Genomic DNA, 144,179 nt, shown 5'->3' on the forward strand with positions numbered 1-144,179 from the left:
AAATTTAAATAGTCTGGCTCAGTGTTTGCTGTAGGCTGGTCCTGCAGTATGTTAATTGAGTTCCTCTGAAAACCTCCAACTTCCCCAGCTCCACCTGCTTAGATCTGCTATGGGATTTATGTCTATTTTTGCACCAGCAGCATGTCTGTGTATCTATTAGTGGTAGCAGTAGTCCATACTTGCTCTGCAGCAGCAGTGTAGCAGATCTAGTCCTCCAAGGAAAAAATATATTAACATTGCCATATTCAATGACATGCTAAAACTATTCAGAGAGTTGTCTTGTTTGAAATAACAGCATATAGGTTTGAAATGACATGGTTTAAGGATGTCGAACAGTCACGTATAATAGCCATTTCTCTGCTTGTTAAGTGTGTGTTTGTAAAAAAAAAGAAAAAAAAGTGAGGTTTAACGAATGAATCCGATGAAAAGCATTATTTTTTTTCTTTGTTCCGTAGCCAGCCTCATCTCAGAATGTGTATACTGTAGATCTAACTTGGTTGAAACGACGATCAGAGCACCAATGGTGTTTGGATATAAGCAAGCCTAGCTCAATGAATTAGCCAGTTCTGTCTCTCATTTCACTCCTTTAATTAGTTGTGATTTAATGAGCTGCACACTAATGGGAGTGATTCCTTATCAATTGAATAGCTTTCAGCAATTAAGGCCATCTCAAAACAGCAGGTGAGAAAAAAAAGGCCTCAATCTTGCATCCTGATATTGATTTGAGCATAAGGCGGTGATGATTCAACTGGACTTCATAGACAGTGGAAACCATTAGCACATCTTTAAATAAGACACAAATCACACTACTCAATGGATGGAAGATATTTTAGTGGCAAAAATTCAATGCTTTTCAATGCAGGGTAATTGTGAGTTATGATGTTTACAACAGCAAGCCATGCTGTTTCACATAAATCTCTGCATTATATGTCACCTTTCACTAATGATGTTAGCAGCAATGACACATACAATTACGCATCCGTAAGCAAGTATGCTTTCTTTACATTTACTGTACATCCCATGGTGCATGATGGCACATCTTATGAACCAGACACTATAGACTGAAGTCTGGATGTCATTATCAGGCCTTGTTAGAGGTTGCCAGATTTCATGACGTACTCCTGATGAAGGTATGTTTTATTTTTTTTTTCTCCCCACCAGCCTCAGAATATGCATCATTTCAGTGTGCAATTTGCTGTCTAATTTGACTACCTCCACTTCAGCATGTGTGCCCTAGGGCGGGGGAAATTGGTAACAAAAGCTTTGCATGCATTTCATGCCTTTTTGATCCAGCCGCTCATTTCTGTCTGATGAAGTTAGACTTTAATTCAAAGTGCCATTCTCAAAGCTGACAGAGCCTGTTGTTTTGAAGTATTACCCGCGTGCTGTCAGAGAAACATTCTGGCTTCTCTGATTACTTATTACAGGGAAAAAATGTTGGCTTGCCGTTATGTGTGGTCGTGATGATTTTGGGAGATGAAGAGAGAGTTATTTTCTTGATGCAATGTGTATTAAAGGGATAGTTTAGTTAAAATAATAAAATTTGTTCATTATTTACTCAAACTAATGTCATTCCAAATCTGTATAAACACCCATTCACACCAAGAACGATAACTATTTAAAATGGCCGATGACATTGCGCAGAAGTAAATTGCCGAGGTCCAGAAAAGCCACCACCGTTTGACAATTCACCTTTTCAAGAATACTTTAAATAAAATGGATATATAGAAAACAATCGGTCATACCCTTGGAATAAATGGTGAGAAGTAATGAAATCATTATGCCAGGCAAAATAGTGTAACATAAAATTACCATACCATGATAACATAAAATTACCATACCAAAATTACCATGATTGTCATATTTGGGGATCTGAAGCATCAAATGTTTGATCCAGGCAAAAGAGAAAATCATTTACGTTTGAAAGAACGTGAGAGTGAGTAAATATGGCGTTATTTTACTGTCAATTGTCGAGAGCACATTATTGTGACGCGAGAGCATATCAATGTAATGCGCGAGCGCAAATCTGTCCGCTCGCGCGCGGATTTCCTCTGCTCTCGCGCAAATCTGTCCGCTCGCGCACGGATTTCCTTTGCTCTCGCGCAAATCTGGACGCGCGCGCTCAAATATACAGTGCTCTCTTATGAACTGCCTCTCCTCTCGCTCAGATATTGCGTGTGCACGCTCAAACTGTTTCCTGCGTGCTCAAACGTGTCCTGCGCGCTCAAACTGCACATGTGCGCTCACGAATCTCTCCGTGCTCTTGCAGAAATTAATTTGCTTTTGGATTAAACGCTGTCAAAAGTTATAAACCAATCAGAAGAGACGACTGATCCATGAAAATGCTACATGGAATCTTATTGGCTGAGAGTGAACTGTGCCTGGAATTCTTTCGACAAAGATATGTATTTTATTTATTCACAATTTAATAATATTTATCAAATGTAACCTAGTCTAACTGCATCACATTACAGGTCAAACCCCTATTTATCTAAACAAACAAACAAAAAATGTTTCTTAAAGTTATTGTGGTCATACGTTTTGTGTTGAATTTTTTTTTTTTTTTTAAAATAGGTAACATTTTACAATAAGGTTTTTATTTGTTAACATTAGTTAATGTATTATCTAACATGAACTAACAATGTGCAATACATTACTGTAATTATTAATCTTTGTTAACGTTAAAAATACAGCTGTTTGTTGGTTGTTCACTTCACAGTGCATTTAATAATGTTAACAAATACAACATTTGATTTTAATAACGTATTAGTAAATGTTGAAATTAACATTAACAAATATTAATAAATGCTGAAGAAGAGCAATTCATTATTAGTTAATGTTAACTAATGCAGTTAAATAATGTTAACGCAACCTTATTGTAAAGTATTACCAACAAACATCTTCTGATTTAAGACCGAACAAGATCAGGGTCAAATCGTCATTCCCTTAATACTTAATGTGGAGATCACATACCACCATAGTCAATTTCTTTTGAGGTCTGGAATTAATGATTCTGATACATCAAATACATTTTAACAGTCACTGGTCACCACCTACTGGCAGAACAGTGTAACAACATTAGTTTCAACATTCATTTAGCTACTTATTTTAATTGCTGAAATCAGTGTATATTCAGACTATAAATTGTTATTGCAATACTTGCATTATTATTTAATGTTTGCAACACAGATGTAGCAATAGTATGTTGTTGAAAACACTTTGTGAAGCTGTTTAAAACATATAGCTTACATGACCACTGCTTTCAGAAGCAATGCAAAAGCAGGTTTAAATATTCTGGTATGATTGTAATTTCAAAAGGTTTAATAGACATAACCGAATCGTTGTCATTTAGGAATAAGATCGCGTTCTTTTGCTTAATCGTGCATACACAAGAGCTTAGGTATTTTTGTATGTCATGTTTTATACCAGACCTCAAAAGAAATTGACTATGGTGGTATGTGATCTCCACATTAAGTATTAAGGGAATGACGATTTGACCCTGATCTTGTTCGGTCTTAAATCAGAAGATGTTTGTTGGTAATACTTTACAATAAGGTTGCGTTAACATTATTTAACTGCATTAGTTAACATTAACTAATAATGAATTGCTCTTCTTCAGCATTTATTAATATTTGTTAATGTTAATTTCAACATTTACTAATACGTTATTAAAATCAAATGTTGTAATTGTTAACATTATTAAATGCACTGTGAAGTGAACAACCAACAAACAGCTGTATTTTTAACGTTAACAAAGATTAATAATTACAGTAATGTATTGCACATTGTTAGTTCATGTTAGATAATACATTAACTAATGTTAACAAATAAAAACCTTATTGTAAAATGTTACCTATTTAAAAAAAAAAAAAAAAAAATTCAACACAAAACGTATGACCACAATAACTTTAAGAAACATTTTTTGTTTGTTTGTTTAGATAAATAGGGGTTTGACCTGTAATGTGATGCAGTTAGACTAGGTTACATTTGATAAATATTATTAAATTGTGAATAAATAAAATACATATCTTTGTCGAAAGAATTCCAGGCACAGTTCACTCTCAGCCAATAAGATTCCATGTAGCATTTTCATGGATCAGTCGTCTCTTCTGATTGGTTTATAACTTTTGACAGCGTTTAATCCAAAAGCAAATTAATTTCTGCAAGAGCACGGAGAGATTCGTGAGCGCACATGTGCAGTTTGAGCGCGCAGGACACGTTTGAGCACGCAGGAAACAGTTTGAGCGTGCACACGCAATATCTGAGCGAGAGGAGAGGCAGTTCATAAGAGAGCACTGTATATTTGAGCGCGCGCGTCCAGATTTGCGCGAGAGCAAAGGAAATCCGTGCGCGAGCGGACAGATTTGCGCGAGAGCAGAGGAAATCCGCGCGCGAGCGGACAGATTTGCGCTCGCGCATTACATTGATATGCTCTCGCGTCACAATAATGTGCTCTCGACAATTGACAGTAAAATAACGCCATAAGTAAATGATGACATATATATACAGGTGCTGGTCATATAATTAGAATATCATCAAAAAGTTGATATATTTCACTAATTCCATTCAAAAAGTGAAACTTGTATATTATATTCATTCATTACACACAGATATATTTCAAATGTTTATTTCTTTTAATTTTGATGATTATAACTGACAACTAAGGAAAATCCCAAATTCAGTATCTCAGAAAATTAGAATATTATGAAAAGGTTCAATATTGAAGACACCTGGTGCCACACTCTAACCAGCTAATTACCTCAAAACACCTGCAAAGGCCTTTAAATGGTCTCTCAGTCTAGTTCTGTAGGCTACACAATCATGGGGAAGACTGCTGACTTGACAGTTGTCCAAAAGACGACCACTGACACCTTGCACAAGGAGGGCAAGACACAAAAGGTCATTGCAAAAGAGGCTGACTGTTCACAGAGCTCTGTGTCCAAGCACATTAATAGAGAGGCGAAAGGAAGGAAAAGATGTGGTAGAAAAAAGTGTACAAGCAATAGGGATAACCACACCCTGGAGAGGATTGTGAAACAAAACCCATTCAAAAATGTGGGGGAGATTCACAAAGAGTGGACTGCAGCTGGAGTCAGTGCTTCAAGAACCACTACGCACAGACGTATGCAAGACATGGGTTTCAGCTGTCACATTCCTTGTGTCAAGCCACTCTTGAACAACAGACAGTGTCAGAAGCGTCTCGCCTGGGCTAAAGACAAAAAGGACTGGACTGCTGCTGAGTGGTCCAAAGTTATGTTCTCTGATGAAAGTAAATTTTGCATTTCCTTTGGAAATCAGGGTCCCAGAGTCTGGAGGAAGAGAGGAGAGGCACACAATCCATGTTGCTTGAGGTCCAGTGTAAAGTTTCCACAGTCAGTGACTGTGGCACAGCAAAGGGTCACAGCAAGTGTCACAGCAAAGTGTCACAGCAAAGGGTCTGAATACTTAGGACCATGTGATATTTCAGTTTTTCTTTTTTAATAAATATGCAAAAATGTCAACAATTCTGTGTTTTTATGTCAATACGGGGTGCTGTGTGTACATTAATGAAGAAATAAATGAACTTAAATAATTTTAGCAAATGGCTGCAATATAACAATGAGTGAAAAATTTAAGGGGGTCTGAATACTTTCCGTACCCACTATATACATATGAGCCAATGTAACAGAATACTTTGTTTTTCACAATTTAATATCACTGCATGAAATTTACTGTAAATGTATAAACTAGTCATTTACTTAATCTATTCTATTATAGGAATATGCTTTGGTTTGTTTAGTCAGGGGATTTTCAGTTCCCAGAATGCATTGCATGGAACTGGATGGAAAGAGTAAAAGTGTTTATGTGTTTTTGAGAAAGAGAGGGAAGTTGTTTGTGTTTAATATTCTGTTAGGTTGGGATTCAGAAGAGGGTTTGTTATTTTGTGAGTTATTTTGTGGTGAAGAGTGGAGCTTATGTTCAGACTATGGCAAGCTTGTGTAGTAGTTTTGGATGTTTTTTAGTCTTTTCCTAACACTTCTATCCAACACAGTATACTTTACAAAATATTCATTTTGATTCATCCCAGTGACATGAGTCTTTGTTCATCAAAAATATATATTATTGAATATATTTATGCCAGTAGGTGGCAATAATGTGCATGTCTGCAAGTCTAAGATGAAATTGAATTTGTTCACAACATGTGCTATTTCTATTTGTTAACTGCAAGAGATTCAGCTGAGTTGTTATTGTGTGTACTCAGTTCCATTATGTTTCCCCTATGTGGTAAGGTATTTAAGTAAAGTTTATAGTTAATTTAATATTAAGAAACCCCATTTCCCATGTGTGGAACCACTATACTTGAGTTAAGTTCAGCCAAAGAATTATTTTGTTAACGTGTTTAAGTCAAAAAGCTCCATATTGTCTGAAAATCTGCTGACCGTTTTATTGTGATGGACACTTTGAGTCCCAGGCCAGGCCTCCAGAGGGATCTGGAAACCCTATGATTGGTATTTTTTGCAAAGAGGAAAAAGGAGGGCAGCAAAAAAATAAAAAAATAAAATAAAACCTTACATCATGAGTCCTAGACTGTGGATAAGGGCTTTGCTTAAACCAACCTCTCAACTACATTTCAGACAAGGACAACAGGCTAGAGAGAATCAAGCCCCTCACCCCCCATATCTGCATTCCTATCTGAGAATAATCTAATTTTAAAGGTCTTGTGGTAAAAGGGCATCAGAAATAAATTATGAATGTGTGTGAGACTGGGGCAGAATTTCTTGCAGGTTGTATGACTAGACCACCGTATGTCAGCAGCTCTTTTTGACCTTGGGTAAAAACATTGCTTGTTGGTATATGTGACAAATGCCTAAAGGCCAAAAATAACTTGCATCCTCTTATTAGCTTGCTTGACTGAGATTTTCCTTTAGAAGAATGTTGTATTTTCCTAAACCAAGTGAGCTCCTTGACCAGACAGGAAACTACATTCTAAGGCAGCATAGTCTTTGCATGCTAAATATAACTAATATTAATGCTTAACAATATTTCATATTAATGTAAAGCATAACATTATGCTAAATATAATCTTTATCATTATTATTATTATTATTTAAAAATTATGCTCCTGATCCAGTCCCATGCAAAGCATGTTGCAAATTACTCCAGTTTCCAATTTCAGTCAACAAAAATAATTCATGTAGTCTCAACACAACAGGATTAAGTTTCATTTTGCAAATTTAAATGGTTTGCATGCAACCAAATTACGTTGTGACAAAATGATCAAGATTTGTGTTGCTTTAGCTAATTTTAATTAAAGAACCCCTGTGGTGAAAATCAAGCTTTTAATGTTGTTTATATGTCTATGTGGTGTTTTTAATATGCTTTAAGACAAACCATGTGCTAATTCAATCAGTCATCACCATTGCTGAGTATTTTCTTTTTAAAACTGCAGTGAACCAGACAAAAATGAGGTTTGAAATCGCTGCTTTTTCTGACATCACAAACTACCTTGTAACCAATCACATCAACGTGTGATCATCAACTCTGAACTGGTGTGAGCGAGTGGAGGTGGCGCTAATTTGCATATTCATAGAACCACGTATACTAAATGAAGCAAGGGTGAAGAGTTGCATTCAAGCTATTTTAAGGTATGAAGAAATATTTTTTTCAAGGAAAACATGTTTAAATATGTAATTTTGGTGATCAAAGATGAGTTCTAAGGGATAAAATTATTGACTACAGGGGGACTTTAAGTAAATTTATCAAGCAGGCGACAATGAAATGTTACACGACAACGATGTATTAAAACAACTAAAAACACTTTATTATGTATGCCAGGCCATGTCACTTTGAAAAGAAACATTACACGCCTATAGACTGAACACGTAATATGCATGCAAATGGTCACAGTTTCCACAAATTAGCGTTTTTGTAGTTTACACAGAGACGATAACAGTATCATTTTCAAAAACTTGCACTTTGTATCCTATTTTAGTTTACATTTTCAGGCCCCCAAAACGCTGTTGTGTAAATGAATAACCAAAATGCACAAAAAGTGTTCCATGTAATTGGTGTCGTGTAAACGGCCCCTAACTTACGACGCGAAAAAAATCTAATTGACAGAGCAGTGTCAGAGCATTTTGTTGAAGGCTTTCCATTTCTTCGGTGTCTTCTCAGAGGATAAATTTGAAATCTGATGGGCTGGTTACAATGGCAAAGCCTTCTCCATTGTTTCTGTTTTAATTAAACACGCTCTAAGAGGAGTGATGGCACTGCAGCCCCATTGTGTCAGTTTCCAAGATGCTGATCCGGGGAAGTGGCTGATGCAGTCTTTTAGACTCTGTTTGACAATGTACACATTATACCTCAATGCACAAAAGTGTCTTTCTATTTGCTTTCATCAGAGATGGGGGAAAAAAGGGGGTGACCCATTTTTTGAAAACTGTAGGATATGGGTCAAGAAACTGATTGTACAGTCTACATGCAAGCAGCGCTGTGTGTGGTGCACTCTGTCTTATGAAGAAAACTGCTTAGGAAATATTGGTGGTTTCACACAATTTGTTACAATCTCAACATGTTTGCCCTGAATACAAATGCATTTTGCTGAGAGAAAAAAGAAAAGAAATAACAATATAGCATAACCCAGTGTGTGTATATCTATATATATATATGTTAAAAAAATAAAATATAAATTTATAAAACTATATTAAAATATATATTAAAAATAAATTGGAAAATGTGAGCCATGTAATTCCTGATAGCAATTTCTCACTGGTAGTAACAGATGTAGGACTGTGGAAGCTGTTTGGAATTTTAATAATTTGAAGAAGAGATGAACAAATCAATGGGCTGAAAAAAAAAAATCAACGTAGAACCTGGGAAATGTGCCATGAACATTTAAAATCTAGTGCTTCCCCCGCTCAAAATCCCAAACAATTAAGAGCCACACATCAGACCTATTATAAGGGAAACAATTCCGGGCTCTTTCCTTTCTTATTTGTTGCGTGTATCTATTCAAAGGCTTTGATGGAAGAGAGCGTGTAGTATGAATAATTTAAGACTGCTCATCTAGCATTCACCAGGTATCTGCTGCTTTCGTGGTGCCTTTCAGATTTTGAAGTTCTTGGAGAATTTACTCTGGGTGTGAAAATACAGCCACAATCAACATATTGCTTAAAGATGTAAATGATTGCCCACTGACTTCCAAAAACAAGGCTATAAATGTGATATTTGACAGGATTCAGCTTCATTGGGTGGCTGTGGATTCCTCATTCTTGACCATAAGTCTTTCTTTTCCTATCGGAGTGGTTAATAATGCAGAAGCGCAGTATGTTAGCTTGCTGCTGGTGATAGACGAACACATTCTCAAAGATCAAGTGTGGCTGAGATTGAGGCGTCTGCTTGGCCTGTAATCTACTGAAAGCATTATACTTATGAATCATCCTCTTTCAAGACTTTTAAACCACCACTCTCAGGCCAAGATGACATTAAAGAAGAATTAGTAAGACTGATATTTTGAATGAACTGTTAGTCTAGATGATAATTATCCTTTTTCTCACAGGAGCTCTCATTCCAGGATCGAAAGACTGATGTAAGTGGAGGCAATTCAGTGTCTCACCATAAAAATGATTCTGAATTCCCAGGTGGGAGCTTCACAGCGGTGTTTCTACTGACAGTCACACAGGAGATGACATGAGTGAGGAAATGACCTGTGATGGATAAAACATGGGAAATCTGGGAAGGAATCCCTGAGTGAGTCAAAAGGCATACCCTTTTCCATTCTCAATCTATGTATGTACATGTATGCAACATGTCTCTGTCTTTTCAGAGTGACTGGGTTTAAAACGTTCCCCTTGCGGACGGAAAAACAAGTTTAAATTTATGATAAATTGTGATAAAATGATACATTTATATTGAAGAGATAATCTTTTACCTGTATTGGGACTTGCGTTAGTAAACGGCGTCCTACCAACCACATAGCTACTTGTAAAAACACTCATGCTGCATCCAAGTTGCATACTGTATAGTAGGTACTACATTTGCTTTTGAAACGTACTTCACTACTAGGGGTGAGACGAGATCTCGTGTCACGAGATCTCTCGAGACTAAACTGTGACGAGATTTCTCGTCAAGGCGAAAAGTAGTCTAGTGATGTTGCCATGACAGAGTGTAAGGATGAATACGAAAGAATATGCCACCGCTTCGTTTACATTAAGCCTCCACTGTCATTTTGCTTTGTATTTAAATAAAAAACATTTAATTAAGTTGGATAACGGTCGCCGCCGCTCCATATTTACAGAGTTACGCGCGATCGCTGAAAGTGAAAGTAAACGCGAGCGCGCATTCAAACGCGCTTTCAGTACCACACATTTTGAAAGCGACTCCCTGATGAATGCAAATATCTCTCAATATGAAAGCTATTTTAGACTGGGCAGTGTAGTTGTAACCATCTCTTAGCTCTGTATCAAAGAAAAATTTGGTCTTATTTGCACTTTGAATATTGAGAGGGTGCGATTATGGTTTCAACTTGTAAAGTGTTACCATAAAAATGAATAACAGTTTTCTCTTAATCTTATTAAGCACAAACAATAAGGTTTCATTTGTTAACATTAGTTAATGCACTGTGAACTTTCATGAACTAACAATGAATGACTATTTTTATTAACTAACATAAACAAAGATTAATAAATACTTTAGCAAATATATTGCTCATAGTTAGTTGATACATTAATGTTAATAAATGAGACCTTATTGTAAAGTGTTACCATTTTTATTTATACTGTTTTTATTTCTATGATTCAGTTCAGTTAGGAGGTCAAAAGTTGTAGAAGCTCATAAATCATGTACAGTAAGGTCTGAAGAGACTGAAATCATACAGAAGAGAAGTCAGTCAGTTGAGTTACCGTGCGTTCACACCGCCGCCGGCGAGAGCGTCAACAGTCGCCTTGGCCGCCCTGCCAACAACGCTGTACTGTTCGTTCAAACCGCCGCCGACGGGAGGGTCAAAGTAAATGACAAGTCGCGTCAACCAATCGGAAGCCTCTCAAGCGAGGACCTCTACATTCCAATTGGTTGCCGCTGAACCGCGTCATAGCTCATTACCATAAAGTTAACCTGAATTTTAACTCTCGCCGGAGCTCGCCGCCGGCTCTCATTGAAAATGAATGACTAGCGTCACTTTGACGCTCTCGCCGCCGGCGGTGTGAACACACAGTTAGTGGCAAAACCTTTTACAGTGCTTGAGTATTGTTGTCTTTTACTGCATATGATAATTCATACTCAGAAAGTAGAACTGAAATGACATTCATTACAAGATGATTAGTTAAAACATTTCAAATACACCTGCAGAATATTTTTTCTAGTCATGTATTTCTTAAAAATAATGTGTAAAAATCTCGTCTCGTCTCGTCTCGTCTTGTGAGATACCTGTCTCGTCACACCCCTATTCACTACCGTACTAATGTGTGTAGTATGAATGAAATTCAGAGGTTCTGCATTCACCATGATGCCACCGTCATGTGACCTATGGCGTCAGTTGAGTCGCTTCACCGCCATTCACAATTCTTCTCCCGTGGCTTCATGGGATAATAAAGTGTCCATCGAATGTGGACTTCAGAATCTCGGCAGAAGTTGGTCATTAGGTACTTTTCGCAACCTGTTTTTCGAATACTATGTATTTGGCCTAGTGCTCTCAAATCGATTAATCATGATTAATCACAGGTAACATAAACATTTGTATATATATATAAATTACTATGTTGGCTAGTATATATATATATTATAGTTTACTTTGCATTCAAACAAAGACATTGAATAAACAAGCGTTTATGTCTCATATTAAATGTATTTGAATCAACCTTCAATAAAATAAAGTATATTGTATAAATACAGCAATATTTTCAGAAGGCTTGTGCCATTGCCTATACCACAACAAACTGAGCTACTGTTTTTTTGTTTTTTGTTTTCCCAGTATGATTCTGTCATTAGGTGGTTAATTACCGGTGATGTGATATGCACAGATATAAAGGCTTGTCTATGTATTACAAATACACTCTTTTACTCTTTTTTTCCTACTGTGATGTGAATAAGATATATCGGGTATTCATGTTGACGTTTATTAGCTAGTGCTGCCTTCTGGATCTGCACACTGAATCTGTCAAAGGCACAGATGAACAGGCTGCCTGCCACCAGAAATGGGGGAGGTTATGCTTGACAACATGCCAATAATCGAGACTTCATTTTCTAACTAATGAGATTAAGGCATATCAGCCCAAGAGGTACATGTCATGCTCTGTACATACTTAGACGGTTAGAGCTCGCTCTCTTTTTCTCTTTATTAAACATCATTTGAATTGCAACTACCCAAGTTTTTCAGTGTCATTGCTGTCTAATGCCTACGTGGGTGATCTACATAAACAGCATGCAATGGAAATATTAGAATCGACAAACACACAATGTTCTCAGTTATCTAGTTGACAATGCATCATATCATGGTTATCGTAGTTACCCGTTAAACTATTGGAAACATGAGAAATTTCAGTCCCACTTTATATTAGGTGTCCTTAACTACCATGTACTTACATAAAAAAAAAAAAAAGTACAATGTACTTATTATGTTCATATTGTATTGCATTGGGATATGAGTATGGTTAGGGACAGGATTGGTGGTATGGGTAGGTTTAAGTTTGGGTTAAAGTGTAAGGGATAGGTCAGTGTAATTATAAATGTAATTACAGAAATTAATTACAGATATAATTATATGCAGGTATTTTTTAGTCTTTAAGTACAATGTAAAAATATGTAAGTACACAGTAATTGCATTGTATCAAATGATTATTTTAAATGTAAATATAGTAGTTAAAGTAGTTTAACTGGGACTGAAATTTCCAATAGATTTGGGTATTTTAAGAAAGGAAATCATTCTTACAAATTGTTGTGTGGTATTAATTCATATTTTTTTTACAGTTAAAATTTTAAAAAGTAAGGTATAAGAAGACTGCAATGGACATCAGCAATTCAGAAACAACACGATTATACAAATATGGAATCACACATCTAATACTACACCGTGTCCACGTCGGACGCGAGCGGCGCGACACGACGCGTCAAAAGACAATAGAACCCATTATAATTTGTGATATTGTCTAGACTGGATGCGGCAGGGCGCGATGCGACACGACAAATTCCCGACAGTAAACGGTTCCACGTTCTATTTCTGACGAAGTCCAAGTGCTTTCCAACGGTCCTCTTGTTGCGTTCAGTGTAGACAGCTTTTAGCTGTGGCGGCGCGACGCGGAAAATGTCGCGTTTGGTGTAGACACGGCGTAATGAACATGTAATACGCATGCGCATGATGTCGCGTTTTCACATATTCACATTTTTGTAGTTTACATGGAGACAATAACAGTATTGTTTTTAAATGAACACATTTTAACGTGTTTGCCCCCAAAATGCCGTTGTCATGGAATTAATGGTATGTTTAAAAAATAAAAAATAAATAAATAATACTTTTATTCAGCAAGGATATATTAATTTATCAAAAGTGACATTTATAATGTTACAAAAGATTTCTATTTCAAATAAATGTTGTTTTGATATTTCAGCTCAAAGAATCTTGAAAAATCTGTTTTTAACATGGTTTCTGAAGGATCATTTGACACTGTAATTGCTGCTGAAAATTCAGCTTTACCATCACAGAAAAAAATACATTACAAATACATTAAAATAGCATAAGAAAATTTATCGAAATCATACCGACCCCCAAATACAAAAACAATAGTGTTTTTGTATTTGTATACGTGTGTTTGATTTTGCAGATTTTATAACAGGTAAAATAAGTACAGCTAAAAATAAAACAGCTAAATTCAGTTTAATGGGATTGTTTTCCACCACAGTAAACCAAAGCCCCAATGTATGACAGGGTGTTGACTCTAACTATAACAATGAATTGAAAGCTAAATATACTGATCATTATCACAAAACTGTTTCCACAGGCACCATGATTTTGCCAAGTATGTTCCTGGACAGAGGATAGACATACTTGAGTAAAAGTGCTGATACCTTACATCGAAAATGACTCCACTACAAGTTACAAGTAACCAATTCCAATTCGACTTGAGCAAAAGTCTTAAAGAATCTGATTTTAACAGTACTTAAAGTATTAGGACTATTCTATTTACAGAAAAAAAAAAAAACGAAACTGGCACTGCGTTCATTCCATAAGTTGAATAGGGAAGGCGAAGAACATACAGCATAAGCCTTTTGAAGAATACGGAAAGCAGAAGCACGTGCAAAGTGATCATCTGTTTATATAAAATGACCGATCATTTCGTTAGATAAGACCCTTATTCCTCATCTTGTATCGTTTAAAGCACTTTGAAGCTGCACTGAAACTGTAATTTTGACCTTCACTCGTTTTAGAGACCATTGAAGTCCACTATAAGGAGAATAATCCTGGAATGTTTTCATCAAAAACAATTGATTTGTAAGATGAGAAATCAAGTTTATTTTCTAAAATCAAAATAAAACTGAACACCTCAATGTTGAAATAAATCAAGGTTGACACGACAACCTTTAAACGTCTACAAACTCTCAAGTCTCAGTTGAGCTCAAGTGCACAGAAAGGCCATAAATAAACCAATATCCTTCAAAACAGTCTTGTCAATATAGCGGATAAATAAAACAATGTTAAGTAAAATTAAATAGTCAAAGTCTACTGTATGTGCTGGTTGAGCCTCATCACCAGCTGCAGTCATTTCCTCATCTAATAAATAAAACATCTGCGATCAGCAATTACTTGCTAATGCACTCATATTGACATAAAGTAGCCTTGTTGACAAGTTTTGGGTGAGTAAAGGCAAAATGCACAAGATATAGTACCTTCAATGAACTTAGATGTCGATATCGCTTCTTCATATCAGAAAAAAAAAGTTAGGTACCATGAAAAATGTAATTTGTATTTGCATTACTCATCACAGATGTAGTGGAGTAAAAAGTACATTACTTGCTCAAAAATGTAGTCAAGTAGAGAGTAAAAGTTGCCAATATCTTTGATACTCAGTATAACTACAAAGTAGCCAAAAAGATACTTAAGTACAGTAAATAATTACATTTACTCAAGTACTTCATTCCTTTCTGAAAATTTAGAAAACATTACTCATAACATTTCTCTAAAATCAGAGGGAAATTATACATGAATAACACTGATGTAGAAGCACCTAACCCTGGTAAACTGTAAACTTGTCCCTCAAATCTCACTGGTTGATTGAAATGTTGTTCCAGGATCAACAAAGATCCCGTTCACCGATGTTTCTTGCTGTTTAGTTTACATTGTGTGTTATGTGTGGGAGAAGTAAGTAGCTCGTAGTTCAGTGATGCAACATCTTCATTTCCACACTTAATTTCCACAGAGAGCTTTGGATTCAGACACTGATCGCAATGTCTTATTTTGGCTAATCTATAATTGGGCCATAATGAGGTATTTCAGAATCAATCTTAGATTGCGCAATCCGAGAGTCCAGTTAAACAGCTCTTCAGGTTTTGGGCTTGTGTCTTATTTTTTGGTTTTCTGCATACGTAGATTTAGGTTTAGCATCTGAAGCTAATAAACAATTGTGTCATGAACAAATTTGGCCATTTTCTATCATATTCTTGACTTGCTGGCATGGCAAGTCTGTGTGTATACTGGCATGCACCATGCGTGGATCAATGCCATGGCCTAGGTCATTCATCTGAGCTGTCTGCTGTGTCCCAGAAACACTGAGTGAGAGGAAGATTGTGTGCTGAGAGGGAGGTTTGGCTCTAAATGCATTTGGAGTCTTTCAAAAAGGAAGGATTATGTGAAAACAAGCAGCAACATCTATGATTCGGAAAATATCTCTCAGTCAGAGTCCGTATGGCAGGTAATCAATTGCAAAGCTTATGATATAACATAGGGTCATGTCCTCATTCACATTTAGCGGTTTAGGTTGATACTCAGTGAGGTCTATTACCTCCTGATGTGACTGGAAGATGTTACAAAACATTTACTCAAGTGTATAAGTGTTTGACACGGTATCTAACCTCAGTTAGACACTGGCTGTTTCCTAATCTGCATATATACGACACACTGCAATGTCTAAAAATGAGTCTTTAAACCACAAACTGCCTTGCACAAACACATTTAGGACAGACAGTATGCAAATTGGTACACAGCCTCTGAGTATAAAAGCTTTTAGTGATAGCGAGTCTTATTGTTTGTTTTTTCACAAAACCATGACCTGAATATTAATACTTTTTTTTTTTTTTTTTAAATTCAAACATTCAGAACCAAGCAAACCAAACTCAACAGTGTTGATTTCAACAGTGTCTACTTTAAAGCACAATCCTCTCAAATACAGTTGTAGTTTATTGTTTATTAATAGCTGCATGATCACAGGCTCTCAAATGACATCGAGCTTATAATTAATACTCCACTCATCTAAATCTCTCACATCAATGGAAATATTAAGTATCACTCACATGGCTCATTTCATGATGGATCTTTGTGGTATTTTAAATCTCAAGATATCATGATCAAAGGGCAATTAAACAACAGAGTAGGCAGCAAGGATAGGGAGAGAAAACACCCCTTTTACCCCCTCCCCTCCAAACAAATAAGTAAATAAATTTACAAAGATTTATGTGTTTGTACCATGATACAGAACTTATATAAGGTTTATCACAGTAGTCCTGAAAATACCCTGGAGTACCATTTAAAGGGTTAGTTCACCCAGAAATGAAAATTCTGTCATTTATTACTTACCGTCATGCCGTTCTACACCCGTAAGACCTTCGTTGATCTTTGGAACACAAATTAAGATATTTTAGTTGAAATCCGATGGCTCTGTGAGGCCTCCATAGGGAGCAATGACACTTCCTCTCTCAAGATCCATAAAGGTACTAAAATCACATCTAAATCAGTTCATGTTCGTTCAGTGGTTCAATATTAATATTATAAAAGCGACGAGAATATTTTTGGTGCGCCAAAAAAACAAAATAACGACTTATTTAGTGATGGCCGATTTCAAAACGCTGCTTCAGGAAGCATTGGATCATAAATGAATCAGTGTATCGAATCTGCTGTTCGGAGCGCCAAAGTCACGTGATTTCAGCCGTTTGCCAGTTTGACACGCGATCCGAATCATGATTCGACACACTGATTCATCTGTGCTCCGATGCTTTCTGAAGCATTGTTTTGAAATCGGCCATCACTAAATAAGTCTTTATTTATTTATTTATTGTTTGGCGCTCCAAAAATATTCTTGTCGCTTTATAATATTAATATTGAACCACTGTACTCACATGAACTGATTTAAATATGTTTTTAGTACCTTTATGGATCTTGAGAGAGGAAATGTCATTGCTCCCTATATGGAGGCCTCACAGAGCCATCGGATTTCAACTAAAATATCTTAATTTGTGTTCCAAAGATGAACGAAGGTCTTACGGGTGGTAGTACCATGGCATTTTTCAAAGTACCTTATATTGCCATAATTGGTAACACTTTACAATAATGGAAAGATTCTATGGATGTTAAAAGTTCTTCACTATAGATTCCAATAAAGAACCTTTATTACTTACAAAAAAAGTACCAAAGAGGTTCTGCCACCATCTGATAACATTAATATACCACAGTACTTTTTCCTGTAAGGATTTCAGCAGTCATCTCTCAATCAGTGCATGAAATGAAGATTTTCTGTTCATGATATGATTGTCAGGTTCCCCTCAAATGTTGTCAAAACTCCACTGGGAGTGTCAGAGTAAATAGAACGCCGTTCATTTTTCTTGCCAATTTCTTTTAGCAGAGCATCAGCAGTACTGTATCAGAGTTGCAGGGGAGCATTACTTGCTTCCTCCAAACATCTGAAATGTTGTTCCATCTTTTGATGGAGCGGTGTCTCCCAATGGAATATTCTCAGATGTGTTTTTGGAAGACAAGTGATGCAACACTGTCAGGTGGAGGTAAAATGCTGCCTGGCTGACACTGAACCACAAACATAAACATGTCAGAATTCATCAGTGTCTTCTAAGGTAAATTGAGGATGCCTTGAAAGCAGAAAATATAACTGCGGGAGGTTGCAGGAGCACACTGCTGTGCCCAAACTAATGACCAGAATTTGAGCTCCAACCTACTGGGATTCATATATAAAAAATGTAAGTGATATTAGAAATATGAAATCCTCTATAAAGTAGCATTTAAATTAAGATGAGAAAGATTCTAAAGTGGTTCTTCACAAGTTTTCTTGCTTAATTAGGGAGTTCTTCTTGCTACTTTGGCTTTGCCCACTTGGGGGTTTAGATATTGTTCTTTGTAAATCTGCTTTTGAATCATTTGTATCGCAAAGTGTTATTCAAATAAATTTGAACTGAACTGAATTAATTTGTACAGTGATTTTGATACCCCATTCAATCAACATTGGAATGCAGTGGTTTTCAGTCAATGCAGTATTCTTAAAAGCATTCTAAAGTAGATCTGCCTTTAAAACTTAGAGGCCCGGTTTCACAGACAGGGCTTAGATTAAGCCAGGATTAGGCCTTAGTTACATTAGGACATTTAATTGTTTTTTTTAAACGTGCCAGAAAAAAACATTACTGGTACCAGTTAGTGATGTCACGATCCTGGGAAGAAGCTTGTTGTAGTCCCTACCAGCTGTTTGTTGCCTTAAAACAGAAAATTGTTTAAAAGAAAATATCTCATTACACACTAACTAAAGGTAAAAAAGTGAACTCATAATCAACCACCCCTTTAAATGTTTTTTATTCCTTGAAAAAAATTCATCATGCCTTAAAATAGCTTGAATGTAACTCTACACCCTTGCCTCATTTAGTATACGCGGTTCTATGAATACCGGTATGCAAATTAGCCCCACCTCCATTTACTCACACCAGCTCAAAGATCCATTCGTTGATGATCACATTGTGACGTGATTGGTTACAAAGTAGTTTGTGACGTCAGAAACACCATCAATTTCAAACCACGTTTTTGAGACAGTTTTTAGATCACTGCAGTTAGAGAAAATACTCAGCAATGGTGAGTGACTTATGAATGTGCACATGGTTTGTCTTAAAGCATATTAAAAACACCACATAGACATAAAACAACATTAAAAACTTGATTTTCACCACAAATCAAGATTTAATATATGTCAGTGCAAGTCGCTTTCAGTTAAAACATCTCAAACATGCATTTTAGCCTTAAGCCTCATCTGTGAAGCTGGGGGACAGTATTTCTTTCCTGGAAAATTAACCAAAAATATTGATGACTCATCTTGTATCAAAGGGGCATAAGCCAACTTTCTAGAATGAGAATATCCTGTCCCTGATTACTGTACTGACTAGCAATAGCAAATCATTTTTTTTTTTTTTTTATGAGAACTTTTTCAGCTGTTTAAAATCTGAACAAGCAATGCTTGATGTACAAATGAATCAACTTTTGAGTCAATTATTTTTAATGAATCAGGACAGGAATATATATTCTCACTAGTACTTCACATCAATTTAAAAGTAAAAAGTCATGAATTCAAGTAAAAAAGTAAAACAAAACATTCTTTCACTCATACACAATGAATCTCCAGCTCCTCCTAGTTTCATGAGTTCAGTTCGTGATAATAATGTTGAGAGCTTTCACAGTGGCAGTGAAGAGTCTCTGAGTATGCGGACACTATGGATCTGCATGCAGGTGTGTTCCCACTTAAGCTTGGGTTTATGTGTGTGTGTTCTGTGTTCAGAGGCTCAGAGGTGCTGGACTTCCTAATACATATTGTCAGCTGAGAAGGGAGAGCTCTCTCAAAGGCAGAGCTGCTTCTAATCATGGCCTGCAATCAAACACCTGTCACTGGGGATGAATCCACTAGTACACCCAACCTCATCCATGATGACTTTAAGAGCGCAGAATTGCAGTGTTCAGGTGGAGTTTAAAATTTTAGCTCTGATATTGTGGAGAGACAAAGAAAACCATTTAAAGATAAGATGCTCTAAAATTAAGAGGCATTATGAGAGTTTACAAAGCTCGGGGAATTTAGTTTCCCTGGCACAGTGCAATCTATTGAACCGCTAACCATTTGTCAATACAGTATAAAACAACAAAGATTTTGTGGTGCTCCATTACCTTTGGCCCCTTTTGGATCTGGTATTAACTTCTGATCACAAGCCAAAGGCTCTAATTAGAGATGTAAATGAGGTCCAAAGCATTTTGTGATCTGATTACTCAAACCATATTCAGAGGTAGTCAGAAATGACCTCAGTGCAATTTTAGTGTAAGCGCTAATGCGCCCTGATGCATCCTAGAGAACCACTAGAATCACTTGCCAAAACAAGTTTAAAACTTTCCCATAGCCTACTGTATGTCACAGAACATCTTCAATATGCCATAAATGTATGATGTAAATGTAAATCCTGCGAAGTTAAGTTCAATCAAAAAGACTTGTAAATGAAAATAGTTTGATCTTTAATAATGGAATAAAAAAATAATACATTCACATCTTTTAGTGTAAGTCCCATCCAGTGTGTCATGCTCGTTGCGTATAAGATAAGAACATGAAGAAGATCAGATAATTCAGATATTCTCCATATTAAGCATATTGTTGTCGAGTAAACGTATCTGAGCTGAACTTAAATAGGGGAGATAATGACATTTGCACACCTGAACACAATGAAAAAATCAAATCAGTTACCATGACGACAACCAAGGTAGGGAGAAATGGTGAACGAAAACAAACTGTCTTTGGTGGTGTGAAAGTGTGATACAGTGTTTGGAAAATGAAATTTTTTTTAGTCCAGGTGCTTGGCTAAAATAATACTAAATGTATTGTTAAAAATATAGTTGGGAGCAACAGTGATCAATATTTGCGTGAAAATATTTTTATACAAATTTTAACTGTCCCACATTTTTAGCATCATTTTCATCACAACCAACACATTTTTGTAATACAAAGTTCTGGTATGAAACTCTAATGGGCAGGCTAATAGGTCCTTTAACTGAATCTGCTTGTAATCACATCATTATCTATAGGACACAGATAATTGGTTCCTGCTGTATCAGTAGCCAATGAGTGTGCTCAGTCTTCAAATACATGAGTAGCATTTGTCTTTGCAGTGCAACGCGCTTCAGAAACTCTCCACCTTCCCCAGCTCCACCTCTATAGATCTGCTACGGGTAATTAATGTACGCTAAATTGTACAGCAGCAGCATGTCTTACTTGCTCATAGCAGCGTGTTGTGTATGTATTGGCAGTAGCAAGTCCTGTACTTGCTCTGCAGCAGCAGCAGCAATAAAAGCAGCCGCAGCGTAGCAGATCTATTCCACCAAGACCAAACATATCAACATTGTCATACCCATTACCATGTCAAAACACTCCAAGAGTTGTCATGACAGAAATATAATTAACTGTTCCAAGGACAATAGTGAAGAGCATACTTGAGATATTGAGGTTTATATCACATTACAAATATGAAATGTGATATATGAAGAAAACAAAGTAAAACCAAGGTTAATATCACTTTGTGTTGTAAAACATTTCTGATTCAAGCTGTAATTAACATTTTTTGCATAATTTCACAAATATTATGTTTTTATTGTGTGCAATACATATAATGCTAGCTATTTAAATGAGTCTGTGCAAGACATTTTGCATTCTGTGGAGGAGATGACACATAATTTGAGTTGTGGTGGAAATTACATTTGTTGATAAAAAAAAAAATTGGTTTGGAAAAATGGCAAAATTTCTGATAACACGTTATTTTAGAATCTTTTAACTTCTTTTATTTTATTAGCATGCATATTGCTGTTTATTACTACTTATTAACCACATACTATTAATGCCTTATTCTGCATGACCTTATTCTACTTTCTTAATCCTACCCAATACCTAAACTTAAAGGTGCCATCGAATTGAAAATTGAATTTACCTCGGCATAGTTGAATAACAAGAGTTCAGTACATGGAAAAGACATACAGTGAGTCTCAAACTCCATTGTTTCCTCCTTCTTATATAAATCTCATTTGTTTAAAAGACCTCCGAAGAACAGGCGAATCGCAACATAACACCGACTGTTATGTAACAGTCGGGGTGTAAGCCCCCAATATTTGCATATGCCAGCCCATGATCGAGGCATTACACAAGGGCAGGACGTCTGGATGTGCACAGCTGAATCATCAGACTAGGTAAGCAAGCAAGGACAATAGCGAAAAATGGCAGATGGAGCGATAATAATTTACATGATCCATGATAACATGATATTTTTAGTGATATTTGTAAATTGTCTTTCTAAATGTTTCATTAGCATGTTGCTAATGTACTGTTAAATGTGGTTAAAGTTACCATCGTTTCTTACTGTATTCACAGAGACAAGAGTCGTCGCTATTAAACACTTGCAGTCTGTATAATGCATAAACACAACTTCATTCTTTATAAATCTCTCCAACAGTGTAGCATTAGCCGTTAGCCACGGAGCATAGCCTCAAACTCATTCAGGGGACACCTTAGACTTGGGGACAAAAAAAACATTCAATGGCACCTTTAAAAACTAACTATTAATAAGCAGTTCAATTAGTAGTTTATTGAGGGAAAAGTCATAGTTAATAGTGAATTTGTATTCCCTATACTAAAGTGTTATAGAATTTTCTCTTTGATACATATTTATCTACCGTTGGACATTGTAAGTAAACTAATTAATAGTGAGCATGTGAAATGTTTTAAGCAAGTTTAAGTCAACAGAAGGATTCACCATTGAAGTGAAGTTCAAAATGTAATTTTGGGGGGAGCCATCTAATCTTTCAATTAGTGAAATTCAAACATAATCTCTAGAGGAGGGAACCCAAATGTTTCAATTACGACCAGAGCATATAAGCAGCTACTCACCCTGCTCTGGCAGCAGTTGTTTCGATATCCCTCCACCTCCCCAACTCCACCACATAATTTAGGCATCTCATCTATCACACTCCTTGCCCAGGCACTAGTAGTCCCTAGGGGGGGTTTATCCAAGCTCGAGTTAAAGCTGCTTCCTCGAGCCCCCTCCACAGCGGACAGCAAGCCAAATATGCTTAACCTTATTAGCTTAAAGATTTTATGAGGAAAAGAACTCGCGAAACAACCATAGATGAGTTCTCACTACATCCTCATTAGAAGTTATCACTATCATTTTCATGCCAATCAGAGACTAGGAAATGGCTTCATGATACACTCTGGACAGCATGTGATTGCACTGCAGTGCCGCTGAAGTGTGTAGAGTATAAAAATCTTGGGTGAAGAGGGATGCATTTCCTCATGAAATTACAATGGAACCTTCACCTGCTGCATGTCTTGAGCAGTAAATGTCTTATGAGGCACATCTTATGCCGTAAACGTCGCTCTATTAAAGATTCATCATGACCTCGACATGTGTAACCATGCAAGTTGGCTCTAATGATGTCTCGCCTGTTGCCTGGGAAAAACAGCAATCCCATGAGCCCAAAAGGGGGGAAGCATGTGCATCATCATTATCAACGCTCGCATACGCGGCCACTCGGAGTGGATTAATTAGTATGTTATGAGCAGGCCGCAGTGCTACAGTGAGTTAGAGTACTGATCTTTTCTGAGTCACAGCGCGTTTGACGCCCTGGAGCTGTGGATCATGATAGACACTTCTGATCCCAAGCTCTCTCGTTCCTTACACCGGGTAATGATGCCACTTAGAGCTAACAATGGCTGCATTCAATCTGTGAGATGTTATAATGGTGTTTTGAACGGATAGCTTTACGTTTTTTTTCCTGTCAGTTATGCTGTTTGGTAATAGGTTGCCTACACTGCTTGCTGTGAGTTTTCTTCTTGTCTGTCAGCTTTCATCATTAACCTGCTACAGAATTCAAGCCTAAATGACTGAAATGCCAGCTCAAATTGGAGCAAAATGCACATACGATTATGTGGATAAAGGGATTTAAATGACAATGTTTTGGTAGTGCAAAGTTTACTGCTGAACTGCATTCTTTGTGCTCAGGAGTTTTGCTGCCTTTTGCTGCTTTCCAAACAAACAGGCATCACAGGTTATCCAATCACCCACTAAGCAGTGGGTCTGTCACTAGAGGTCTCAGCCACTGCACAAGGAATTTTCTGTTGCTATAGCTACCCGTGCATATCCTTTAAAAGCTACCTAGTCTTATGCTTTCTGGCCGTTTACTTGTTAAATATCTTGTCTTGTGTCAGAGACCTTGGTCAGATCATAAAAAGGCGCACACATGGACCACCCACACCCTTTCACTGACTGCCTGGTATATACATAAACACTGCCGTAAAAAAAAAGATACTTTTATTCAGAAAGGAGTAACATCTGACAGCAAGAACTGGCAAATCTGGCTCAGACCATGAAGATGGGATGCACTGTAGAACTTAAAGCAGCTGGTGGCCACAACACATATTGACTGCTACTTACTGACTGCAACTTTTGATATTTACCCTGCTCTGTTCAGGGACTCATTATTCCATTTCTGTTAGGCAAATGTCTGTGGAATGTGTTCTGTTTATGTCTCAGTTGTTGAAGCTTTTTATGTTCATACAAATTTGCTGGAAAACAGTAGTTAAAAGTGGGAGGACTTTTTTTTTTTTTTTTTTTTGCTGAGTATATTAAGCAGCACAACTGTTCAACATTGAAAAATGTTTCTTGAACACCAAATCAGCATATTAGTATAAATACTAGTAATAAATACTTTAAAATATATTAAAACAGAAAACAGTTATTTTCCTAAACAGATCTGGAAACATTCCTTGGGGATTTTGGTTGCTGCAGATTTTGTCAGCTGCACATCGATGATGCGACTCGTTCCACCACATCCCAAAGGTGCTCTATCGGATTGAGATCTGGTGACTGTGGAGGCCATTTGAGAATAGTGAACTCATTCAAGAAACCAGTTTGAGATGATTTGAACTTTGTGACATGGCCCGTTATTCTGCTGGAAATAACTATCAGAAGATGGGTACACTGTGGTCATAAAGGGATAGACATAGTCAGCAACAATACTCGGGTAGGATGTGGCATTTAAATGATGCCGAGTTGGGACTAAGGAGCCAAAAGTGTGCCAAGAAAATATCCCCCACACAATTACACCACCAGCAGCAGCCTGATCCGTTGATAAAGGCAAAATGGATCCATGCTTTCATGTTGTTTATGCAAAATTCTGACCCTACCATCTGAATGTTGCAGCAGAAATCGAGACTCATCAGACCAGGCAACATTTTTCCAACCTTCTATTGTCCAATTTTTGTGAGCCTGTGCGAACTGTTGCTTCAGTTTCCTCATTCTAAAAAAAATGGTTCTCTATATAGTAATAAAAGTGGTTCTTTAACTCATAATCATAGGCTGTATAACACCAAATCTTGGTGCTTCAGTGGTTTTTCAGTGGTTCTTCACTGGTTCTTTGGGATGACTGAGGTGCTATATAGCACCACTTCCATACCTGTTAAGCCCCTGTATGGTTCTTCAGTGGTTCTTTAGGGTGGTTAAGGTGCTGTATAGCACCACTGCTTTACAAAGAACCTGTTAAGCCCCTTTAAACGTTCTTTATGAGCCAAAGAACCACTGTTGGTGCTGTTTAGCACCATTTTTGTTGAAGAAATAAAATGCGATATGGCACCTCTTATGGGTTCTACATAGAACTATCTGACAAAGGTGCTGTAGAGCACCTTTAAAGATATGGTGCTACACCAAAAGTGGTTCCCCTATGATTATGAGCCAATAACCACTTTTACTGCTATATAGCACTTTTTTTTAGACAGGAGTGGCACCCAGTGTGGTCTTCTGCTGCTGCAGCCCATCTGCTTCAAGGATTCACGTGTTGTGTGTTCAGAGATGCTCTTCTGCATAACTTGGTTGTAACAAGTGGTTATTTGAGTTACTGTTGCCTTTCTATCTGGTGAACCAGTCTGGCCATTCTCCTTTGACCTCTGGCATCAACAAGGCATTTTCACCCACAGAACTGCCACTCACTGGATAATTTCTCTTTTTCGGACCACTCTCTGTAAACCCTAGAGATGGTTGTGCATGAAAAATCCCAGTAGATCAGCAGATTCTGAAATACTCAGACCAGCCCACCTGGCACCAACAACCATTCTACGTTCAAAGTCACTTAAATCACCTTTTTTCCTAATACTCAGTAGTGACCATATGTACATACCCAAATGCATTGAGTTGCTGCCATGTGATTGGCTGATTAGATACTTGCGTTAACGCGCAGTTGATCAGGTAATAAAGTGGCTGGTGTGTGTCCTACATTTTATACACAATATTAGCTGATTTTCTTTTGCTCTTCCAAAGAAAAGTTACAAACAATGCAACAGCAAACACAGTAGTTGTTTGGAATAAATCTTTTGAGTTGAATGATCCAATGAATTGTTCATAAACAGTGAATCATTTAGTTTCTGAATTAATTAATTTGTGAACGAATCAGGTTTATGAATGATGCAATGAGTCACTAAAAGTCTGTCAAGCTTCATCCCTGAATGGAACACTACAGTATGTTTTAATGAATGATTCAGTGACTCGCTCAAATATATTTATTTATTTTATTTAAATGTGTTTACCACTTTCCATACACATTTTAACCACTTGTCAGTGCTGCTTTATGCTCCCTGACATGTGCTATAATAATCAATAATATGTACAACGGAAACCTAAATACTGAATTAGGTACAGCAAAGCCATGTACACATGGCACATTTATGAAACATTCTTTGAATCTTCGGAAAGTGTAATTTTTGCTACTTTTTTCACCATCCACAGTGGCAACTAAATATTTCTTTCTAACTGAGTTTGATTAAATTCATGGCATGCTGGCAGGATGGTATTTTGTAGTGGACACGTGTGACCTTTTTCGATCACTCCAATAAAACATGCTCTGTGTACACTCTAACATTTTTGTCTTTGAATTCAAACAGATTCATAAAATCTAGCATTTCAGTGTTTGTGACTTGAATGCCAATGACTTTGCATTTTTTTGTGTTGAATATGTATAATTCATGTATAATTCACGTCTTGAGTTTTGTTCGCTTGAGGCTTATGTGCAGAACAGCGAATTAGAGTGTAGCCAAAGAACATATTAACATATGTCAACCCATGGGATCTGGGTTTGTGCCATTCATTTCAATGCAAACCTCTGCCAGTGCCCCTCTTAAATGTTAAAAGCCATTTTTAATTTATGAGCAAACAATATAATTATGTAGTCTGTGAATAACCACAGCGTTTAGTAGATTTGTATCCAGTGTAACGTTCGTGGCTGATATGTTTACTCATCAGTTTGCTTAGTGATAAACAGCATTTATTTAATAGATGTAATGATCAATGATCATAACTCAAAGCTTCATAAAATGGCATTTGCATTACATTAAACATGTTTTATGCATTTAACAGCACGTGACATTATGCAGGCCTATCATTGGGATAAATGTGTATGTAAATTGTAAGTACATTTAATCTAATTTAGTTCTCATTTCTCAATGTGTCTTTAGGGTCACTCAGTACTATTTAAAGTACAATGCAAATAAATATTTTTTGAACAATCATGTGATATCTATAAAATATTAGGTATTATTTTACTTTTCCGACTGTTTGCACTGTAAAAAATAAAATAAACAGGGACAAGGATGTCTGATCATACTACTCAGAAACACTCCAAGAATGCTTGGCCAGGTCCTGTTATTTTCTGTGTTGTTGTTGCGACTCACTGAACGGCTTTCATTTTTTTTCTGCTTTGATGGTCATCAGACAGATGCTCTGAGAGCCATGATTAACACAATGGAACTAATCACACTGCTGGCCATCAGTGTGTCCACCAAACTTGACAGCCAGCTGTCCTCCCTGTATTAAAGTATTCTGGCTCCCGATTAAAAGAAGTTCAGCTCACACAAAAGCTTGGTCCCAAAACCTATCAAGATGCCTTTTTGTGTACTGCCTACATAAAATGTGTGCTTGTGTACTTCTGTGATGTTTTATTGTGGTTTTTCTACACTATGTAAACATACACTTGATCAGTGGTTCTCAACCTTTTTGAATTGAAGGCTTCCCATTGTCCAACACAGTGTTCAAATGCCTTTATAAATCTATATAAAATAATTTTTTCGAAATTTGTGAATCGATTGAGAACATTTTTAAAACGTCATCCTGTGCCTCCTTGGAAGTTTGCTGGTTGAGCAAACCACTGCTCTAGATGAAGTTCGCTTATTGTTACTACACGTTTGGTTGTTTTTTAAGCGCCTTATGTCATGAGCACCATGTTTTTAGAAACTTGTGAAAAACTTTTTTCTTGTGACACCTGCATTCTGTTCCACACTGTTGCACTCTGTCGAGCTGGTTTTCAATGCAAGAGTGCGTTGTGTGCGTGAACGGCCCCTGTGGCATCATTCTAACTGAAATGGTCACTGATTTGGAACACTATGGTAGTCAATCTCTGTGTCATACAAATAGCAGTCCTTACTTATCTAAGCTAACAACAATAAGGAGTGCCAGTTGTGTCCACAACATTTGATGAAGTGCACTAAACACAAAAATTATGCAAGCTGGAATATATCAATCATAAACGTCAGTATTTTCACCCCCCAAAAAAGGTTTTAAGCCAGTTATTTATATCTTTTGCTGTAGTGTGTCAATAGGAAATATTCGTTCACATTTCCAAACATTCATTTTGCCATTAATTGTAATAATCCAGTGAGATTTTTGAATACACAAGGAGTCTGACAATAGCCGGTGCTCCACACAGTGATCTGATCTCATCATCGAATCCGTCTGTGATTACATGAAGAAACAGATGAAACTGAGACAAACTAAATCCAGGAGAACTGTGGCCGTGTCTCTAAGATGCTTGAAGAAACCTGCCTGCAAAGATACAGTACTGTGAAGAGTTTTAGGCACTTGTGTAAAAATGCTGTAAAGTGAGGATGTTTTTAAAAAATACTGTTATAAATAGATTTTATTTATCAATGAACTTATATTAACTAAATCAAAACAATATTTTGTGTGACCGCCCTTTGCATTTAAAACAGCTCTTGTCCAGGTACACTTGGGCATCATTTTTCAGGTAGCTCTGGAGGCAGGTTTCTTAAAATCTCTTGGAGACACGGCCACAGTTCTTCTGGATTTGGTTTGTCTCAGTTTCATCTGTTTCTTCATGTAATCACAGACGAATTTGATGATGGTGAGCTCTGATCTCCATGTGGAGCACCGGCTGTTATCAGTCTTATTGTGTATTCAAAAATCTTTGGATTATTACAATTAATGGCAAAATGAATGTTTGGAAATGTGAACGGAAATAATAGGAAATATTATTGACACACTACAGCAAGAGATACAGTACAGTCCAAAAGTTTGGAACCACTAAGATTTTTAATGTTTTTAAAAGAAGTTTCGTCTGCTCACCAAGGCTACATTTATTTAATTAAAAATACAGTAAAAAACAGTAATATTGTGAAATATTATTACAATTTAAAATAACTGTGTACTATTTAAATATATTTGACAAAGTAATTTATTCCTGTGATGCAAAGCTGAATTTTCAGCATCGTTACTCCAGTCTTCAGTGTCACATGATCCTTCAGAAATCATTCTAATATGCTGATTTGCTGCTCAATAAACATTTATGATCATTTTCAATGTTGAAAACAGTTGTGTACTTTTTTTTTCAGGATTCCTTGATGAATAGAAAGTTCAAAAGAACAGCATTTATCTGAAATACAAAGCTTCTGTAGCATTATACACGACCGTTCAAAAGTTTGGGGTCAGTAATTTTTATTTTAATTTTTTTGAAAAGAAATTAAAGAAATGAATACTTATTCAGCAAGGATGCATTAAATCAATCAAAAGTGGCAGTAAAGACATTTATAATGTTACAAAAGATTAGATTTCAGATAAACACTGTTCTTTTGAACTTTCTATTCATCAAATAATCCTGAAAAAAAATATTGTACACAAATATTTATACACATTAAATGTTTCTTGAGCAGCAGATCAGCATATTAGAATGATTTCTGAAGGATCATGTGACACTGAAGACTGGAGTAATGATGCTGAAAATTCAGCTTTGCCATCACAGGAATAAATTACTTTGTGAAATATATTCAAATAGAAAACAGTTATTTTAAATTGTAATAATATTTCACAATATTACTGTTTTTTACTGTATTTTTAATTAAATAAATGTAGCCTTGGTGAGCAGACGAAACTTCTTTTAAAAACATTAAAAATCTTAGTGGCTCCAAACTTTTGGACTGTACTGTATAAATAACTGGCTTAAAACCTTTTTTGGGGGGTGAAAATACTGACGTGCCTAAGACTTTTGCACAGTACTGTATATGAGTATATATTCACTGAGCTCATCCCAATACACTCAATCCTGATTTATATGTGAAAGATACACGGTATGTTGCCTTAGGATTTGTCCAGAAAGGAAGTACTGCCTACCTTTTCAAACACTCTGGAGTGTGCCTGTGATGCATAAAATGCTGTCTAGCTAGGCAATTCACTAGGTTTTGGAAGAGAGAATATCTGATGAAGTCAGAGAATTTCATATGTCTAAAGGTGAATGTAGAACAACATTGTAGGTTATTCAGACTCGGTGACAATGCAAATGTTGTGGCCACACATTAAAATTTGAAAATGATTCATGATTAAAATGTGTATGACATATAATGAGTACATCATATTGTCAGACTCATTTTGGTCCCTAAGTAGTGACCTTGTCTGACCAGTGAATAAGAGAATAATTGCATTGTATAAAAACACTGCCCTCTGACAAGACTTCATAAGTATGTCTCATCTGTGCCTGAGGGACTGTCACAATGAGAAAGGTTGTGAAAATATTCATCAGAATGATTTACCGAAATGCCATCCAGTATTAAAATACGTCCCTTGTTGCAAAATCTTAAAATAGCTTCTTAAAATGGCAGCTATTTCTTCTACTCCCCCTCCCCCCTCCCCCCTCTCTCACTTACTCTCTCTCTCTCTCTCTCTCTCTCTCTTACTCTCTCTCTCTCCAGCCACATCGTGTCTTTTTTTTCTCTCAGTCTTTATTAGCATGAACAGCTGGTGTTTCTTCACACTCTGAAATCATGCCCAGAAACATTAACATGTATGGTGGACATGTGCCAAAAGATGTGGACCAATTAAACAAGAGCAGAAGTCTGTATTGATCTGTCTGATCAGGTTAAGTTAATTAACAGTCTTCTAGCATACCAGAAGAACTTTAAAAATATATCTCAGAGGTTGCACTTTTTTAAAAGCACGAGAGATTTAATGGAGGCCTCAGCTGTGTTTCATTAAAAATATTGTTTTTTCCCCCCATAGTTCCTAGGATATTCTTTGGATTTCAGTGAACTATAGTATACAGATTATCAGTTTATCCTCACTGCAAGTGAGCCTTCATTTAAATATGTCAGAGTATTATATATTACTTTTCTTGGTTTGTAGTTTTGTTCATGGTTCTGAGGATGAGTGCATGTGATGCAACCTGCGCATCTGCCAAATTAGGCTGGCTATTGTTTGAGTTTGACTGGACGTAGGCTATGTACAGACTTTGACATCCACATCAAAAAATATGGGAAGCTTCACTATTGTCTTGTTCATATAATATCATCATCGCCATCATTATCCTTAGTTTTCAATAATAGCTCGAACACAGTAACTAAAAAACAATAAATATGCACAACGCTCTCCCTGTAAACTTCTTTGTCCACCCACATGTTCCTACGCACCAGAAACCCAGCCATTTCTCAGTCAGCAGCTGGGTTACGGGTGCTTTGATAAAAAGAACAAGTGTACAACAAAGTTACAGTGTGCTTTGATGATGGGCCTCAATATGATTTACTTTCACATGTTGTGACATTTTTTGAAAAGATGTCTTCACTTTAAATATGTTGGTAGCTTACCCTGTTGAGACTTCAATGGTGTAGATGTAGCTCACCTGCTGTGAAAGAGGGAAAACTCAGACAAGCTTGGAAATAACTCCCTTAAAGAAGCATTTGGAAGCAGTAGGGAAAAATACACACACAAATAAACAAACAAAAATCGTTTTATTGCTGTAACACTATACAGTATGGCGAAAATATATATTTTTAATGAAATAATAGTATTAGCTATTGTTTAGCAGTATCACACAAGCAAGAGTGTATGGAAGCTTGTATCTCTCAATTCTGATTTTTTTTTCTCAGAATTGTGATATATAAAAATTACCTTTTTTTTTTTATTATTATTCTGTGGCAGAAACAAGCTTCCATATGAGTTTCAGTTTTATATTGCTTTAGTCAATATAGTGAGTAATTTACATTTTTGACAAAATATTTTGCTTGTTACTTTGTCTTGCTCTGCTACTGCAAATAGAGTGCATCAGTGCCCACCCACTTTTTCATTAATTTCTCCCATAGTGATTTTAAAAAAGTCTTTGTTAAAGTGTTTTAAGCCATGGACCAAGCCAATCAGCTACGATGTGAATCATAACAATCCAAACTTTGATTTAAAGCAAAAAAAAAAAAAAAGAGAGAGAGAGAAAGAAACAAAAAAACAAACAAAAAAGACAAAAATACAAAGGTACAAGACTGTGTACTTAACAGCTTTAGTGACAGAAAGAACTACAATCCAATGAAGCACAATATACAGTAGTCAACATTTGAAGTGGATCAAAAAAGTTCATCAAAGTTGTCCTAATAACTAAGTTGTCCTAATACGAAGGTTTTAGGACAACTTTGATGAAAGGTTTTTATCCACTTCAAATGTTGACTACTATATTTTAAGTGTATTGCAAAATATGCATATTCAAATATTTAAGTATTTTGAGAGTGTAGGGAGACCAACATTACATCACTTGTGGCACTTCATGGGAGTGGGTGGAGATAATGAGATATTTTGGCCCACCTTGCTTGTTTCAGTGTAATTGGTGGAATTTTCTGCACAGGATCATGGGTAATGTAGTTTTTCACCAAAAATTCTGCTGTTAAACATGAAATATTGCAGGCTAATGGCTTCAACAGAAGCATATACTATTGATTAACAATCTTGTATATTTCACAGTAAGGCTGTCTTCAAAGGTTTATTTAAAGTTATGCATGTTCTCGGGGGCAGAGTTTATGTAAATTTTAGGGTTAGTGATGTCACCAACCCGGGAAGAAGCTCGTTGTAGTCCCTACCAGCCGTTTGTTGTAGTCCTTAAACAGAGAATTCTTTAAAAGAAAATATCTCCCTTTGCATTGACCTTTGAGCGTCGTAACTTTGCAGACGTTGTTTATGCTCTAACAGCAACATTACACACTAACTAAAGTTAAAAAAGTGAAATCACAATGAACCACCCCTTTAAATTGTTGTAGTCTAGTCTAGGTTATATACCATTCATGTTATGCATTCATCTTTCCTACAGGAGCATTTGTCTATTGATCAAAACACCAACACTATGCTGTTTTGTATAATCTTGCTGTGCTTCACCTCAATTTATTACACTGTCCTTTGTTCTTTGACCTGTGCCATCTATTCTTTACTGGTACAGCTAAGCAGCAGGGGAGGAATATGTGTTTGTAGGTTGTACTTTTTCCACAGTGGCTGCATAAAGAATTTTAAATATGATCAGCGCATGGAGACCAAATTTATGAAGGTGATTCAATTTGTTTCTTATTGACACTTGCGTTCCCCCCAGCAAAAATCCTTCCTTTTTATTGATCCAGTGTTTGTTTATGTCCCTATGGGGTCACAGAATTTTGAAAGATATTGGTAGTCTGTGACCCTTAGCTGAAAATCCAATGTCATCACTTCTTTTGTGTCTTGTTTAACACAAATGACAGTAGACAAGCAGCACTGACCTTGCAAATAGAATGCAAAATGTCCCATGCATGCCCAAACCAGATCTGCTGTGTAGTGGTCATTTTACCCCTGGCTCAGTATGCATATCATTTAACTGATTTAACTGCTTACATTTACATTCATTTATTTGGCTGACTATTTTATTCAAAGCAAATTGCAGTGAATTGAAGGTAAACATTAAGTTTCAAGCTCATAAGCTTGGCTTTACTTGTGCCATGTTCTACGACTTCAGCTAAAGGTTCACAGAACAAAAATATATTATGTTTTTTTTTAAAAAGTCAGATTTTTTATATTTTTTTTAGCAATTGGACTTGCCTTTTTTTATCTGGTAGATATACAGACTTATAGAGCTGGGCTTAAACTTTTAAAAACCGTTTTGTTAATTAAAATAAAGCTGAAAATAAATTATAAATAATAGATGAAAAATTTGAAAAAAGGGTGCACACTACGATTTATAATATCCTTTACGACTGTTGCTTATCAGACTGTACAAACATGATCCCTGTTGTAAGCCATGTCACACTGTAGGATCTCAGTTGTCATTAATGTCAATCTCTAAATTTGATCATGGTTTCTCTTGAAAAGCAAACTGGAAGCAAGCAGTGTGTGGAGCGGATCGTACAGTGTGAGTCCGGCTTTAATAGAAATTAGAATAAAAAAAAACAACAATAACTAATAAACATGACAATGACCACAACTAAATGACTAAAACTTAAAATAGAATAAAAGCTAATTTAAAATATTAATAAATATTGTACAAGTAAATAAATAATACTAAAAGTACACAGATCCACTTTATTGGAGTTATTTCTATTCTAATTTTATTTTATTTCAATTAGATCTGATGCCAATTCATTTGGGTATATTTCAATTATGTCCAGCCTGCTTACATATTCTTATAGAATGACATTTTCTCTCTGCTAATGCTATAAATTATACAGGGCCTGTTTACATGTGGTATTAAGATGCGTTTTGGTCGATCAGATCACAAGTAGATGAGGAAGAAATATTCCTGGACCAAACATCACCAGCTTCTGTCGTTTCCTATGCGGTACTATGAGGCCTGTAAGTCATGCAAGGGTTCCTTCTTGGGATTTGGCCGTGGAACTAGAAGGTTTGGCTATGGCACCCTTTGAGCCCATTGAATCAGTCTCAGAAAAGTTCCTGACTCTTAAAACGGCCTTTCTGCTTGCTATTACATCTCTAAAGAGAGTAGGAGATCTTCAGGGTGAGTCGCCCCTTTATGTTTAGAGTTTGCACCGGCATGGTTAAAGCCTTTCTTCACCCCAGACCTGGTTATGTGGACTTGAACTCCACACCAGGTTCTTGAGTGCTGATGTCTTAAGTTTGCGCTTGCCATGATTCTAGGACAGGCACTTGTCAGTTTGACGTAGTGGGTATTAACGTTTCCATAGTGTTGTCATCAGACGCAGGGTAGCGTTCCCTCGAAAGAGAACGTCTCAGTTATGACTGAAACCCTGGTTCCCTGAGAAGGGAACTAGATGCTGCATCACCTTACCATACTTCCTGCATGCTTGTGAGTGACTTACTTCAGTCATTCAGAAGATGGCATTGTTTGGTCCAGGTATTCTTTATTTCTTCCTGGTTATGACGTTATCCCTTACGGGATGGCGTTCAACCAATGAGAGATTACACTTCTTTCATGACAGCTCTCAGAGTGTTTGGCATGGTAATGGATATGACAATGTTGATATGTTTTCTCTTGGCAGAATAGATCTGATGCTGCAGAGCAAGTACGGGACTTGCTACTGCCAATACATGACACATTACTGTGAGCAAGTAAGACTGCTCTACAATGTAGCATACATGAATTACCCGTAGCAGCTCTATACAGGTGGAGCTGGGGAAGGTGGAGGGTTTCTGAAAGCACACTGCACTGATAGCAAACGCGTCAGTATCAAGTATTTAAAGGTTGAGCAGCGAGCTCATTGGCTACTGATACAGCAGGAACCAATCATCTGTGACCTATAGAGAATGATGTGATTACAAGCAGATTGAGTTAAGGACCTATCAGACTGTGCCATCTAGAGTTTCATGACAGAACTTTGTATATGTGCTTCAGAGGCAATCATGCAAAAGAAGTGAACTCAGTGAACCAGGTTTACAGTCATAACCGAGACGAAAGCAATCTGGTTTAATGTGTTTTTGACTACCTCTGGAAGTGGTCGAAAGTGGAAAAGCTTAAGATGCCTTCTTAGTCGATCGGATCACAAGTGGACGATGCTAAATACAGGTGTAAACAGGGTCTAAAACATTTTAATAATACCAGGTGTAAACAGGGCCTAAGACTGATCAAAGACTTTAGATATACAAAGACGGTGTACTCATATTACTATGAATGGGAGAAAGTGCAACGTGCAACATGTTGGAATAGTTCCGTCTTCTCAATAAAAGAGCCAATCGCTAATTGGTAAAGTCATTGCATTACTGCAGAAGCTTCGGTTGATATAGAAACCATCAGTGTCCTGAGACATGCGCTTAGGACTGCACATGCGCATTGATTGGACCAGTCTGAAATGTAAGCTTTTTTAATGCTATTTGAGCAAAAGAATCAACATGTATTGTTGTCAGATTTCATTGGTGATCTCAAACATGAAATTTTATTGTAAGCTTGGTAAACAGCTTTGGAGAAATTGATGTTTCCCCATTCAAAGAGAAAGGAACTGTACTTGCATGACTGAAATACCTGTCTGAGAGGCATTTCATAGATGGCCGCCAAGTGAGATTACTTGCCTTAAAGGGACTTTGGACTGCTTCAAACCAGCATCTCATCTTCTTGAAATATTCATTAAAAAACCAGCTAATAAATGACTCAAGAGGTTTTTTTTTCATTATGAAAATATTCACTAAATATATTTACTTTATTAAAAAGTCAAGTTTTTCCTTATAATTCAAGAATTATCCATGAACATCAGAATAAAATGACTAGCATTAGCTGTGCACTTAAATTATAGAAGAGATGAGAGGTGCTCGCTGCCTATTAACCTCAGTACTTACACCCGTGTGGCTTCCTTCGCCCCGTGGTTACCATCACAGAATACTCAATGGGATAACAGGTACAACGATTTGTAAAACAAGGCAGCTCTTATAAAATAACGTTCTTCAAAATCATGCCCTGAGAACAACAAGACATGCCATGACTTGTACCTTGTACATTTTTTTTTCAGTTGGGAAATGTCCTTGGATTGTTTTATTGAGTTACGTACTGTAGCATGTCATGGCTAAGGACGGGGAGTTCAAGGCAGTCTAGGTTTGCCCTTGTTCAATGTTTTTCTGTTCTGTGCTGCCCAGTCATACTTATTTCTAGGTAAACAATATTTGTTTTGTGCACAATTTTTTATTTATTTGAGTGTTGCTATTTTGTACACTTCTTTAAGGTGGTGCACACGTACGACCTTCATCCTCAAATTACATTTGTCCTTAAGCAGATTGTAACAGACCCTGAACGATTTCGTAGGGGATAAAACTAACTCAAAGAGACGTTCAGCATCTGAATGGCTAAAATTGGTTCTGGTCCCGTTTAGATGTATGCATAGCATCTATCGACCTTAAGCAATATCAAGTTTTCATCCTTGTCAGTATGAGTTCAGTGTGAGAGAATTGTTCTCTCTCTTGATTTAATGGTGCCAGCATGTTGTCAAGAAAGGGTATCAGGATGTCTAGCGAGAAGCAATCTGCAAGATAATTACCCTGGTGGGGAGTCTTACAACACTCAATATGGTAAACTGCCTCCTTCATGTCAGCCAGAATCACATGCACAATGCTAAATCAGTATATTTATTAATGTTTCAAACTAAAAACTATTATCTTTATTAAGCGTTTGTCGTTGTTATAGACCAGACGCATCAGAGAGGACTGTAAATCATAATGAAAAATAAAATAAGGAGGAAGAAGACAATCATGATGAAGTCACACAAACCGAGTCACATGTGAATTATTCCTCAGAATAATTCGAAGTAGAGTTCTTATTAATTAAGATTCAATCTAACCCCAAAAAGACACTTTGAAAAGAAAATATATTGAATATGAAAAAGGGATTTGAATGATATCTTTGGCATGCTGTATGTTCTGACACTCTAAAGTCACACTCTCATGTGTTTTCACTCATCTGCTGATCAAAATAACTGTATATGTTCCATGTCGGAATGTCTGTCTTTGTTTCGATCTGTATTATTCTGCCCACTGCCAATATACCCAATAGTATTTTGCCATTTGGTGAAAAACACTGAGTATTGTAGCCATGGAAGCCAGCAAACAAACTGGGTCACAGATTCTACCCAACTAAAAAGCCTCAGCATCCGTCTAAAAAGCTCTATGACCAGAGGCATATTAAAGAGGACCTATTATGTCCCTTTTCACAAGATGTAATATAAGTCTCTGGTGTCCCCTGAATGTATCTGTGAAGTTTCAGTTCAAAATACCCCACAGATCATTTCACAAGTTCTCCTGCCCATTCAGTCCGAATGGTTAATGGTAAAACAAACTTGGTTTGCTGTCCTCGAAGGAGGCTCAAACCCGAGGCTCCCCTTGAGCTCCGAGTTAAACACCCCCCTATAACAGTACTGCGTAGAGGGAGAATAAGAGAAATAGAGGAGGAGATGGGGAGGAGGAGGGATGCTGGAAGAATTGTCACTTGGATGATGCAGTGACTGCTGCTTATATATGCTCGGAATGATGACTGGCAGGACTGAATGTTTAGGCTCCTCCCGAACCTACGTTTGGAACGACATTTAACTTGTCAAATTTGCCCTTATTTGGGTGTGAGCAAAAACACAGGTTTTGTGTGTGTCCCTTTAAATGCAAATGAGCTGCTGCTCCCGACCCGCTTTCCAAACGAGGATGAAACTTCAACAGCTTGCGCTTCAGTTGCTCAACAACAACAAAACTGGACAATCTCACGCAGCCAAAATGATGATCATCAGTAGCGGTGTTCAGCCTTACATTGTACACTGATGGAGAGACTCAGGAAGAAGTTACAACTTTTAGAATGCAACTGGATGTTTCTGAAAGCTGTGGAGTTGATTCAATTCATCGACTACCATGTGCCATCATGTTAAACTTTTGTGCAAATCCAGCGTTGAACTGACCCTCATTTGTGAAGCAGTCCAGCGTATAATGACAACTTGGCAACAACACTCTATTACAACAACTCTTCCTCTTCTCTAAAGCAGCCCAACATGGCCTAACCCCTGTTGTTGTGTGTTCTCGGGGGCAGGGTTTGTAAATTTTGGTGTTTGTGATGTCAACAACCCAGCAAGAAGCTCATTGTAGTCCCTACCAGCCGTTTGTTGAAGTCCTTAAAAAGCGATTTCTGTAAAAGAAAATATCTCCCTTTGCATTGAACTTTGAGTGTCGTAACTTTGCAGATGTTGTTTGTGCTTAAACAGCAACATTACACAATAACTAAAGTTAAAAAGTGAAATCACAATCAAGGACCCCTTTAAAACAGAAAAATCAACTCATAAACTTACAGTGTAAGGCTCATCACCTTCTATTGTCAGTTGCACGGACCCACTTTATATTAAGTGGCATTAACTACTATGTACTTACATTTGAATTAATCATTTGATACAATGCACTTATTGTGTACATACATGTTTTTACATTGTACTTATATTTTAAAAACACCTGCATGTAATTACATCTGTAATTAATTTCTGTAATTACATTTATAATTACACTGTTGACCCATCCCTTAACCCTTACCCCTACCCTTAAACCTACCCATACCACCAAAGCTTTCCCTAACCTTACCCGTATCCCACCTCAATAGCTGCAAATGTGTTTTGCAATTCAATATGAACCCAATAAGTACATTGTACTTATTTTTTGATGTAAGTACATAGTAGTTAAGGCCACTTAATATAAAGTGGGACCGTTGCACTTGTTCCTGTTGTGTGTCATCAAGCTAACACAATTAACCTTTGACAGCATTAGCCATACTTAAAATCAAACATGAAAAGAATTTAAAGTAGTAATTAATTTAAGTGATGGGTCTTCTGACCAAATGGCAGCCGGTTGTCCCAACGCACAGCAGAGCTTGTCTTACAGAGCCAAACAATAGATGCAGTCCTCTTAAAACCCACACTAAAGAATCCCTTGCGTCAGATACGAACCAGTACGCCATGATAATGAGGAGCATCACCCCATGTCCTCACACATACGACTACTTCAAAGAACTTACATCTGTGCCAGCAGACCATGTTGATTAAGAATGTTAGCCCTCATCCGAAAAAACCCTTAAATCAGCTCTCAAAACGCCAACATGTTATGCTTTTTCCAAGAGAAACTGGTGCTAGCATATGATAGAATCTGTCATGAATCATATGCTGGATTTATATACTGCAAGCAGAGTGCATGTCTGAAGACCTTAAGGCTAATGAGTGAATATATCTGTCCACTGAGACAGACGGCGAGAGACTTACTGGCGAGATATTATCTGGATAATAAGGACATTTGGGCAACTCCTTTTGACAGCAGCGTGATGAACCGCTCAATGTGCTTTTACTCCGGTCTAACACAAACTTGTTATAGTTTTGAGATGAATAAATTAAGTGTAATTTTAAGGTCAGCCATATGTGAAACATCCATTATCACATGTGTAACAAGTTCATTTTTGAAATTCCATTCATCAAAACCTTATGAAATGAGTTAACAATCACCATTTTCTTTTCTTTGTTGACATTTTTGTAGGGGGCAGGAACGGGACACACTGAAGGGCTCCTATTAGTTTGTCACAGCCCATTAAAATTGGACTTGACAGCTTGTTCTGTCTATGAAAGCAATGAAAACACTTTAAGTTAAAATAAATTCCAGCCACTTCCTACGCAACTGATCAATGGGTGGGAAATAAAGTGCAAGTGTTAATGTAACCAATGCCAATTTTTGGTTTTGTTCAGAAATTGTACTGGTCCAGTTCATAGTCAGTTATCTGACCATCATGTTTTACTTGAAATGAGCAAGGAAAAGTAAAGTGTGACTTATCAGTTATAATAAAATTTAAATACAGTTTGAAAGGAATGAGTTACCACCACTATTTCTTATTAATGCCAGTCATGACCAATCACAATGGTATGTGTATGTGTCATGTCAGTGTGTATTTGCAATTAGGAAAGAGATGCCGACTTCCTCCAGACAGGCTGTTCAGTAACAAAATCTCTCGCTGGCATTAAGATGGAGCCTGGGCGTCTTCCTGACGAGCTTGGCATTTATACTTAATTAGGAAAACACTCTGGTCTGCTGAACCTTTAATTACACACCATTCATCCAGCTGCTGGATATGACCCAGACCAACCCTTTCCACACTCATCTGAAATTAGGCTTGTTTGGGGAGTGATACATCACTGCATATCGAACAAAGCGGCGATAACTGGCCGAAAATAAGTGTGTGACTCAGCTTTATCTGCAGTGAAGTTTAGAGTCCAGACATGAGCTCCCAAGCTGCTTCAAATATTGATTAGCACGACCAGCTAATTAAATTACCATTAGTAGGCTACTATTATCAGGATAATATCACTTCTCAAAGGAGCAATTAAATGCTTATACTACTCTTGACATTTCAAATGAATATAAGCTATCATATGACATGATCACATGATTTGTTCTACTTTGTTGTACAAGCAGCCATGGCAAAGCTTAATCCAGTTTAAATCCCACAGATTAAAAACAGCCAGCGTATTATTCATGTACAATTTGGGGCTGGCCCAGCAAAAATGCTCTGATTTCAACAATCTAGCATTACAGATTACATCTAAGAAGCTACATATGAGCTAATTAGACATTGATTTCTCTGTCCTGCACAGGAAATGTGGTGAATACAGACATGACATCAGCGCTTAAATGGATTTTCCCTTGGTCAAATTTGTTTACAATACAGGTGTAGTGAAAATAGCGATACTTTTCCAATGAAAAATAATTGTATTGTTTTAATGTTCGTCTCGTCTTTTTGTAGTAATATACAAAATACTTTTTTGTAGTAATATACAAAATCATTTTAAATAAAATTTTAAATAAAATTAACAAAATAATTATTTTTTAAATATTATTTCTTATTATTATCATCATTTACTATTACTATTAATTAAAAAAAAACTTTTAAAATAGTTTTGCAAAATAATAGAATATTAAATCAAATGTTGCCTGTATAGTTACTGTTTCAGGTAAATTAGTTTTCTGTTTTATTGGTTGTATTTGGTGTAAAACACTTGAGATCCTCATTGTTTTATGCAAGATAAATACAAAGTTCTCTCATGAAACTTTAGATGGTGCAGGCTACACAATGTTGCATACACAGTAGCAGATCTATACAGGTGGAGCTGGGGAAGGTGGAGGGTTACTGAAAGCGCACTGCAACTGCTACAGCAAAGGCTGACCAAGTATATGAAGGTTGAGTAGCAAGCTCATTGGCTACTGATACAGCAGGAACCAATCAGCTGTGCCCTACAGAGAATGCGAGTGCAATCAGTTAAGTATTAATAAGTACAGCTTGAGGCGTGTAGAGATTCATGTCAGAACTTTGTATTAGAAAAATTATATATTAAGGATAGCCAAGTTACCGTTGTGAAAAAGTATAGTAGCTACAGTACTGTACATTACAAGCTGCATAACTAGACTGAAATTAGTACTTTGAAATTACTAGTGGCTTGTAAAGCAACCATCTTCCTACTACAGTATGTAATGTAATTTAGCAGTTTAAAACCCCAAATGAGATATGCAAATGAGCCAGGCTTTTGACATTTTTATTAAGTTTTTAACAGGATTATAAAATTCAACACATATGCACCAAACATTTTTCCACATGCACAGTTTTAGTATACAAGACAAAACGGTTACTTTTCAATATGAAAATGTCATGTTATATGTAAGTCATCTCATAGAGATTATTCACTAATACATCAGTATTAAATTCCCAGGGCCGTGTGCAGTAGAAAACGTCAGTTTATCAATGCTGTCCGACTCTAAAAATATATAGTCACTATTTACATCAGGCCAAGGTCGTCGTTTTTCATTTCAGATTACTTAGAAACATAATTGGATTGTAGCGATAAGATCTGTCATTAACAGCTCAGATTTTCATATCATATCAAAGTTTTGCCAAAGGGAAACCATAATGTGAAGAAATGAAACTCACTGATTATACGGCGTACACAAAATTAGGCAAATTAGACTTCACAATTTTAAGAGTACCAAAGAAATCATTGCTATTAAACAACAATTATTGTTTCAGTGTTTATATGCATCATTACACAGATACTGTAACTGAGGGTTGATGGGGCACATTAGAACATAGTAGGAGAAAAACAGCAAATGGAAAAACTAACATGTTATTTGTGAAGAAGGTGTGATAATTGTTTAATTACTGTAATACGAAATGCTTATATTACATATCAAATATTTCATTTTCCTATGCTGAAAAAAAGAACAATGAATGCTATGTCTGAAATAATAGACAACCGTAATTGAGATAAACCAAAGAGAGAAACTCAACTATAGAACTATAAAGAACACCTGACCATAAAATAAATGTAAAACTGTTCATGATACTGGCTTTAAAATGAAAATTAAAAGTGATTGCAACCCACTTTACTTCTGTAATGTAACAGGTAGAATTGTATGCAATATATCCACTGGGGAAAACTTAGATCAAAAGTGGTTTCATATGAAAGGTGTTGAAGAACAAGAGAACTTGGTGACATCAGTCGAAATGGAAAGTCGTTTGAGGGGTGAAGCCTATTTGAAATAAGTCACAATGAAACCAGGAATGCTTAAATGACTTCAGTGATGCTTAAATGCCATTCAAACTTTTGATTTCATTTGAAAGAAATACTTCTATTCAGCAAGGGATGCATTACATTGATCAAAAGTGACAGCAAAACATTTACAATGTTACAAAAGATCTCTATTTCAAATAAATGCTGTTCTTTTGAACTTTATAATTCATCAAAAAATCTTGACAAAAATGTATCACGCTTTCCACAAAAATATTAAGCAGCACAACTCTTTTCAATATAGATAATATGTGTTATCTTGACCACCAAATCATCATATTAGAATGATTTCTGAAGGATCATGTGACACTGAAGACTGGAGTAATGATGCTGAAAATTCAGCTTTGCCATCACAGGAATATTTTACATTTTAAAATATATTAAAATAATAAACAGTTATTTTAAATTGCAACAAGAGTTCACAATACTACTGTTTTTACTGTATTTTTTGATCAAATAAATGCAGCCTTGGTGATCATACAAGACTTATTTCAAAAACATAAAAAAAAATCTTACCGACCCCAAACTTTTGAACGGTAGTGTATGTCTGCATATCCTGAAATGTAGTTATTTTCTCCCTCCACTGACACAGATGTATCGAATTCTTCTTCAAGGAACTTTTCAGCATTTTCTCTGCATCTTTTTGCTAAAACTTCAGTCTATCTGAGCACTGAATGGGAGAAGAGGGCAAGGACATCTCAGACACTCAAAGCACAAACTCCACTGACATGGAGATGGCTGACAGGAACACCGACATCAGTCAATCAAGAGTCTGCATTGTGACAGAGCAGAAAAATCAATATCCCATTGACTGGGCCACTGCAGCCTAATCAAGGTGCCCAGGCCTTTATGAAAGCTTGAAGGAGAACAGATAGGCTGTCCTGATTTAGACTCTGCAGCCTTTTTTTTTCTTTCTTTTTTTTATCTACCTCGCTAACTTTTTAATGTCTTCATAGGCTGTTCTGCACCTGTTCTGGAGTCTTGAACAGGAAGGCTGTGTCACCTTGGTTCACTAACTTGTGCTTTCTTCTGACTTTGAGAAGAACAAGTGCAAATTATGGACTCTACAGCCTGATACTGCCACGACAGAGCCAGGAACATATTGTCCAGTGAAGGCACTATTCCTTGGCAGCGAACCTCTGTGTTTAAAGGTCACCCCCGAAGTGCCTTGGCTTCTTGTCTCATCGAGGGTACAAACGAGAAATTCGGAATTCAACGTGCATTACATGGGCATAAACATGAGATATGATCTGCATATATTGGTAATGCAATATCATAATGTGACTTTTGAACAATAAGTACAGGATCAGAAAGGAGAACCACCTTGGTAGGGACCTCCGGGGGCTATCAAACATTGTACTTCTTTGCAAGGCTTTCAAAACTTTTTACATCCGCAAGGCCATTAGAGCTATAAAAATTTGATACGAGTCCCACTTCCAGCAGTGTTCCACGTCTTGTCACTTAGTTTTTGACTTGTTTTGCAGTTTATGTGCCATTGCCAGTTTACTAACACGCACAGACAGGTACAGGTAGACGTGTATGAGTGCCTTTCAAAAGCTTGTTTTTCAATATTCAATGTCGAATGTTAGGCTTTTTTGCATTTTGTTACAGTTTATATAAAAGTGCCCCTATTATGCTTTTTCAGAAATTAACTTTCATGTATTGTGTAGCTGTTTGTGAAAGTAAAGTGTCTCCAAAATGTCAAAGTTAGTCACAGCAGTATAAATGGAGTTATTGTCTCCCAAAAGAGACAGCCTGAAGCGAGTCGTCTAAAGGTGTGTCCACGCCATGTTGTAATAACCGTAATTACGAGATTTCAGCTTGTAAAAAGCATTCACGTCCTTGCTGAGCTCATATTTACAGCTTGTAAGATGGGAATTTTCTGAGAGTTCTTACTTGTATCACTTGACCGCTGTACCAGCTGGCTGCTGCAGATTCATTTAGGCGTTGATAGCGTTGCCTTCAAAACAAATAATACTCAGTCTGAGGACGTGAACATCTTCGAATAGAACGTCACGTGTTGCCATCTCGAGACTATGGTAATTACGGCATGCCGTGAATGCAGCAAAACTTCCTGCACAAACCTTTGTAACAAATTTTGTAACATATTTGCATAATCCTAGCCTATGGTCTTTTTGGCTGCCCATGAACAACATCTACTTTGACCTGCCCTCAAACACTGTAGTTGTAGCTAGGGCCTGAGGAAGAGATGGATGCAGTATAGGTCACCCTCTCCATGTAATCTAATGGGACGTGAGACAATCAAGCAAACAATTAAATTACACTTCAAATACATTGTTTTTCAACACTGGTTTCTGCAATTTTAGGTGTTTTTTTATCACGCTGATGTAAGATAAAGTGTTCTTTATTTAAATAAGTTTGGTTTTAGTTAGTTATTTAATGCTATAAAAAATGGGGGTGTGACGTCATGATTGACAACTGAGATGATGGTGAGCGGAGTAGTCACTGAGGCACCAACAGACTTTTTTCAGGATTTTAGGGAGGAGATTTAAACTAATAATGAGTTAATGAGTTATAATGAGTTGTTCTGCAGTAAACGGTACTAACCATTTCTGCGGGAGTATGGACGGGGCCTTGAACACACTACTGCGCATACTCGGATTCCAAGATGTCAGCACCATATTGGGACATTGGAGGCTTCACTTTTCTACAATGGAAGAGGTGCGTCATCCATCTTTTTTTTACAGTCTATGTTTCAGAAACTGTAAGAAAAGAGGTGATGCTGCAATGTATATTGCGAGAAAATGAAAGTCGTTTTTTTTTGTTTGTTTTGTTTTTACCTTGGATGCATGTAAACCTATTTTGGAGACTTCCAAACCAAAATTAGCAACCTTAAAATAGCATAATTGGGGCACTTGAATGAGTTGCAAATAGAATTAGTGGAGGGGTTTAGCTGGATGACGTATACGGAACAAATTCTCACAGGAAAAGTAAGCCTTAATTGTGCAGAGTGTCTAATGCTTAACACATCAATAATTTAACTGTCATGAAGCGTCAAACAAAATGCTAATACCCATCAGAGAGACTGAGAGGGAGCCTTTGGAGTCGATGGCACTGTAATTGGGGCGGGACGGCGTCGCTCATTTCTTAACTAATGGAGGATTCCCATTAGGACAAATCAATGCTCAGCTTTGTTAACCCAGACCCAGAACTTAGTTACCACAAAAGAAGCCACAAACGGCTCCAAAAATCTGCATTATATTAGAGCAACGTCCACCAACACTGATTTCTTAGCCCTTGTCCTCAACTGCAAAACTATTTTCATCTACTTTGGTGTGTACATGAATTTAAGGCATTGATTGTTCTTAAAGATCAGAGGAAAAGATGTCGCACACATTGGCACACTGCATAAAGAAGCGTATTACACAAAAACAAAAGCATTGTGTTTTTTTTTTTTCTTTCTGTTTTTAGAGTGCCAAAGAAACATTATTTGCAAAAAATCATTTTCTTAAACTGTATTTTTGTCTTGTGTTCCAATTATAAAAATATCTAAACACTGAAAACAAAATTATTTTAGTTTAATTTATAAAACAATAAGCATAATATTATAATATTAGTTATTATATTACATAACATAATATAATATATATATATAATATAATATAATATATATATAATATAATAATATAATATAATATAATATATATATAATATAATATAAAACAAGTCTTAATATTTTATGCAGTTTTTTCTCAAGTTAATTTATCTTTTTTAAGGATGTTTAGATATTTTTACAGGGGAAAAAAAATTCCTCATTAAGAAAATGTTTTTTTGCAGTTTGCTCTAGATCATCCCAAAAACCCTAATGACTCTCTTGCAGGGCTCTGCTATGTTTACTAATGATGAATTCCCCAAGATTCCCATGACATTTCAATATCCGGCTCTTGTATACATGTTGCCGATGCTGGGGAATCCCATCAAGCCAGACTGTATGAGCAAAGAGCAGAAAGTATGTTTCTCTTGGTACGGCTGGGTCTGGTGCTCATGGCAGGTGAACATCAGGAGGCACTGAGCGTCGACAGAGCGCAGATTAGGAGCGGAGGGAGAGAAAGTGCGCACAGCCTTCCCGCTCTGGATCCACGTGCACCCATGCCTGTAAGCAAACGCAAACACAGCCATTTAACTTCCCAAAGGAGAGAAAGAGAGCATTGTGGTTTCAATTCTCAGACAGCTCCTTCCTGCATCAAAGAGCAATTGTATATAAGATCAGCTCCACAATCTAAATTACTAGGCAATTTCCAAGAACAAAATATGGTCTGAAAATCTATAATATGTAAAAATCTATATATGTATCTTAATACATTTTTTTTAATAATATATGATAATGGTTGAATTCATTGGTTGAGCTTGTCAAATGAAATGAAACATGATACAGTCAAACCAAAAATTATTCAGATATTTTTGAATATTTTCACTAGTGGGTGCAGGACATTATAGTTCATTTATGTAAGTGAGGATAGCAAAATAAAGTAAACTGTGACATATTATATCCAAAAATTCTTCATACAGTGGACTACCAGTAAAATTAATAAAAAATTTGGAACCAAAAATTATTTAGACACTTTGACATGACCATGTTTTGCTTAAGTGTTATCTGACATAATTAAGATAATACACAGTTTAACTCTGAGATCTTGTCTTATTTTATTACCATTTTTTTAAACTACAGTGAATAAACTATATTAATGAATGAAATGTTCAAGGTGTATACATTTTTGGTTTGACTGTATATCTAACATATCTAATAGTTCTAACCACAACAATAAAAAAAAAAAAAAAAAAAAAAAAAAAAGATTTGTGCCTCTAATGTTCATCACACCAATTCATGTTCATGAGGTATTGAGGAAAGAATCCTGTGATGAGAACGCTCGGGTTGAATCTGAAAGCAGATCTCTATAAGAAGGGGGAGGGAAGTAGAGCACGTTTTGATTGCCGCCCATTTGAGGGAATGAAGGAATTGGGGGTGATTCTCACTCATTTATATGCCGCTCGGGCTCCGCAGTGACAGAGATAGATAGCGGAGGAGTGTGTATTTCTTGAAAGGTCGGATTCTATGACACACTGAAAGACTGAAGCGAACAGAGCTAAATATTTAGGCATCCAAACTGACTGAATCCCCATTAAGAGCTTATCAATGCCAGTGGAAGACGAAATAAAAGACAGCATCAGGAAATGAGAGACTTACTGAGTTGGTGAATGTGGATAGGCTCGCTTCCTTCCCCCAAGCCCCCTTCACTGAGGGTCTTGATTTGAATGACGTAGTTGTCATTTGGATTGAGGGTCAACTCCACCGAGGTTTTGTTGGTGATGACGGAGTACATGTCGTTATTCCGGTGTCTTCTGTACAGCACCTGCGGATGATGGCACCCCAATCAATCAAAGTTTCATTCAGAATAATTAAAACTAGGGCTGTTAAAGGTGCCCTAGAATTAAAAATTGAATTTACCTTGGCATAGTTAAATAACAAGATTTCAGTACATGGAAAAGACATACAGTGAGTCTCAAACTCCATTGTTTCCTCCTTCTTATATAAATCTCATTTGTTTAAAAGACCTCCGAAGAACAGGCGAATCTCAACATAACACTGACTGTTACGTAACAGTCGAGCTCATTAATATGTATGCCCCCAATATTTGCATATGCCAGCTCATGTTCAAGGCATTACACAAGGGCAGCCAGTATTAACGTCTGGATCTGTGCACAGCTGAATCATCAGACTAGGTAAGCAAGCAAGAACAACAGCGAAAAATGGCAGATGGAGCAATAATAACTGACATGATCCATGATAACATGATATTTTTAGTGATATTTGTAAACTGTCTTTCTAAATGTTTCGTTAGCATGTTGCTAATGTACTGTTAAATGTGGTTAAAGTTACCATCGTTTCTTACTGTATTCACGGAGACAAGAGCCGTCATTATTTTCATTATTAAACACTTGCAGTCTGTATAATTCATAAACACAACTTCATTCTTTATAAATCTCTCCAACAGTGTAGCATTACCCGTTAGCCATGGAGCATAGCCTCGAACTCATTCAGAATCAAATGTAAACATCCAAATAAATACAATACTCACATAATCCGATGTATGCATGCAGCATGCATGACAAACACTTTGTAAAGATCCATTTTGAGGGTTATATTAGCTGTGTGAACTTTGTTTATGCAATGATAGAGTCGAGAGCTCGGGAGGAGGCGGAGAGCACGAGCAATTAAAGGGGCCGCAGCCTGAATCGGCGCATTTCTAATTATGCCCCAAAATAGGCAGTTAAAAAAATTAATAAAAAAAAATCTATGGGGTATTTTGAGCTGAAACTTCACAGACATATTCAGGGGACACCTTAGACTTATATTACATCTTGTAAAAAAATGTTCAATGGCACCTTTAATCATTTTATAAAAATAAAATTAATTACATTAAAAGTCCATCAATTACATATATTGCAATTAGTCACATAAAGTCACACACAGCTCCAAAATTGTAGCATTACCATACATACCGGACTCGTTAAAGTGCTTTTTTTTTTTTTTTTTTTTTAAATCTTTTTATTAATTACACTGAATGAATGCATCAAAATTGACAGCTCTAATAAAATCTGAAGCAGATTTTTTTTTTTATTATCTGGATAAAATAGTGCTTTCCCATGCAAAAGTCATAGCCACGAAGCTAGAATACTATGGGTGCTAGGTGGTGTCCTGAATAGTTGCCAGGGTATTCTGGTCCCTAAAAATGGCTCACGTTCCTCCTTCAATACAAGCCTATTTTATCACTGACACAAGTCAGATCACTTTGAAAAATAACAACATATCTCTTTTTAAAAAGTTGCATGATTTGAGGCATCATTCGTGTCTGTAGCAGTCTAAGTATAAGCAATAGCAGTGATGTTTGCCTCAGCAAGAAGCACTAATGATGTGAGAGCGACATATGTATACAACCATGAAAGGAGTTAAACATAGGTGATGCCCTGTTATTCTAGATAATGTTTACTGATGCTAATGGCTAGTGCTTTTCCCCTGAGCTTCATGACTGTTCTCCCTTGTGGGGAAATTAGCACTGTGAGAGCTGTTAATTGCATGCATGTGTAATTAAGAGAGAGGTGGAACGAGACATGAAACAGCATATGCTGTGCCCTTATCTATAAAAACACACAAATTAATGTTTTTTGGGCATATAACTGCCATATCTTTGTAGCTAAATTACTGCACCCGACAACCCTTATTATGTATATCAATACTATCAGATGCAAATATGCACTGCAGTCCTTGTCGTCATTGTTTGGCTCACAATGTACCAATGGAGATGCCTGCATGCTAAATGGAAAACAATGAATTACCTCCAGTAAAACTCTCATAAAATATCCTAATGCATTTTTCCTGGTGAAAGTAGATAATGTCACTCACTATGTATCCAGTGACCTCAGATTCAGTTTCGAGAGCGATGACGGGATCCCACTGAAGCACAAGCTGAGAGCCAATGAGATTCCACTCTACATTCTGAGGGGGCTGTCCAGGTGCTGAGGTGTGCATGTGTGTGAAAGATATGGACAGAAGTAGAAAGAAAAGTTTAACAATGTGCAATCAATTGTGTTATTGCATTCAGTAACATAAAAATGTTTGACAATTTAGCATTGCTAAATTAAAACCGTTTCTTTCATAGACAGACTTGGAAACTGTGATTCATACCAATTAGAATTGATTTTGGTTTTAAGCCTCTACAGTTTGATATTGTCTGAGCTATATCTCAGACGGTATCAAACTATAGAGGCTTAAAACCAAAATCTTTTCTTTTTCTATTTCATGTTTTTTATTATTGTCTACTACTGGTTTGAATTTAGATTCCAATTTTTGTGAGAGATGTTCAGCCCTTTGGGTCAATTTCTGCTGCTTTTAAATGATTTATAAATAAACATAACTTGACTTCATTTGACTACTACAAAAATAGATGGTTGAAAACTCCTTCAGTTGGGAAAAACACCTTCAAGTCATGTCACAGCAGTTTCTGTGAAAGGTTTTATCAACAACACAAAAGAAATTTATAAGCAATGTCTAGACTTAGTGATCTGTCCAAGAGTTATACGTTCTGAAAATTTTACAGGCATAACTCACAACACAATTCTGCTAGTTTATCTACTACTTGGTGCCTCAGGCAAAAATGTCTTTGACAACTTTGAAAGATTTGATGATCCTTAAAAAACCCCTCTGGTGAATGTTTAAGGAGTTTATTCCTGCAGAAGAGTAAAGAAATAAAAAGGTAATTGTGAGAAGTGTAAAAAAAAAGGGGACCTACTATGCCCGTTTTCAAAGTCTAGAATTTGTTTTTGGGGTCTACTAGAATAGGTTTTCAAGCTTATTTTTCACATATTTTACATTGCTGTAGCACCTCTCTTACCAGTCTGCCAGTAACACTCTATTTAGTTCCAGTCTCTATGAAGCCCCTCCTTCTAAAAAAGTGCAATGTGCTCTGATTGGTTGACTAGACCAGTGTGCTGTGAGCGTGTTTCGGAAATGTCATGCCCTTACCATATGCCTTTGTCAGGAATTATTTAAATGAGGAACATTAAGATGTATATGTTTCTGAAAGAAAACTCAAGACTACAATTGAGGCATTTCAAGGAGTTCAGAAAGAATAGGGTTTTTTGCACTGAATAGTTTTAGGAACTCAGTTATAGGAACTACCCACTAGGATAGTTCCCTGGAAACTAATTTCTCCCCCGGGCCATGTTCCTGGTCGCATTCCCACCGGGAATAGGAACTCTGAAGCGGCCGACAGCAGCATCTTTAAGCGCAGCATTTACAAACGCTAAAAAATGGTGAATGGAGGATGCCGTGATCGTAGCTGGGTTTCGTGATAACGGAGATGGAATGTAAATGCATAATTTACAAGACTGAAAGAGCAAAAAGTGGGGCTAAGAGACAAAACATCCTATGACAGTTATCAATATTGCATATCATTGAGGCGGAGAAAAGAACACAATCCTGCAGACAGCAGGTAAATGCCGTTATCATTATTTTCCATGTTCGTGAAGTAAATATGTTTACACTGCCTTTTAAAAATGCCAGGTGCCAGTGTTTGACATACGTTTGACCAATCAATGCACACTTATTTCACTGATAGTTCCTGTAGTGTTGATTTAGACCCTACTCTAGCTAGGAGCTAATTTAGTTCCCCCAAAAGGAGTTCCTAGAACTAAAATCGTTCCTTGTTCCTGCGGTGCAAACATGCCAAAATCCAGGTGTGGAGACCAGGGTGGGCGAGAGCCGTGAGGAAACGGCGCGAGGCCGGTGGCGCGAGTGTTAATGAGCTTTACCTGGGAGGCGCACCGGCCTTGAGTCTCTCACGGAGGAGCTCCGGGAGCATAAAAGGAGGAGCGACGACAGTGAAGGCTGAGAGAGGACAAGGCCTGGATATTATTTTATGTTTTATTATGTTTGTGTGGCCGGCAGACATCCGCGAGGGCTCTCCGACAGCATGTCCCTCCTTCCTCCCGGGTTTCGGCACCAATGTAACACAGTTCGTAAATATGGGAAGAAGGAGGTGGGAACCGGCGAACATTCAACAAAACTTTAATTCAAAATAAACAAAGAACAAAACGAAAGTAATGCTGGCAGACCCTCGCAGACGTCTACCGACCACACAAACATAATAAAACATAAAATAATATCCAGGCCTGGTCCTCTCTCAGCCTTCACTGTCGTCGCTCCTCCTTTTATGCTCCCGGAGCTCCTCCGTGAGAGACTCAAGGCCGGTGCGCCTCCCAGGTGAAGCTCATTAACACTCGCGCCACCGGCCTCGCGCCGTTCCCTCACGGCTCTCGCCTGCCCTGGTCGTCACACCGGGTAATTCAGCCAATAGTTCTAGGAACTATGAGGTTCCCCCGGTGCGAAAGCCCCTAATAACTCTTTGGAGTGGACTCTGTAACTTTGCAGACCTTTTTCATGCTCAAATAGCAACATTACACACTAAAGAAATTTTAAAATGTAAATAAGCATAATAGGACCCCTTTTAAAAAAGAAATACATTCACAACTGTGAGATATAAAGTCAGAGTTTATTATTTTTATTCTGACATTGAAATGGGCTTCCACTGAACCTCCAACAGTGAATATTTTACTAACGTATTGTGGATGAGTATATTACATCTTCCAATTAAAAACACATACATTGAATAAATGTCTAAAAAATGTTTGAGATGGACAGAGTACTCACGTGGTTTTTTGGTGGTAACATTGACAGGTACAGACTGGGGGCCGGTTCCTGCAGTATTGAAGGCACACACCGCTAGGTAATACGGAGTGTTCCCCTGTAGGCCGCTGACATTCACTGCTGTGTAGTTTCCAGTGATCCGCACTTTACCCACTGTATCCGGCTTGGTGTCATCTTCCCAATATACCACCTGTTCGCCAGGACACACAACAAGGGCATTTTATATATCCTTGACTATGATTTTACATGTAAATAACTCTATGCCAATACAATTGCTCACTCTTGCAACCCACTGTGACCCTAAACATGAGGATTTTTCACAAAGTGCTACTACGCAAATAAGAGTTTTTGGCATGCTCATTTAACTCAAACGACTGCTAACTCATAAATTCAAATATGTTAATTGGGTAAATATCAGGAAAATATACAAAGTAAATGCCAAGATTTTTTTAATCAGCTGCCAAAGAAGGTGAGACATGATATGCACAAACTTCATTACAGTCACTACACTCGGCATGGGATTTCGAATGAGTCTTTGAACATGACATGCTTTCGCGAGATTTCACGATATTTGATTTCATTTTTACCATTTACTTCATTCATTTGTGTCTTTTCTGCAGCTTGTAAGCTTGAGAACATATCTCTGGCTGTCTGAAATATGATATTTTTGTACAATTGTATGGAGATTCTCTTGAGGATATGAAATTTCAATTAACTTTTAGCCGTGTGCTAGGTGAAAAACAATTAGATAGCGGAAATTGAAATAATCAATTATTAACCTTGAGTCATATGTTATATCAATATTGAGGCATTAAGTATTTGATTAGATAATAATGAGATTCACCTAAGGGATGAATATTTCTAAATGATTTCTTTTCTTTTTGCACTCTGAAAGTGTATTTGCAGGATGTTACACATACAGCGTGGGTTGTGCGTCATTCAGACTTAAATTGAGAATTCAGTTATTCATTCCAATCCAGTTCCTAAATTTGAACTGAGGCAGCAAACATGTTGCAGAATTTAAATTCAAAATTGAATGCAAGGAAGTATAACTAAACAAATTCAATGAAAGTCATTTAACTGTATTTTTCTAACTGACAGACAGACAGACATTTGAATGTATAGACATTTTTGTTTACACTACTGTTCAAAAGTTGGAAAGATTTTTAAATATTTTTGAAAGATTCTCAAATTTATGTGATTAAAAATACAGTAAAAAGTAATATTGTGAAATACTATTACAATTTAAAATAACTTTTCTTTTTAAAAATATTTTAAAATGTAATGTATTCCATGATGGAGCTGAATTTTCAGCATCATTACTCCAGGCTTCAGTGTCACATGATCCTTCAGAAATCATTCTGATATGATGATATGATGCTCAAGAAATATTTCTTATTATTATCAGTGTTGAAAACAGTTGTGCTACTTAATATTTTTTTCAGGATTCTTTAATGAAAACAAAGTTTAAAAGAACAGCATTTTAAATATAAATTGTTTTGTAACAAAGTAAAAGTCACTTTTCACTTTTGATCAATTCAATGCATCCTTGCTTAAAAATAATGAATTTCTTTCAAATAAAACTGACACTAAACTTTTGAACTGTGAAGTATATAGGTCATTGACTAATAAAGCTTCGAAAAAAGACGTTAAAAAAAATCTTTTAAAAACTGATAGAATGCATATTTGAGTCATGAACAATGTGTTTAAACGAATTTTGTTAACATTTCAAAATGTTTATATTCATTTTTTGACTTTTTATGTCAGGCGGTACAACCAAATAGTTGTATGTATATACTGTAGTTGTACCACCTGACATGGAAAGTGACTAATATGTATTATTAAATGTACTAAAAATGAATTCAAACTAAACAGTTTTTTTTTTTTTTAGAATAAAGTGATATATGTCATGAATTTATCAAATTAATTTAAAAGGAAATAATGTACAAAATATATGCATGTCATGTCATTGACCCATATATTTTCTCATATGCATTACCTGTGTTGAATTAAATCAAAGTAAATTCCTATTTCTGTAATTCCAAATGCAATTCCAGTTCAGCTTCCTGTGGGTGTGACTCAAATGAATGAAGTCATGAACTGAAAAGTAGCATTAAGTTAAAAAAAAAATAAAAAATAGATGCATTTGCATTAGTGGTCTCAGACTTTTGGAGCTCACTGTTTGGTTTTGTGCAAGAGGAAATGCAGTGATGGTTTAAACAGGAATTTTCCATTTCAAATACTGCAGGTGCTTCAAAGAACTGTGAGCACATATAAATGGTATATACGGCATACAGCGCAGTTCCTTGATCCATGCTGCTTTGATTCGGTCTTTCAGTCCTCGCTAACCAAAGACGAGACAAAAATAAAACCTAAAAAGTTTTCTTTTTTCCCCCTCATCTAGAATCCAGTGACATGATAGTTCTATTCTTTCCAGACAATATGGCAGCTACCATGGCAACGTGGCGGTTTTGTGCCTCAGGGCAGGGGTGACAGAGATGGAGAGAGTGGCTTGTGAGAAAGCGAGACTCTCTTTGCATTCTTGAAAGGCCAGTGGAGAGCTTTCATCCAGCTTCTGAGAGACGCAGACATTTAACAAAGCAGCGGCGCTGTCTAAACACTGGCATTCTCGATGTTTGAGGTGGCATGGGAGAGGTGAGAAGCACTTTTAATAATTGCTTGAGATCCGGATTGCATTATTAAAGGAGAAACATGACATTCAAGGTAGCGAACGGCAAGACAACGTAAATCAAACCTCATATCCGAGAACTCTTTCAGGGGTGGACGGAATCGGCTCCCAGGTAACTTCGATGTCGGCCGCCGACAGACTTTTTGCTGACACTCTCTCTGGCGCTACGCTCGGCACTGCGAAGGAACAGAAAAATGTTGAGGCTCTAATTCAAAAAGCTTTACACGGCCAACGAGGTAAAATTGGATTAAGTCAGAGAATGAAGCCCTGGTCTCACCTGAGAGGGGCCCTACTTCATTTTAATGGGAACTGTGACTGACAGAGAAGGAGACAATCTGCTGGGAAAATTCAATTAACACACTAGCACATGAATAGGCCTGTAAGTGTCTAGCAGGATTTGTTGTAACCTATAGCAGCAATAACTAATATAAGGTTGTCATTCGCAGCTTGAACGAGGGAGGAGGGGCGAAAGCTGTCTCAATCAACTTATTCCATCATTCTCATTCAAGGTCACACCTGTATGCGCGAAGGGAGGGAACCGAGAGTGTTCGAGAACGTGAAGGGACTACTGCTGAGTCGGAATGTGTTCCTAATATTTTAGCTCCACAGGCCCACACAATGTATCGCTGACTGGCCTATGTTACCATTTCTGGGTGATTAGGCCAGTATTGAAAACAGATAACATCAGCGCATATGCTATGAGGCTGATACGTAGGATTGGTAATTTGGGCTAATTGTACTATTTTGCTATTATTTTCTATAATAAATATTACTATTTTCAATTTTAATAATGGTAAAATGAAAGTAGCACACTTCCTCTCTTAAAGGTAGGGTAGGCAATTTTTTCATAAATACTTTTTTGTTATTCTTTTAACACAGCGTGTATAAACAACCAGCCTATAATGATAAAAATCCACCCACTTCTTTTTTTATAATCCCCATAAATCATAAACAGTCTCTTCAAATGAGCCGTTCCAGATTTCCCCCTACTCTTACATAACAGTAGGAGGAAGCCCCGCCCATGACTGGTGACGATCTGAGCTAAGTGATTTTCTGTTCCTTTTGTTGTTTGGTTCATATTAACAGCCAATCGAGCAGTAGATAGCCTAATATATATTATGCTGCTGCATGTTGTCACTTTAATACACAGATCTACTGTAATATCAAATGCAATTTCTTTCCCTGCTGTTCACAGACATAACCAACAGTGTTTGTGAACTTTGTGTGTTTTTGACATAACCTTGTGAGCATTTGACAGTTTAAGTGCAATAAAACGTGTAAGAGAAATCAGTCAGCGCCATCTGACAGCTTTCGGATGTGTATGCTCAGAAAACCATATATCAGAAGTTTAAACTGTTTAAGTGCATGCAGATAATTAACTTTCATGATGACAAAGAATTTCACGTAAGCGTGGCTGTAATAAAGATGATAATCAAAACCAAACAGCAGAGTATCTGAGGCACGAGTTGTACAGGCTCCGCCCTTTTCTGGAAAGCGGGATGGGGAGCAGCAGCTCATTTGCATTTACATGCATGAAAACAGCTTGTTTTTCCTTCCACTCAAAAATGGGCATTTACATCATGGTATAATAAATGATCTGTGCTGAAACTTCACAGACACGTTCTGGGGACACTTGAGACTAATATTAAATCTTGTAAAAAGGAGTATAATAGCTCCCCTTTAATTACATTCTATGTAATGAGAACACTATTGTCTGTAAAAGAGGTTGGAAAAATAATAATTTTAATATTTTTTAATTATTTTATATGTTAAAATAATTATAATATTGGCCATCACATACCAGTAAATACAAGTAAATACCAGTTGTTTTTATTACTTCAAATCTGTAAAAATATGGTTAAAAATGAAGTTATTCTATGCACATGTGTTTGTGACTGTGAGTGTTAATGTACACAAATACAGCTTTACCTTCCTCGGCAGAGAACACTGTTGCAATAGTGCTGAAAGGTCCTTCTCCGCGGTTGTTGAACGCTCCCACTTTGACATTGAATGGCGAGAATGGTGGAATGGTGTCATTGCGGAAAACGTAGCGGGTGACGCTGGGTGCCGAGATCACGGCGCGGGTCCAAGTGACCATGCCCACTGGCCGGAAAGCAATGATATAACCGAAACCTTCTCCGTTCTGCAACTCCTCTGGAACAGGCTTAGAGTGGAACACAAAACTATAGTGATATTAAAACAAATTGAGGTCAACACACCAACTGACCCACATGACAACAGGGCTTTATTAGCACTTAGTTTAAAGAGCACTTTCTTTCTCAAGTCTTTTTTAATTATTGTGCATGCAAGTTTCATGACCTCATATTAGCAGAAAGACTTCATGGAACATTTAAAGGACTTAACGAAATGGTAATAAATATAGTTAAAAAAAATCAATATTTTCCTATTCTACATACACTACCATTCAAAAGTTTGGGGTTGAGATTTTTAATGCTTTGAAAGTCTTTTATGTCCACCAAAACTAAATATTGTTGATTAAAAATATCTGTTTCTAGTTCAATATACTTAAAATGAAATTTATTCTGTGATGACAAAGCTGAATTTTCAGAATCATTAAACCAGTCTTCAGTGTCACATGATCCTTTGGAAATCATTCTAATATGCTGATTTGCTGATCAAGAAACATTTCTTATTATAAACAATGTTGAAAACAGTTGTGCTGCTTAACATTTTGTGGAAACTGATAAATTATTTATTTTTACTTGAATGGAAATCTTTTTTTTAATATTATGAATTTATTACTGTCACTTTTAATCAATTTAATGCATATGCAATAAAAATATTAATTTCTTTCTTTCTTAAAAAAAAAAAAAATCTTACTGACCCCAGATTTTTGAAAGGTAATGTACTTATTTAACAACATATCTAACTTGATTGATTAAGCAGCAATCCAAATGTTTTTTACTGTTTATATCACTCCACTTTTGCAGAAATTGCTATCACGTTACTCCACTCACTACTGTACCAGGATAGTTACAGAATAGTATGCAAAAATGGCCCTCCGTCATGTGTTAGTTAGTATTTAGGTTGGCTTAAATGCACTAAATCACTGTGCCAGTTCACAAAAGGATTTGAAAGTCAAATAGAGCAGCACATTTCTTCAGCATTTCTTATGCCCAACAGCAAAATAATGCCAGACTTTTCCCCTTCTGAACCCTTACTTCCTCCATGATGTAACTAAACTGAATGAAGCCTATTTGCAGGTGAAATAAACTTCAAAGAAACTCTCTGGCCCTGAGTTTACTTCCATTTGGAGGAGAAGTAGTAAAGTCTGGAGTCCAGAGGCCAGGAGGGAGGGGTCTTGGTGCAGGCAACCATCATAAAATGGCTACATTTCATTCTACACAATTAAGTACCGGCATTTAGCCCAGGCTGGCCGAGGTAGCAGTAAAATCTGACAAATGACTTACCTCCCATGTTATCACTAATTCCGATTTGGTACCTCCTCCGCCTCCGACATCAGTGGGAGCTGTGTCAGGCACTGCAGACAAAAACACAAAGAAGAGATTAAAACGCTGCCGGAAGAGCTGTGATTGGGATTTTTCATTGCAAGTGTGAGCATTAAAAGTGTATTTATATTTTCATCACATAAATACTCTAAACTATCACTCTCACAGAGGTTCTACCTTCTTTAAACCATGCCTCAGAAATTTATGAATAAAAGAATGCATAGGTTTGAGTGTTGCATGTGGAATAAAAGTGATGGATGTGACAGATGACGGGAGAATTGAGGATGTATGGTTTGCTCCAGTGCTTTCAATTTCAGTGCCTGTCTGAAATAAGGCGAAGAGATCCAGGGGAATCTCACACTAGCATACTTACTTGCATCTTCAGTTCTGATCTTGGTGGATGGGGGACTGGGCTCTCCCATCCCGACACTGTTACTGGCCAGCACTCTGAACTCATATTCCACCCAGGCGTTCAAACCCACAACGGTTGCAGTCAAAGTGTTCCCATTGATCACCTCAGGAACTGAGGATAAGAAGAACAGTAAAATACAATAGCAACAAACTGAAACAAAATATGTTTAAGTTAAAGCACTAAAATGACTAACATTAAAACTGAAATAAATATAATTAAAAAAAAACAAAAAAAAAAAAAACCAACAACTAAAAACTAATATTATATATTCTAATTATATAAAAAATTAAAACCTAAAAATAATCTAAAAATATAATTATAAATTAAATTAAAATTAATTTAATTTTATATAATTACAATTAAACTAATAAAACAAAATACATATAATATATGTAAAAAGTAACAAATTACAAAAGCACAACAAAATTTCAAAAACTAAATATATATATATTTAGTATTTATAAAACTTCAAATAAATAATTTAAATAATTTAAAAAATAAATATATATAATTTTAAAAAAGTTTTAAGTTTATTATTTACATGTGCTGATCACTGAATCAAAATCAGTTCACACACATAAACACAATGGCATGTGCCTGAGATGGGTAATGTACCTGTGTCGACAGCTTGCCAGCCGACAGTAAAGGGAGTCCTGCCCTGGATGACATATCCTGTAATGGGACTTCCGTTGTCCTGGCCTGGGCTCCAGGACAGCTGGGCCGTGCTGTCTGTGACCTCCTCCACCACAACCAAGTCTGGGGGGCTGGGGGGACCTGATCACATAGCCCATAAGGAATTGAATTAATTAAGAACATTTGATTATATTCCACACCTGCTCAAATGTTACATTCGGCCCATGCATTGTGCATATTGATGACTTGAAACTGCCTCACTCTGATAAGAGCGTGTGTTCTAAGGTGTTAGACATGGCAAGCGGTTTGTGCTTGTGCATGCTTGCATCAGTTCTAGCAATGGCAACAAGTCGTGTGTATGTGTGTATGCTTGTATATGCGCAACTAAATGATTCACATTTCTGCTCTAAATAACTCTCTGCCATTTAAATGTTTTCTCTTCATTTGCACTGCATTCTGGGGCCCGTCGTGCTGCTTAGCCGATGTGTAAATGAGCCAATTAAAGACATCCTCTATGATAAACAGCTCCTCTCCAAACACCTGGGACAGAACCGTGATGTGTAATGACCATGAATACCAATGTGACTCGCAAAAACACAGCAGCGAAGACGAGGCCCCATAAAACATCCCAAGTGACACATTTAGCACTCTGTGAACTCTTGCTACATTAGCAGTGCCCTTTCATTGAAATACACACCTCGCAGGAAACTCTTCACTGTGGAAGACGGTGGTAAATATACTGTATATAACAATGGACGCAGAATGAATGTGGACATGTAAACCGAAGACAAATTTTTCCTACCTTTAACGACTAATATTGCATCAGCAGACAAGCTCTCGACGTCTGTGTCAACAAGGCAAACGTATTTCCCACCGTGATTAAGCTGGATGTTTCTAATCATGAGATCACCAGAAAAGCTCTGTTGAAAAAGTGGAAACACGATATAAAGATTAGTGCTTTAATAATTAATCATGTTGTTACAGCACAAGACACCAAATCCACTCTCTACTGATAAACAAGTTTCTTAAAGTGTGATGCCTTATCATTCAGAACATATTTCATGAATCAAAACATAACCTCATGCACTGTATTTTTTGGCTCGTGCCATTAAATTCTGGCACTATTTCCAAAAATGAGAGAAAGGGAGTTGCAAACAGGTAGTACAAATCAAACAGGTTTGATTCAACATAAATTATTTTATGATTCACACCAAAAGTAAATCAAGCATAAAATAAAATTGAACTTTACGGAAGCTTGTTTCCGCCACTAAATAAAGAAATAAAAAGGTAAAAAGGCTTTTTATCTCAATTCTGACTTTTTCTCGCAATTGCGAGTTTGCATCTCACAATTCTGACTTTTTTTCTCAGATTTGCGAGATCATGAGATTTAAACATTTTCGCAACTCCGAGTTATAAAGTCAGAATTGCGTATTATAAAGCCAGAATTGCGAGATATAAATTTTCTTACTTTATAACTCGCAATTCTGGCTTTATCCAGAATCTATTTTCTCATATTTGCGAGATTGTCAGAATTGTGAAATTTAAACACAATTGTGAGTTATAGTCAGAATTGCATCTTATGAAGTAAGAATTGCATGATATAAACTCGCAATTGCATCTTATAAAGTCAGGATTACGAGACAAAGTTTATATCGTGCAATTCTGACTTCATAACTCGCAATTGTGAGTTTATATCATGCAATTCTGAGAAAAAAAGTCAGAATTGTGAGATATAAACTCGCAATTGCAAGAAAAATGTCAGAATTGTGAGATTAAATGTCGCAATTACTTTTTTTATTTTTTATTTCATGGCGGAAACAAGCTTCCATAGAAATTGCCATTAGATTGATGTAATAAATAAATAAATAAATGCATGAGCCAAGTGTTCACACTAAAGTCAAACTGCAAAAAAATCGTATTTATTCCCACATATGAAAGTGGCCCAGATCAAAATTGTAAATGTCATATTCAGTGACTTTTACTGTTTACACGGTCATCCAAAAAAAAAAAAAAAAAAAAAAAAAAACAGATCTGTGTGTCACACATATACAGTATTTGGGACACTTGCAACTGCAGTGTTATCATAGCTTGAGTAACACAGAGCCTGTTTTTAACAGCAATATGTGCTAGTATACCATTTTATTATGTAATTATCACCAAAATAGAACTGAGGCAGGTGTACTGATCTTCCCTGTCATGCTATCTGCAGATTTCTGCATACTCAAACACTCATCCATCCCTTTAAAATGTCTGCTGTGCTCTTGAGATACGTGTGGACCTAAATAAACAGTCTCGGTGACTAGCCTCCGGGATTCACTCAGATCCAGCTCTCTCAGCCACACAGGAGCTCAGTAAAACACACAGACTGTGGCTAATTGGCAAGACGATACTAATTATTCCACAATTACATAAGCCAGGACCAGGTAAATGAACAAAGCACATGCAAAGTGAGAGTGAATATTGTTCCAGATAAGCATACGGCACATTAAAGTCACAAAGACTTAGGCATTTCTGGTACAGACTTCATTTTAAATGAAGATGCAGCTAAGAATAAGACAGCACAGTGTGGGAAAAGAAGCATATTAAATTAAGACTTAAAGTCTTTATTTGAAAGGGTTTTATGATTGAACGCTGTGGTTTTAATGAATTAACATAGACTTTCTAAAAATAAATAACTCCAAGATTGCAGACACAATTTATCTCCGTGTTTCTCCCTGGCTTTTAAATAACGTATGCCCAGAAGTTTATAGAAGCTAAACCCTGCGTATCACATTGATGTCTCTAGTGGTCTACCAGCCCCAAACCACAGACCACCACTCTACTGTAATAGTACATGAAAGTGTCTGATGCACTCAAAACAGGACCAGCACTTATGTTTGACTGTGGTTTCCTCTCATTCAAGTTCAGTTCCTATGAAACAATGCCTTAAACTCAATCAATATAAATAAGAGAGCCCATTCAATTGTTAGACTCCAAAATTTCAGGATTGGATGGGAAGACTGCAGAGCGGGTGATGTTTAATTATGGTAATGTACTCATCAGAGGCTGCTGAGACGGAAGGCGTAATCTTTGGGAGCAGAGAAAGTGTGAATCCGTGAAAGCCATATCTCATTATAACCCACATCTGCATATGTCAATGTCATTTGTAATTGCCCTTGAGAGAAACCCATGTATGAACTTTATGCAGCCACTATCACATGTCATGACAATGAAAGGCAGGGACTGGCTGTGGGTGTGAATGGCCTGAATCAAGGGGTGTGGGTGGGGGAATAAAGAAAAACATTAAAACTTAATATTTTATTGGCATTTATTTTATAATAAATAATTTGAATATTTAATCATTTATTTGTATAATATTTTTAAAGAAATAATAATATAATATAATATAATATAATATAATATAATATAATATAATATAAACTCTTTCAGCTCAATTAAATTCAGGAGGTTATAATTTGCCTATAAAACGGACCATCTAAGGACCTCCTCAGACAGGCAGGAAGGTGCTAAGGTTCTGTTCTTTTCAAGAACCTTAGTCTGCACTCAGGTTTCAAACCTTAGAGTGATCCTTAAATGAAAATTATCCAGAGCTGTTTATTATTTTGTTCAAACCTCTAGCCAACCAAGGAAAAATCTAAACTAAAACAGCAAAATGGAATGTGACACAGCACAAAGCATTTCTTATAAGGCAGGATTTCAATTCATTGGAGTTCTGCTGCAATAAGGAATTGTCTCCCCTGAGATGTAAAATATCCTGTGAAACTGAAAGGGTAAAATGGGAACAAGACTCTTAATTGATCTGGCCTCTTTCCCTGGTTCAGTTTGTAAAGACCAGCTGTTTGGTATACATGTTGAATCATTCACATTCAATGTAGGTCAACAACGGAATGACCCAGAACAAGAAGGCAAAATTCATCCCAAGAATCCAATTTCAAACTACAGACATAACGGCTGGCAAATCTCTTTGAGAGAGAGCATTCAATGTCCCAATAGCTTGTTCCTGTTCAGCACAATGATTAGATTAAAACCCAGTTAAAATACTTCAGGTTCTTGTGTCTGAGATATATTCAATATAATGGACTGTATGCCGGGTTCTTTGGTTTGATTCGACTGATGAGCACAAAACAAACAAACAAAACTATTTTTCATACAAATTAATTTTTTCCATCTCCTCCTAATGCTCAAACTCATCTTACTTTGAATTTAAGAAATTACAACATGCAGTTTATTGTACAGATTTCTCATGCCAAATATCTTGTGTGTTATTAAAAGGATTAATATTCCGCACATTTAGGGCATTTTTTTATGAAATGCACACAATGTTGAAGTTTTTTTATTTTAATTTAATCATTTATTTTAGACCTGTGCACTACTGTTCCTTTAAGACTTGTTTGCAGTCAAGTCTTCATAAATGATTTGTGAATGTTAAATTATGTCTACACAGTACATCAACCCCCTTTTTTTTTCAAAACAGCAAGGAAAATCTTGTTTTCCAAGATATGTTCCCTATGAATGTTTCATGGTTGGAGGTGGTGGTGTGGGATGAGGGTGCTGAGGTTGCAATATTGCCCTAAAACCACAATACTCACCCCTCCTACTCGCTCGAAGTGGTCCACGTCTTGATGGAAATCGATGGGCTGACCGTTGAAGGCCCAGGAGAAGGCCACGTCCAAGGCTGGATCGGCAGTCACCTGGCAGGGCAGCACGATGCTCTCCCCCACAGTGATTTCCGTGCTGCTGGGGCCCTGGCTGATCCTTGTGGGCTCTGTTAGTTACAGTGCCAACACAGTCTGTCAGTTTAGCTCTGGGACACAAACTAAAGCGAGAGAATTTCTTCTGTGACCAAGACAATTACTCTTTTCCAAAAACCTAGTGTGCTGCCTCTGAAAGCAGTATTTTAAGCTCCCTACACAAAGGCTGTAGCAAAAGGATAGGCTGCATAATTATTCTGCATTATAATATTAAAATGCACTGCAACAATCTCAGTAAAAAATAAATAAATAAATAAAAAATTCAAGATGTCGAACAAATTGAGACAAATGTCAATTATAAATATACTTATTTCACTAAATAATGGAATGTATCAATATATAATAGTGCAAAATAGTTAAAACTCACCTTTTTAACATATAATACACTAATCAATTCACTAATTTACAACACAAGGCTTGACTGGATGAGCCACATTTGAACTGTTAAAGATAAAACAAAAGACTAAAAAAGACAAACAAGACTAAAATTATATTGAGGACATAAGGAAAACAATATAAATGAATTATAAATAAATAAATAATATTTGCTTATAACATGATATAACATAAAATATGGATAAATATTTTATCTACAGAAATGGAAAAAAAGGGAAAAAAATCTGTAAAATTCTTAATTTTTCAGTTTATACCATTTAGATATTTAAAAAATGAGTCACTAATGTTATTAAAAAATTATTAAAAAATTAATTAAAATATGTTGTGATTTTGTGATAAAACAAAACTTCCACTAAAAAAAAATATATATATATATATATTACCTATTAATTCAAATACTGTATAATAGGGACATAAAAATGATCTGCATGGTAAGAATGACCCTATTGGATTATTATTATAATTATTAATATATGTATTGAACATCGGTGTCTTCCATCGCTTTAGTCCTGATGAGCAGTAGGCCGCTCGAGGCTGTGGGTAAGCAATTTTACCACAGCCTGCAGTGGTTTATTGCTGTAATAAATAATCTTAATTTCTAGGTGCTATACTTAGATTTTTGGCTGCTGTCTTTCCATATGGGGACTATTAATTTGAGAAGAACATAAAGTGGTTTTTAATAAGAGCCAAATGAATTGGCAGCATGTCTGTGAGCAGAATACAGTTGAGTGAACTGAAGGCATTTTGTAAGGGAAAGGTCATTTTAATTAAATTACATTAAGGGGGTCAACTGCTGGTGCATGACAAAAACATAATGAGAGAAAAATACAAGGACGAGAAGAAAGAAAAAAACCCTACAAAAGACGTATGGGCTCACACAGATGCCTCAGTGGTACACAGCTAATGAGTTTCCTCTGATTTGCCATGAAAATACTGCTGATTAAACCCGTAACCTATGTAATGAAGAACAAAAGTGAGGAATAACATTCATCCTATAGCTTAACGAGGAGATAACAATCCACATGGATAATGGCCGCAGCAATTAAGGATGACCTTAACAATGAGTAATTAGCGTAACATGGACTGGACTGTGTGGAAGATTGAAGCAAGAGGCTATATGAACTAAGTAGAATTCTAGAGAAGAGTATGTTATATCTCCACAATACAGACGGCTACTTTAAAGGGCCAGTTCAACCAAAAAGAACATTTTATGGACTCAACTTAACGTTGTTCCAAACCTGTATTACTTTATTTCTTCAGTGAATCACAATGTTTTTCATGCAATTACAGTAAACAAGGGAAGGCCACAAAAGCATTAAAGGTGCAGTAAGCGATTTGTGAGAAACACTGTTGATATTTGAAACAAACAAACAAACACACCCCTCCCTTCATTGCTCCGCCCCCAAAATGCAGGAACACGCAATGCAAGAGTGGATGTCCCTTTATCATAGCTGAAGCGAAGCAAAATAATGCTTTGCAAAAAATAAAGCAAAGATAACGAACAAACAACAAGGAAGAACAAAAACAGCTCTTGCCATTTCTAAAGTTTTTGCCTGATTATAACCCTTCTTTTTCCAGTGATATTCCTTTTTCTCTTTTGTAATGTCTCTCAGCCATCTCTCTTTCTACAGTCTTTCTTCAAATTTCCCTCTAGCTCACTCTCTCTCCTCCCCCATCATGAGTGTATACGTTCAACAGCGTCTCTCAGAAATCACTTACTGTACCTTTAAATGGTATATATGACTTGGAAATCGAACCCATAACTTTGTTGTTGTCAACGCCATTCTCTACTAGAAATCTACCTTGAATGATTCATTCAAGTATAGATATTCGATTTGTGAATGAAAGATTCTTTTGAGTCAAATCTTACCAATGAATCAGTTTATGCGGTTCACAAAACTGAATGATTCGCTCACAAATCTGACTTATTCAGTTCTCGAGTTCAACTCAACACCTGATTACCTGTTTCACAGTTCGTAGCTCAATGGAGGGGAAGATTAATAGTGAACAAAGACAAACAGACTTGAAATACTGCACACGACTCATATGGACTACTTTAATGTGGTTTTGCGTCCTTTTATAAAACTTTAAAGCTCCAGCCTCCTTTTGGTGCATGAAAAATAAAGCACAGTCCATTCTTTATATTTTCTCTTTTTGTGTTCCACAGAAGTCATAAGAGTTCTGAACGACATGACAATGAGTAAATGATGACAGAATTAACATTTTTGGGTGAACTATTCCTTAAATAGGAGTTTGAAAAGATGTCTTAAAACTTTTAAACATAGAGACTTGACAACAAAAGCTATTTGTCTTGAAATAAAGTAGCGGCATTGTGTAAGACTTCTCAGTCTGCTTGATTATATAAAACAAATCTTATGCTTTGTGATTTTTTGACTTGAAAGGCTGACAGCAGTGACAACGTAAACTTAGAAGAATGGAGCTGTCAATTGGCTAATACATTTCTTGAAACAGCTGAAGCAATGGATCATGATATGTGCCAGATGTGGCTTTTCATTCAAAGCTAATCATAGTTAAACCATCAAGAATACAGTATCTGAGTCAACAATAAGAGTGAACTGGACTGTGTATTGTCTGCACAGCAAAAATAAAGCTGTTATTCACCCGAAGCTACTTTAGAGCCTAAAGATAAATGTATGTTTATCAAAAGAATCCCACAATATTTTGAGACGGATGAATCAGCTTTTTTTTTTACAACAAAGAAATTACAATATGTCTTTGCTTGGAGAATCATTTCTTTCATTTTTTATTGTTCCATTTGGCTTTTTGTTATTTTATTTTTTATTGTAATGAAAAATAGAAAAATAGTGAGGTGAGAGAAACAGTGGAGAAACCAGATCTGGAGAATGTTGCAAGCAGAATTCGAATCTCAGTGTGCACTAAACCACTTTTATCTAGAATATAAAACACAATGACTCACCTGTGATTATCAGTCGTCCTGTTGTGCTAGCTGTGCCAAACTGATTTTTAGCGATGCACGTGTAACTACCTCCATCTCGCTTGGTTACGTTGGCAATCTTGAGAGTTCCATTGGGGAAGAGGGAAATCCTTGAGAAAATTTGAAAAATTGATTAACATCACAAAAAATAAATCACATGGCCAAAGTCTTCAATGTGATAGCATATAATCTCGAAAGCTAAATACCTTTCGGTTCTTTGCAGTATCTCAGTCCCTTTTTTCCACAGGCTAATGGCTCTGGGTGAAGCATGCGGCCTGCAATCTAGGCTAACGTCACTACTCGAGCGAGCCTTAAGCACTCGGCTCAAAGGATTCTGGGAGAAGCTGGGAGCAGAGGCTGTAGGAGACAGAGAGATTTGGTCCTCAGACTCACACTCAATGGAATCTGTGATGAACAGCAATTGACGTTCAAACAGCCTCTGGCAAAAATGGAAGAAAGCCTTTTTGAAAAGTCTAAAGGACTTAACAAATAGAGCCGTCCGTTTCCACTGGCTGCTTCCAGGCCATTTGCCTTTAACTAAACTTACATTTTACTGTGCCATTCTGTGCTGTATCTTCAAAAGACACCATTTATTTGACACTAGCCTTAAACGGACAATACTGACCAATGTATTGTGATTAAAATGAATAAATTCCAGAATCAATATCGGGGAAATATGAGTGTTACAATGAAGCACTAAATCACACAGATGTTTTCAGTGCTGCCTTGTAATTTGAGCTTGGGCTGTGACTACACAAAGTTTTATCATTCAAATGAAAGATGGAGAGCAGGCAGTAGAAACACAGAGGTCGTACCAAGCACCATCAGTTCGGCGCTGGAATAAATGATGCCGTGCTTGTTCTCCGCCACACACTGATACATCCCGCCATCTGAGAGGTTTAGTGAGGAGATGGAGAGAGCACCGTTCTCTATTTGCGCTCGGCCCTGTAGACACAAACACAAACAATCGGAGTAAAATGGTTGCTATGCGGTTGCTAGGGCATTGCTGGGTTGCTTGATTTCATGATTGCTTACTGGCCCAAGTAAAAAGAGACTATTGCCAATTTTCTCTGATATTCTGGTCGCAAGATATGGTTTGGGTCCCTCTTTCAAAGCAGGGTTATTATAGGTAACTAAAACCATTAAGAAAAACATTTTTGCTACTTGGACCAAAAAAAAAAAAAAAAAAGTTAACTGAAATAAAATGAAATATTACAAAAAATAAACTTATGTTATTACAGCTAGTTGCCAATTAAAACCTCTAATTTTCATTTAATATAACTTAATGTACTAAAATAACTAATACTAAACTAAAAATTAAAAACATATATAAACAAAAACTAATAAAAGAATGATAAATAAATGAATATGACAAAAATAAAAAAAATAAACTGATTAAAACTTTGACAAAAAATAAAATGAAGACAAATTATAAAAATAAAAGCAAATTTAAAACTATTAATACAAATTATAATAGCATTTCAATGATACTAAAATAATAACACTGCTTTACTGTAAGTCTATGGGATTTTGTCTTAATATAATTCAAAATAAAACATTTAAAACTAAAACCAATCATTTTAAAAGCGACAAGTGAATTTATCCATTGCAACTTGAACATTATAACTTTGAAAATGAATATTAATTTTAAAATTTGCCACAAATTATACATTTAACAGTGCTATTAAATTATCTAAATGTAAAAATATGGAAACTGAGCAAAAAAATGATCCAATATCAGCCAATGTATATCCAATATCAACCAATAATAACAACAACAACAACAACAACAAAAACTGTAATATTGAACAAAAAAAACCCAATATATTATGCATCCCTTGAATGATGACTTGTTTTTAACATTGCTGCACTGAAAGTCTGTCAGGTTGAACATCTAAAACAGATTTGGAGAGGGTGGAAGAGGTTACAGAGGAGAAAGATGAAAAAATGCTGACCCTATGCTCCGATGAACGGAAAAGAAACGTTGAACATAACAGTGAAATACTAATGGCCAATTCATTTGGCATGGGCGCCCAGTCGGAAAAGTATGTGAGACAGGTAGGGAAGTGTTGAGCTGATGGTTCTGCTAATGGCATAGCAGACATTTAAGCCTATCGGCTGTTTTTAAGGGCTGAACTCAGCACAAAGAGTCACAGGGAGAGATTGATGTGATGTGTGATGGAAGGGAGGGGAGGGGGTACGGGTCACTCTCGGTTTGAATGCAGGTCACATCTAATGGAGTCTCTCTGCTGCCTTATAACTGCTGATGTTTGTTGATGGGAGTCTCTCCTACTTAAACAGCTGTTGGCTTCTTTTTTACCTTACTTTTATGTCAGCAATGAGAATTTATGTTTGCATTGACCTTGAACTACAGTAAGAGCAGATAAAGCTTTTAGTCTCATTGTCTTTCAGAAGCCCTAAAGTACCTCAGATATAAGAGTTTCTCCGTTCTTCAGCCAGCTGTAGGAGGGCTTTGGTTTCCCATTGGCTTTGCACTCCCAAAACAGATTCTCCTCGATGGACAATGCTGTGTCTGCCATCGTTTGCAGCCAATGAGGTGTGGCTATGGAAAGAGAGCACACTGATAAATCATACATTGGATAAAGGGTCGATGATGGACATATTCATCAATACACATAAATGAAATGTTACACTTGCATATTAAAACCACCCACATTACCCAAGGCTGATGAAGTCAAAGGTCTTGATGACAGAAACAATTAAAGTAAAAGTTCACCCAACAATGAAAAATTCATCATCGTTTTCTCACCCTACAGGTCTTTTTAAACTTATATGGCTTCCTTTCATCTGTGCAAATCTAAAGGAGATGCTACTGTAGGCTGCTCCTGGTCACTTTTTTCAATGAAAGTAAAGAACCAAATATACACCGCCGTTTAAAAGTTTGGGGTTGGTATGATTTCTTAAAATGTTTTTTTTTTTAAAGTTCTGGCATGAAACTCTAGATGGTGCAGGCTAACTCATTTGGTAGGGATCACATCATTATCTACATAGCAGCTGATTGGTTGTTTATGCAACAGAGGCAAATGAGCTGCGGCTCAACATTCCAACAAATACCGTTGTGTTGCTGGTAGTAGTGTGCAGCGCGCTTTCAGAAACCTTCCTCCTTCCCCAGCTCCACCTGTATAGATTTGCTACGGGGTTAATTTATCTATGTTACATAAGCAACAGCAGCAGCAGCATGTCTTACATGCTCACAGCAATGTCTGTGAATGTATTGGCAGTAGCAAGTCTTGGTACTTGCTCTGCAGCAGCAGCAGCAGCAGCGTATCAGATCTATTCCACCAAGCTTAAATACAGTTGTGGCCAGAATTATTAGCCCCCTTCATAAATATGATCAAAGATCATATAAATCTGCATTGTTTATCCTTTTGATCTTTAATTTTAAATTTTACTTCTATAATGCCTGATGAGTTTGGAGAACACCTGACAAGAGATCAGAGACAATTCCTCCATACAGAATCTCTCCAGATCCTTCAGATTCCAGGTCCATGTTGGTGCTTCTCTTCAGTTCACTCCACTCATTCTCTTTAGGGTTCAGGTCAGGGGACTGGGATGGCCATGTCAGAAGCTTCATTTTGTGCTCAGTGACACATTTTTGTGCTGGTTTTGATGTTTGTTTTGGATCATTGTCCCGACGGATGATCCAACCACAGCCCATTATAAGATTTCTAGCAGAAGTGGTCAGGTTTTGATTTTTTATCTGTTGGTATTTGATAGAATCCATGATACTATGTATCTGAACAAGTTGTCCAGGACCTCCAGCAGAAAAATAGGCCCACAACATTAAAGATCCAGCAGTATATTTAACCGTGGGCATGGGGCACTTTTTATCCATGTGTGCACCAAACCCATCTGGTGGGTTTGCTGCCAAGAAGCTCTTGTTTTAGTTTCATCTGACCATAGAAGCTCGTCTCGTTTGAAGTTCCAGTCTTGTCTGACAACTGAATATACTGGAGATTGTTTCTGGATGAGAGCAGAGGATTTTTCTTGAAACCCTCCCGAACAACTTGTGGGGATGTAGGTGCTTTTGTTCATTTTTTTTAGGCTTTCTGAGATTCAAGACTCAACTAATCTCTGCAATTCTCCAGATGTGATCCTTGTAGAGTCTTTGGCCACTTAAACATTCCTCCTCACTGCACATTAGGACGATTTAGACACACGTCCTCTTCCAGGCAGATTTGTAACATCTTTAGTGGATTGGAACTTCTCAATTATTGCCCTGATAGTGGAAATGGGGATTTTCAATGCTTCAGCTATTTTCTTACAGCCACTTTCTATTTTGTGAAGCTCGACAATCATTTGCTACACATAAGAACTATATTCTTTGTTTTTTCTCATTGTGATGAATGATTAAGGGAATTTGGCCTTTGTGTTTCCTCATGTTTATATTCCTGTGGAACAGGAAGTCATGGCTGGACAATTTCATGTTCATGATCACCCCGGTGAGCTAAAAAAATTTAAATATCAATGGGAATATACTTCAGAGATATTTTACTCATAAAAAATTCTAGGGGTTCTAGTAATTGTGGGCAACGTGTTTTGGAGAAAAACATTTATTTCTTAATGTTATTTTCCCCCCACTTTCAATTCTTTTCCTTCAAAGAAAGGTTAGATTTTTGCTAATTTTATGAATAAAAGATCAAAAGGATAAACAATGCAGATTTATTTTTAGAGTCATCTTTGATCATATTTATGAAGGGGGCTAATAATTCTGGAAACTGTATTACTGTACATAAACACTGCCATATCCATAAACATGCCAATCTTCATTACCATACCAATCTCCCGAGAGTTGTCATGACAGAACAACATTTATTTTTATATTAATTTTGCATCAATGTAATACATTATTGCTGAATTAAAGTATTCAATTCTTTAAAAAAATAAAATCTTACTGAGCCTAAACTTAGTGTATATCATTTTTCGATGTATACAAGGAAATAACTCTTTTTGTGCCATAAATCAGATTCATGAGGGTGAGCAAATGATGACACGATTTTTTTTTTTTTTGTCATCTATTCCTTCAAAGTTAGTTGACTCACAGACAACAAATCCCATCCCACATTCACTTAAATTGCTCAAATCACACAGTGTGACCTATGAATTATTAATTAAAATAATTATCATTATCAGAAAAGGCTACAATCACATAAGCCGCTTCACCACCTCCAAAAAGGCTTGCTATACACCCATTAGCAAGTCTGTATAATACTAACTGCATGCTTGACGCTCCTATAAAAACAAACAATAGATGACCCATTTCACAAGAACCATGTGAATAGAAATCTAACTACTGAAGTGAGATGCACAGTGAATAAGTCAATTCGATCACACCACGGGCACATGCTCTGTTCCGTGCTACAAATCCTTTGACCTCCTTCTGGAAGCTTTATTATCCTTTCGGCTGGCAAACACTCCAGTGCCACGTACAGAGCCTTAAGTTCAATTAACAAATTCGTATGATTGCATTTCTCTCCACAAATGTTAATTAAAAAAACCCAGGATAAGACCTATGAATCCTTTAAGACTGACACCAAGCCAGTGCTTTTCAAACTGCTTGTTTTCTGCACAAAGTTAAATGGTGGAACAGAAAATCTATTTTGGCAAGGCATACTCCCACTTTCATTTATCCTACAGAATTGTATTTCAGTTTCACAGCATACAGATGCATACATTCATGCAGTCTTTGCAAATACAGAAAATCCAAAAGCAGAGTGTGTGTTAGATATCTATAGAAGCTTGTTTCCACCATAGAATAAAACAATTACAAAAGGTATTTGCAACTGTTTATCTTACAATTCTGACTTTTTTCTTGTAATTGCAAGTTTACATCTTGCAGTCATGACTTTTTTTTTCTCAGAATTGTGAGATGTAAATTCGCAATTGCAAGTTATAAAGTCAGAATTATGAGAAATAAAGTCACAATAAAGTCACAATTGATAACTTGCAATCTCACAAGTTTGAGAAAAAAATGAGATTAGAGATTTTTCAATTTGTGATGTAAACTTTTGCAAGAAACAATTTCAAGAAAAAAAAGTAAACTGTGACATAAAAAGTCACAATTATCTTTTTCATTTAGTGACGGAAACAAGATATTCCATACATATTTCATTAAAGGAATAAAGGTTATAAAATTATTAATACAACAACACCATACATTTCAAATTAAGCTTGACTTTTCATGGAATGCCACTGTGACCTTCTACAACGAGGTGCTTATTGCAGAAGGTCACAATCACGTGGATCATGAAATGTCATGTCCCTCAAGGACACAAGTCAAATGAGACACTTGTTATGACATGTCCTCACTGTGAGTTATGACATATATGGCATAGCGAGGTTGTGTGCAGTTTTACGTGCTATAATGACAGTGGAAAATATCATAATCATGCCACTCCAGGTAGTATAGAACCTTATAAAACTGATATAGAATATTAAACTTAAAATAGCTTTGCTTTCTTTCTGGTAAACATTGTTTTAATAACTGAAATATTTTCTTTACATTTGATTTTTTTTTTTTTTGCCTTAAAGTAAACTTTTTGAAAGGTAAATACAAAATATTTATTTTACTGTAAATAAATAAAGTTTAAGCAAAACATTTTTATTGATTAAATTCATGTCTTTATAATAAATTGCTATTGAGCCAGCTGAATCTCCTACAAATTCAAATTAAGTGAACCATAATCTTTTATCCTGTGTTCATTTTCCTCAAAAGATGAAACATAATTCATAATGTTCTTATTGCAGAAATATAATTATATTTCTATACAACACCTCCAAATGAAACTATAACTGATGCTACTATTTACTGATTTATTACTGCAGTTTCAAGGTGGGGCAGAACTGCCATATGGCAACAGTCATATTTCTTACTGTATTACTGTAAATCTTGATGATACAAGTTGATCTGTCAACAAAAACATCTATTTATACTTACCAAATAACAAATTCCAGTGGTAGAAAAAATACACACCAATGTATAACAATAAATTTAGGAAAAGTTATATGTTGACAATGGTGTTTATGATATATGATGGAAAGAGAATGAGGTATTAAATGAAAAACCCATAGAAACTAGAAATCGAGGGTGAACGAAAACAACTCACCATGGAAAGACACGCGACCCCTTGCAGCATTCTTTCCACGACTGTTTTCTGCTATGCACTCATACGTCCCTGTGTCCTCTTGTTGAAAACTCGGAATCTCCAGAATGGCGTTAGAATTTTTCAGTTTGACTTTGTTTGGGAACGAAACGTCGCTGGTTCTTCTCCAGCTGATCTTAGGAACTGGACTGTGAAACCAGAGCAAAGCCATCATTAGCAGTTAGACAAATTCATTTGAAAGATACTTTCACCTAAAGGAAATATATTTTTTGTTCTTCAGTATGTTAATTCCCTGGAAATGAAATCCATGACCTTGGCATTGCTACTGTAGAAGCTTTTGACATGCGCTTTTATCAAAAGCGACATTCACTGCATCCAAGTTATGCGTTTTATTATGTGTACATCTTGCATTTACATTTATGCATTTGGAAAACACTTTTATTCAAAGCATTCAAGGTCTTTAATCATTTATGTATTTTGTAGGAATTAAATTCATGACCTTGGCATTGCCAACTCCATATTCTACCAGCTACAGGAACTTTTTTTTATTCACACAATTCCATTTGAGGTATTACGTGGTCTAATTCCAGAATTATGTTTAATGTAATGTTTGGTGAAAGGAAATCCATTTGGCAGATGCTTTTATCTAAAGTGTAATACAATTCATTCTAGCTATGCATTTGATTATTATGAATTATTGTTAATAATTATTTTCAGTATTATCAGTATTATGAAGGTCAGTAAGTTTAAAAAAAAAAAAAATCAGCAAGGATGCATTTAATTGATCAAAATTAACAGTGAAGACTTTTGAATTGTTACAAAATATTTCTATTTAGAATAAATAGTTTTTTTGAACTATCATCAAAAAATCCTAAAAAATATATCACAGTTCCAACAAAAATATTAAGCAGAACAATGTCTCTTAAGCACCAAATCAGCATATTAGAATGATTTCTGAAGGATCATGTGACACTACAAACTGGAGTAATGTTGCTGAAAATTAAGCTTTACCATCACAGGAATGGATTACATTTTAAAATATATTAAAATAGAAAGCAATAATTTTAAATTGCAATAAAATTGCACAATATTATGGTTTCTACTGTAATTGTGATCAAATAAATGCAGCCCAAGTGAGCATAAGAGACTTCTTTCAAAAATGTTACTGAACCCAAACTTCTGAAAGTGGTAGTGTACATATATGCATTTGATCCATATTGATTTAAATTTCTTTCAACTTAAGAATTTTGATCATTTGTATTCCAGAAATCAAATCCATGACACTAGCATTGCTAGCATCATGCTCTACCAGCTACAGGAACTTTGTCTGAGGAAATTCCATAATGTTTAGCAAAAGAAAATCCATTTTCCCCTCATTTCTTCAAAGACGTACCCTATTAAGAAAATCTGAGTGTGAATGGATCTGATTCAGGATTGGATCTGGGGTGATGCACTCCTTGTATTGTGTGAAAAGCCATCATCTCCCGCTTCTTGAAAACCTGCATTACCCCTCTTTCTAAACGACAACCCTTCTGCTCTTGGTTTGAAAAGAAGCTTGCAGCTCTATTTCCACACTATTTAAGGAGTAAATCTTGCGGGTCATTGCTCTCTGCAAAGCAGACTATTATAGTGAAAAGGCCTCTGTAAAAAGCTTCCGTGACAGATTGCAAATCGCATTAAGAATGAACCTGAAGTGCTGATCACAAATTTGGTGTATTTTATAACGCAGGATAAAATTAAACAGCACTAAGCAAGGGTGTGAACTCTGGCAACAATTTGCAGAGAGAGGACACAGACAGACGCAGGTGTGTGCATGTCGGACTTACTTTCCCAGGGCGAAGCATTCTAGCTTCAGCGTGGATCCTTTAGCAGCTGGAATGGTGTCTGGGAAATGAAGCTCTATTTTGGGCTCATACTCTCCCATCGCTCCTGCCATGGGCAGACAATACACCACAGATGCAAACGGCTTTGTCATTCATGATTTACGATATACAAGCTTTGTACTCCAGAATACAAGCAAAACAACAACAAATGGCAAAACACAAAGACCTGTCAATGAGCTGGGGAACCGAGAAGATTGTGCCAAAAATACAGAGACACGTTATTAAAGATTTATGGAACAAGCATAATAAAAACAGGATCCATCTCAAATGGAAATGTGGCCTCCTTTGAGGCATTGTCAAGGGTGCAGGTTAGTGTTCTTAAAAGAGGCAGTTTAGCTTTCAAGACAGTGGCATAAATACACTCTCTGACATTTACGAATTTCTCTCTAAAAATGTCACATGCTTCTTTGACCCATGTGAGATACATTGAAAAAATATGTGAAATCTACTGTAAAAAGAGCTGTGGCTACCAGAACTTTACCATTAAAAAATATGTTAGCAACTTTTTAAGTTTTACAGACTGAACAAATATACATAAAATAAACACTGATATACCATATTACTAAAACCTGTTTCTTACCTTTATAAAATACTGACAACGTTTAAATACAGGTGGCAAAGAGAAAGCTTTACCACAAGTAGCTTTTCCACAAGCTGAGGTAATTACTAATATATAGAAGGTGTCATACACTCTAACACAAACCACCATCATGAAACACACTAAAATAATGCAATAAACATTAATGTAACAGCATAAGATGTAACATAAAACCTTAATTTACATAACTGAAGAAAAGAAAAAAAACTAAGAAACAGTTATTTCAATGAAAAATATGAGCTGTCACACAGAGAATTCCTCTAAAAGTCTAGATGACTTGTTCTTCGCTTCCAAAAACTGAACATTTAACTGTATTTTACTATAAAATTACGTGAAATGTCCCATTATATCTATTACAGTTTTTCACAATACAGAGTAAAGGTTCCTAAAGGCGAACAAACTGATGTGACGTCATTTCGAACAAAATCAGGCCAAAACAAAGTTCGTTTTGTGTTCTTTTTGGAAGTTCAAAAAGGCTTGCCAAAGCGAACTTTCAGGAAAAGTTCGCTCCAGCTGCAAAACACCTTCATGCCACCATTGGTCAGTGACGATAACGTAATAGGAGGTGTGCGCAGAGGCTCCGCCTTCAATCGCGTGGGACACGTCTTTGATTCATTTTGTGTGTTTGAGTTCATCGAGGTAAGATCTCCGCGGGTGAAAACATGAACACACTGGATAGCCGCTTTATAGTACAAAATGAAGTTGTGCTTCTAAAAAAAATGAGGCACTAACACTGTTTTTCAGGTTTTATACTGTAAAGCTGCTTGATTTTAAAGGTGCCCTAGAACTTTTTTTTAAAAGATGTAATATAAGTCTAAGGTGTCCCCTGAATGTGTCTGTGAAGTTTCAGCTCAAAATACCCCATAGATTTTTTTTAATTCATTTTTTTAACTGCCTATTTTGGGGCATAATTAGAAATGAGCCGATTCAGGGTGTGTGGCCCTTTAATTCTCGTGCTCCATGCCCCAAGAGCTCGCGCTTGCCTTAAACAACATAAAAAAGTTCAAACAGCTAATATAACCTTCAAAATGGATCTTTACAAAGTGTTCGTCATGCAGCATGTCTAATCGCGTAAGTACAGTGTTTATTTTGATGTTTACATTGATTCTGAATGAGTTTGAGGCTATGCTCCGTGGCTAACGGCTAATGCTACACTGTTGGAGAGATTTATAAAGAATGAAGTTGTGTTTATGAATTATACAGACTGCAAGTGTTTAAAAATGAAAATAGCGACAACTCTTGTCTCCGTGAATATAGTAAGAAACGATGGTAACTTTAACTACATTTAACAGTACATTAGCAACATGCTAACGAAACATTTAGAAAGACAATTTACAAATACCACTAAAAATATCATGTTATCATGAATCATGTCAGTTATTATTGCTCCATCTGCCGTTTTTTGCTATTGTCCTTGCTTGCTTACCTAGTCTGTTGATTCAGCTCTGCACATCCAGACGTTAATATTGGCTGCCCTTGTCTAATGCCTTTCATAATGTTGGGAACATGGGCTGGCATATGCAAATATTGGGGGCGTGCATATTAATGATCCCGACTGTTACGTAACAGTCTGTGTTATGTTGAGATTCGCCTGTTCTTAGGAGGTCTTTTAAACAAATGAGATTTATATAAGAAGGAGGAAACAATGGAGTTTGAGACTCACTGTATGTCTTTTCCATGTACTGAACTCTTGTTATTTAACTATGCCGAGGTAAATTCAATTTTTGAATCTAGGGCACCTTTAAGCAATCTATTGAATAAAGTGCTATATGAAGATGTGACGTGACTGGAGTACTAATTTGCAGAGCTCGTGCTAACATTCCCATTCTGTTATGATTAGACGCTTTTCTTATGCTTTTTATAATAAATGCTTGCTGTTTTCTCATTTTTGTTGTGTTTATTTTGTTACTGAGAAGAAAGTGCACGGCACATATTTACATATTCATCTAAACGACGCTCTCAGCGGTGTGGGCGGCGTCAGATGTTCGTTTACAATATATCACTGGTCACGCATTTCGAACTTCGTTTTACCCCTAAATGAAGAACGAAAAAGAACTTTGTTTGAAGTATACCGGGGCCCGATACACACAGCAAAGTTCTTTTTCGTTTTTCGTTTAGGGTTAAAAAAAAGTTCGAAATGCTGCCCAAGCTGCTGAGAGTGCCGTTTAAATAAATATGTTAACGTGCTGCGGGCTTTCCTCACAATAACAAAATTAACAGACAAAAAAAAAATGACGGCAGTGAGAAAATAAGAGTTAAGAAAGCACCCGAACATAGAGATGTGGATTTGTTTGCACCAGCTCTGCAATTCAGCACTCCAGTCAAGTCACGTCAGGTTTACTTATTTAGCACTTTATACAATAGATTGTTTTAAAGATAACAGCTTTACAGTATTAAAAAAAAAAAACTATGACGGTATCGCTCTTGATTAGAATTTCAGCTCTCCAGCTGTTTTTACTCACAGACATCCAACCTCGACAGACTGAACAGAACAAAATGAACCAGAGAAGATTCCACATCAAAATAGGTGGGGCCTCAGCAGACACCTACCTATTACATAATCACCAGGGACCAATGGTAGACCAACGGTGTTTAACAGCTGTTGCTTTTCTGGAGAGTTGGCTTTGGCAAGCTGTTTCGAACTCCTGAAATGAACTCTAAACGAGCTTCGTTTTGGCCTGATTTTGTTCGAAATAACTTCACATCAGTTCGTTCTTCGATATCGCTTGAAGTATATCAGGGCCTTTATCGTTAACCAAGTAACAGATTTTTCAAGTAGCATTTACAGTCATTTATTGTTAAAATGCCAATCATTTTTTACAGAGTATGCTCCTATATGGTGCTTAAACTGTACATTATTTGACAGACAGCCCTCTTACCATCGTTTCTCAGCACTAAAGGTGTCGGCGAACTAAACACCCTCTCCTTGGTAATAGTGTTATTAACCACGCAGGTGTAATTCCCTACGTCAGATGGTTCCACTTTGGCTATGTACAGATTCCCTGTCTCCTGGGACACAAAGCGCCGGCTGTCTTGCTGGACGAAGTGAGGGTACTCGTTGAAGACCCAGGTGAATATGAGCTCTAGAAAGATGCCAGAAAAAGAGCGTTAGATTCTGACACAGACATTTATACTTTCAGAAAGGTGCTGAGTCACATTGTTCAGTAAACTATAATCTCAACTAGAAAGCGCGTACAAAGTGTCTGTATTACACCACTTGCTATGCCTCGGGCTGACCTCCTTAGGGCAGGTGAGGCTTAGTAAACAGAGCGACTCTTCCTTTGTGAGGCGGCAGGAAAGGGAGCGAAACAAACTAGATTAAAGCGCCTCACTGGCACTCTTATGACACATGCCCTGTCCGGCTTCACCGTGGCTGGGGACGAAGGCTTCTCTGCTGGCGTCATTCATGCATGGCTGGCTCTTACTGAAAAGGGCTGAACCAAAGAAGACCGAAGGCCCTGCCACAGTGCATTAGTGTGTCATCTACAGGAGACTAAGAGGGGGAAGGGAATGCGAAAGAGAGGCTCGTGCACATGATGCAACTGTTGGAAAGGTATATTGGATGGCTGCCACTCAAAAAGTGTCCCCAGAGACAGCGCCGCCCATCCTAAGATGGGGAAACATGCTGGCAGGATGGTTGTTGTGAAGTTGAAAGCAATTCTTTATGATCAGGTTGGCCTGGGAATCCTTGCATCAGAGCTCAGTTAGCTTAATAAGAAGTGATAGCCTTTGTCAAAAGTTGCTGATCATAGAAGAATCGAAAAGACAGAATTGTTACTGAAAACACAAACAAACATGCTGTTTAGAAATGGAGGAGCCCATCACTGGGAAGAATGAGGCAATCATGGGGTACATGACATGTCCTCTGCATTGTGATATACAGTACAATATAAGAGATGTCTATGCTCTATTCTGGCAATGTAAGGAAGCGAGGCATAATAGAAATGCCGGAAAATGGCCTACAGCTTGAAAATAATGGTGGACAAGGTCAAAGAGATACATGCTCTAAATGCTCTACCATTCATTCAAAATATGTATGTTTATACATGTAATTCATAGTAAATATATTCACCAACAAAAAGAGCCACAAAATCGAAAAGGTGTACTACTACATGTTAGCCTGTAATTGGTCAATTCATAAATACCTAAATCATATGCTTCTATTCAAAAGTTTGGGGTAGGTAAGAATGTTTTTGGAAAGAAGGCTGAATTAATTTGATCAAATATAATGTTTTATAACATTATGTTTTTACTGCACTTTTGATCAATTTAATCATTGCTGAATAAATTATAAATTTCTTTAAGAAAAACTTGCTGACCTTGAGCATTTAAATGGTAATGTATGTGGATTGATATTGTGCTATTTGATTTAGCAAATGTAGAGCAGAGAAAATGGTTTGATCACCCACTACTGTATATTTCAACAGATAAAATAGATGCACTGGTAAAAAAAAAAAAAGTGATTTAAATATTACTAGATTAGAACAATAGAGCTTCCTCCACTATGATAAAACAGGTTGGTAATAATAACCAATGTGTTTTTTTTTTTTAGTTCAGCGATCTCAATAGGCAGCTAGATCATGGGTACTTTGATAACAAGACATTCTGATCTAGCAGATAACTGCAAATGTGGAGCAGAGAAAACTTGCTTTTAAAATGTTTGATCACATGCTGTTTTACAACAATGAAAACATTCAGCATTGCTCTTGGGGAAAATAACTTAGATATTTCAAATTTTACTAGTGCAATAGCTTTTTCCACAATGATAAAACAGGTTGGTAATAATAACTCATTTGTCTTCTGAGTTCAATACGCAGCCTAAATCTAAACAGATAAAGAGCAACTATATTGTAATTCTTCAACTTATGCACAGCAAAAACTTTTATAACAGAATCACTTGGAAATTTGCAAAGCTTAGCATTCTTGTTTGCATTTTTCAGTGATAAACAATTGATTACCTACTCTGCACAGAAAATGCATTTGTCTAAAAAAAAAAACATATTTCCTACTAATTGAATTGAGACTTCAATTTCAGGTCTTTATTTCCATTTGCCTCCAGATTCAGGTCTGATTGAAAAGAAAGTGATCCAAATGAGAAAACAAATTGAAGTCAAACAAACGATGGCAGGATCTGCGATCCATAGTAAATTAGTTTCTTTAGAAGGCCTAATGCTAACCAGCATGCTTACTCCAAGTAAAATGACCATCAGTGGTTCAGAAATGGGTCTGCTTCACAACCAAGTGTGTTGATTAAATTTCTGCCTTCTCCAGCTCTTTTGAATTATTTATTTCTGGCTTTTTAGTCATAGTTAGCCTACGTTTTCAATCGTTTGTGACATTAAAGCCAAACATTAGAGAATTCTCATATGAAATGCTCCTTTTCTGGGTTCTCTAATTAAACAAATGCTTAATTACAGATTTATCTCCGCAAACTATAATTGCCAGCCTATCAAACAAATTCACATCTTCTAATTTCTGACATCTCATTTGTCGCAGTAATAGTCACGACCTCTAATTGATATTGATGTCTCTCACTGCCTCGTTCTTGTTTGCACTTGGGGTCTAATGACTTCTGTCCAATTACAGCTGGTTGAATTACAACCTCAGTCTTGTCTAAGGATAGGCACATATATGCCTAAGAGAAGCACAATTACCATGAAAACATGCATTTCCACCACATTTCTGCTTGTGAAACAACAACATCGGAGTGTGAGTTTCTACTGCCTTTATCATACTTCTCAAATAGTAGTTTAAAACAGACTATATCATTTTTTTTTTTTTTTTTCCAATTTATCACCAACAGTTCATCTAAAAAAAAGCCCTACACAAGTTTCACATAATTTCCCAGGGATGATGAAACAAGGACAAAATGGTTTCATGTTATTCAATGGGATGAAAGGAAGCATTTTATGGTTTTAAGAACAAGAACATATGAATGTAGGCAGCACTTCACAGATTCGGACTGCTTTTTATTAGTCGAAAGTGAATTAATGTTTGCAACCCATTTTACTTGCATAATTTGACATTTTCAAGTGAAACAGGAACATTCAACAAAAAAAAAAAATGTAGGGCAGGAATTTCATCCATCAGGAACTGATTGGATGGTGAAAAGTGGGTGTCCCATACCAAAATGTAACCAGACTGAATGACAGAATTCACTAAAACATTGCCTAAATATCTATTTGGCTATTGGTTAACATTATCTAATAACTTGTGTGACCCAGTGTTGTTATTGTTAACTAAAATAAACTATTAAAACTCATTTCAATTAAAACCAAAACCAAAAACTGAAAATATAAAACTACAAACTAACTTAAATTATAATTAAATAACATTGTATATAAATGATACTAAAATATCATTGCTGCGGCCTAAGTGACATCAAAGAAAAAGCAATGTTATTGCAAAAGGATTAAAGATTATGAAATCATGTTTTGTTTGACTAACCTATTAATCATTAACAATAAGACAAATCACTCAATCACTTTAAATGGCAAGATATACTGTACAGACTTACCTCCAGAATGCAAAGGTGTGCCACATAACAAAACAACCCCTTGGCCTTCCCTCACATTGACAGCACTTCTTGTCTGTGTTTTGAAGTTTTCCAGATCTGTAACAGATGAAATGTGGAATGAAATACATTTGTATGAGATAATTATGTTGCATACATAATGAAAACAGCACTTCATATTATTAGGGATGTGTCACGATTTTCGAATATTCGATTAGTTGATTTAATTATAGAATATCGAATAGGTTGTGCGATTGTCGTCTTAAAAAAATCCTCATGTTTTCAATGGTGACACGTTCATGTAACCAGAGGGTGGCGCGCGCGCTGCCAATAACGCACCTAAAAGCTGTCAATCAACTCTTAGACAACAGCAGAACATAGAAAAGCGTGGCATATAACAGAGACGTCAAAATCAATGTTCACACGACACACGTGCCGTCATTCAAGCTGTTCACAATGATATAACGCGTTTAGGCAGCCTAAAATCAATATGGCTTGAGGTAGGCTTGCTGCGATAGTCGGTGTTGCCGGTGTTCAGGAACAACATCGGTATCATCACTTGTCACCGCTCCCGAATTGGCGATAATTTGAAAGTGAAAGTAAAATTCCCTCGGTCATTCATGGTGCGTGTCCACTATAAGGTGCCGGACTGGACAAAAGCGAGGCGAACGCCGCGAGCGAGCGACACTGATAGTCCACTGGCGAAGAGCGAGCGTTTTCAGTTTATTCATGTGGAAGCTCAACGTTTGAATTAATTGAAAGCACTCGCTCTGCTTCGCACTGTTATGAATGGCCGTGCGGATTTTACTTTCACTTATATTAAAGAACATATTAATATGTTTCAGCACATTACAATCATTATATGGCTTGAGTTAAGACAGCATATTCCCCAATGAATTAAACAGTTTATCAATATCATACAGATAGAAAGCGTGAATGGTCTCTCTCCCTCTCTCTGTTTGTGTGTGCGTGCGTGCAGGGGAGGGGTGCGATTTTCGAATAATAATCGAATAATTCCCAGCGATTTTCGAATATTATTTTTGCTTGAAATGCCCATCCCTACATATTATACAGTAGCAAAACAAAAAATGAAAAAGCAATGTTGACTGCAACCATTTAGTAGCACTCAATATTTGAGAAAGCAAAAAGAAGCAAACAGAATCAGTGATTCAGAAAAGTCCAAAGCATACAATGCAGTCTAGTAAAACAGTATGAGGGTGTATGAAAAAAGGAATGCTAACATTGCCTCTACCTACCAGCATCATTACCAGAGATATCTTAATCTCACCCACTGAGCCAGTAGCTTCCCTGTCAATACATGTCCACATGAGTCATCCTCACAAATTAACAGGAGGAGAGGAAGTTGGCAGCCAGCTCGTATACCTGGCATGATAAAAACCTTCTCCTTGTTTCGTGACAGAGAAGGCCTTCTGTAACGGTGGCCTGCTGTGCCAATTCCACACCCTTAAGCAAACAAGCCAAGAGCCAGGCTCCCAACACAAAGACTATAGAGTCAATGTGACCGATAAGACAAATTGCAGATTAAAAAAAAAAAAAAACAGAAAAACAAAACAAGCAGAAGAAAACATCAAGATTAGAGAGAGGTGGTGGAAAACAGTGGGAAAGATTAATGAGAGAATCCCCGCTGACCAAAAAGAAGTCCAGTCGGGTCGTACTGAGCCTTAGTGGAAGTGGAAAGAGCAGGACTTGCTTGGCTCATAGAAACAGGATGAATGGCTTTTGAGCTGGAGCGGCAGAGCCACAGATGCTGATTAATGGTCTCTTGTGTTAAAATCCATAAGGCTGGACTCATGTGATGGCTGTAGACTTTGTGGTAAGTCAGACATCTTCACAGTAAATGCCGTTGCTTCATAAATGGAAAACATTCATATCTGGAATTGAAGGTCAAATATTTGACTGTTTATGGATTCATTTTCATTACTCTTATTGATTCTTTCTTATGTGATGATGGAACATTCAACTCAAAGATCACGTTAAAGTGCAGCTATTATGCTTTTTCAAATATTACCTTTCATGCTGTGTCTAATATAGCTGTTTGTGAATGTAAAAGTCTGCAAAGTTTTAAAGTTCAAAGTGCACAACAAATAAATTTGTCTCCTAAAAGAAAGAATCGTTTCAGAACTGCTGAAATGAGTCATCAGTTATTCCAGTCTCATTTAATGTTACGCATCTACTTAACAATGTAACAAATTTGCATAATACCAGCCTATGGTCTTCATTGATTGCAAACTAAAGATGTCTGCTCTGCCCACCCTCAAACACTGTAGTTGTAGCTGAGGCATGGAAGAGTTTGGTTTGTGTTGTCGACATGTCAAGAAGATGCTGTTTTCAGCGCTGCAAATTCATTTTTTATGCATTTCAAATGGATGAGGACTTGAGCTGGAATTGATACAGCAAAATCGACGCTATCATTCATATCACTGTTTATCAAGCCCTAAGGAAGCCTCCAGAGCTGAAATTTAGATATGTTAATAGGTGTTTTGTTTCCAACATGCACTGCAAACAGTAGGCCAATTACAACAGATCGGGCTGCCTGACCAATCAGAACAGAGTAGGCTCACGGAAAGGAGGGGTTTAGAGGGCTCTTTGAGTAATTGGGTGATGTGCAATGTAACTAAAACAATGATAAACCGAAAACTAACGAAAACTAAATTGAAAAGACGAGTTGGAATTTATGATATGCAAAAACATAAATTAAGCATGCATATGATCACCCCATCACAATATATATGAGAGCCTACTGTTTAAATATCTGACTAATCCCAGTTGTTACAACTAGACTTTGAATTCTAGAGCGCTTGTGTGAGCCAGGGTTTGTCAGGTCACAAATCTGCTCTGTTGCTATTGCACCCTTGAGAAAGGTACTCATTCCAAACTCGCCCCAGGAGAAGATTACCCCAATACACAGCCAACAGAAAGCCACCAAGGAATAAATCTCCCAATGACAAATTTTACAGTTAAGCATGTATCTCAAACTGGCTTGCAAACGCAATGGGATGCAGTTTTCAACAGCTGTCTGAAAGATAAGAAATGCCACAATGACATATTATCAAAGCCAGCGGCATTATCATCTTATTAAAATCATAATTCCCCTTTGACTAACCAATGATCAATATAGGAAATAAATGTCAAGCAAGTCCTGTTAACCAGTCCCCTAAAGTGAGATTCATTATCCCACCCATAAAGATGAAGAATCTGTCTCCTAAGGGGGACGTATGATGCTCTGCGTGGATCAATAGGTAGACGGCGTGAGAGTGAAGAGTCTTCGCCGTCAGACAAAAGAAGTCCATGGCCAGGCGTGTTCTCATCTCAAACAATCCTTCTCCCATCTTTGAGAAAAGCTGATTTGAGCATCTGATTTCTCTGAGCATGCACAAGGACAGCATTTTAAATCAACGGCACAGAGGCCAGGTGGCTAGATGGCTATTCTCATCCGTGGCAGTTCACTTTGTGGAGCAGATAATACGGTATTAATATGGCGAGTCAATACAAAGATGCTATTGAAGCTGGTGACTAATGAGAATGAGTGATGGAGTTTGAAGTCGATGAAATGGCACTTCACCCTGTGAAATTGTCACATTTGACAGCTCGTTTGATTGCTCTTTTTTCAGCAATGCCATGTGAATACCAAATATTAAAGCTGGTGCTTTTACAATGTCGCTTATATACATCCAAGCACGCCTCCCATTTGCCATTGTTGGGACAAATTGTTAATCCTGCTCCAAACTCATTGGCATTGGTTGAGTTAATGTACATACACACATAAGCCCCTTTCATACATACAGTCTTTACTTGTAAAGTATCGGTAAATTACAGTTAAGAGATCATGTGTGAACAGGACCTTTTCAAAAATACCTGTAAATCAGTTCTGACAATTTCCCGGTATAAGAAGTTGTAAAATTAACAATAAATTACTGTTATGATGGTGTGTGTGAACAAAGAACAGGATTGCCAGTATAAGCATGTAAACATGTGCTAGAAGGACATGTGACTGTTCCACCACATTTCACTCTTGAGACCCTTCCTTATTTTCTATTAATCTGTGCTGTGGCTCTGCAGATACTATTGTGCACTATAGTAACTATAACTATTATGCGTCTCGTGTTTTTAAGAGCAAAAATGTGCAAAAAATGTAGTCGAATTGGATAGAGTGGTACTAAAGCACTTCACCTTATCCAGGTGGATGAAGAAAAATTCTAGGACATTTCAGATGATTGACATCAAAGAGTTTACCTGTATTTTGGTACTAATGTGTGAATGGTATCTTTCCGGTAAAAAGATGGAACACCGATGCTTGTGTGAACGGCACATTTGTGTATTTACAAGAAAATTAATTCTGGTAATTTTTCAGTAATTACCGGGATTTCGGTGTGAAAGGGGCTATAGACTACATTCAAAAGTTAATAATGTGAAGTATTATTACAATTTAAAATAATGTTTTCTATTTTAATATATTTTGAAATATTATTATTTATTCATGTGACGGCAAATCTAAAATTTCAGCATCGTCACTCCAGTCTTCAGTGTCACATGGTCCTTCAGAATTCATTATAATATGCTGATTTTGTGTTTAAGAAACATTTGAAAAGAGTTGTGCTGCTTAAAATTTTTGTGGAAACTTGTGTGGAAATCTTGATGAATAGAAAGTTCTATATAATATAACATAATTTATTCACTTTTGACCAATATAAAAGTTTAATTTCTTAAAAAAAAACTAACTGACCTCAATCTTTTGGTAGTGTATGCATGCATGTATGTATGTATGTATTTATAGTGGCTTTGGAAAAATGCATCTGTTGAATACATAAACTTATAATTTGACTGAAAACCAATATTTTAACAATGAGAAATGACACACAGCATCTTTAAAAATATATGCAATTACATAACTCACATGCAAATTGTAGTGTGGCTCTCTGGCTGAGAATGGTTCCCCGGTTGTTGAAGGCAGTGCATTGGTAGACACCGCTGTCTTGGTCTCGATCCAGGCCAGTAATGATCAGGTTACCTCCAGACAGGCGACGCCTCTCGTCACCATGAAGATCAATGAGCGTTCCGTTTAGAGACCATCTGGAGAGACGCAAACACAATCAGGAGTGTGGTCTCCAGAGAAGCTAACTAACCAATATTCATCACATGCATCGATCTGATGAAGCCAGCTTCATTATACAGCCAGATTCAGCATGAAACAAAGCTCATAGCTGACATTTGTTTTCCTTCTTTGTTCTTTTGCAGTACAGTCTGTACTAATAACTGATGAAAGCAAGCAAAACAGCACTCAAAAATCAGAAATGCCTAATTATTTATTGACCTTGAAGATGTGCAATGTGTAGTCATGAGTAGGCTGGTTTTACTTTCTAATTATAAAAAAAAGCTTTCACACTCAACTATGAAACGTTCATTATTTTTCAGTATGATTTCAATTATTTAGCTACACTTGCATGTGTAAAATACAAACTTTTCAACATGGAGTGTGAAGAAATAGGGCAAATTAGCAACTCGGGCTGCATGACAAAAATAATGCAGTATCTTAAGACTTATTCGGATTGCAGTAATCATTACTGGTTGCTGCTAAATGTTTTATTTATTTATTTAAATTTCGTTTTACACACAAAATGTATGAACCGTCATCCAACTGATCCTAACTTTTAATGGAAGTATGAAGTTAGTTCACCCTCAATTGTAGCAGACATGTTGGATTACGGACATGTATAACATTTGATAATTTGTTTGAAAAGTGTGCTTAAGCTGTCTCTCTTTAAAATAAATGCCAATTGGTTTAATATTTTGTTATCAAATGCAATGACATTCCTACTGTTTTAGAAGTCCAAATACTTTCTGGGCCACTTTACATCCAAGAAGGGTGTGATTTGTGGGATAATATTTTTTCTGCTTAGAAAAATCATATTAAAAAGATAAAATTAAAATAGTCGACGTGACTTCAGTGGTTCAACCTTAATTTCATGAAGAGACGAGAATACATTTTGTGTACAAAAAAAAAAAAAAAAAAAAAAAAAAAAGACTTTATTCAACAACTTAGGAAAATCATATTAAAACGAAGCACATTTTCCATCAGAAAAACAAAATAATCAATAACCTCAGTCATAAAAAATGTATACCAACATATGTGACATGGAAAAACTGCATCAATTTGCACCTTTTCAAGATAATATATAGAACTCTACTATTCAGAATTGACCTTAAAAATCACCCATAGTTGTGCTAAATCAGGTATTTTTAGTTTGAGACAGTCAAAACTTGGCAGAAAACCTTAAGATTGAGAGAAACAATAGGGGAAAAGGTTGGCAGGATCTACATTATTCCACTTGTGTGAAAAAAATAATAAGTGGGGTGGACAACGCAGTTTTAAAAAGTAACTTTGTAGACTCAAGTCTCTCCCAGATCTGACAGACAACAAAGCGTAGATCTACTGCAGCTCTCCGAAGCCCATTTCTACTGCATTATTTATTGATCTCAGTGTGGCACTCGAGTTAATCTGACTCCTTTAGTCATCATTTGTGAGTCTAATATCATAGCCACTGTATTTGATATCATTTACTGTGACATTCGGCCTGCAGTCTTATTCAGTTGATTACTGCGAGGCTGCTTGTTGTAAATATAGACAATATTTGTGTTCTCACAAAGTATCAAATATTATATTACAACATCAAACTAATCTAGTTTTCTAATACACTTTCAATAGCATGATAAATCAACAAAGCTCCTACGTCCCACATACTGTGGGGCCCTGTGTGTATAAAATGAATGAAATAACCAGTCTATTATCTTGAAAGGATCTAATATCATCTGTGTTGGTACATACACGCCTGCACAAAATAATGTTGTCATCTACTTCTTTGGTTCTCAAACATTTTAGGCAACTTTGATCAAACGAGAACATCCACAGACCATCTAAACACAACAACAGTTCCTCTCATTTTTTCACAAACTGAATATTTGTGAGTGTATGCTTGAGAAATGCTGTCACTATAACACCATATTGCAGTTAATATCAATATTTAAGATGAATCACGATGCTGTAAAACCATCATTTGTGTTTTGACCAGCCATTTTGAGATCTACGCAAGAACCCTACAAGATAATACATGTGCATGTGTTAATATGCAAATTTCCCACTCTTTATTTGTTTCATTGCCTCAGCTATAACTGTTTGAATAATATATATATATATATATATATATATATATATATATATATAATTTTTTTTTTTTTTTTTTTTTTTCAGTTTGAACTACAGGATTGGACATATCACAGCCCTCAGAGGGGAGCTACTTCTGATGGATCAATAGCCTTAGAATAATATGGAAATAGGAATTATTGATTTCTAGCACGTGCTGAGATGCTGTATGAGTATTTAAGGTCACTTTTCAATGATGAGAAATAATTTAATGCTAATGAAATATCATGTGCTCTTTCAACCTTTCTTCCCCCCTTCTCTTCATCTTATGTAAGTGATTATATAAATCTTGTTTTTTCAAAAGTGCTACTCATTTTATGAACTATATATTTTTTATTGAGGAGAAAATTTACTCTGAAAAAATTTGTATCTTTAAAGTCGAAATGCAGTGTAAGTAGAGTCTTACTAGAGATCTTTTCTTATGTACTGTAATGTATATCTGAGTAAAACAGTTTATCGTTAAAGAAAAAAAAAAGTAGGACGGGGACTTGGTTCAATCTATTGGTTGTTGATTGAAAGAAGTCAGAGATGAATTCGTTACAAAGGGATGGGGTTAAAGGATTAGTTCACTTTCAAATGAAAATTAGCCCAAGCTTTACTCACTCTCAAGCCATCCTAGGTGTATATGACATTCTTCTTTCTGATGAACATAATCAGAGAAATATTAATAAATATCCTGACGTATCCGAGCTTTATAATGGCAGTGATAGGGTTCAATGAGTATGAGCTGAAGAAAGTGCTTCCATCCACCTCCATCCATCATAAACATGTACTCCACACGGCCCCAGGGGGTTAATAAAGGCCTTCTGAAGCGAAGCAATGCTTTTGTGTAAAAAAATATCTAAACAAGTTTAAACAAGTTATGAAGACCGCCTTCCATATTCAAGTTACGAAGAAAGTGTAAACTGGTGTCGCATCAGTTACACTTTTTCAGTTAAGTTGAATAGGATGTAGCGTAAGCTTTGTGAACTGCAAGAGTTTTACACTTTCTTCGTACACTGAATATGGAAGGCGGTCCGACAGAAGCTAGATATTTTACTTCATAACTTGTTTAAATATGGATATTTTTTTTCACAAATGCATCGCTTTGCTTCAAAAGGCCTTTATTAACCCCCTGGAGTCTGAGGCTGATTTGGGGCCTGGAGAAGTTTTGACATGCCCTGACATTTGTGCTTTTTTCAGTTGTTCATAAACATATAAATGACAAAAGTGTCATTACACTGTATTCAGCACAAACTAGGCTACAATAATATGTGAGGAACATGTATGTACATGTTTGTATTTTTGAAGGAATAATGTTTATGCGTGGTTATTGAAAAAACAAAAAACTTAAGTCACTGAAATAAGGCCAAAAAAAAAAAAAAAAATCTGTGTTAACAAGACCTCTGGGTATTGGAGGTTGTAGACTAGAGTTTTTGCTTCAAAATTATGTAAAAATTATCCTTCCTACTCCTTCATATAAAACAAAAGACAGATTTAAATTTTCTAAAACATCTTTGGTCAAGAAACACAGTATGCGTGGAGGCGTGAATCATCATGAATAATGGGTCATTTACACCTGAGAAGACAAAAGAATCGCATAAAGAGCTCTAATGACCTGCATAAATAATGAGCTCTTTCAGTCAGGTAGGCTATGAAAAAAACCCTCTGTTGATCATGTCTCAAGCTCATCATAATGTAAATCAAACATACAGAAAAAACAGCAATACTGTGAAATATTATTACAATTTAAAAGAATGGTATTCTATTATATTCTTTAAAATATAATGTATTTCTGTGATGCAAAGTGTCTGAACAATTATGTTACCTCTATGGCATTTCATATAGGCTTTTAGCTTAAAAGCATGCACATTTGGAGAAATATTGATGGATTCTCATGTTTGTCAATTTTCTATACAGAGGAGTAATATTTATTCAGGATTTATTGTCATTACTATGAGCGCTGGATACTGTGTTTTCAATTCATACTTGCAGCCGGAGGGCGCTCTGTGCACCTTTAGTCCACAAATGCCTGCTAAAGAAGAATAGGCAATCCAGGAACTAACCGAACTAACAGAGGCCAGAGATCGCTAACTATGGCTATTCAAAACACTTTTGAAGACAATAAATACACGATTGAGACGATGTATGCATGTGTTGACTGAATTTGCGTCTGAATAGCGCTGACTCCATGGGTGTGGCTGCATTAGTGGATAATGAGCTGAATCACGGACTTCTGACATGGCTCTCTTTTCATACAGAGTACATAAACAGAGAATATTTGTTTTCGATTTGACTTACACGATTTAAAACCTGACATTTCAACGTTTTTTTAGACATAAGTCTAATTTTTTTGTGATTAGTATTCACTAAGTTACAGTTCATTTTCTGAGAACTATCAGATTGGACTTCGTTCAGAGGGAGACGAGAGATCACGCATCATGTTAGTTTTCTTTATTTTGCAAAAAGCACAACATTTTGTTTTTATTCTGAGTGTACACAAATAAAAGAAGATATTCCACCGATTAAAATGGTGTATAACTCTTAATTGTATGTGCAACATTGACAGAGTATTTTGAGTCTCTTTCACACTGGTAAGAAAAAAACGCGGTGGTATCGCTGGCCATACCTCAGACCTCAGAGTGTTAACCCCATGAAGCACATGTTTATGATGGATTTATGTGGATGGAGACACTTTCTTTAGCTCATACTCGTTGGTCCTGTTCACTGCCATTATAAAGCACAGATGCGTTAGGATATTTATTAATATTTCTCCGATTATGTTCATCAGAAAGAAGAAAGTCATATACACCTAGGATGGCTTGAGGGTGAGTAAAGCTTGGGATAATTTTCATTTGAAAGTGAACTAATCCTTTAATGAAAACAAAATGATTGGATAAGTCCAGCATACATCACCAGAGAGAAGACTGTCATTTCACCTGAAGATCGAGGTCAAATAATATTAAAAAAAGCTCATGCATGGATGAATAGTTCACAATTAAATCAATAACATGCATTTAGCAAATAGACTTTAAGGGTACAATACCTTGTTACTGGGGCAGTACCTTAAAAGCAGTGTTGGTGAAAGTTACTTTTAAAAGTAATGCATTACAATATTGCGTTACTCCCAAAAAAAATTAACTTGCATTACTTATTTGAAAAAGCAACTCAGACATTTGTTGCACATTTGAAAGTAATGTGTTACTGTACTAATTACTTGAAAAAAAGTAATCTGATTATGTAACTCGAGTTACATAGGGCTGGACGATTAATCGAAAAGTAATCGAAACTGAAATTCAGAACCTCTAACCGACTTAATTTTCCCATGTCAGTGATTTCGTTTTTTTAATCCCGTTAATACTTTGCCTACAACAAGCAGAAATCTGTAAGAAATGATACGAACCACAGATAACCAAAATAACTGCTGAAAGTGAGCTGCTATGTCAGATCACTCTTTCAATAAGAAAAAAATATCCCACCTTTAATAGTCAAGCAAATTTACAGTACAAACCTTGTCAGTGAGGTGGTGACACACTATAGCCACGATAGCACTGTATGACTGATGATCTGCTTTTATTTAATTTTTCCTTTTTTATTTAAAATATTCACAAATTTGTTAACTATAGCATGAAATATCTGATATTCTGATTGTCAGATATGTGCAAGTTGATGTGTTTTGCTGTTTAAACACCTTTGTAACAATAACGTTAGTTGAGCTATACTCGCGACGGGCGCCGCCAAGTTAGTTTGCGCTGCAGTAGGCTACAGACAATCGGATCTGTTGGATTTACAACACGCAAATTCATCCACTTCTCCCGAAATACGTGAAAGTGAGTCGGTGAACTGGGAGAAGAATAGAGTAAACTTTAAAGTTACTTATACAGTGTGTATCTGATATGAATAAAACGTGTCGTCTAATTATTATGGAAAAGACTGTTATTTCTGCTTCTATAGACATCAGTGTGTATTTTACAAACACTAAATGTATTGTTTTGTTAGTACTCATGTGTATTTAAATGTCTGAAACATAAAAAATAAACATTATGTGGTTGAAAACACTGCATATTTGTGATATATGAAAAGTGCAAAGCGCGTCAGTCTCTGGTTTAGCGCCAGCCAAAGCGCGCACGCACATTTGAATTTGGCAGTTGATCATGTGATGCACTGAACGTTCTAATCACACGGGTGTGAACATACGCATCAAAGGGTTACTTGTAATCGAGGTAAAATGTTCAATAAATCGAGGTTTTGATATAAGGCCATAATCCTGCCCTATTTATTCTCTGAGTCTCAAAGATTATTTATTTATTTTCCATAGATGAAATACTCTTTTTTGTATTCAGACCAATTTGAAATCATTCTAAAGGACAGCAATGGTCACAATCACAGTGGTAGGTTAAGGTAACAGAATTCAGCCTGGTAATTGGTGCATGAAAGATCGTTTTTTAAAGGCGAGACAAAGAATTACAAACAACCCAGTCTCCAAGGAGCCCCTTAACAAGAATCAAAAAGGCTTAGTAGTGACAGGGAGCCAAAGTATTTTCAGATAATGAGTATAAAAAGTTCTCTGAGAAGTTTAATGGACAATTATGCTTCCCCCGCACAGCAAACTGTCTAAGCCTCCATCAGCATCACTGTCATTACGATCCTCACTGCTATTATTACTGTCACTATTAACGTCGCCTCATCATAGTTATCATTATAATCTCTATGTTATTTACGACTACATTAACAAACTGACCAGAGACAAAGCCTACACCTGGTCATTAGAAAAAAGTATCACGGAAAATGGACGTGAAAATTGCAGAAAAAAATAAAAACAGTGACGTACGAAACAGTCAGCTTCAATTATCTGTCTAAAAGAATGCTCCGTAGTGCTTCGTACAACCGAGAAAGCAACCTGCGTTCAACAAAGATCACGCTAGAGCCGAGTTAATGAGGGCCGACACAGGAGCACCTCTGACTTTCTCTGTGTAATCTCTGCATTTTAACCAGCTCTCCTTCACTTTCTCGTCTCTGAAGACTGCCTGCTCCACGGACCAGGGTTCAAATCCTTACAATCGCAAAAGCATGCTAGGCAGGTTGAAAATCCTGTCAGGTTAAGTGTAGGTTGGGAAAACAGATTCTGGGCTCTTTCAAAGGATTTAAAACAGCGCCACGGGGAGGCTTAAAACATAGCTTTTTATGGCACTAACAACACCAAGGTCATGGGTTTGATTCCCTAGGAAAGCGTCAACTGATAATAATGTATACCCTAAATGCAAGTTGTTAAAACTAATGTTAAACTTACAAGTAAATTCTTTCTGTATGAGTGCTAGTCAACCACAAGAGCCCACAAAGGATTGTGGGAAGGAGTAATGGCTGTCCTATGGCCTCAATTTGCCTCACAGCTTACCTTATCCCTCCCTGTGGACCCACATTAATGCAACTTCGCTTTTGCTGGACCAAATAGAACAAACCACAGAATACTAGAGAGATACAAGGGTCGGGGTTTTTACTGCATTGCAAATTTTTGCTCTGTGCTTTTATATGATAAGCGCTAAATGTTCTTCACAGAGCGGACCAATTACCTAAATGGGGCGAATGAAGCCTTGTTACACGCAAGTGTCACATGAAGCACAGCAGCATGTTCTGTAGATATGATAAAATATTATCTCGAGCAACACAACACAGGCCACTAAATCTGTGTGACACATTTGAGCTCTACTGAGAATTTTTATCATTAAAGCATTACTGGGGAAGTCATACAACTCTGCTAAACACCTTAAACAGCTAGACAGCCTTAGCAAACAGCACTGACAAAAAAGTGGAGAAACACCAATGGAAATTAAGGCTTTTCAAACTACACATCACCACCCTTACAACAACTTGTCATGGTTTAACTTTAGTAACAGTAGCTGCGCCATTTTCACAGAAATGTCTATTAGGAGGAGGAAATCTATTTAATTTTATTACATCTGTGATTCTACAACTGTGATATTTAGGAGGAAGAGCTTTTGGCTTTTAAGAAAACATAAATTTCATTAGAAGCAGTCAGTTGTGGTCTAGTCGAGGGTACCGTCAGAATTAATAGGTTTAACTTAAATAACACATACCAATGTACACTACCGTTCAAAACTTTGGGCGTGTCTCAATCAGCTCCCTAGCTTCCGAGCTCGTGAATCAGTATATCGTGTACATGAATTCGGGCACTGGTAAGGACAGTAAAGGACGCTGGTTCACTAAACATTGGGACACTTATGACTCTATTTCCGGCGACGTGACAACATCCTCACTGTACAACGTCAATACTGGTATTTATGAACAACAGCCTAGCTTATATCTTTCTGACATTAATTGTAATGTTATTTAAAGTACATTATGATAAATTCTTTGCTTGCTACATATACATGCAACATTTCAGCCATAAGTAAATTATAAATGTTAGCTAGATTATGTTCATTACCTATCTAGAGATGTACATTTACGCTGAAATATAATAAAATAATGGTCTGTATTTTTAAAGGTGCCCTAGAACCCCTTTTCAAAAGATGTAATATAAGTCTAAGGTGTCCCCTGAATGTGTCTGTGAAGTTTCAGCTCAAAATACCCCATAGATTGTTTTTTTAATTAATTTTTTTAACTGCCTATTTTGAGCCATTATTACATATGCACCGATTAAGCGTGCGGCCCCTTTAAATCTCCTGCTCCCCCGCCCCCGCGAGCTCTCAACTGCCTTAAACAGCAAACACAAAGTTCACACAGCTAATATAACCCTCAAAATGGATCTTTACAAAGTGTTCATCATGCATACATCGATTCCTGTGAGTAGAGTATATATTTGGATGTTTGCATTTAATTCTGAATGAGTTTAAGGCTGTGCTCCGTGGCTAACGGCTAATGCTACACTGTTGGAGAGATTTATAAAGAATGAAGTTGTGTTTGTGCATTATACAGACTGCAAGTGTTTAATAATGAAAATAGCGACGACTCTCATCTCTGTGAATACAGTAATAAACGATGGTAACTTTAACCACATTTAACAGTACATTAGCAACATGCTAACGAAACATTTAGAAAGGCAATTTACAAATATCACTAAAAATATAATGATATCATGGATCATGTCAGTTATTATTGCTCCATCTGCCATTTTTCGCTATTGTCCTTGCTTGCTTACCTAGTCTGATGATTCAGCTGTGCACATCCAGACGTTTTGCCCCAGTGTAATGGCTTGAACATGAGCTGGCATATGCAAATATCGGGGGCGTACACCCCGACTGTTACGTAACAGTCGGTGTTATGTTGAGATTCGCCTGTTCTTCGGAGGTCTTTTAAACAAATGAGATTTACGTATATACGAAGGAGGAAACAATGGAGTTTGAGACTCACTGTATGTCATTTCCATGTACTGAACTCTTGTTATTCAACTATGCCAAGATAAATTCAATTTTTCATTCGATGGCACCTTTAAAAACATCTATCACGCATTGTTATGTGTAGTGAGTTGGCTCACGTGAATTAAGTTTCACGCTTCAGAAACTCCGTTAAGGGAGCATAGTGAGAATCGATGCTCCCTGGTTTTCACGGTGCATTGTGGGACTTTTTAGAGAGCGAATGTTTCAGTGCCCTGGAAGGATTCTGCGATTGAGACAGCCCTTAAAATGGCCGACTCCAGGCTAGGGGAGACTAGGGAGCTGATTGAGATGCACACTTTGTTTTTATAAAAAAAAATGAATACTTTTATTAAGCATTAAATTGATCAAAAGTGACAGTCAAGACTTTTACATTGTTATGAACATTTCTATTTCAAATAAATGCTGTTCTTTCTAGTCATCAAAGAATCTTGAAATGATTTAAACAAAAATACTAAGCAGCACAACTGTTTTTAACATTGATGATAATAAGAAGAAATGTTTCTTGAGCAGCTAATAAGCATATGATTACTGAAGGATCATGTGACACTGAAGACTGGAGTAATGATGCTGAAAATTCAGCTTTTTAATTTTTAAACAAATTTTACTGTATTTTTGAGCAAATAAATGCAACCTTGGTGAGCATAAAAGACTTCTTTCAAAAACTTTTTTTTTTTTTAAATTACCGACCTTTGGAATGATACAGTAGTATAATTTCTTGGGTTTTATATAATCCTATGGGTGTAAAAGAATACAGCAACTCCATTTTCTTTAAAAAGCTTTCTTGAGAGAAAAGCCGAAGCCAGCCAAGTGCACTTCTCTGACTCAGCTCTGAGTTACTTTTCCATGGAATCTGAAACCGAGATGCAAAATAGCCTGGCTCGTTGTTGTGTTCTCAAAGTTCACTCCGGCCCCGGCAGACACTGAAATACCACCAGTCTCTGTTGGAACACTGACAATTTCTCTTGACAAAGAAAGTAGCAGGATGTTCTTTGGAGACTCTTCCTCCACTTACTGTTTTGCAGCAGAATTGGCCACCCTTCAGTCAACATTAACTGCCTCAACTGTTCTTTGCTAACACAGTAAGAAATGACTGCTGGGGTGGACTGAACTTTCCGGGTGCCTCTTGACCAGATTGGATGCTATAAGACAAGCCTTGAAGAATGTCTGAGAGAACTTAGCGAAATTCTCTTTTTTTAGGTCAAGAAATTATCTTTAGAGTGTCACCAATCTTATCTTGTACTGCTGTAAAGTTCACTGAATGATGGGGGTAGGTTTTATCAAACACAGAAAGAGAAAATGTCCCCAGAAAGCAAGACAATACACAGCTGGTACCAGTGTTGAGGAAACTACTTTGAAATGATAGCTTGCCAAATTATTAATATAGTGTATTTTCATAATAAGTACAGTAGTTGAACTATAGTAACACTGTTCCTTAAAAAAAAAAAAAGATATGCTACAAACTACTAAAAATAGATAAATATCCAATGACAATTTAGGATTTATCAAAAAAATAATCAATTAGGGTGACACGTTAAACTTGAACAGATACATTTACTCCAAGCAGAACCATTTTGTTTAAAAAAAAAAAAAATCTGGCACAAAATATTTGGGTTTTTTTAATTAAAACTTTCAATTAGGGTGACAATAGCTGGGTTTCCATCCAAATGTGAAGCGAATCTTTGCAAAAAATCAAAAAACAAATGCAAATTAGGTGCATTTCAAGTTGTTTGAGCGGATGACGGTGGTATTGGTAACCTAGTAACTAACAGTAAATAAAACACCATCACCAGAAACAGCTGATTAGTCATGTGGGTTTAATGTTTGCTACGTCATCATTTATTTGGCAAATGCGTTTCCATCTCCCATTATTCGCATGAACTCTTTTTTGCACAATTCAAAAACCACCTCAAGCAACCGTAAAAACTTTTTTCCCTGACATTTGGCGTTTCCATCACTCATTTCTAATGCGATACTTCAAAATGGGTGATGAAAACATTGTCAATGTCAAACTTGAACAGATGCATTTACTTAAATAAATAATTAATTTAATTAAAAAAAAAGTTAAGAATTAAAAAAGAAGACCTAAATTGGTGCACATATTTTTTTTTGGTTGTTTGTTAATTTACATGAACAAAATGAACTAATTCATTACAACTTTACAACATTTCAAATGAGAGACTTGCCAACTTTCCAACGAGAGAGAGTGAACTGATTTGCAAGAATAAATCGAATTTTCCATCAGAGATGGCTGTTTGGTCATGCATTACTCGTTCAAAAAAGTAGTTTGTTACCAGAAAAGATATTATTTTAAAAACAACTGAACTATTGTCATGCTACTGACAAATGTAGATAGCAGCACCGCTACTTTTAGCTGCTTCCAACACTGGTTGATAGACTGTTTCCTCTCTTTTACAGTTCAAAAATGAAACAGTTACATGTAGAAAATGTTTAAAAGCAACCACGCAGTCACTTGGTTCAGGAAAATGACTTTCATGACAATCCAAAACCAAATATACCTAATATCTGTGAGAAAGGAATTAAAGAATTAAGGGAGTGCAGTGTATTTCAGTGTGACAAAGTTGAAAATGACTATTTTGCATGTTGTTGAATATATGCATGAGCCTCTTAATTTCCTTTCCACCTGAGTTTATTTATTGTTACATTTCTGCATAAATAAACCAATAGCTGGGTCAAAAGTCAAACTTATTCGACCTTGCAGACTCTCGCTGTATTGTTTGTGCAAAAGTAAAGGTAGTATCATGACTTAAACTGTCACTGCGCTCCTCTTCTTCTCGTACATTGATACTCTCGTAATGTCCAGTTAAATTGGTGTTTTCCACAAAATGCACTAAAGGGAAATGTAAGTGTTTAAATCGAATGTCACTCACAAGGTTATAACTTCCCTCCCTAGTGCTTGCCTGAGCATTTACATGATGCTGACCCAAGCTATGAAACACAATATACCACAGAGCTAGAGCACGCTGCTATTTTCAGAGCAGACGCCTCACCAGGGAATACGCAGGACAGTATCTAAGAATCTCTAGCACAAATTAGTCATTTAGACCCCTCCCATTTTCAAAGCCAATTTCAGTCCTTACAACAGCATGCATTACCCTCTCAGAAAGATAAATTTGGCATGCTAATGCCTAAAGCTCGTGCTGAGATGTGTACACACCACAGAAGTAATGAATCTTGAACATATCTTCATAAGTAGGCTAAATTGCCTTTTTGTAATTTTTTTAGATCAGTTTTAGTGAAGCTAGTTGATGCACATTTAAATTGTTGACACTGGTGAAACTCTGGAAAGCAAATGAAAATGGGTCACAGTCGGATGCCACTAGGATAGGCTGCTAGAAATACAGTAGTTTATGCAATGGCAACCCCGAAGGACAGATAAATTGCCTCTCACCTGGAAAATCAATAGTAATCAGTGCCAATCCTTTTCAAGTTGATTCTTATGGGAATAAGCTGCCAATTTGCCAAAACCAACTGCTTAAATGGTTTGTAATAGCAATGAAAGGATGCATAAACTGCTAGCATAGAATGCTAGATCGGGCTCATTCCTACCTGTACTGAGGGGAAGGGACTCCAGATGCCTCACAGGTTAAAACAGCCTCCTGTTCAGCGGAATGGATGGGCAGTATCAGGTCCTCTGGTTCTGTTTTCCAGCTTGGACCAAGAAACTGTGTGTCTTCTGCGTGTGCTGATGAGACTAGGACAGAAGAATCCCATTTGGTTTACATTTAATTAAAAATTAAAACACCAATGTCCAATTTTGTGCTGTTATTGAAATTTCCTTAAAGGTTTAGAAGCATAAATAGATCTCAGTGATTCGTTCAATATCCATATCTAGTTGAGACAAGTCTTTAACCACAAAGTGAAAACAGGAAACAAAGCATTATATATATATATTACAAAAGAGGGTCAACAGCTTAAAATTTTCGTAACCTGGCCTAAAATATAGTGCTTGAATAAAAAAGAATAATGGCAATATTGTTTGATTAAATTGTGCATGCTTTGACAGCTGCTTTCATTTGATAATACTACCAGAACTACAGCAAATGGCATTATTCACATATATTTTGCAGCTCCATACACTTCATTTTTTCTAAAAGTGCGCTTCAGGTGACATCACACCCCCGTTGTCAGATGTAATATATCTAAATAGATTCAAAACACTTGCAGCCATTATTTTCTCTGTATTAATTAACATTATACAGGGATACACCCTGCAGCCATATTTGTGAGACATAGAAGAGAATTCTGCAAACATGCTGAAACACCATGCTACAGGAAAATATACTCCTGTGTCAGCTGCTGTTGTGGAAATATCAACAGAAAAACGATTGTGTTTTTCATTTCTGAAATTACACACCAGTACTATAGGTTATTTGATGCATGTACCGGTTATAATTGTTCTGTGTTTCGGTTTCATGAATACAAGATGAAAAGAAAATGATTTAGTCTATATTTCTCCACACAATAGCATTTGCACATCTCATTGATCAAACCTTCTGTTATAAATACAGCCATCAATGCAAAAAAAAATAAGTTGCCTCTGTTGTTGCATTTGTAATCCACTGCATCCAGAGTGGCAGGAAGAGGCAGCAGTTTTTAATAAGATTCAGACAAGCCTCCATCACATCCCATAATCATCTTTGACAATCACAGGTATTGGACCACAACTTAACTACAGACTTTGTGGAGACCAACCATAAATGGATATAAAAGGACTGGATAAAGAAAAAATATATTATATATAAACTACTGTTCAAATATTTGGGGTCAGTAAGGTTTTTACTTTTTGAAAGAAATTAAAAATAAAAGAAATTAGAAATGAAATTAAAAAAGCATCATGAATTGAGAAATCAAATTTTCCTTGATCTTTTAACATGTAAGAGGAAGTTTCAGAACTCAAAACTTCTTCATTAGTCCAAAAACAGCTTTTATTGAAACCAAGCTCTGAAGAAGATGACTCGTTTCGGATTTCGTCACATTATGACATAATAGATCAATGCCTACTTCTACATCAGTGCATCTTTAGCCCCGCCCACTGGCGCGTTAGTAAGATGGGAAGGAGAGAAGAGAGATACAGAATCACTGGACTAAAAATAACATTCGTTTCCAAAGGATCCTATTGCTAGGAAAGTGGTTATTTATTTTCAACTATATGAATGTCTCAGTAGAGCATTATTTGTTTGTTCAGTACATTTCACTGTAGATTCTTTGGTAAATCAGTTACAATTTCGGTACATGCTTTGCAAATAGACTTTTACTGCAAGATATGATTATTAGATACTTACTCCATATAAGTTATTGTGTTAATTCTAGTGCCTAATCTGTCATCATTGATTTCTGATATGTAATGATTCACGTAAAGTCTTCAGTAATTCGAGCCATTGGCTAAATAGTCTACTTCACATTGTTTCTCTTAGTAGGATGAAAATTATCCGTTATGTATTTTTCAGTTATGATTAAATTATATACAGAAAGAGATCAAAGAATGCTCCCTTTATAATTGATGTAGCTGTCAATCACACAATGCGAGTTTATCAATGGCTGAGTTCTGGACTCGATCTTGCCAAAACTCCCGTTATAATCAATGAATCTGTCTACACTGCACAATAAATCTTTTATTTAAATCATGTTTGCACTGTTAGTTGTAATGAAAGCATTCGAGAGAGTGCAGAAATCAAGTTGCAATGATGGGATCACTGCATTCATGCACTCAACAGATATGTCTGTCATTGGCTACAATGCTCATCGCTGCAACTTTTCATGCCACGGGAGTTATTATAAATAAATTTGAACTTTCTATTCAAAAAGAATCCAGAAAAAGAAATAATATTTACATAAAAATATTAAGCAGCACAACTGTTTTCAACATTGATATTAATGTTTAATTTCTGAGGGATAATTAATGATTCCTGAAGGATCACGTGACACTGAAGACTGGAGTAATGGCTGCTGAACATTCAGCTTTGCTATTATAAATTACATTTTAAAATATCTTTAAATAGAAAACAGTGGTAATAATATTTTGCAATATTATTGTTATTACTGTATTTTGAATTAAATAAGTTAGCAAAAGAGACAAAGCATTAAATTCCTTACCAACCCCAAACGAGTGGTGATTTTTTATATTAGTTTAATACCTCAAACACTAAGCATACTGCCATTAAATAAAGTATTACTTTCTCAATATACTTATATTTATTCTCTGGACATAATATGATAATTCAATTCAATGATATTCAAAACAACAATATCCTACGATGAATGCGTGTATCAACTCATCACATCTCAGTGTCTTGTCTCAAACCTCCACCAAGGACTGAATGAATCAAAGGCTTAAGATCATAATGAAATTGTTTCTTTTATGACAGTCCATTGCACACATTCAAAGAACAAAACAGTAGTTTGAAAAAACAGCAGGACAATAATTTACCTGCGAGGCAGCCAATGATTGATAGCACCACAAGTCGTTTCCATAGTAACGTCATCTTTAGTTGCCAAGGGCAAGTATGACTCTCATCCAATTGCTTGTGAATGGAATGATTTCTCCCTTGAATATGAGACGTATAATCTGTGGGGGAAAGTAATTACAGAAATAATTAAAATAAGACATCCTGATTCAAATATGACAGATGTGCTGCATTTATAGACTTTTCTGAAAGATTACACTTCTGTTTAAGTGATCACCTTGACTGTAGGGACAAATGCTGGTGAAATGCTGTTGGATCAAAGAGAAAGTTAACAAATGAGTTGTTTTCGATGTGACGGCAACTAAAGCACTGCAAACAAAAGCCCTGGGAGACTCTAGTCAAAATGTGCAGAAAATCAATGCAATGATGTTTTGAGTATAAATGACAGATGGGAGCGACGCTTCGATGGAAGAATAAAACAAGATAGCAGGCAGTTAGAAACCTCCAACTGTTAACTCTGTACAAAATATTCATTGCATATTTAAAAGAAAGTAACAACTTCTTTTGAGAATTTATGCTTTTGTTGTGAAGCCTGATGCAGTCTAAATTATGCATTATTATTCATGATACCAAAGAAACAAACAGAAACCTGCAACATCAGAGAAATCAGGGGGCTGGAATTTGTTGACCTCAAAAGCTACTTTCTCTTGACTATTAATAGGAGCTAGAAGCCAACCTAAATACTGTTAGCCGCTTTCACTAGCACATAGCATTCCGCCCACATATACAGGCAAAATGACATCTTCGGAGGCCCTGCGTAGGGTTGAATCTGACAGAATAATTCGCAATGACTTCTCGGAGGACCTTCCATTTTGATTACCAGAAATGCAGCCATTTACATATAAGGTTTATGCATATCTCAATTACAATGTGATGCCATCTTGCAGGAAATATTGTTGCATTCAAAATGGAACAAAAAGCAGGGGTCTTAAAGTGTATTTTTTAAAGTTGAACTACCTAACAACATCAAAATGTAGCATTCATGATGCTGAAGACACACAACACGTGTGCAAAAAATAACAATAGAAAAAAAAAGACTGCAGACTGTAGAGAATACAAGAAGTAAAGTGTACTAAAGTTAATACCTTTAGTATTACATGTACAGTTTTCAAAGTGAACAGTTAAGTTTTCAGTGAACAGCTCTTAAAAGAACCATTTTTTTCTTAGTGTGAAGAACTTTTAAAAATCTGAAGAACCTGTTTCCACTATAAAGAACTTTTTGTGAAATGGAAAGATTCCACGATGTTAAAGGTTCTTCATGGAATCACAGATGCCTATAAAGAACCTTTATATTTAAGAATGTATATTGATTATCTGTTTTTATTCTTAACTATACAGTAGCGATGCTTTATATGTTGCTCTTTTATATGCCATCATATGGAAGTCTGGATCAAAAAGCTGCATTTTCTGTATTTAATACTCATAGACGTTTCCCTGACAGACTGAAACGCACATTGGGATTTTTATAACATTACACGAGGGGCTCACTCCTGTGGGTATTGGAGATTTTCCTTTATTTGCTTTATTTTGCTTTGAAAATCCCTAACTGTCACAGTTCCAGCTCTATGGCCTAAGGCAATATGATTTTTTTTTTCCTATCTACAGAACCAGTTAGTCAGCCTTTATTAAACACCCTGAGGTTTAAAACCATTTGTATACACTCTTTTCTCAGTTCTGTTTCATAAAGCTTACTCATTTCTTGTATACTGGCCCTTTAAATCAATAAACGCATGAAGGCTTAGAGGAAGGGTAATCTGCTATCTTTGCATTATAATTGCATAATCTTCAGAGGAGCCCCTTGTTTAGCGCTGTATCGTAGTGGGGATAACTGCTGGGTGTATGTTGTAATTGCAGGGACAGGGGGTCTCTGGGTGGATTTGTCTAGTGTCTTTTAAGTTTGGGGGCGCATTATGCCGCAGGAAACTCTGTCGGATTGGATTACACAGCTCTGTTTTTGACACAGGACAAGAGGGAAGAGGAACTGTAGCTACAGTCCTCCCATGAAAAGCATTTTAGTTGTTATTGTTTCTCATTATGACCTCTGCATGTAACCAGAATGTAACTTTGTTTTAAAAAGTGGTTGTGAAAGGAGTGTGTGCAATAATAAATGCACCAAAAATAACCATTAGTACCTTTCTGGACCTTGAAAGTGTTGATTATATTGCTGTCTATGGACGAGTCGTATACCTCTTGGATTTCATTAAAAATACCTTAACTTGTGTTCCAAAGATGAACAAAGGTCTTACGGTTGTGGAATGAAATGAGGGTGAGTAATTAATGGCAGAATTTTCATTTTTGGGTGAACTAAACCTTTAAAGATTTGTTTGTCCTAATGGGCTGGTGGTAGATTTTTTGTTAAGCGTGCCAGAGGTTCTGGGTTCTAATCCATTGTATAGTTTTTATTTTTAGTTTTTTTCTCATTAAAACCAAAGATGTTCTTCAGTGATTGTATAAGAAGAGCAGGGACATGTTTGTGTGCATTTTGTTTTGTGATTTCACCAGAACAAATAGTCTCAGCAACGGCGTTAAGCAATAAATTGAAGCGCTCGTCTGTGTGAAGACTGTACATGACCGCCAAGCGAACACAGTTGCCTTCCGCCATCGATAACAGCGGCAACAAGCACTCGGCATGATTTCAAAAACAACAAATCCCAGCGCCAGATCACCTCTTATTTAACACCAACGAACAAACTGTTAATCAACTAGAGATGCTTCTTTTGTACTAGGTACATCAGTGCCGCGAGATGTTTTAAAAAGTGGTGGGGAAAATATCGACCCTGGCAAAAAGCAAAAAGACATGTCCCACCTTTAAATTATGCCTACATAATGCCTGCCTGCAATGCCTGCATGCAACCCCCTAAATCTAAAAGGCAAAGAATAAGAATAAAAAAAGAATATGTAAGTTAACAAAAATGGATGTAGTTTTCATGTTTTTGTGTGCATGTCACATCCAGCAACACGAGAAACAGGGCATGAATTGAAATTACAACTAATCTCTCATGAGCCTCCCAAAAAACTGAGATGTGGTGTCTTTTTCCACCAGCTTCCACAAAATATCTTATTAAGCAAAATGATGAGCATTCGACTGGCAAATGTAATGAGGCAGTGCAGCATCACCTCAGCAACAGTGCTATGGAATTGCAAGCCATTGCATGCTTCTTTTGCTCCAGTAAATGCGATCACTACTTGGTTAGCACAAACATTGTTTTGGCATATATTTGATCTAAAAAGTGGTTAAAGGCATCTGTTTTAACCAAAGAAACGATTGCAAAGGATCAAGGGGTGGGGGGTGGGTTGGGGGGCGATTCATGCTGATTACATACGTGTCAAGATCTAAGGACTGGACCAGCATGAACAATGTTCATGTAATTATATTCAAATAACACAATGTATTACATAGATGATCAATTTGGGGTGTGTTGATGAACATGCCGAGCACTGTTGGTCTCATTATAGTGCATGATTTGCCAGCAACCCACTGGTTAATGATGAAAACTATATTTTGAGCCAATCATTAAGTAAATCTCCCACTTGAAGCTATAAAATGGATTCCACTATAGATGTTGATTTTGTGGTTGAAATGTCAATCTGATTCTAACAATGTTAGGCGATTTTGTAGGATGTGTTCTAGGGGTTGCACGACTACTGATTTCTCAGTTAGTCAATTACTCATCAAAATAATACCCGAGTACTAATGGTTTTTGTTACTGTTTTAAAAAAATGTTGTGTCAACAAGTGTTTATTAATTGACAGTCCAACATTTGCAGCAATTATGTCTCTTACGTATTGTATAAACATTAAAATAACAGGTTTCATTTTGTATTTGAATGGTGCAACATTATAACCTTAACATCTGCATTTTTGTTGTCGAACAGTATGTGCATACATATACTGTATAATAAAATTAATTTTAACAGTTAACCTAGTTAGCCTATTATATAACATTAGCCTCCTCATATAACAGTTCACAGGTCTTCAGTAGAAAAAGTAATAATGGGTCTGTACTCACATCAGATCTTCACTCAACCGGTTCAAAATAGTTTATAATAGAATAAGACAAATGTCTATGTGCTGTCATCGTCCTCCTGCCACATACTCTCTTGGCTCAGTGGTTTGCAACTTGCATTAAGAAAAACAAGCTCAACAACATATGAAGGATGCAGTATGGTTATTAAGCACTCAAGTACTTGATGGCTTCTGATAGCACCGACGAGTGGCTGAGGTAATAAACCTATTACTTAATCCTAATGTGTTCCTGGATCAACATCCTTGTTGGTCCTGGAACAATATTTTGTTAACCAAATTATTTTTAGTCAGTTGCATCCCAGACAGCCCTGAAAAACAATGTTTTTTGGCTGGAATGTTGTTCCAAGACCAAAAACTAATGCTGATTAATGAACGCATCCTACTTGGAAAACTCAGTCATCTCTTGAAATACGGAGGTTCTAGAGGGAACAGTCCCTGAAACCATCTCTGTCATGCTCTTGAGCAAGCCACTTAACCCCAGGTTACTCCAGGCCAAGGGGATTTTCTCTTTAATAAGTGAGCTTCAAGATGCTTTGTGGAAAAAGTATAAGTTGAACCTAAGCATAATGTGAAATTTTAGACTATAATTACTGTAGATCAATATAACTATAACTACTGTAGATTTGCTTGGTGGTATCATTTGGTGCTGGTTTCATACTCCTGCTATAAATCGTCAGTTTTTATAACAATGTGATGAAGTTGACTGTATATGTTCCATGCATGACCATCAAACCATAGCAATTCAAGGTAGAAAAGACATCTGCTGCAACCAGTGTTGGTAGTGTATAATACTAGTAAAAAGTAGGGCTGGGCGATATATCGCATGCGATTGTCACGCGCATTTCGTCAGTAAAGCCGGTTCCCTGATTACCGCTAAATCGCCATCACCTGCTTTCAAATGGAGCGCCATTTAATAGACAGAGCCGTAGATCACTGAGAGGCTACGCAATATTGCGTTCATTATCGAAGGCGATTCATCTGCGATAATGAATGCGATATTGCGTAGCTTGTCAGTGATCTACGGCTCTGTCTATTAAATGGCGGCTTTACTGATGAAATGCGCGTGACAATCGCATGCGATATATCGCCCAGCCCTAGTAAAAAGTTTCAATTAATTTAAATAAATATTAAATAAAATCTTGGGTATTCAATGAAAACTTGTAAACTTGTAATATGTCAAATCTTTCCAGAGATACAGCCTCAGATGCAATTTGCAAATTTGTTGATGCAGTATACGAAAACATTTCCGTCTATCGGCACAAAATCCATGGCTTTTATAAGGCAAGGTCTGAAGATGATCTGACTCAAATCTGGTGAAAATCGGACAAATAGTCTAGGAGGAGTTTGAACAAGTAGTTTTTAAAGGACAGGAAGTTTGGCAGACTATGGCAGAATTGTTATCTATGTTCTCGACACCACACAAGGAATCTATTAATACCAGTTTCATTACAATAGGTAAAATTAATTAAAAGCTATTAGCATTTTTTGTTGACAAGGTGGCGTTGTCTCAAAACATTTTGAATACCATCAGGGGCATAGTGCCGATGACACTTATCCAGATTTGTAACGATACGTTAAGGCGTTCATAAAATATAGCATTTTTTGTCTAAATTCAAAATGGCCGACGCCCAAAATGGCCAATATGGGAAAATTTGAAAATTGGCATATCGTTTCACTTGGCATGCTGCACCGAATCTAAAGAGACCACTTTTGGCCAAACCGTTCCGAAATTATGAGCAAAAATTGCTTTTTTTCATATCTCCTCACCACTAAGTGACACTGTGCCGAAACTGTGCAGGTATCATCAGGTCATGGCTGTCATAACGCACACCAAGTTTGGTCTGAATATGCTAAAGCATTGCGGACAAATAGCCTTGCGTTAATTTTGGCCGTGCTCTTTGTCAAATTCGTTTGCACATTATTTGAGAATGGTCTGACTAATCATATATTTGAATTGAATTCCATGTTTTTTTTTTTTTCTGGGGGGGTTTCTGCATAGTCTGAAGATGATCTGGTTCAATTTTCATGAAAATTGGAGCAACAATCTAGGAGGAGTTTGAAAAAGTAGGCTTTTCGTAAAATATACAAAATACTTAATTGAAGCAGCTTGTGTGCAAGTGGTCAGCAATGAGTGAATACATAAATGTGCACAACTAAGGCAGAATCTTTGAACAGCAGTATACACATACATAATTCATCTATGCTTATCCATCACAGCATTTCCACCATTCATTCAGATTCCTAGAACAACAATCCTAGAAACATCCCTTTTTGTTGTAAAATTGAAAGGTATGTTCTCTAGAAATGTTGTGGGGCAAGGACAGAAAGTGCACTTAACAGTAAGATGGCAGCCAGCGATCCATCCCACAACCCAATAATCACAGTGGCAGATACCCATGCTCCTTCTGCCTTGAAGGAATATTTCACTACAAAATAAAAATCTGTCATCAGTTGCTCACCCTTGTGTCATTCCAAACTTGCATTACTTACTTTATTCTGAGGAACGGAACATTTTTGAAGAATGGTGTAGTCTCCCTTTTTTATGCAACAATAAATGTGGACTCAAACTTTGAAGCTTCAAAAAGGATGCTAAATCATCTTAAAAGATGGGATCCACCGATATTAAAACTCTTATATTTTCATTATTATTTTCATTTTGTTGCTGATAACCAATGAATAGCTGATATTAAAATTATTTACTATTTTGTTAAAGTACATTAAAAATAATAAAATAAACCTCTGAAAATCATGTGAATTTAGCTATCTATTTAGGTAAAAATTCATTTTGAGATTTGCTAAAGATTACTTCTAACAGTGTTATTAAATTATTTGTGTTTTTAAAATTAAAATTATCCATTATAATATTTTCAGTGAACGACCTTGCCATTATCTAATTTTAAATTAGATAATGGCAAAGTCGTTCACTGAAAATATTATTCATGAAAAATGTAGTAATGTCCAAATTGTGAAAAAAATGCTCTTTTGAGTCAAATTGTCAATTAATTGCTTGATATTGTTCACAAAATCAGTCTTAAAGATTCATTTATGAATCAGACTGATACAGTTCTCAAGTTCAACTCACTACCTCGATCTCAATGGTTTGATCAGTTAACAGTTCACTGGAGGGGAACATTATTAGTGAAATATTACTGACTTGAATTCAGAAGACAAGGAATACAGCGTCACATGGACGACAAGTACTTTAAATTCCTCTAAATTTCTCTGTTTCTCTTCCAGAGAAGTAAGAAAGTCATGGGTTTAGAACAACATGATGACAATTTTCATCTTGGGATGAACTATTCCTTTAGGCCTCAACTTGAGATTAAAAAGATAGGGATGCACTTGGAAAGATAACGAGAGAGAAAAAAGAAGTTTGTGATCCAGACTGCAGAAAGCAAATTCCAAAGATGGATATTAAGAAAGACGGAATTAAGAAAAAAATACTGTTATATAAACTACCATTACTTTCATCTCTAATGAATTCCACCCACATGTTCAAATTTATTATTAGTCTGTCTTTAAATAAACTTTATATGCCACAATGAGAGAAATAAATAGTCTCGGAGGAAGCCAAGCTGTGCTGTGGAGTGGTTCGACTGAATTCTGCACACTGCTGTCTCCCAGTGTTCTCACCTCTAATTTGGCTATGCTTGTTAGCAACAAAATGGGATGAGCCATGCATCCCAGATGCATCCATAAATAAACATGAACACACGAGAGAAGGATCCCATTCCTATTTGAATAGCAGATGTGGTGTGGATAGAGAGACGAATGTGTATTTTCTCCTGTGTATCCTTCCTCTCTCTGTCTCACTCCTTCAATACATAATGGCACTAAAGTTCTCAAAGCTTAGTCACACCTTTGTGAGATTATAAACCAGACGACAGAGGCAGTGTTGACTGATCTGAGGAGAGGCTGATAGTTTATTGATCCACCTAACACTTGTTTGAGGGCTTACTTCAAACGCAACCAACCCAGATCAGATCACTATCATAAAAGTATTACCCTCTCACTGGCAATTGTAGGGTTCTCAGATTTTTTGACAAATTCATTTCCATGACATTTCCAGTCATTCCTGGTTATTTTATGGTATTAAATTAAACATCTAGTGTACAAATGTCTCAAACAGGACCCTCAACAGACAGACTGTTTCACGCTGACAAGTTATGTTCTACACAACTATTTACAAAAAAAGAATTGATTAAACATTTAGAAGAATAGAGCATTTTTTTTTTTTTTTTTTTTTTGGAAAGCATTATTCCCTGAAATTTCTCTCCATGGAATTCCATATACATGTACTGTAGCTTCCATACGGTGCGGGATGCATTATAAGGGAATTTTGCTATGGGTGACTAGTATCAGAATGGAGATGCTGAAGATCTATAGGTAGCACCTGGCAGTTTTTATTTTCATCCCTTATAAATTGGATCTTGAGTCTAATAAATCACACGTGCAGTGACTACAAAGGCATAAGGCACTGTCAGAATTCACAGAATTGTTCAAATTTGTTTAACAACAGCTGATTAAAAACTGTTTTGCACTGTTGTTGACATTATGTCATAGGTCAAAGAACATATGGGTCATCATGCCAATATGGCGGATGTAGCTCGCTACCACACACCTGCATACCTGTCTGAAGAACGCTCATCGTTGATCCAGAAGTAAGTCCTCCATTGAATTCAGTGTTTTGAAAGTGCGAGGTTTCGGAGACAAGTTTTCCTTCAGTCGACTACTATTCAGTGGCTATTCTACAGCGCTGCGCATGCGCAAGATCAGTTTAGTCGGATTCTCGAACGATCCGTTTATGATGATTAGTGAATCAAAAAAAAATACAGTGCGATGAGCATAGTACGATTACTGAATAATTACTCTCTTGTGATCCAGTCTTTTTAGTGAATCAAAAGAAATACATTTTTGTTATCCGATTCAGTCCAATTCCCGAAAGAATGACTGATTCTATTGAAGTTATTCATTTCAGCTAAACAAACCAGAAACTGTTAGCCTATGTTGTTGACAGGCTACACATGAGTTATATTCTAATTGGTTGTGTTAAAATAATTGAATGAATGAAATGTTAACACATTTTGTGTTTTATATTTGATACTCTAAAAAAAAAAAAAAAAAAAAAAAAAAAAAAAAAGTCTGTGAAGTCTAACGCCTTTTGAAAGAATTCTTTTTAAATTGCATATTATATGTTAGCATGTTTATAGACGACCTGTTCTTTTGAAATCTTTTGACTCTCGAGTAGTAGGCTAATTCTGTAAGAACTGCATTTCTTTTATAGTAGGCTATTTCCTCATATTCCTTCCTTAAAAGTAGGCTACTACAATTCACATTCTTACTTATCAGGTCACTGCATACTACGAAAGTCATTGGGGTCGTGGTCAGGTTTTCATAAAAGCTGCGCATGCTTTTCGTATTTAACATACATCATTATTCATAAGGATATAGATAATGTAGGCTATACTTTACATTATTTGGCATCTCGAATAAAACTTCGGCTTACAGTTTAACTTTGAATAATCTATCAGTGCATACTAGCTAATGAATCCACTCACCGAGTCACCGTGATGCGCTCCCTTTCACTGTATTCCGAGTCAAAATTAGAGAAGACGTGGGAATTTACTCCATATTCAGTGATGAGATGAACCTCAGCACCTCTAACCCCCTAATGTCGTAAGCAACATCTTTCCTGATATCGTTCTCTCACTTTTAGTACAAAATAAATGCCCTCTAAATCGAAGACTGTGTGGAGACGGACAGGAGAACGAGATCTATTCCCTCTCGTGCACAGAGATGCTCCTCGTATTCCCGCAAGCGCCCCGCAATTAGTCCACGAATCACAGCGCTCCGGCTTATCCACTGCACACACGTGCCCCGTGATCGGTTCCGACCAGCAGAGTGATCCAAAAGACGGTTGGTTAGGTATATATGATGCGTATCTCCTCCTCCAGCAGGCGCTCAGTGGATGAAATGCGCAGTTGTGGTACCTAACGTGCTGCTGCACCTCCAGCTGAGAGTGTCTCTGTAAGCACGCCCCAAATTCAATGAGCAAAGTGCCTCAAAGCGATGATTTTTATATGATAGTGATGATAATCATTCGCATCACTTGTCTAACGCCTGACCTCTCCTGCAGTGCCATTTCTGGTTTGAGATATAGTAATTAAAATGGGATGTCATAAACTGACCCTTAAGAATTTTATTTGCAATCCTGCAATATTAGAACTGTAATAACATAATGGCTCTGCTTTAATCCCCCTTACATTTGCATAAAGCTTATCTATGTGTGCTATGCTGAGATACGACAAGGGCAGCTCAGGATAAAGCTAATATGTAAGAAGATGCATTTGTTCCACAAAAGCATCCTCCCTGTAGCATTGTCGGTTAGTTCACAGCTCGACTGAGATGGGTGCTAGTTGTCACACGTTTTACTCTTGTGAATATTTCTCAGGGCAGGTTTATTTTTGAAAATCAATTATAGGCACAAACTTTAAAGCAATTAAATAAGTCCACCATAAAAAAGTTCATTGAACACACATCAATCGACTCAATGGGGCATGTTGTCACATTATAACAAAACAAAAATGTCATAGGCCTATATGAAGAAGAAAAATATCAAACCAATGTTTTGGCCAACAGAAATAGTAATCATTTTAATTAATAAAGATAATAAAACGTGTATAACATATGTGACAACTATTAAGCTGCCATTTTGTGTTAATTTGATTAAGCAACTATTGAAATGAGAGGATATTGAAATTTTAGTTTGGAGGACAGAATTCTTTATTATAATTTACTAAATATGCAATTGGACTTTTGCCTCAAAACCGTATAGGTACTGACATATAGCCCTGGTGAACTTCCATGTGTGACAATAAGCCCCATTCTCCCATGATTTAAACTGACTAGGAAACCAGTGAATGTCAGATAACCCTACTATTCCAGGTCATTTGGAATTCAGCAACAAAACAGCACACCCTACTGCTGAATGCCACCATAACACAGTCACTTTTCCTCTTCTGAACCTTGCACAACCTTTGTCCTTCAATGCTATAAATTGCTGGAAAAAAAAAAAAAAAAAAAAAAAAAACATAACCCAGCCTGAGGTGGTTTGCTGGTTGTAGCTGTCTGATTTCTGCTATCCAGACTGGTTTGATGGTTTTGGAGGGTTTTGGGCACCTATTCAGGCTGACCAACAAACTTAAAGGGGGGGTGTAATGCTATTTCATGCATTCTGACTTATTTACACTGTTAAAGAGTTGGAATCTCATGCTAAACATGCCCAAAGTTTCAAAACACGAGTTGGACGTATGGAAGTATTTCTGTGCCAAATACACTCCTTCCGGTTTCGGACCGGGTTTCGTGCACACACATATCACCCAGAGCAAGGCTGCGTTCCAATTCGTTTTTTTATGACCTTCCATCCTAAGCCCTTGATCACTTGGAATCTGCTATGGAGTTGATTTATTATTTAATTTTTTCCCCTTACAAAATTGTTTAATGCAGCATTCTGTATGTATATATGTGTAATGTAAATTAAGCGTGATATTCGGTGACGTCACAATCGCGTTAACCTCATATTTTCGCGTTGCATTGTGTACATATGAAGTAGACTAGACAGAGGGTCTGTCCATATAAACTTCCCTCATCCACTTCACGAAGTGTAACACATTTCAAAATGGCGGAAGCAATTCCCCCAAGGGGAAGTGCTTAGGGAAGTTCACGAGTGCGTGTCTAAAACTGGAGTGGAACGCAGCCCATGAGCAAGAGCACGCCCATCAACGCGTTTCGTTAGGGATACGGAAACCGAGAGATTTTTCAACAATGGCTATGTCCCAATTCAGGGGCTGCACCCTTTGAAGGCTGCATACATCATTGAGGTAGTCTCATTTAGGAAACTTAAGCATTAGATTGCAACGTAAGAAAGACATTATAGTATTTTACACCTCACAATGAATATCAGTCAATTTTATTATGGTTACTTTTCTTAAATATGACATCCTTGATGAAGTATTAAGCCTTCAAATGCGATCTCCGAAGGACGCAGCCTTCAAAATGAGATGCAGCCCCTGTCAACAAAGGAGTGTGTAAGTGCATAAAATGTAAACACCACAAACGTTTTTAATCCCTTTGTATTTATAATGATGTCGCAGACATCTCTACGCAAAAGCTGCGCACGCTCGTGACTCTTTTGCTCCGCCCACGGCACTGACGGCAGGCATGCCTCCAGCAGCTCGGCTTTTTTCGGAAAGACTCGGTTTAGCGTATCTATCTTTCAGGTTTGTCTTAAGTGTATTTTCTGTGGCTATAGTCAAGATCAGTTTATTCGATTTTGAGTCCAAATGCTCCTGAAATATGGACTTGAGATGGACTTTAATCTGAGTCTGGTCTTGTCTGAATTCAATTTCTACAACACTGCAACTTAAGGTGTTATTTTTCAGGAGATACTGTAAAATCCATTTACTGCTAGAATTCAACCATATTTAAAGGATAACTGGAAATACCTCCCTATGATTTTTCAGAGTGAACCAAACACTTAACAGTGTCAATCAATAAAGCCTGAGGTATCTGAAGACTGGATTCATGGCATGGTATTGTGGCCCAGAAATGTAGTTTCTTCTTTGACCCTGTGTCAAAACGCAATGTGCTTTTTAAGAAATCAAAGAAAAACAGAGGAGACAGTGATGAGAGATGGAGCAAAAGGTCTTTGAGAAATGTCTGGTAAATAATAGCACAGTTTTTCATTTAATTATGTGCACTGGACCCTGAGGAGCTCCTCATCTATGGAAGAAAACATGTTCGGTTGACAACCGCATGACCTGCTGCTTTGTGAAACACTCAGTGAATCCGAATGGTTGACTGCACTGGCTAGTGTTATAGCATGTAATTCGCAACATTTAGCTTGAGGTGAGAATGAGCTGATATTTTTCAGCACATAAACATTAAAGGAATAGTTCACCCATAATGAAAATTCTTTTTAACTTACCCACCCTCATGTCATGTGTCATTTTCAGTAGAACATGCAAGAATTTTTGACAAATCTTATTTAAAAGAGGGTGATTATCATTGAATAAAGACTTTTCCTTTTATCAAATGGTTTCAGAAGATTTGTAATATCGTCTATAGGTCGTTTGGAATACTTTTATGGTGCTTTTTTTTTTTTGTCCTTTTTGGAGCTTGACAGATTTGGTCACTCCACTGTAAAAAAAAAGTATTTTTCGAAGTTGTAAACAAAGATTATCGGAGTATGTTTTACAAGATAATACTATTTTAGTGTTTGTACTCCAAATGTTCCATGCAGTTTCTTTGTAATTATTAATGAAATTTACTAGCAATTTGAAAGTGAAATTCCTACACCATTTTTTTCAGTGTGTGAGTTGTTTATAGAAAAGAGCTGTGTAAAAATAAAAAAAAATAAAAATCTATTGGAAAAAATATTCTAACATACAGGTTTGGGATAACTTGAGGGTGAGCAAATGTCTGAAATGAAAGCTCTAACATAAGTTCTGCCGGGCAGACTCTAATGTTACGTCACTTATTAGTTTAGATCTAACCAATCATTATCTAACACTATAAAAGATCGGTACTTACACATGTCTGAGTTCGCAGATGCTGACGCCAACCTCCACCTCCATCCTCCCCACCACCACCAGGATGGTCCCTGTCCATACCTCCCAGGGAGTCAGCTATGCCCCTGCCTTTATCTCTAGGCAGGAAATGCAGAGACTACAACCCTCTGGATGTGTGCTAAGGACGGGGCCTACGCCAAAGAACTTTATCCCATATTTATTGTTAATAAATTACATTGTTACATTATCTTGCCTCCCGAGTCTTTCTGGTAGAACTATTTCTTTAAGGTTTATGAATATATGAACAAGGGTGCTGGATATTAATACTTGGTTTTATGGCATACATAAATATTGTGTCTTAAATAGACAAGTAACTTCTGGTTGCCTCCTAGCTGAGCCAGCAATCCAAATATCTAAGCAAACATTATTATGAAATGCAGCACTAACCTCGGATTTCATTATCCAGGCTTGAGGATAAGACTCTGGCTATGTGCAATATAGACAAATCTTCTCACGTTATTTTATCGTGTGATACAGAGGGGAAAATGGCATCAAACAGAATTTGATCCCTCATTTGGTGGATATCCTGCAGGGGTTTGTGCACTTCAAAGCTGGGCAGGTGACACAGATCCATCTGGTTCCCCTATAGGCTTTGAGTAAATCAAGGGCACCTCACTGCTTATTCAGCATGACATTTCTTTCATTGTTTTCTCAAGACAGTGCAGCATGTCTTACTTGGGCATTCTTGAGACACAGATGAGCTGTTATCTCTTGTGATATGTTTTCTCCAGTTTCTCTTTTATCTCTTTTTTTCCCAATTGGTATCTACAGCTCAGTCTACATGAACACTTTTAGAATACATTGTTTCCAAATACAGTTGGCATTGATTTTGCATTATTGCATTCTTAAAGCACATATGAATGGATTGGGTTTAAAGGGTTAGTTCACCCAAAGATGAAAATGACCCCATAATTTGCTCACACTCAAGCCAGCTCATTATTTTACTTTGTAAAATTTGAAATAAGGATATTTGTCTCACAAAAATGCATCAATTCACTTCAGAAGGCCTTTATTAACCCCCCAGAGCTGCATGGAGTACGTTTTATGATCTATGGATGCATTTTTTGGACTTCAAAAACTCATCCTCTATTCATTCCCATTATAAGCTTGGATGAGCCAGGATATTTTTTATTATAACTCTGTGTTTGGCTGAAAGAAGAAAGTCATATACACTTAGGATGGCTTGAGGGTGAGTAAATTATGTGGTAATTTTCATTTTTGGATGAACTATCCCTTTAAATGAGGTAAATGAAGTCCTAAATCACAGCAAATCTCGTCTAAAGAGGAGTATTTAGGTTTGATGTTATTTATTGATGGATCCATTAATCTTCATCTGCTAATTTGTTTACAGTGCCATTTTACAATGCTCTGAATTCCAAGAAAATCATTATTTCTGGCTTTTAAAAATATATTTAGTAATGGGACTCCTGAATGACCTGTCAATCATGGCTCATCATTAATCATAACCAAATAGTTGGGGAAACTTTTAATGACTTGTCAACTAGTCATCAATCATGAATTTCATAGCCATCAATCATAATCAAACTGTTGAGGGAAACTTAATTAAACTGAATGCTTGACCTATATATTTATTTATTTGGTTTTCATTTTTTAACAAATAAGACATCTTATTTAAAAATTTATTGTTAAAAAAAATGCATTTGCAAAAATTATTTAAAAGCTGTAAAATGCCATTTTTATTTTAACCATTTAATATATGGTTTCGATTTTCAAATTTTTGCCCATGACCTTCATCAACAGCAAATTTTCTTTCAGGCTAAATTTGATGAAATACAGTGGAAAAACACAATCATTAGTGTGTCACACGTTTGCTGTCTGGCCACTAAAGTAATTGACATTATGCTTCCATCAAATTATATCATAGACTGTAGGTCAGGGGTGTCCAGTCCTGCTTCTGGAGGGCCACTGTCCCGCAGTTCAGCTAATCAAGGTCTTAGGTACTAGAAACTTCCAGACAGATGTGTCGTGGCAAGGTGGAGCTAAACTCTGCAGGACAGTGGCCCTCCAGGACTGAGTTTGGACACCCCTGTCGTAGTAAAGCACAACTTGCTGTTCATATCAGCCTTCAGTTTTAACCCGCTGAATGATGTTCTATAATTCGCAATTCTGACTTGAATTGTGAGATACAAAGATTACTAAAGATTGTGCCAATCGCTCTTTTCCGTGCAATTAAAACGAATGGAAACTGAATCTTTTAAGCTTTTACCGATCTTTTATATGACTGAATCTTTTATATGACTCAGGAATAACTTCTTCTTTTTTTCTTTTTTTTCCAGAGAGTGATTTCTTTATTTTTACAGTAGTAGCCATGCATGTGTAATATCTCAGCAAAATTAATAACAGTTAAAAAAAAAAAAAAAAAGCTGAGTGTTAATCAACATCTAGTCAAAAATTTGCATTATTCAACATTGAATCCAGCATGATTTTATTCATTCAACAGTTTAGATAGCGACACAATGTCAACCGAAATTTTAATTGGGGTTTCATCTTGTGATCAAATGTTAACTCTTTGTGTTTTACAGTTATGCATTGTTACAATTATGCATCTTTAATGACACAGGTATGATGAAGAAGTGACATGATGGTCAATGTTTGGTTATGGTGCAATACAGACCCCCGTTGCTTGTGTTATTGTACATATCATAACTAAGGGCTGCAGGAACATTTCTCAACGTGTCCAGCCCACCAAACAGCCCTATTGACTAAATTGTTTGATCCACAACAGCGAGAGGAGAAGCAAGAACAGAAAAACACAGGAATTGAAGCATCAATACAAACACACATGCCTTTTTTTCTTTTAAATGGCTGCATGGTTGACTGCACACTCATCTTTTATGACTTCTCATTTGGAGGCTGTGACAGCCCACTGGTATTAATTAAAAAGAGAGGGAGATCTGTACCGCTCAGCTTTGACCCATGACAGACATTGCTCCCAATTAGGTGCTCTCTTTCCGCAAAGGCTTTTTGGCAACGTGGTTTTCGGAGTGATGATTTTAGGTTGTAAATGATAGCACAGCTGTGGTTATGACTCTAGTTTATTCCTAACATGATGCAGTGCTGTGGACTCTCTTGAAACATCTTATACTGTAACCCAATAAAGTCTCACTAAGTTTTTTCATATTAAATATTTTGTTCCAAACAGAATATTGCGTGACTATAGAAGCTTGTTTCAGTAAAAAAATAAAAAGGCAATTTTTTAGCTCACAATTCTGCCCTTTTTTCTTGGAATTGCGAGTTTATATCTCACAATTTGGTCTTTTTTCTCAGAATTGCAACTTTATATCTCAGTTCTGAGAAAAAGAATTTCAAGTTATAAACTAGCAATTAAAAAAAGGCAATTGTGATCATTTTCCTTGAGTTTATAACTCGCAATTAGGACTTTTTAACTCACATTTGGGAGCATATTTCTTGTAATTTGGACTTAATTTCTCTCAATTCTACACTGTAAAAAAGAACTGTTGGTTTAACTTAAAAAAAGTAAGTTACCTGGCTACCTTAAAATTTTGAGTCCATTGAAAATAAAAATTTGAGTTAATACAATTGGTTTAATCAGTGTATTGGCGATTGGTTTAATCAACATAAACGCAAAATATTATGTTATCTGAACCACATTAATTATCTAAGTTGATTTGATAAAAGAGAAATGTTGTGATAAGTCATGAAAATATTTTTTTACAGTGTATGTTTATAAATACAAAGTTCTGGCGTGAAACTCTAATGGGCAGGCTAATAACTCCTTAACTCAACCTGCTAATAACCACATTATTCTCTATAGGTCACAAATGATTGATTCCTGCTGTATTAGTAGCCAATGAGCTGCATGCTTAATCTTTAAATACATGAGTTAGCATTTGCTTAGCAGCGCAGCATGCTACAGAGACTCTCCACCTTCCCCAGCTCCACCTGTATAGATCTGCTACGGGTTATTCACGTACGCTATATTGTCCAGCAGCAGCATGTCTCACTTGCTCACAGCAGTGTGTCGTGTATGTATTGGCAGTAGCAAGTCCTGTACTTGCTCTGCAGCAGCAGCAGCAATAATCAACAGCAGCAGCAGCGTAGCAAATCTATTCCGCCAAGACCAAACATATATACATTGTAATACCCATTACCATACCAAACACTCCGAGAGTTGTCATGACAGAACTCGCAATGACTTTTTTATAAAGATAATCGCTTTCTGTGCAATCATAATGAACGAAAACTGAATCTTTCAAGCTTTTATTGATCTTATATATGACTGAATCTGAGTCAGGAATAACTATTTTTTTCCCAGTGAGTGATTTCTTTATTTCACCGTAGCCATGCATGTATGATATCTCAGCAAAATGAATAAGAGTTTTACTCCATGTGAAAGCCAAATAGTACAGAAATAATTTGTTCACCACCCACTCCATACAGCATTTTCTGACTCCTCAGATCCGGACCAGAAGACGTAGACTCAAGTAATGAAATAATAAAAATACACTGTTTTCCAAAGTATTCTCTTTGGGTGGACTGTTCCTCCTGGGGAACAAAATAAATAAATAGGCTCAGACTCCCAATAAGCAAAGCCACATAAAATGTCTGTTGAGTCCTTTAGATATGAAATATCTGCTGTGCCTTTTTGAGTGTTGCAGCTGTCAATATCAATCTTATCTCTGCACAGTCTGAGCTTGTTTAGTGTCTGTGTTTGGTTCTTTTGGCAGATAGAAGAATTTTCCTCTTGACTGAGCATGTTCGCAACACTCAAAAACCCAGCGCCAGCTATTCAATCCATTGCATCCCACTTCATTTTGAGATAAAACAATCTCTGAACCAGGGGTGTCACTAGACCCTTTTTACTAAAATACTTCAGCAATATGTCATTTAGTTAAATACAGCTGTACCCCGGTAAAATATTACTGATAACAAATCCTTGTCTGATGGTGGAGGTTAACGTATACTGACCTGATAATCATTTTGCTTGGTAATATTTCAGAAATATACATGTGTGTTTACTATCAGCTCAGAATCAGAACCAGCAGTGATGCCACATTCGTAAATGAATCACTATTGATCTTAATCAGGGTTGGGCAACTCTGGCACTCAAGATCTGGTTATCTCTCACTAAACTGATTATCAGAGAGTAGTGGGTCTATTCCTTTAATAACTGAGGATAACCACTATTCATTTTTCACTATTTAAATATTGTCAACACACTGTGCAAATGAACAGCTTGCCCTTTCCAGTGTCTTTTTTTCTGGATTGGTACAAAGTAACTGTCAAAAATAAGTGTACAGTATTCTACATATCTGCTTTTTGACACATGCTTATTAATAGCATGTGTATCATCACTAGGGATTCTGAATTTCCTAAGGGGATCTTTAAAACTGGATCATATCCCAAGAGACCCCTGCTAGCCTGCATCTGACAGCTAAAAGATCACTACATTTATATGCTCAACAACAAATCATATGCACATAGAAGCCAGAAAGGCAAGACCTTAATGCAAACTAGCACTTTGAATTCATCTCCTTATCCTGCTCTGTTTGTAATATGAAGTGTTATAAGTGTTGCTGTATTCCCATGGTGCTGTTCTATGGAAGAACAGGAAGTGAGTGAGCTTCTGATGTTTTCTTGCTTATCTTTCTCAATGTAGGTTAGAGGAAGTGTGAAGCCCAGGTGGTGTGTGATTCTACAGAGCATTGTCTGAACTAATACATACGCTATTATTGTGTGGCATGTCTTTTGTTTACGCCTTTGAAAAGGAAATACAGTATGGAACCGGCAAATTTATGCAGGAATGTATGTGTGCATGTGTTAAACTTTTGGCTGCCCTCCAAACATGGAAGAAACAGAATGCAGGTTTTTCTCATATCCTTTTCTCTCTTTCTATCTCTGATGGCAGTTCTAATTAGCATTTTTATTCAACATAAGTTTGGATTTGCTACTCATTGATCAGAGATCACTCTTGTGCATCATCGCATAGTGAAATTACAGTTGGTTGCTTTTATACATTTAAGGCAGTATCTATTTATTTATTTAAAATGTTCAGTTATATATCAGATCACTAAAAGGCATCTGACCACTTGCATCTGTTTGCAGCAAATCCGACCACATTTTAGCCAATCAGAAAACCTGGAGGCAGCTCTCTGCCAATGGTATGAGTTTGTAAAATGAGGATTGTTTGTGAATGTGCTTTGCAAAAGTCATTATTTGAGCTCTATTTGCTCATAGAAGGCCTAACCATAGTAGTAAACATAGATACATCATGTACATGATACCTGAAATCGTGGCTTGTTAAGGAAAGGTGTTGTGCCTGTTGGACAATAAAAGAGGCAAACAAAATTTAATAGACTTATTAAAGTCTACTAAAGGGTGTTATTTTCTTAAAGGTGCCATAGAACGTCTTTTTAAAAGATGTAATATAAGTCTAAGGTGTCCCATGAATGTGTCTGTGAAGTTTCAGCTCAAAATACCCCATAGATTTTTTTTTTTATTAATTTTTTTAACTGCATATTTTGGGGCATCATTAAATATGAGCTGATTTAGGCTGCGGCCCCTTTAAATGCTCACGCTCCCCGCCCACGGAGCTCGCGCTTGCCTTTAACAGCATAAACAAAGTTCACACAGCTAATATAACCCTGAAAATGGATCTTTACAAAGTTTTTGTCATGCAGCATGTCTAATTATGTGAGTATGGTATTTATTTGGATATTTACATTTGATTCTGAATGAGTTTGATGGTGGCTAACAGGCTAAAGCTAACATTACACAATGTTGGAGAGATTTATAAAGAATGAAGTTGTGTTTATGAATTACAAGTGTTTAAAAAATGAAAATAACGACAATCTTGTCTCCATGAATACAGTAAGAAACGATGGTAACTTTAACCACATTTAACAGTACATTAGCAACATGCTAACGAAACATTTAGAAAGACGGTTTACAAATATCACTAAAAATATCATGATATCATGGATCATGTCAGTTATTATTACTCCATCTGCCATTTTTCGCTGTTGTCCTTGCTTGCTTACCTAGTCTGATGATTCAGCTGTGCACAGATCCAGACGTTAATACTGGGTGCCCTTGTCTAATGCTTGAACATGAGCTGGCATATGCAAATATTGGGGGCGTACATATTAATGATCCTGACTGTTACGTAACAGTCGGTGTTATGTTGAGATTCGCCTGTTCGTCGGAGGTCTTTTAAACAAATGAGATTTATATAAGAAGGAGGAAACAATGGTGTTTGAGACTCACTGTATGTCTTTTCCATGTACTGAACTCTTGTTATTTAACTAAGCCAAGATAAATTCAATTTTTAATTCTAGGGCACCTTTAATTTGTAAATAACCAACCACTAACAACCCTAATAACCATGTATAAAACACCTAACGAGTGCATAGCAATGACCTGGTAACCACTCACAACACTCTAACATCATAGCAGCGAGGTTTGCACCAAAGTTCTATTTGTTCCACTGTTGTCAATAAACTAAAAAAAAATAAATGTTGCAATTCCGTTTGTTGCCACAAGAGATGAAAAAAGTGTTAACAGCAGATTATGAGAAACCATGTTGGGGAAAGATACCTTTAAAAGTCATGCATTACAATATTGCGTTACCCCCTAAAAAAGTTACTAATTGCATTACTTAGTTACTTTTTATGGAAAATAGGCTAATGCATTACATTACATCTGGATTTCCCTCAACATGGGGACAGGAGAGCTGTCAGTCAATAAATGGGAGGACAAAGTAACTTGCATTACTTATTTGAAAAAGTAACTTTTTTGTTGTAAATTTAAAAGTAATGCGTTACTTTACTAGGCCTAATATAATTTAATTTCATTTCATTTTCACAAATGAAAACTAGGCTGTGAGTGACACATGTACAGTCCGTTCAATAGTGTATAATGTAATGATCGACAACTGTGATCACAATATCACGACCTATTGAACAGACGTCGATTCTGCACAGCCTCGTTTTCATCCACCAATTTTTAAACATGCGTCTATCCTGTCTAAGAACAGTTGACCTATTTGTTTTCATTTATGACCATATTCGATCAAATCACTTGCAGACATTATCTCCGAACCAATGTTTTTACTCAGTGTGAAGAAGGAAGACAGGCCATGAAGACAGTAGCGAATCCCCCCTCATTACTCCTGTGCCACATGAGAAAGATGCACCACAACCACCACCGATATCTTCACTTATTCAGCGTGGCATCCTTTCGAGCCAGGGCGTGCCATTCGCCTATTTATTTAAACGCCATCAATATTTAATTTGCGAACGTGTTGCGGAAGATCACAAGAGCACTCACAAAGGACCTCAGGCTGAATATGCAACGCCTTGATAAATATTTCAGCACTCCATTTCGCCAGCTCCCCCACTGACTCACTGTGTGCCTCGAGCTGATGCATGCAAGAATTAAACATGTTATAGTGGTATTTGTTCTTGAAAAAAGGAACAAAACAAGCAGGGCATTGCTGAGGTGAGACATTCAGGAGAAGAGCATTTAGGTATGATATCACTTCATTATTGAAACAAGCATAGGCATACACGCATTCAAACACTCTCATAATGAAAATCAGTGTATATATTTCAGTCAACCTTTTCACTCAATTACGGGTCATTCCTAATATGCAGTACATTGTCATCTTAGAATATAATATTGGATATAAGCCTAATTCACTATATATATATATATATATATATATATATATATATATATAATAGCAAATTAACATATCGAGGGTATGCATAGCCAGCAAACTAAAAAATCCAAGGCCTCAAGGAGCAGCTCCTGTAAAGATTCTCTCTCCACTCATACGTGGGCATCCATCAATAAGGCAATTGTTTAAGCTCCCAGCAGAGCTCGGCTCTGCCTGTGAAATTTATGAGAGCCAGAGCAAACAGACGAGTGGATGAATGGCGAGGGAGAATCCCGCAGGCAGACGGAACAAAGTCCTTAACAATAACAACACAATCAATCAGGTCATACACACTTCACACTCAAGCCCAGGACTGATCCCAACATCCCCTCTGCATCTTCTGACTGGCTCATTATTGTGCTTCATGGTAAAAGGCTATTGATAATGAATAATAGGGCACATGCCGCTCGTCTTTATACCAGATTTAGTGACTCATATGTGGCATTTGTTACCATCATCATCAAGTTACTGAGTACATGGATGCAGCTTCCTCTGCGTATTTTATTTTTCTCTAGATATTGTTGCACATATGGATGATTGGAAAGATTTATGTGATGGTAACAACCTGAAAAAGACAAAATTGAGTGTAGATGTAAGAAAGCAGTTTGCACTAAATTACACAAATTCACCATGTGGATGATGTTAACGTCTTCACATCATTTTCACACTAGAAAAAGCCTCATGGTTAGCCAAATAGCCGCTGGCATCCTAACAGTAATCAGTCACTGTATTTTGCTCGTTATGCAGCCCACAGGCTGCTGAGAGAAGCTCGGAGGAGGGCTTTATCCACATCGCAGCTGTGAATAGCAAAGCCTAGCCAGGGTTCGGGTGATGGCTTTTGAATTTACAAAGGATAGCTACAACTGTGTATAGACAACTACTAGCATGAAGACTGGAGGCAATGCAGAAAATCTGAGGTCTAGGGTTGCAAGTGCACATGGGATCGAAGAACAGACAGCAGAAAGTCTTGCCACAAAGAAAAATTGTGTTTTGCCTACAAAAGATGATGCATCTTTTGAATAGAAAAGATGTTACAGGATCGAGACACAATCTGTCCCCACAGCGGTGTGGTAACACGGCGCGTGGGGACTTCATTATAGTCTCGACTGTCAAAGTTTGTGATGATCACAAAGAATTTTGTCTATTTGTTTGTTTCTTTTCTCTCTTGGCCTATTATTTGTTTTATCTCTCTCACTTGTGCTTTTCTGCATGCATTTTGCTCCTGCTTGGCAACATTGGTCAGTCACACCTTAGCAACTGTGGCCATCCGCAATAAAATAGCAGACAAGCTTTTGATCTTTTCTGAAGAAAGTTTTTTGGAAAGTCCTTAGTGTTTGGTTAGTTTTCAGTGGAATCTTGTGGAAATTATCCCGAAGTAGTAAACCCCGTTGCTGCCGGGTCACTTAGTAATAGTAACCCAGAAGTTGTACGCATAGTATTTTTTTCCTTTTTCCAAGTCTTTAAATAAATTTTGAGAAGTTTATGCTTAAAGGGTAAGTTTACCCAAAAATGAAAATTCTGTCATTAATTACTCACCCTCATGTCGTTCCACACCTGTAAGAACTTCGTTCATCTTTGGACAGAACAAAAATTAAGATATTTTTGATGAAATCTGAGAGGTGTATGACTCATCCATAGACAGCAATATAATCAATACTTTCATGGTCCAGAAAGGTACTAAAGACATCGTTAAAACAGTCGACATGACTGCAGTGTTTCAACCTTAATTTTATGAAGGGACGAGAATACTTTTTAAGTGCAAAAACAAAACAAAAATAACGACTTTATTACTATGTCACATTTTTGGGTGAACTAACCCTTTAAGTGTCTCAGCCCTCATTCCAAAATGAACATATATAACATATATATAGTAGTAAGGTATAATCAGTAACATAACTAATATGTCTGCACCCGTGAGGCTTAATTTGAATTCATTTACATATTAATATAGTAAGAAGAACAGTATTAATGATGAAACTGTAATCACTATTGTTACGTCCCATGTTTGTTTTTGGGAATGGTATTTTGTGTGTTTTGTTTTCTTTTTCTCTTTGTTTTTACTTTCGTTTCAGCAGGGTGATGCAGGTACCTGAATGGACAAATATTTTGGTCAATCATCGTGACGTGGGTGACGACAACGCGCGGCTTCACCAATGAGGGCGTCCTAGTGGATGATTAAAGAGCGCACCTGTGCAAGAAGCGGGAGCTCTCTGGCACGCGGCTTTGCTTTGTTGTTTGGCCTCTGACTTGCGTGTTTGTTGCCCTGTACCATCTTGCGTTTAAGTTTGTTGGTAAAGTTTGTGTTCTTTGATAAACAGTGTTAACTGCTACTCGGTCTTTTTCTCTCTGGTGTTTTCTCGCCGTTCTCTGTTATATGATTGATAAAACGATATTACTAACCGGGGGGGGGGAAGAGATAAAGAACAGGTAAGATATCACGTGATATACATGTGCAGCACTGAGTTATCAATTTTTGTTTAGAACACTAGGTTAGCGACACGTGCCACTTTTTGTATTTTTGGTTTTAGTAAGTGTAGAGTATTTAGGGCGTCTTTGACGCTGAAGATTTTTCTTTTTGTTTAACGTAGGGTTTTTTTTGTGAATATTGATGGTTGAGTTAGGTTAGAAGTTTTGTTTTCTGCTTAGTAAGATTGGTTCTATTTTGTTTCTTTCTTTGATTTGGCACGGTCTCGTTCTTTTATCTTTTCCCCGTTCTTTTGTGAATTATTTTTGGTTTATTAACGAATGTATATAATTTGTAAATTTATGTAAATATATTTTGGATTAATTGGTATTGGTTTCACGATAATAAACAAACACGTTGCTGACTTAACGCTGTGTAATTGTTTTCCAGTGCACGTTCAGTGTTTTAATGTTGCACCCTTGTTTACCCTAGACAATTTAAAAAAGGGTTTGTGACAACTATCAACACCTTTATGAAGTGTTTGCAATCTACACAGTTTTAATCACATTAGTTTAGAATAATTTACTGTGTAATTTATATTACTCTTCAAAAGTTTGGGGTATGTAGGATTTAAAAAGAATAAATAAATAAATTCATACTTTTATTCAGCAAAGAAGCATTAGACTGATCAAAAGTGACAGTAAAGACATTTATAATGTTACAAAATATCAAAGAATCCTGAAAAGAAATGTATCATGGTCTGCACATAAATACTGTTTTCAACATTGTTAATAATAACTAAAAAAAAAAAAGCACCAAATCAGCATATTATAATGATTTCTGAAGGATCAGGTGACACTGAAGCCTGGAGCAATGATGCTGAAAATTCATATTTGTCATCACAGGAATGAATTGCATTTTAAACTATATTAAAATAGATTTTAAATTGTAATATTTCACAGTATTACAGGTTTTACAGTACTGTTGATCAAATAAAGGCAGCCTTGGTGAGGAGACTTTTAAAAACATTTAAAAACAAAAATTCTTACAAACCTCAAACTGTTGAATGATAGAGTAACTATTCACTTTTTTTTTTTTAAAGTGAAATGCATATGCAGACCCATATAAAGATGATAGATTAATTTCCATTGTTTTTCATTCATTGCACCAAAATCTGTTAAATTGACAACCCTAATAATAATAAAATATGAAATAATAATAATAATAATATATGTATGTATTTATTTTATTCAATATATTATTAGAGTTATTATTATAATTTAAGGGATTATTTTAGTGCAATTATTTATATCTATGGGTGGCATATGAATTATGTAGCATAAGTCAGACAGTATATAGAGACAGTGAAAAAAAAGTCTGGTGTATTTTGTTTCCATTTAAATGCAAATGCATAGCAGTGGTGACTAGTGACTAATATTCTACTATTTTTCCATTCTGTGGTATTGTATTTCACTATGTATTTGTTTATCTGCAGCAGCACATTGATTTAAACCTAAAATCCATGAAACATGAAATGAAACTGTTGTGTGTTTATGCCTGCAAGGCTCTCTGTAGCCTGAGAGTTGTGTGAAGTCTAGAGTTCTTAATTGTATTTCGGTGCTATAGCATCACCAAGGCCAGTCAATTTAAGGAGATCTCTCCACAATTCTCTCTCAAATGAAATTTGGTTCACACTCTCAAAGCAGTTGTCTTGTTTTAGATGTATGCAGAATAGGTTTTGCAAACAGAGAAATGGAATTTCTTTCTGGTTTGAATAAGACCCGAGGGACAGAAAGTTTCTCCTAAAACATGTTAAGCATCCTTAGCCACACACCTACTCACCTTAAAAACAGAATATATGCAATATACACCAGAGGCAAATGAGAGAGGCTTTCTCTGCCAGCACTTCACAGCTTCGAACTTTTCCAAAAGCTCTCATTTAAAATTGATCATGAAGTTCAACACTTGCTTAAAAGCTTAGAAAAAAATGCATATGTGTTGTTCTGTGAACACTTCCCAACAGAATCCATAAAATGCGCTCGTGACTATGGCTAAGAGGCTGGTTAATGCCTTGGACTGCATTATGACAAGCCCTGCATACATTAAAGCTGCTGAAGAATTGCTGTGCTGTATTGACTTGCACGGTGAAGTTGTTGTTTAGTTTTCTGCATTCATGTTTGTGCTATTCTGCAATGCATTTACCTTAACTAAAGCCATTGTGCAATTGAAAGGAATAGGAGGATTGTAATTAGCTGCAGTCATTTCTTCATTTCTCTGATTGATCAAGACAGTATGCAAATTCTTCAATACAGCCTAAAGAATCAAACATGCTTTTACGAACTGTCTAACAGCTAAGAAATGACACCTGTTCTCTACGGCGAGCACAAAACACAATGTCCTTGTCCTTCAGCTGTACTTATCTGCTTTGCTGTGGGAATCCAAATAAACCCTCTCACCACTCATCATTTCTCAATCTAATTTGGCTTATCTCTGATGGAGAATGTGTTACTTGATGGTCTCACAAAGCAGTTCAATCAGTGTAGCTGTGTGGTATATATGTATAGAAACTCAAAGATCTCCTCCTAAGAAAGGTGAAAACAATTTCAGTGATCGTAAAAAAAATTGGTATTGGAAAAATTAGGCTTGAATCACTTAGTCTGTTCACAGATGGACAGTCAAATGCCTTTGTGATGAACTTTAGTCTGACCGTAACGTACTCGGTTACGTACGTAACCTCGGTTCCCTGAGATACGGGAACGAGTACTGCGTATGGGGAAAAGCTCCTTTTTCCTCCTCGCTGAAGCCTTTTTCAATAGCGCAGTGTAACTGCACGTCTATTGGCTCAAAGGAATTAAACTCTTTGAACCAATGACGGTGCGGCGTAGTTGCGCAAGCCTATGGCAAAACAGCGCGCCAACAAGCCCGCCAAAACGGGCGTGGCTTATGGCTATATAAGCTGGTGTTTCGCCATGGGATTCAGTTTAAACTCGACTGAAGCGATGACACTGAGCCGCAGTGTCGAGGCACGGCATAAAATGCAGTACTCGTTCCCGTATCTCAGGGAACCGAGGTTATGTACGTAACCGTGTACGTTCCCTTTCGATACTCTCACTCATACTGCGTATGGGGAACGAATACAATCACGCCGTGCCACGACAGGGAACGACAAAAACATATCATGGGCGCGAGGGGGCCCAGAGGATACGTGAGGGGCCAAGGCCGTCGAACCCTAGGTACACAGGAGCAGGGAGACCCCTGAGGAGGCGTGACAACGGGGCTCGAAGAGGCCGTCGTATCACACCGAGAGGACCCGAGCATGTAAGGTCGGGATGTCCAAGTTGTAAAACCTGACAAAAGTGGACGGCGAGGACCAGCCGGCCGCCTCACAGATGTCTTTGAGAGAAACGCCACTAGACCACGCCCAGGATGAGGGCTGGGTGGACAGTGGAGAGGTCCCAAGAGGGAACGGTAAGTGGTCTAGGGGGGTTAAGACGCCTAGCACCTCTTAGGAAACGGACAATGAGGCCGTTTCTGCCCACCGTCTGGTCAGCGATAGGGGCGTGAAACGCTCCAATGGCTGCAACGTAGACCTTGAGCGTGGAAGGGGTGAGACCTCTGTCCAGCCGTTCTTGGAGGAAAGACAGTATCTGAGATATGTCACTCTCCACAGGGTCGACGCTGCGCGTTGAGCACCAGTCAACGAAGACCGACCATTTCTGAGCATAGAGACGCCTGGTAGACGGAGCTCTAGCTTGAGAAATGGTGTGCAGAATGTTCCCGGGGAGACTTATCGGCTCCCATCGAGGGACCACAGGTGCAGAGCCCATAGCTCGGGCTGGGGGTGCCAGATCATCCTGTTTGCCTGAGAGAGGAGGTCTCGTCTCAGGGGGATTGGCCATGGGGCTCTTGTGGAGAGCCTGAACAGCTCCGAGGACCAGATTTGGGTCCTCCAGAGTGGGGCCACCAGGAGGACTCTGTGTCTGTCTTCCCTGGTCCGTCTGATGACACAAGGAATCATCTCGATCGGGGGAAAGGCATACAGGAGGAGCCTGGGCCAGTCGTGGGCCAGCGCATCCATTTCCTTTGAAAAGAAGGTTGGGCAGTGAGAGCTGTCTTCTGAGGCAAAGGGGTCTACCTCTGCCTTCCCGAAGATCTCCCATATCTTTTGTACCGTCTGGGGATGGAGCATCCCCTCGTCTGAGGGGACATTGCTCTGTGACAGCATGTCTGCCCCTAGGTTCGATTTCCCAGGTATGTGCGTCGCTCTGAGTGACCATAGCCTGGGCGCTGCCCGTTCGAGGAGGCGCTTTGTCAGGGCACAAAGGCGGCTGGATGACAGGCCTCCCTGGTGGTTTATATATGACACGACCGTCATGCTGTCCGATTGGACCAGGACGTGGTGTCCTTTCAGGAACTTCTGGAACGCGGCCAGGGCGCGTTCTACTGCCAGCATCTCGAGGCAGTTGATGTGCAGATGGCTCTGCTCGTAGGTCCACGAGCCGAAGGCCGGTCTGCCCTCGAAAACGGCTCCCCAACCCGTGTTGGAGGCGTCCGTCGAGAGCACCTTCCTTCTTGACACCGCCTGAAGGGGAACTCCACGCTTGAACCAGCTGGGGTTTGTCCAAGGTCTCAGAGCTGTGACACAGGCCTGATTGACCCTGACTAAGAAGCGGCCATGCCGCCAAGCATGCAGTGGAACCCTGAGTTTCAGCCAGTATTGCAGAGGCCGCATTTGGAGGAGGCCGAGCTGCAGTACTGGGGAGGCGGAAGCCATCAGTCCCAACATCCTCTGGAAGGACTTCAGAGGGTAACGGACATTGTTCCTGATCGATGCCGAGAGCTTCTGAATCGTCAGAGCACGCTCTGGAGAGACTACAGCCCTCATATGGACTGAGTCGAAGACTGCGCCCAGGAACGTGATACGTTGGCTGGGGAGCAGCGAGCTCTTGGCAAAATTGACCCTGAGTCCCAGGCACTGAAGGTGGCTGAGGAGCACGGATCTGTGGTGTTCTAGCTCGGTACGAGACTGGGCCAGTATGAGCCAGTCGTCGAGGTAATTCAAAACTCGGATTCCCATCTCCCTCAGAGGGAGAAGCGCCGAGTCCATGCACTTGGTAAACGTGCGGGGAGCTAGAGACAGCCCAAAGGGCAGGACCTTGTATTGATAGGCCACACCCTCGAAGGCAAATCTCAAGAATCGCCTGTGGTGGGGGGCTATCTGGATGTGAAAGTATGCGTCTTTCAGGTCCAGTGAGAAGAACCAGTCCTCGGAGCGGATCTGCGCGAGGATCTGCTTCAACGTTAGCATTCTGAACTTCCGTCTCATGAGGGAGAGGTTCAGAAGCCTGAGATCTAAGATGGGTCTGAGACCGCCATCTTTCTTGGGGACAACAAAGTAGCGGCTGTAGAAGCCCGACTCGCTCTCTGCGGGGGGAACAATTTCTACGGCTCCCTTCTGTAACAGAGATGTCACTTCTGCATGGAGGACATGCGCGTCGTCCGCTTTGACTGAAGTGGTGACCACACCGCTGAAGCACGGGGGCCTTCGGGCGAACTGCAGGGAGTAGCCGCGGGATATGGTCCCGATGACCCACTGTGACACTCCGGGGATGGCTTGCCAGGCCTCGACCCGTGTGACCAGGGGCTGAATAGCATCCGGTGACAGACTGCTGTGCAGGGGTCTTTGCACCGTCGTTACAGGATGAGGAAATTTGCTCTCTTTTTGGGAAATTAAAAATATTGGGTTCGCCGTTTAAACGGCGGTTTGTGTGGGCGCAACCTCTGTGGGCCCAGGGCATGTAACCCGATGATTCCCAACACCCGGAACTAAGCGAGGTGGCGGGGAATGCGTGCAAGAGAGCTTTTGGGGTGGTTCGGCTGTGGCGAGACCTGACCCCATCCTCTTTCTTCCTACTTGATCAGGAAGACGCCGGAGGGTCCAGCACTATCCTAGGCCGGGCACCCTGGCGTCTCGGGAGCGTGGAGCGCTTCGCAGGGCGGGCTCGCTGGCGCTGCTCCTTAGGTGGCGCTGCTTGAGATGCGGAAGGGGCGGGTTGGCTCTGGAGCTGGGTCGGCGCAGGTTTGGACCGACGTGCAGCGGATGAAGAGCTGGAGCGCTTTGGCAAGAAATGTCGCATTGCTTGGGACAATTTCTGCGCAGTGGAGAAGCGCTCGGTGAACCCTTCCACAGCTGGCCCGAAGAGACCTGAGGGTGAGACAGGGGCGTCCAAGAAGGCCATCTTGTCTGCTTCCTTGATCTCTGTGAGGTTGAGCCAGAGATGGCGCTCCAAAATGACCAAGTTGGCCATGGACCGTCCTATGGCTTGGGCCGTGGTCTTCGTGGCGCGTAGGGCCAGGTCAGTGGCGCTGCGTAGGTCACGGAAGGCCGGCGCGTCGATTCCAGACTCGTCCAGGGTACGGAGGAGTTTGGCCTGGAAGACTTGAAGTATGGCCATCGTGTGGAGCGCTGATGCAGCTTGTCCCGCTGAGGAGTACGCTTGGCCGGCAATGGCGGAGGTCGTACGGCAGGGCTTGGAAGGAAAGGCCCTCTTGCTTTTCCAGCCCACGGCCGCAGCCTCGTCCAGCGGCGGCATCTGCTCATAGCCCTTCTCACGTGAGCCGTCAACCAAGGTGAGAGCCGCGGGTGAAGAAGTGTGAAGGCGGGCGGAGTAAGGAGCGCGCCATGACTTCGTGAGCTCCGTGTGGACCTCAGGAAAGAAGGGCGCAGATCGCTGGCAAGGGGTCTGGCGGGGCCCCGGCAGATACCACTCGTCCAGCCTACTGCGAGTCGGCTCCTCAGGTGCGGCCCATTCTAGGTCGAGCTCCTCGACGGCCTTGGAGAGGATGCGGATTAATTCAGCGTCCGTTCCTGGCCTGGAGTCAATGGGCTCTAGTGACTGCAGGGGGGCGGGCTCCTCCTCGCCGACCCACTCCTCCGGTTCAGACGCTGCGAGCAACATGGAGTCGTCGAGCTGCTCATCCTCCGAGCCGCCGAAGGAGACGAGGTCGCTCGCTTCCGCTGAGGGACGCTGCTCCGGGCATGCGAAGAGGACGGGGGACGGCTCTCTTGCGGGAGAGGGAGAGGTAGGCGCTTGGGTGGGCTCTTTTAGAGCGGTATAGACCGCGGAAGAAGCTCTTTAGCAGCGGCGGAGAACTGCTTGAAGGCGCTTTAAAAGCTCGCCGGATGGCAGCAGGAGACTCGCTGAGAGCGAAACCGGAAGCTCGCGGCGGGCGGTCGAGAGCAGCGCTCTGGGCGGCAGTCTGCGGCGGCGCCGGCGGGAGCAGGCGGCGGTCTTCAGCTGTCCTCTGCGAAGCCTCTTCTACGGCCGAGAGAGAGCTCGTTCCAGCGGAGAAGGTGATCAGCAGGAATCCAGCGAAGCGTAGTCGTCGCTGAAGGAGAGAGAACTGAATCCCATGGTGAAACACCGGCTTATATAGCCATAAGCCACGGCCGTTTTGGCGGGCTTGTTGGCGCGCTGTTTTGCCATAGGCTCGCGCGACTACGCCGCACCGTCATTGGTTCAAAGAGTTTAATTCCTTTGAGCCAATAGACGTGCAGTTACACTGCGCTATTGAAAAAGGCTTCAGCGAGGAGGAAAAAGGAGCTTTTCCCCATACGCAGTATGAGTGAGAGTATCGAAAGGGAACTGAAATATTTGTCAGAGTCCTGGATATGCAGTTGTTAGGCTTTTTCAAAAGTATAACCATTAACATGTAAATATTGCATGCGTTTGCATGAAACTAACCAAAGTCCTTTTAGACAAGTCAGTTCACTCAGCAACAACTTTGGCAACATGCTGTTATTTTCTAACTAGGACAGTGGTTCTCAACCGTTTTTAGGCCATGTGCTTTGATTTAAATCAGAAAAACCAAAACGGTTTGGTTACCAACATACTTCAAAGTATCTTCTTTCGTGTTCTTCTATAGAAGAAAGAAAGTCATACAGGTTTGGAACTACATGGGGGTGAGTAAATGATAATGGAATTGTAATTTTTGGATGAACTATCCCTTTAAAGACTGAGAGACATGTTCCATATATAAGCAATGTCAATATAGCAAGCGGCCTATATGCAATTCAGCCATAGGTAAATGAATAAATTAATAAGAAACAACAAAGCAGTGTCTTTAAAAACCCTCTTTTGTGCAGAATTACTACCTTTTGCCACAGATTCAAATCTCAAGCTGACAGTTTAACAGTTGATCTCAAGCCTCCGTTACTAATTCTAAAACGTCACTTTAGAACTAGTAACAAAGTTGCTTCATTGAAGCTTATTGTATTATGTAGAGTATTATGGTATGAGAGAGAGATCAACTAAAAGTGTATTACCTGAATCTGATATAGCATTCATTCTTCAGGTCGATGTCCATAATATAATATTTGAATGTCGATTGAAAGCGATATCTTTGTCCTTTTAAAAGTTAAGAGGCTTTCCCATGACAATGTAATGTAACTTTCACTTAAGTCGAAATCACAATCACTAACAGACCCTTTCTCAATACCAAATACGAAATATTATATATATAAAATAATGTTTATTGAACAATTATATTTAAATTAACAACAATAGCCATAATAAATGACAATAGGAAATTAAAGCTGCAAGCAACGATGAAAGGGCCCTGCACCCGGGCTTACCGCCATCCGGTGGAAAACTGAACAGTGGGTGATATTCATTTAAGCGGATAAATAGAGGAGAAAAATGGCAGTGTAATTTTGATGCACCACAGTTCCTGCTGCCAGCAGGTGGCGCTTTGACTATTACTGAATATTGTCAAGTATTGATGTCAAGATGAACTGTGGTGCATCTTCAGGCCAGGACTATTATCAAACGTGAAGTTTGGAGCAGATCGAACATTGTATGCCTGAGTTACAACAACTTCCTGTTTCATGCATTAATCGCATACATTAGCACCTAGCCAAGTTTTGCATGATTTAACATGTTTCTAGCATGTTTAGTACTTCATGGCATATGGAAATGTATTTCTGGGAATGAATTACAGTGCAAAGCATGCCATTTCCTGTTGTTAGCAGGTGGCGCTATGAATAACTATTGGCATATAGACCTTAACAAAATAGCCTTCTGGGAACCAAAAACTAACGTTCTGGAAACATTACAATAACATTATGAGAATGTTAGATTAACGTTATGAGAACATTAGATTAACGTTAGAATAACGTTATACAAACCAAAACTAACGTTCTGGAAACGTTATAATAACATTATGAGAATGTTAGCTTAACATTATGAGAATGTTAGATTAACGTTCTGCGAACCAAAAACTAATGTTCTATTTCCGTTTAGAAAACTTTCCTGGCTAACCAAAAACAAACTTTAACAAAATAACCTTTTGGGAACCAAAAACTAACGTTCTGGAAACATTACAATAACATTATGAGAATGTTAGATTAACGTTATAAGAATGTTAGATTAACATTAGAGTAACGTTCTGGGAACCAAAAACGAACGTTCTGGAAATGTTATATATAATGTTATATTACCGTATTACCTGTCCGCTAGACCCTATCCCCACTCATCTTCTTCAGGCCATCTCCTCCTCAATTGTACCTGCACTCACTCACATTATCAATTCTTCACTTCACACTGGAACATTTCCCACAGCTTTTAAGCAGGCTAGGATTACCTCACTGCTTAAAAAACCCACTCTGAATCCAGCACTTTTAGAAAACTACAGACCAGTATCCCTTCTTCCTTTCATTGCAAAGACACTTGAGAGAGTTGTATTCAACCAACTGTCTACTTATCTCAGACAGAACAACCTCCTTGACAACCACCAGTCTGGCTTCAAGAGTGGCCACTCAACTGAGACTGCCTTGCTCTCAGTCACTGAAGCCCTGAGACTGGCATGAGCAACTTCAAAATCATCAGTACTCATCTTGCTGGATCTGTCTGCTGCTTTTGACACAGTTAACCACCAGATCCTCCTGTCAACACTCATGTTGAAGAGTATCTCAGGAACCGCACTCCAGTGGTTCAAGTCTTACCTCTCAGGTAGGTCCTTCAGGGTATCTTGGAGAGGTGAGGTGTCCAAGTCACATCATCTTGCTACTGGGGTACCTCAGGGCTCTGTGATTGGACCACTTCTCTTCTCCATCTACATGTCCTCACTAGGATCTGTCATTCAGGAACATGGTTTCTCCTATCACTGTTATGCTGATGACATACAACTCTACCTCTCATTCCAACCAGATGATTCGACAGTTGCTGGTCACATCACAGCCTGCCTGACAGCCATTTCTGCCTGAATGAAGGACCACCACCTTCAACTCAACCTTGCAAAAACGGAACTGCTTGTGGTCGGTGCCAACCAAACACTTCTTCATAACCTTTCAATTCAACTTGGGTCGTCAACCATTACTCCTTCCAGGACAGCCAGGAACCTTGGAGTGGTGATGGATGATTGTTTAAGCTTCACAGATCATATTGCTACAATGGCCTGGTCCTGCAGATTTGCCTTGTATAACATCAGGAAGATTAGACCCTTCCTATCGGAGCATTCCACACAAATTCTCGTCCAAGCTCTTGTTCTATAAAGACTGGACTATTGTAATGCTCTCTTGGCTGGCCTTCCAGCATGCACTGTCAAGCCTCCACAACTGATCCAGAATGCTGTAGCAAGACTGGACTTTAACGAACTGAAGAGAGTGCACGTCACTCCTCTCTTCATCAGTCTGCATTGGCTGCCAATAGCTGCTCGCATCCAATTCAAGGCTCTGATGTTTGCCTACAGAACAACCACTGGCTCTGCACCACTATACCTTCAGGGATGGAAATGAACTGTTTTGTCCACCGGCCACTGTGGCTGGTGGATTTCAAAATCTACCAGCCACTCAATGTTTTTACCAGCCACTTTCTTGTTTTTAACCGACAATGTGTAACTGCATGTGAAAATTAATACTACAAGATCTACAATACTTAAGCAGTTTATTTAATCTCAAGTCTTAATGAAATACTGACATTTTCTCTTTCTCTCTTATACACACACAAACCATGAACTGATATACATTTCAGTACTGTTCGTTCAAACCGCCGCCGGCGGGAGGGTCAAAGTGAATGACAAGTTGCGGCAACCAATCGGAATCCTCTCAAGCAAGGACCTGTACATTCCGATTGGTTGCCGCCGAACCGCGTCATAGCTCATTACCATAAAGTTGACCTGACTTCAACTCTCCTCGACGCTCTCAACGTCCAGGACACGCCGCGCCGCTCTCGCCGGAGCTTGCTGCCGGCTCACATTGAAAATGAATGACTTCCTGTCACTTTTCACACCGCCGGCGGTGAGAGCGTCACACAACGCGTGCGATGTAACGCCACATTTTTTTTGAAGGTGTGCCTCCTCTAAAAGTGTCCGCCGTCCAGGTGAAACAGTATGCTATTTTTATTTACCCGCCACGGTGGCCGGTAGGTGAAGCGAGTTTACCCGCCACAACACAAAATCACCCGCATTTGGCTGGTGGCGGGTGCTAATTTCCATCCCTGTATACTTTAAAGGGTTAGTTCACCCAAAAATGAAAATTCTGTCATTTATTACTTAACCTCATGCCGTTCCACACCCGTAAGACCTTTGTTAATCTTCAGAACACAAATTAAGATATTTTAGTTGAAATCCGATAGGCCTCCATAGGGAGCAATGGACACTTCCTCTCTCAAGATCCATGAAGGTACTAAAAACATATTTAAATTGGTTCATGTGAGTACGGTGGTTCAATATTAATATTATAAAGTGACAAGAATATTTTTGGAGCACCAAAAAAAAACTAAATAACGACTTATTTAGTGATGGCCAATTTCAAAACAATGCTTCAGGAAGCATCGGAGCACAGATGAATCAGTGTTTCGAATCTGCTGTTCGGAGCACCAAAGTCACGTGATTTCAGCCGTTGGCAGTTTGACATGCGATCTAAATCATGATTCAGTAAACTGATTCATTTATGCTCCGATGCTTCATGAAGTAGTGTTTTGAAATCAGCCATCACTATATAAGTCGTTATTTTGTTTTTTGGCGCTCCAAAAATATTTCTCCCTATGGAGGCCTCACGGAGCCATCGGATTTCAACTAAAATATCTTAATTTGTGTTCTGAAGATTAACAAAGGTCTTACGGGTGGGAAATGGCATGAGGGTAAGTAATAAATGACAGATTTTCATTTTTGGGTGAACTAACCCTTTAATTCACTACTTCAGACTTATGCGCCCTCCATAAACTTGCGTTGTGCAAGTGAACGGCGCCTTGTGGTGCCATCACAAAGGGGCACAAAATCACTCTCACGGACCTTCTCCAGGTCTGTTCCTGGCTGGTGGAATTTTCAAAAAATGCTAAAGACAGCACTTGACCCAGTAATAGCACTTACAGTACCTTGATTTCTACTCTTCTTCCATCTATTTGTGTATTTATAAAAAAAAAAACTAATAATAATTCCTTGCTACGAGCACTTTACTGACGTAACTGACTTCACACAGCACTTACATACTGTTGTTCTCATGTTGATTTGATTGATTCTTCTATTCTCATTTGTAAGTCGCTTTGGAGAAAAGCATCTGCTAAATGACTAAATGTAAATGTAATACTAACATTATAAGAACATTAGATTAACGTTAGAATAACATTACACAAACCAAAAACTAACATTCTGGCAACGTTAGATTAATGTTAGGATAACATTAGACTAACGTTAGAATAACGTTTTGGGAATATTAAGAAAACTTTCCTGGCTAACCATACGTTAGATTAACGTTAGAATACCGTTATGACAATGTTAGATTAACTTCAGAATGACGTTATAGATCTAGATTAACATTAGAATAATGTTAGATTAACATTAGAATAACCTTCTGGGAACGTTAGATTAATGTTAGAATAACGTTATACAAACCAAAAACGAACATTCTGGGAACGTTAGATTAATGTTAGAATAACGTTATTTCAACCAAAATCTAACGTTCTGGGAACGTTAGATTAACATTAGAATAACGTTCTGGGAAGGTTAGATTAATGTTAGAATAACGCTATTCCAACCAAAAACTAACATCTGGGAACATTTCATTAATGTTAGAATAACGTTCTGGGAATGTTAGATTAATGTTAGA

General features: G+C 37.3%; 1 protein-coding gene across 4 annotated transcripts; it reads right to left on the reverse strand.

Moving 5' to 3' along the window:
* Window positions 1–47,261: 47,261 nt before the first annotated feature.
* On the reverse strand, window positions 47,262–116,723 carry cntn3b (contactin 3b). Of its 4 annotated transcripts, none has more exons than XM_048198869.1 (23): window positions 115,899–116,723; window positions 106,278–106,415; window positions 103,397–103,541; window positions 90,150–90,325; window positions 85,238–85,333; window positions 81,600–81,803; window positions 78,066–78,168; window positions 76,243–76,427; window positions 71,542–71,678; window positions 69,931–70,060; window positions 69,322–69,472; window positions 69,098–69,225; window positions 65,602–65,777; window positions 61,815–61,932; window positions 60,995–61,153; window positions 60,341–60,490; window positions 59,929–59,999; window positions 58,427–58,661; window positions 56,564–56,673; window positions 53,812–53,998; window positions 51,007–51,119; window positions 48,790–48,955; window positions 47,262–47,697 (listed from the first exon to the last, which is right to left on the reverse strand). In XM_048198869.1, the coding sequence occupies exons 2-23, from the start codon at window positions 106,330–106,332 to the stop codon at window positions 47,603–47,605; spliced, it is 3,090 nt and encodes a 1,029-aa protein (XP_048054826.1). In that variant the 5' UTR covers window positions 106,333–106,415; window positions 115,899–116,723; the 3' UTR covers window positions 47,262–47,602. The 4 variants fall into 4 exon arrangements, 3 of the variants coding, with proteins under 3 accessions (XP_048054826.1, XP_048054825.1, XP_048054827.1); XM_048198868.1 differs by lacking the exon at window positions 115,899–116,723 and adding an exon at window positions 114,970–115,876; XM_048198870.1 differs by lacking the exon at window positions 115,899–116,723 and adding an exon at window positions 114,962–115,875.
* Window positions 116,724–144,179: the final 27,456 nt, after the last annotated feature.

Source organism: Megalobrama amblycephala, linkage group LG8 (genome assembly GCF_018812025.1).
Source record: "Megalobrama amblycephala isolate DHTTF-2021 linkage group LG8, ASM1881202v1, whole genome shotgun sequence".
Lineage (NCBI taxonomy): Eukaryota > Metazoa > Chordata > Actinopteri > Cypriniformes > Xenocyprididae > Megalobrama > Megalobrama amblycephala.

Coding starts and splice junctions, on each gene's coding strand:
- cntn3b (XM_048198868.1), bottom strand. Junction 85,334..90,149: donor AGCCACACTACAATTTGCAT/GTGAGTTATGTA, acceptor CATCTGTTACAG/ATCTGGAAAACTTCAAAACA. Junction 69,473..69,930: donor CGCCGAACTGATGGTGCTTG/GTACGACCTCTG, acceptor TGTCTCCTACAG/CCTCTGCTCCCAGCTTCTCC.